The sequence below is a fragment of the Lactuca serriola genome, chromosome 6 (assembly GCF_051521515.1).
Source record: "Lactuca serriola cultivar US96UC23 chromosome 6, Lser_US96UC23_V15, whole genome shotgun sequence".
NCBI lineage: Eukaryota > Viridiplantae > Streptophyta > Magnoliopsida > Asterales > Asteraceae > Lactuca > Lactuca serriola.
This window is the reverse complement of record NC_136413.1, coordinates 158,266,958-158,411,136: the sequence shown is the minus strand read 5'-3', so window position 1 is coordinate 158,411,136 and position 144,179 is coordinate 158,266,958. Positions and strand designations below refer to the sequence as shown.

At 37.5% G+C, this 144,179-nt stretch overlaps 5 protein-coding genes and 2 long non-coding RNA genes across 11 annotated transcripts; 3 read left to right on the top strand and 4 right to left on the bottom strand.

The window, feature by feature from the left end:
• Nucleotides 1-12,858: 12,858 nt before the first annotated feature.
• Nucleotides 12,859-15,381, top strand: RAP (RAP domain-containing protein). The gene is made up of 3 exons (XM_079004951.1): nt 12,859-14,887; nt 14,977-15,059; nt 15,204-15,381. Exons 1-3 carry the CDS (start codon nt 13,099-13,101, stop codon nt 15,291-15,293), a joined length of 1,962 nt encoding a protein of 653 aa, XP_078861077.1. The 5' UTR covers nt 12,859-13,098; the 3' UTR covers nt 15,294-15,381.
• Nucleotides 15,382-15,498: 117 nt separating this feature from the next.
• LOC145057169 (rRNA-processing protein fcf2-like) lies at nt 15,499-17,163 on the bottom strand. Of its 2 annotated transcripts, none has more exons than XM_079004952.1 (6): nt 16,983-17,163; nt 16,389-16,631; nt 16,229-16,289; nt 16,022-16,099; nt 15,824-15,939; nt 15,499-15,742 (listed from the first exon to the last, which is right to left on the bottom strand). In XM_079004952.1, the coding sequence occupies exons 2-6, from the start codon at nt 16,607-16,609 to the stop codon at nt 15,634-15,636; spliced, it is 585 nt and encodes a 194-aa protein (XP_078861078.1). In that variant the 5' UTR covers nt 16,610-16,631; nt 16,983-17,163; the 3' UTR covers nt 15,499-15,633. The 2 variants fall into 2 exon arrangements, with proteins under 2 accessions (XP_078861078.1, XP_078861079.1); XM_079004953.1 differs by having other exon boundaries at nt 16,389-16,618.
• A 4,160-nt stretch (nt 17,164-21,323) lies between these two features.
• On the bottom strand, nt 21,324-22,600 carry LOC145058880 (uncharacterized). Its single transcript, XR_013686553.1, has 3 exons — nt 22,385-22,600; nt 22,169-22,260; nt 21,324-21,628 (listed from the first exon to the last, which is right to left on the bottom strand). It is a non-coding gene; the product is annotated as an uncharacterized LOC145058880 (long non-coding RNA).
• A 40,087-nt stretch (nt 22,601-62,687) lies between these two features.
• LOC145060312 (uncharacterized) lies at nt 62,688-63,976 on the top strand. The gene is made up of 2 exons (XM_079008004.1): nt 62,688-63,172; nt 63,358-63,976. The coding sequence occupies exons 1-2, from the start codon at nt 62,688-62,690 to the stop codon at nt 63,974-63,976; spliced, it is 1,104 nt and encodes a 367-aa protein (XP_078864130.1).
• Nucleotides 63,977-70,983: 7,007 nt separating this feature from the next.
• LOC145060311 (uncharacterized) lies at nt 70,984-72,222 on the bottom strand. Its single transcript, XM_079008002.1, has 2 exons — nt 71,912-72,222; nt 70,984-71,797 (listed from the first exon to the last, which is right to left on the bottom strand). Exons 1-2 carry the CDS (start codon nt 72,220-72,222, stop codon nt 70,984-70,986), a joined length of 1,125 nt encoding a protein of 374 aa, XP_078864128.1.
• A 29,234-nt stretch (nt 72,223-101,456) lies between these two features.
• Nucleotides 101,457-104,052, top strand: LOC145060310 (uncharacterized). The gene is made up of 2 exons (XM_079008001.1): nt 101,457-102,381; nt 102,758-104,052. The coding sequence occupies exons 1-2, from the start codon at nt 101,457-101,459 to the stop codon at nt 104,050-104,052; spliced, it is 2,220 nt and encodes a 739-aa protein (XP_078864127.1).
• Nucleotides 104,053-104,092: 40 nt separating this feature from the next.
• LOC145057167 (uncharacterized) lies at nt 104,093-142,584 on the bottom strand. Of its 4 annotated transcripts, none has more exons than XR_013685985.1 (5): nt 141,422-142,584; nt 127,394-141,343; nt 122,208-127,277; nt 116,479-117,314; nt 104,093-111,221 (listed from the first exon to the last, which is right to left on the bottom strand). It is a non-coding gene; the product is annotated as an uncharacterized LOC145057167 (long non-coding RNA). The 4 variants fall into 4 exon arrangements; XR_013685986.1 differs by having other exon boundaries at nt 104,096-111,221; nt 127,394-141,599; nt 141,710-142,584; XR_013685987.1 differs by having other exon boundaries at nt 104,099-111,221; nt 127,394-141,917; nt 142,020-142,584.
• Nucleotides 142,585-144,179: the final 1,595 nt, after the last annotated feature.

Here is a 144,179-nt window from a genome sequence, read left to right as displayed (position 1 = left end):
CAAACACATTAGATTTTAAAAACTCGATAACCGTTTTGGCATCATCCGATCTTGTGGCTTTGGCCTCAACCCACTTAGAAACATAGTCAACCGCGAGCAAGATGTAAACGTTGCCAAACGAAACAGGAAATGGGCCCATGAAATCAATCCCCCATACGTAAAAAATTTCACAAACCAGGATTGGATTTTGGGGCATTTGGTTCTTTTGGGAAATGTTTCCCGTCATTTGACACCGTTCACAACTTTTGCAAAACAAGTAGCAGTCGCGTGACATGGTTGTCCAAAATAGTCCACATTCAAGAACCTTTCTCAAGTTTCGGCTAGGTCCGAAGTGTCCCCCACAAGCAAATTCATGACAGAATTGCAAAATAGATTGATGCTCTTGTTGGGGTACACATCGCCTAATGATTTGATCGAGACAATGTTCCAACAAATAAGGCTCATCCCATACATAGTATTTTGCATCACTTTTGAGCTTGTCTTTTTGAGCACGTGTGAATGTGTCGGGATACCTTTTTGTGACCAAAAAGTTAACGATATTGGCATACCAAGGAATAGATTGAGTAAGGGAAAAGAGATGCTCATCCGGAAACTCGTCCCGCAATGGGAGAGGAGTTTCATTTGAAGTGATCCGGCTTAGATGATCGGCCACGAGGTTCTCGCATCCGCTCTTGTCCCGGATTTCCAAGTCAAATTCTTGTAACAGTAGGATCCACCAGATGAGTCTCGGCTTTGCATCTTTCTTTGTCATCAAGTACTTGAGAGCCGCATGATCTGAATACACTATGACTTTGGTGCCAAGTAGATATTGCCGAAACTTCTCCAAAGCAAACACTATGGCTAATAGCTCCTTCTCCGTGGTAGAGTAGTTGCTTTGAGCATTGTCTAGTGTCCTTGATGCGTAATAGATCACGTGGGAGGCCCTCCCATTCTTTTGACCCAAAACGGCACCTATCGCATAGTTGCTTGCATCACACATGATCTCAAAGGGGAGATCCTAATTTGGTGCTTGCATAATGGGAGCGGATGTAAGCAACTCTTTGAGCTTGTCAAAAGCTTCTTTGCACGCCTCGTTGAACTCGAAATCAACCTCCTTTTGCAAGAGTTGGCACATTGGTCTTTTTATCTTTGAAAAATCCTTGATGAACCTTCGGTAGAAACCTGCATGGCCCAAAAAAGAACGAACTTCCCAAACACAAGTCGGGTAAGGTAAGCTTTGAATAACATTAACTTTGGCCTTATCTACCTCAATTCCTTTTTTAGACACAATGTGACCCAAAATGAGACCTTGACTCACCATGAAATGGCATTTTTCAAAATTTAGAACCAAATTTGTTTCAATGCATCTTTTTAAAATTTTGGTGAGATTGGTCAAACACTCTTGAAAGGAGTTGCCATATACCGTGAAATCGTCCATAAAAACCTCAATTATGTTTTCAACGTATTCCGAAAAGATACTAACCATACAACGTTGGAAAGTGGCCGGGGCATTACACAATCCGAATGGCATTCTACGGTATGCGAAAGTGCCAAATGGACATGTAAAAGTTGTCTTTTCTTGGTCATCCGGTGCCACCGGGATTTGGTGAAAACCGGAATACCCGTCTAGACAACAATAATGAGATTTCCCTGCTAACCTTTCTAACATGTGGTCGATGAAAGGCAATGGAAAATGATCATTTCGTGTGCTTGCATTGAGTTTGCGGTAGTCAATACATACTCTCCACCCGTTTTGCACACGGGTGGGGACCATCATACCTTTGTTGTTTTCGACCACCGTGATTCTCGTCTTCTTTGGAACGACTTGCACCGGGCTCACCCACTTGCTATCCGAGATTGGATAGATCATCCCCGCATCTAGGAGCTTCAAAATCTCTTTCTTGACCACCTCCATCATTGGCGGATTCAACCTTCTTTGTGCGTCCCGTCTCGGCTTGCATTCATCCTCCATTAAGATCTTGTGCATACAAGTGGAGGGGCTCAAACCCTTGATATCCGCAATCGTCCAACCCATGGCTTCTTTATGCTCCTTCAATACCTTGATGAGTTGTTCTTCTTCAAATTCGATTAAGTGAGTTGAAATGATAACTGGAAGGGTTTCATTCTTTCCCAAATAGGCATACTTCAAGTGTTGAGGTAAGACCTTCAATTCCAATTCGGTGGTTGAACAAGGGATGGAGGCAATTTTGTATGAGTTGGGGGCAATTCAACTTGCTTGACATCAAATCTTGTGGATTTCTTCGTCTCCATTTTATTTACCAACTTCTCAACTTTCGGATCCAAAGAATAAAGTTTTAATTGCGCGGCTAGCTTCCCACAATCGAATCCTTTGCTTAAGATCATTTCCAACATATCACCGTTAGATAACTCGAACAATTCTTGAGTAATTGGCTCGACAACATCAACAAAGTACAAAGATGAAACATCACTAGGATATCTCATGGCATCATAAATATTAAAACTTATTGTTTCACCATCAAACTCCATTGTCAAACTTCCCGCATACACATCGATCTTCGTCCTAGCTGTCTTCAAAAACGGTCTCTCAAGCAAGATTAGAGCCGATTTGGAGGACACTTGCTCATCTAGATCAATCACATAGAAATCCGCCGGGAAGACCAATTGGTTCACTTGCACTAGGACATCTTCTAAAACGCCTCTAGGAAAGACACTTGATTTATCCGTAAGAGAGATTATGACACCGGTTTCACTTAAGGGTCCGACATTCAATGATTCATACACCGAATAGGGCATGACATTGATAGAGGCACCAAGATCAAGCATAGCACTACTAAAAGTGACATCTCCAATCTTGCAAGGAACCGTGAACATTCCGAGATCTTTGCATTTGGGTGGAAGTTTCCTTTGTAAAACCGCGGATGCGTTTTCATTCATCAAAATTTTCTCATTTCCTTTCAACTTCCTCTTGTTGGTGCAAAGTTCTTTCAATAACTTTGCATATCTCAGAATTTGCTTGATCGCATCAAGTAGAGGGATGTTTACTTCCACCTTTCGGAAGGTGTCCAAAATCTCTTTCTCCTCCATATTCTTCTTTGAAGTTGCAAGTCGGGAGGGGAACGGTGGTTGAGTGGCTATTGGTGTTACTAGAGGGGTAGACTTCTTTGGAACTCCGGCTTGTGCATCGTTCTTGACTGTAGGTTCTTCAATGGGAATGATCTCTATTTATTCCTCTTCTTCCCTTGGCTTCTTCTTTGAATTACTTTCTCCGGCTTGTTTGCCACTTCTCAAGGTCACCACATTGACATTTGGGTTCTTTTCGGTTTGAGAAGGGAGTTTACCACGGGATTCCAACTTGCTTATAGATGTAACTATATCTCCTATTTGTGCTTCAAGGTTGGAGATACCAGTCCTTGTCTCTTTTTGGAATTGTTGGGTACTAGTGGCTAGATTTGACAATGTATTCAAGAGACATTCCGGAGCTACTTGGTTGAGATTGAGGAGGTTGTTGATGATGATGTGGAGGGTGCAGTTTGGGTTGATAGTGTGGTTGCTGATGTTGGTATTGAGGTTGTGGTGGTGGATAGGACGGTCTAACCAATGCATTTTGAGGCAATGGTCTTGAGTTGTAGCTCATGTTGGGATTTGGCTTCCAACTCGAATTATATGCATTCTGGTAACCGGATGGTTTGTTGTGGTAGTTTTGGAACTCTCCCGTGGCATTCACATGTTCCGCATCTTCTTGAAGGACGGGACACATATCCGTAGGATGTCCCATTGTTGCACATATTCCACAAACCATCACTTGTGGAGTTTGTCCCATGGCTAGCTTTTGGACAACGGAGGTTAGATCTTTTATTTGAGACTCAAGATTTGATGTTCCCACTTCATTGACTTTGTGTTGTGTGTCTCTCTTCATGTCTTGGCATGGGCCAAAATGTTGTGAATTTGCGGCTATGGTGTTGAAAAGTTGTCTTGTTTGTTGTGGGGTTTTACTAAAGACATCTCCACCACTTGAGGCATCAACTAGTCTTCTCTCCATTGGCAACAATCCCTCATAGAAGTGTTGAATGAGGAGTTATTCCGGAATTTGGTGTTGTGGGCAACTATAACACAAGTTGTTGAACCTCTCCCAATAATCATGAAAAGTCTCATTTGGACCTTGGCGGATTCCACAAATCTAATTTCTAAGACTTGAGACTCTTGAGGCGGGATAGAATTTATCAAGGAAAGCTCTTGCCATGTCGGTCCATGAATTGATCGACCCCAGTGGAAGATAGAATAACCAATCTTTTGCTCTATCGGCCAATGAAAAGGGGAATGCCCTTAGCTTGATTTGGTCATCGGTTGACCCTTGTGGCTTCATGCTAGTGCAAATAATGTGGAACATCTTCAAATGCTTATGAAGGGCTTCATTCTCCAATCCATGAAAAGTTGGTAGATGATGGACTAAACTTGACTTCAACTCCGAGCCTCCTTCCAAAACCGGGTAATTGATACCGGTTGGAGTTTGTGTAACATCGGTCTCCATCATTTGCCTCAAAGTTCTTTCGGGAACTTCTCCTCCGTCCGCCATTGCAATTGGTTCAATAATGGGTGGGTTTTGTTGTAGGGGTGGTGTTTCGAGAATTTCTTGGCGAGGGTCGGGACTAGAATCGGGTTCTATATCACTTAATGAAGCGGTTTCAACCTTCGGGTCCCCGTGGGGGTTAGAAGTTTGACCACGTTCAACTCGTTTTTCCTTAGCCAAACGCCTTGCTTCTTTTTCGATTTCTGGGTTGTATCTCTAGTCACCTGTACGCTGAGATCTGGGCATAGAGAAACAAATTGATTAAAAATAAACCAATCCCCGGCAAAGGCGCCAAAAATTTGGTGGTTCTCGAGGCCAACACAAATAATAACCCTAAATATTACACACTAAAATAGTGTATAGTGGTAAAGGGATCGAATCCACGGAGATTGGTTCAATTTATAACTCTATGAAAAATCTCTTTGTAAAAATACTTGTAAAATGACGATAAAAATAAAATGGGGGGCTTTGGTGTTTTGAAATACTTGAAGCAAACTAGAATTAACTATGATTTAAATAGACAAATGCAACAAAAATAAGAGTTTGATGTAAAATCAATAAGGGAGAGATGATTGACTTAAAGTTTCCTCACTTTGACTTTTGATGAACATATCATTAGAATCTAATGGTGCAATACTTTGATTTAAATCCTTAATTTGGCTATAGTAATCCAATGAGTTTGAGATTACCTAGACTTTTCTTAATTGTTGAAATGGCTAGAGAAGCTCATAACAATTTCCTTAGTCAAAGTCATTAATTCCAAATAGCATGTAATTAGTGAAAGTCAACTAGCATTAAGAACCAAAAAGTCACCAAATCCAAGAGGGGTCAAATGCTTTCACCACCATATTGGAGGAAATGTTTTTATGATTGTGTGAAGCAAAAACAACACAAAAATCATTTGTTGCTTGCTAATTTGAGGATCATTTACTTAATCAATAAATTAGTCAACTAATCACCACAACACATTTAAACTCATGAATAAAAACATACTAGTAGTGATAATATGATGAAACAAAAAACATTTCCATAAAGATTTAAGAACAAGTTCATGGATCCTTCAACATCCAACAAAAGTTCAAAGGATTCAACAAAAAGTCAACCAAGATTAGTTTAGCCAAGCATGGCTAAACTCAAAGAAACTAAGTTAGAGGAAATTGTACCGAACATTTTACAATAATCAAGAGGTGAAATCAAGATGTTCTTGAGGTGTTCTTGGCCTTCAAAAGCACTCCAAACTCCAGAGAGAACAAGTCAAACTCGGACCTTCAAGATAAGGCTGAAGAGGCACACCAACCTTCCCAATATAGAGCTCTAGATAAAATCCCGAAATTGTCCTTGTTAGGAATCCACGCAGGCTACGGGTAATCTTATGCGGGCCGCGAGCTTCGACGACATTTTTGGGCTTTTTCAAGTTTTGGGCCCCCCCACAGCTAATCCATTGGCCCAGTTCGAATCCAATCAGCTCCTAGCCCATTTTTCTTCAATATTTCTTCAATTAAAGCCCAATTTGTCTATCCACATCACTCAAAACTTCCGCAAACTCCCAAATATTGATCTTGCACACTCAAGAATTCTCCCGCGTCTTTCAAATTTAAAGCTCAATTCTTCCAAGCCTTCAAGCAGTTGACAAGTCCACCCCATGAATCACCTTCATAGCCATCAAGCACGAAATCCCCAATTCCCTTCAAGCCCAATCGCCTCCCAAGAGTGCCGCCCCGCTAGTTTTCAAGAAAATCTGCAATAATGCTCAAGAAACTAGAAAGTACCCCTAAATGGTCATAAAAATAACAAAAAGGAAAATATGCATGGAAGTTAACTAAAATGCGAATGAAATGTGCTAAAATAAACTATAAAAAGAAGTAAATAAAATGAAGCTATCAGTGCCAAAAAAAATCGTTTCATTTTGGACCTTTTGGTGCTTAACAATGAATGTTGTTATGTGATTTCAAATGTGGTTGCAAAGTTTTCTATGTAACTTTATTGGTACTAAAAAATACTATCATCCGCTTGCATAGATTTGCATAAGCATAGCTTAAATGAGTAAAATTATCTATAAACGAGCTATGTAATGTTTGAAAATATAAAAAGAACGTAAATTATGCAAAAACTAATATAACATGCATCATAAACAGAATAAAAAAGCTACATAAATCTAAAATATTAAAAGGAAATATATGCTAAATATATACAAGGTGTCATGATATGATAAATAAAATATGCTAAAATGATGCATAAAATAAACCTAACAACGATGGTCACCAACATGCCAAAATTTGATAAGTATTCTTGCTATGTTCGAGCAACATTATCTTATTGTGATGGAAGAAATTGTTCGATATAATGATTCTTGCACACTAAATCCTTCAGAATCTCATATGTACAAGAAAAAAAAAAGTATAGAATACATCATTTCCCTTAACCATACATGTATGTCTATCTCCACAAAACTTTCATTAATTCTTTAATAACAAACGACTTGTTGTCTTAATCTCATGTTATTCTAATCTTATTGAACATGAGACATGAATTGTTTTTCATATAACTATTATACATAGGTTTCTTAATTTGCGAATGTCAATAATACCACCAAACTTAATTAACCATCATTGAAATCATCTGGATGTAGCCACACTAATATATATATATATATATATATATATATATATATATATATATATATATATATATATATATATATATATATATATATATATATATAAATGAGAAAATTGCAATAAAGTCCCTATATATTGGTCTCATAATCGATTTAGTCTTTATATATATTTTTTATTCAATTAAGTCCCAAATACCGGTAATCGTATTCAATTTAACCCTTTGACCCGGTCAACAGGTCATCCAACTTTCAAAAATTACATTTTTGGCCCAAATTTCAAATTTTATTACAAAGTTGGTCCAAAATTTACACTTTTGGCCCAAATTTTAAATTTTTTTACAAATTTGGTCCAAAATATACCCTTTTTGCCCAAATTTTAAAATTTTATTATGAATTCATCCTAACTTTAGTTTTTTTACAACTTTTTTTTCTCAAAAATTGTTTCTAATATGTTTTTTCTTTATAAACTCATATTTATACAAGAAAAAACATATTTTCACATAAAAATTTTATTTTTTATATATAAAAACTTTTTTTAAAATGTTTTTTTGTATATAAAATATCTAGTTATAAAAATAAGTTTGGATTATTTGTGTGATATCTCTTAAAAAATCAATTAAGAAATTAAAAGTAACCCTAAATTATAAAAACAAGTTTGGATTATTTGTTCTTTAATCACATTTATATGAAAGTTTAAACTAGTTACATTATATATGAAAGTTTAATATATATAATATAATAATATTATATTTTATTCGTAAGAATTTTTTTAGGAAAAAAGTTAAAATCATAACTTTGATATATTTTTTATAACTTTTTAATAAATATATTATCTAAATAAAACATATCCATTCATGACACGTGTCCAATCTAGATTGTGATTTTTTATTGCCAATCAACCTCTTCTTACTTGAATTATTTATAATCTTGTATTTCCTTTCTTTTTTAATGTCTATTATATGGAATATCGGTTGCAATTTATTATCGATAAATATGTTTTTAGAGGAGTGAGAAATGACCAAAAATACAATAGCAACATAAATATATAAAATATTATAACTATCAATAACACAATAAAATACTTTAACTAAAGTTCTAGAGAATTTACACATGAGTTTGGTTAAAAAAATTCCTTGTGAAGCTCAACTCAAGCATTTTTCAGGTCTTTGAGTAATTTTTTTTAACCAAACTCATGTGTACATTCTTTAGAACTTTAGTTAAAGTATTATACTGTGTTATTGATAGTTATAATATTTTATATATTTTTGTTGCTATTGTATTTTTGGTCATTTCTCACTCCCCTAAAAACATGTTTATCGATAATAAATTGCAACCGATATTTCATATAACATACATTAAATAATAAATGAAATACAAGATTATAAATAATCCAAATAAGAAAAGGTTTATTGGCAATAAAAATCAAAACCTAGATCGGACACGTGCCATGAATGGATATGTTTTATTTAGATAATATATTTATTAAAAAGTTATTAAAAAATATATCAAAGTTATGATTTTAACTTTTTTCTTAAAAAAATTCTTACGAATAAAATATAATATTATTATATTATATACATTTTAAACTTTCATATATAATGTAACTAGTTTAAACTTTCATATAAATGTGATTAAAGAACAAATAATCCAAACCTGTTTTTATAATTTAGGGTTACTTTTAGTTTTTTAATTGATTTTTTAAGAGATATCACACAAATAGTCCAAACCGATTTTTATAACTAGATATTTTATATACAAAAAACCTTTTAAAAAAGTTTTTATGTAGAAAAAATAAGATTTTTATGTGAAAATATCTTTTTTTTTGTATAAATATGAGTTTATAAAGAAAAAACATATTAGAAACAAATTTTTGAGAAAAAAAGTTGTAAAAAAACTAAAGTTAGGATGAATTCATAATAAAATTCTAAAATTTGGGCAAAAAGGGTAAATTTTGGACCAAATTTGTAAAAAAACTTAAAATCTGGGCCAAAATTGTAAATTTTTGACCAAATTTTTAATAAATTTTGAAATCTGGGCCAAAAATGTAATTTTTGAAAGTTGGATGACCTGTTGACCGGGTCAAAGGATTAAATTGAATACGATTACCGGTATTTTGGACTTAATTGAATAAAAAAAATATGTAATGACTAAATCGATTATGAGGCCAATATGTAGGGACTTTATTGCAGTTTTTCCTATATATATATATATATATATATATATATATATATATATATATATATATATATATATATATATATATATATATATATATATATAACATCCCTAAAATACGGTCCAAAATTTTCATTTTAAATCATTAATAAAAACCATAATTACCATTCATCATCTTATAAAAGTCATAAGTAATGTATCTCAAATCATCATAATAAAATACCATATCAAAGTCATATATAAAAATATCAGAGTAAATCATTTCAGGCTAAAAGCTGTGGTGTGTGTCATGCAGTCATCCCGAGCTCTTCCCCTTGCTACTGGAAGTACCCGAAACCAAAGTTGAAAACTGTAAGCGCGAAGCTTAGTGAGTCTCCCCAAACTACCACATACCATGCACATAATCACATACTGCAAACATTGGGCCTAACCCGCTGCATCGGGCCCCGTCCCGCATCGGACGAATCCGACATCAGGCCCCGTCTGGCATCGAGCCTTGTTCGGAATACATATCTATTTCTACTAGGCCCCGCCTGTCTCTGGGCCCCGCCCGCTATACACATCCAAACATATAATCCTGGTAGTACATAACAATCAAACATAACACTATAACTGCTAGTCTCAAGTCCACACCTATCTTGGGCCCCGCTCTTACTCTACTAATAATGAGATATGGAACCCGTCCACACTCAGCTAGTGATGAGATACGGGTCCCATCCCGCTCTTACAAGTATCACAAAGACAACAAGTATAACTAAACATGCATTCCTTCCTTGGGCCCCACTCCGCATCAGACTAAAGTCCGGAAAGCTTAAACCTTCATCGGGCTTGCCCCAACATTGGATTGAACTCTAGAACACACAACACATAACATATAAACAAAACATTCCTCGGGCGTGCCCCGGCATGAGACCGAAGTCCAGATCATGTAATCTACATCGGGCTAACCCATGCATCGGACCTAGGTCCGACATACACTAATATACATAAACGGGCCGACATTGGTGCCTTCGACATGCTCCTACTGGAGAAAACTCACCTTACAACTGACTGTAGAATCCCCCGAATAGTCCTCTCACTGCTAGCAGGCAGATCCCCGAACTACTGATCACTCGACTCCCCGAGCTATCGTTACCAACATAATACTTAGTCAAGAACTGATAATCCTTCTTAGGGTAAAATGACCATTTTACCCCTGGTCAAAGTCAAAATCTACGCTTGGTCAAAGTCAAAGTTAACACCCTGAGTTGACTCAACTCGTCGAGTCATCTTCCTGACTCGCCGAGTTCCTTCGCTACTCATAGACGTGGCAGAACGAGTCAACTCGCCGAGTCGAGTCCCTCTTCAGACTCGCCGAGTTATGCCATGCACAAAATCAGGAAAATCAACTCAACTCGTCGAGTCCCTCTCTAGACTCGCCGAGTCCGTCTGTCTGTTTGGGCCATCTTAACAAATTAAGCCCCTATTCTCCAGATCAAAACTCCATACTTCTTCTACATACAGAAAATGCCTTCTCAAGGGTAAAGTTTCCAACTTTACCCACCACTAGTCTTTCTTAATGGGTTTTGCTAAAACCCTAATTCTTTAGGACATAAATATTGGTCCACAAGCCACCAATACTTCAAACTAAGGCATATTCACTGAGATCTATACTCTAAGCACTGCCATAACACGTAAAGCTTCTGCCTTTTTCCTCCATGCATGGCCTTTTGGGCTTAAAAGACCAAGATGACATCTTAGAGCTTGCATGAGGGATCTTATGGTATAAAGTTTGCACCTTTATGCCATGATAGCCCTTCAAAGTCCTAGATCTGGAAGAATACCCACTTGGTTCGTCCATTCCCCACATGCTAACATTCTTGGACCAAAAACCCTTATGAAGAGAGAAAGGAAGAGATCTAATGAACTAATGGCTAAGATAGAAACTTGATTACCAGAAAATGTAGCCAAAGAAGTGTAGTTTCTGGATCTACTCTCTTCCTCTTGAGTCCTCTATCTTCCTCTTCTTCCACAAGCTTCAAAAGTGCACAAAGATCACACAAAATGGCTCATAACCTCAAATAAGGCACTAGGGTTCGTGGATTAGGGTTTGGACAATGGAGGCTGTAAATGAGGCCATGGGTGTGGGTTAAGGATGCTTAAATAGGGTACATAACCCAAATTTAGGGTTTCCCAAACCTAGACTAACTCGTCGAGTAGGTCCTTCCATCGGCGTCCTAATCTTGGTTCTACTCGTCGAGTCACCCTCCTTGGACTGGATGAGTAGACCTTTTGACTTGGGATTTTTCTTTCTTTAGTTGACCTTCCGGATTCCGGGTGTTACGATTTATTTCATCAAGGATTAGACCGATATCATACTCTAAAAAAAATATAATAACAAATCCCGTCTCGACTATAAACGTTCATTATCAAGTTTTACATCATATATAATAGTAGCATTTATATATGTTTTTTTTTCGGAAACAACTTTTAACTATATCAACACATAACGATACACTTACTCAGTCAGAGTATACCATATAAAGAATATATATTTATTCATCTTTTTTACAAGATTCACTTTATGTTGATCTATTTTTTTACAAGATTCACTTAGGCCTCGTTTGTTTTTCTACCTTTTTGAACATTTTCCCCTTCTGGCGGGTAGACGTTTCGCAAGTGCACGTCTTCTTCCGCAAACTTGAAAAAAGACAAAAGACATTTAACCACTTCCAAAACAAACAACACCTTAATAACATCGGTCCGTGAAATGAAACATTGAGATTGAGTCAATCAAAGATTCATAATCAATAGAAAAAACAAAATTTCCACTGCACCTTTAGTCCAAATTGTCACGGGCTTTGCTTCGCGCCATGGATCTCTACAAATGTGTATGTGTGTGTGTACACACACATACACATTTGTAGAGATCCATGGCGCGAAGCAAAGCCCGTGACAATTTGGACTAAAGGTATAGTAAGTTACATTATCTATCATATTATAAATATTTTTTTTATTAAGAAAATGTATGCTTACTGATACCCAACATGCAACTGTTCCAAAATTTTGTGAATTGGAGCCGGTCTCAAACAGTTCTATATATTACGAAACAAACCAGAACTAGTCACGTTGGTGCAAGTTCCATAACCAATAGTTCTAGAGCAGTTCCGATTCTAAAGGTAAGTATCCTGTCATGTAGCTCATCCTAATTGTTACCATGCAAAAGAGATATGATGCTTTTGAAAAGTATCTCGTAATTTTTGACAACCGATACAATTACGACAAAGTTTTTTTGAAAAAAAAAAAGAAATAAAGAGGAAGATAATGAATTTATCGTACAAAATGAAAATGTAATATTTTTATTATACAAATAATACTTCTTGATGTTTCTCATTTGATGATAGAAAATAATTTTAAAGACAGACTCAAGTTAGGATTCTGAAAAAGAAAATAGATTTTAACCTTCCATCTTAAAAAAAAGACAACATTTGATTTTTTTTTTTTCTTTTTAGTTATATTATTTTTTTTACCGATTAAAATTACAATTCTAAAACCCTCTCCCATTTCTGCCGTAAACATATTCTTCTTATCCTTTGTTCTTCTCTTTTGTTCGAAGAGGAGCAGGGTATAGCTACAACGATTCCGCAAATCAGGTGATTGCTTTTCAGTCAATTACTTCCACATTCTACCATTTATCTTGTGATAATCATACATAAATCGCGAATATTCTTTCTGCTCAAACGGGCATTTTTGAATGAAGTTTTCTCGTTTCATAGAAGAAAGAAGTTAAACCTGTAAGATGGATAATATGTTATATTCACCAATTTTGGGTCCTAAATATATATCTTCGAAGCCACTAGTCTCATGCTTGAACTCGATTAAAACCATTACACACTTCCGATTTACGGATTCGCGACTCCACCATGGATTTCTTCTTCCCAAAAAGAGCTTTTTTTGTGTTTCTGTTAACCTAAATAAAGACTTTCGCGTCATCAAAGTGGTCGATGACGACGACGACGACGAGGTGGTGGAGCACGATACAGCGTCTAATTTGGATTGGAAAGACGAATTTCTAGGACACATCGATCCCCCAAAAAGGAAAAAACAAAAAGAAAAATCCGAATTACTCGAAGAAACAGACACCTCAGATTGGTGCGTAAGAGCTAGAAAATCTGCTCTCAAGTCTATTCAAACTCGAGGTTTGACAAATGCCATGGAAAATCTCGTCACCAAGAAGAAAAAGAAGAAGAAGATCAAGAAGAAACTAGTTGTTAACAAGCCAAAGCCTGTTGATTTCAATTCTGATGATGAAGATGAAGATGAAGGTGTTGAATTGAACATCGAAAACCTTTTGGATGACGATAAAGACCAACTTTTAAGAAACGTGGGTATGATCGCAGGGGGAATGTTCAACGAAAGGAAAGAGAAAACAATGAAAACTTTTGCAGAAAAACTATCCCAATTTTCAGGCCCATCTGATCGAAGAAAAGAGATCAATCTAAACAGAGAAATAGTAGAAGCACAAACTGCAGATGAAGTGCTTGAAATAATCTCAGAGATGATAATGGCAGTTGGAAAAGGATTAAGTCCTTCACCTTTATCTCCATTAAATTTAGCAACAGCAATTCATCGTGTTGCTAAAAACATGGAAAAAGTTTTAATGCCAAGAACTCATAGACTTGCATTTGCAAGGCGTAGAGAAATGTCTATGCTTGTGGGTATATCCATGATGAATCTTCCGGAATGTTCCGCTCAAGGCATCTCAAATATCGCGTGGGCCCTATCGAAAATCGGAGGCGATCTTCTTTATGTGTCTGAAATGGATCGAGTTGCAGAAGTTGCATTGACCAAAGTTGACCAGTTTAACTCACAAAATGTTGCTAATATCTCCGGTGCTTTTGCATCCATGCAACATTCGGCTCCAGGGTTATTTTCGGAATTATCGAAAAGAGGTTCGGATATTATCAACACTTTTCAACCACAAGAACTTGCTCAAGTGCTATGGGCTTTCGCTTCGCTTTTCGAGCCTGTGGATTCGTTGCTTTCAGCTCTTGATAATGTTTACCAAAATACCCTTCAGTTTAGGTGCAAGAAAGCATCAAAAAATCCAAATCTTGAACCATTGAAAGTTGAAAGCTTTCCTGTTCTTGAATTAACCAGGGACGAAATCGGAAACATATGTTGGTCGTATGCTGTTCTTGGAGAAATGAATCGAGGTTTCTTTTTCAATATTTGGAAAACACTTGAAGAATTTGAAGAGCAAAATGTTTCAGATCAATATAGGGAGGATATTATGTTTGCTACTCAAGTTTATCTTGTGAATCAGTGTTTAAAAGTCGAATACCCTCATTTGTCATTGTGTCTTAAAACTGAAATTGAAGATAAAATTATTCGAGCTGGAAGAACTTCACGTTTTAATCAGAAGATCACTTCTTCATTTCAAAAAGAGGTTGCACGTCTTCTTGTTGCAACTGGTGTTGATTGGGTAAGAGAATATGTTGTGGATGGATACACTTTGGATGCTGCTTTGATTGATTTAAAACTTGCATTGGAGATCGATGGGCCCACACATTTTTCAAGAAATTTAGGTGAGTAGTATGAGTATGATATCTTTTTTTCCCATTTGTCCAGATTAAGCGCTTAACCCATTAAGCCCATTAATGTTTTTTGGATACAGGAAACCCTTTAGGGCATACAGTGCTGAAAAGGCGATACCTTGAAGCTGCTGGATGGAAGGTTGTATCAGTATCTCACCAAAAAGTAAGTTATTTTATGTCCTTAATTATATATATATATATATATATATATATATATATATATATATATATATATATATATATATATATATATATATATATATATATATATGTTGAATATAAAATAATTTTATTTTGTGTTGTGAAGTGGGAAGAACTTGAAGGGAGTCATGAACAGCTGGATTACCTGAGAGAGATTCTTCAAAACTACACGAATTTGAAAGTGCAAGAGATATGAAGTTAGTTTTTTTGTGTACAAACCATGACAATATTGTACTTTTTTGACCACATTGTACAATTTTTCATCTAATTGTCATATTTTTTAAGGTCTGTTTGTGTTCATGGTGTATTTCTTTTTTTTTGTATTATCATGTATGGGTGTAGGATATATATAGTTTTTAAAGTGGATGATTTTGAAAAGTCCTTAGCTTACATAATACACATTATAAGTTTATAACACTACAAAATTTGGTATTGAAACAACTTTTCAAATCATATAACCAATCGAAACTATGAATATTATAACATCATTCTCAAATCTAAATTCAATTATTTGCCTAAATTCCATGATACCCAACTCAATGCCTCCTTTGCTTTGCGCGTTTCCATGAGCTTTTACCTTTTATCTTCCATTTATCAACTCCACCTGGTTGACTTTTCTCTTCAATCTCTCTCACCTTACGCTTCCTGTAAAATTTTACACAAACAACCCTTCTAAATATACACCATTTCATTTCTCACCCATATTGCAAAACTAATTATTCTAACCTGTAAACTTTGAGTGATTGATCAGATAATAGCTCATCGGCTAATGTCGCTTTCCTTTCCCTCTTTGTAAGTCGAGAGGTGAAATATTCTGATGTGGGCTCCACAACTGTCCCCACCTATTTTGTTGTTTTCCCATTTTTGTAGCAATAAATTAAATTGCCTATATTGGTTAAGAAAGCTGACAAAATAATACTCTACCTGAAAATATTTTGGGAATGTGGTTAACTTGGAGTCACCTTTCTTGTAGTGCCTTTTGGGATCAATCACATTTCGCAACTGTAAATATAAAAGTGAAACCATTTATATCTTTCTAGAAAGAAAAAAAAATAATAATAAGCAATTTAATTTGTTTATTAGAATTTAAAACTGTAAAATGATCAAAAGTGTTAAGAGAGGTCATGACACCTTTAGCAGCTGAAGATCTTTTTTCAATTCAGGTGTGAGAGTAGGAGCAGGCATATCAAACCTATAAATATTTCAAACATAATCATCTTTAAAAATATATTTAAATGATGTCTTAATGGATTAAGTCATGTCTACATTTGGAATGTGAACATATACATACCAACTTTTTCCTGTTGTGTCGTTGACTTGCTTCTTGAGTAGCTTGTTGACTTTTTTTGGGTCATTAGGGGGAACAAAAAGTCCATCAATAAGCTCTGAATCGGGCTTATATACGAGACTACTTTCTTGTACATTTTGGGACCCACTTTTTGCTCCAAATAAAAGAGAAGGTAACTTTGGTTCCCATGAAAGACCGATTATTTTCTTATTATCTTCAAGCATTCTTATTTCCTATTAACAAAAACTGCATCAATAACAGTTAACAATTAACGATTTATTTCACTAGTTTGAATCGTTTTTAATAAAAATATAATCCAAAGTTGATTTTCAGTTTAAGGGATTGTCATTGCTCCATCAATAACAGTTCACAATTAACGATTTGGAAAATTTTCAGAAACGCCAAATTAAACTATGATTCTCCAAATTAACAGACCCTAACAAAATATTAATTACTAACAAGTAAAAAGTAACGATGAACAAACAGATTTTCCACAGTCTAACTTAAATAATCATAACAATAGACAAAAAAAACAATAAATAGCTAATGATTATCAATCAAATAACAAAAATAGCTCAAAATTTCAAATCTGTTTACCGGCGCAGGCAGCAGGCAGGCTAGTGGTGGCGAAGCAATGGCGGGAGCAGGGCGGCAACGGGGGGAAGTGGCGAGGTGGAACAGGGCGGAGACGGAGCAGGGTAGCAGCGGGCAAAGGCGGCAAGGCGTAGACCAGAGAGTGAGGGCTGAGTGCACGATTTTTTTTTCTTTCTTCCTTCGGGCTGGGGCATCGATGTATTTGGCTATGTTAAAAAGAAAAGACAAAATTGCAAAAATGGTCCCTGTGGTATGCAAAATTTTGGGGTTTTAGTCCAAACAGTGACTTTTTTGGTTTCGTAGTCCTTTTGGAGTGGTTTGTATGTGAAAATGGTCCCTCCGAAAACTGAAATGACTATAATACCCTTGGGGTATTTATTTTTCATTTTTCTTTCATTATTCTTAAAATTTAATATTTATTTATTTATTTTAACAATTAAAAAAATAAAAAAGGGCCCACCTCTCTCTCTCTCTTTCTCTCTCTCTCTCTCTCTCTCTCTCTCTCTCTCTCTCTCTTCCTTATGATCCATCACCCGTTCGTCTCCTTCCCCTGTCAAAGAACTAGAATCACCGGTGATGTTTTCCCGGTTCCCCACTGCCGCCACCTCCATATCCCCTTCCCTTCCGCCTTCTGCCGAGAAACACCACCAGAAGCACCCTCTCCGGCTGTTGCTACCCTTCTCAACCCCCACAACCCCGATTGAAGGCTTGAACCGCCAGAAAAATCGACTCCTTCATGCTTCATAACGAATCAGGAAAAGAAGAAAGAAAGAAGATGTTGCTTGCGATCCCTTTCGAAGACCCATTCCATTTCGTTTGACCGACAGACCAAACACAACCACAATAAGTCTTGATTTTCACCCTTATTGCTTGATTGAACTCCTCAGGACCGCCGACAGTCGCTATTGGTTTGATTCCCGATCAATCCTCTTTTCCTTCCTGTGTTATAGATGACACACAATCCAGAGTAGCAGAAACGGCGATCGATTTAGTGAGAGGGGTTGTTTTTGTCCTGTAACACAAGTGATGAAAGAGGGGGGTTCTTCACCTTCGTGGGTTAGTTAAACAATCGAAGGTGATGACTTGAACAGGGCAACGATGGTGGTGAGGGGCTGAAGATGGTGGTGGCAATAAGGCTGCTCCGGTGCTCTTCTATGCTTCATTCCTTTTTTGTTGTCGGCTGTGGATGTAGGGTAGCACTCGAAGTGATCGTAGGGTGTTTGGGGGTAATTAATCAACAGGAAAGAAAATGGGGAGGAAGGGAGCTGCAGAGGTGGTGGCAGTTTGTCTTATGGTGGCGATTTGCAACGGAGTGGAGGAGGAGGAGATCCCGACGTCTGATGTGGTAAGGGAGGTTGCTCCGACAACTCCCTCGTCGTTCTTCTTTCTGTTCCGGTGGCACACCCATAAAAGGGAAGCAACAACATCAAAAGGGGGTGTTTGGGAGAGAGAGAGAGAGAGAGAGAGAGAGGTGGGCCCTTTTTATTTTTTTAATTGCTAAAATAAATAAATAAATATTAAATTTTAAGAATAATGAAAGAAAAATGAAAAATAAATACCCCAAGGGTATTATAGTCATTTCAATTTTCGGAGGGACCATTTTCACATACAAACCACTCCAAAAGGACCACGAATCAAAAAAAGTCACTGTTTGGACTTGTTTCCTGAAAAAATGCAAACCACAGGGACTATTTTTGCAGTTTTGTCAAAAGAAAATATTTATATAAATAATCGTCATCTTGATCAACTTTCACATATTTTATGATTTTATTACGGACTAGGTTATAATCATGAAAAACAATGTTTAAAATTATTATATAGAAAAAATATTAAATATAAATAAAAAGATAAAGCTAAAAAAGGTAATTAGGATAATGTATCCTTGATTTCTCGTAGGACTGGCAATTCTCGACACGATACGATCCGTGACACGACACGAAATAATGAGTTTGGGTTGAGTTTTTCAACCCGTTAACCCGCCAACCCGTTTGTTAAACGGGTCATATATGAGTTTCTCAAAAAATAAACGGGTTGACCCACCAACCCGTTTATATTCTTAATAAAAAAATTATTTTATTTTTAAATGTATTTATATATCAAGTATTAATATTTAATAAGTATTATATAATATATATCTTTGATTCATAGACATTTGACTGTTTTGACATTTTGACTCGTGGTGGATGGTCTAAGGTCGTAAGTCGTGACCTATAAGGCTAAGTCTGTAACATATTTCTATGAATGTTTTTAATTTTCATATGGATGTTTAAGACTTAAATGTCTAAAAGTTGGACCCACGAACCCGCCAATCTGTAAACCCGTATAAATAAATGGGTTGGCGGGTCATATATGTGTTTATGTCCCAAACTCGCCAACCCGTGACCTGTATATTTAAATGGATTGGGTTGGCATATTTTGACCCGTCAACCCACGACACGCTAACCCGAACACGACACGATTGTCAGGCCTAATTTATCGGGATACATTAAAATATGAAAGATTTATTACGGTTTTTAAAATATAGATACCATAATTTACGGAATTGTTATTAGGATAGAATTTTTGTTTTATTATTTTCAAATTTTAATTGAAGTTGATTTGTTACACACAAAAAAAAAATGGTAGATATCATAGACATGGGCCATGTGTCAAAAGGATATGCTAGAAAAGGACATGTGACATTTTTAGGTTTTATTTATATAAGATACTGGTTAGGTTATAACCCGTATAGTACATAATTGATGAAATTAAAATAACTTAGAACATAATATAAACATAGAAGTGAAAAATGACAATTTTTAAAATTTAATAGAGTGGTTGTTAAAGTTAACTGCTTAAGGACCAATATCGATATTAATCCTCTGATAAGCACCAACATTGCAAAAAGAGTTTTTATGGATCTAAAACCAAATATATTATGCTAAAATTTAAGAGGCGAAAACATTTTGATCCCAAAAATGCCTTTGCAAGCATAGTAAGACAGAGGTAGTGTACATCATATTTATAAAAAGAGAAATTAAATATCCTCTTACCATTTGTTTCTATTTTTCCTCCTACCATATCAAATGTTGACATGTGTCACATTTAATTAGAGTCTCTACATTATGGTAATGTATTCCTATTAGCTATTTTTGCAACAAATAGTCTTTAAGATGGTATTCTTTTATGTGTGTTATTTGCTGGTCAAGAAATTTGATAATGAAACCATGGAAGTTGCACTTCAAGTCTCTAAAACAGCCCCTTTCTATTTATAGTTTTTTTCTTTTTTATTTTATTTCTATCTAATGATTTAAAAAAAAAGAAATATATGTTCAAACTTGGATTTGGTAGCACCCCGTTCATAATTTTCTTAAATATGTATGTGATGTGATATTTATAATTGAGGACATGTTTTGATCCATCACAAATATATTACTAATTTACAAATGGTCCTAGATTGCTATATTTAAAGATTCTTTGTTCATTTTTTTAACCCTATATTCTTTATTTTAATAATTTTAACCCTATATTCTTTATTTTAATAATTTAAATTCTTTCTTATGGAACTTAAATTTTACAGAAAAAAAAATTCGTAAAAAAAAATATAGATCATTATAATTCTAAAATGTTAACCCTATCACTTTGCTCCCTAGTTTACTCCTTACTTTGCAACAACACCGAGTAAACCATCCACTTTTACAACCAGAATGTAAATACTATAAGAGAAAGCATCTCCAATAACAATATGCTAGGGCTGTGCATGGGTCGGTTTTGGACCCCAACCCAACTCAACCCGTAAATGATCGGTTTCTGGTTTTCAGAACCCAATAGGGTCGGTTTCTGGTCGGTTCGGTTTCTCGGTTTCTGATATCGGTTTGGGCGGTTTCTCGGTTTCTTGGGTTCAACCCATACACTTACGGTTTCTGGGTTTAAACCCATGGGTTTTGGGTTTGAACCCATTTTCCAGAGATGTAACAATTAGTTAAATAATTAAAAAAACACATAAGCTTCTTTTATTTATTTTTATTTTCTTAATATATATATATATATATATATATATATATATATATATATATATATATATATATAAAATAATCAGTAAAAAGTATCGGGTTTGCGGGTTTGCTGGGTCGGTTTCTTGGTTTTAAAGAGGGGTCGGTTTCTCGGATTGTTGGGTCGGTTTCTGGGGGCAAAACCGAAACTGAACCCGAAAAGTCGGTTTTTACAAATTTAAAACCCACACCGTCGGTTTTGATTCGGTTTCGGTTTCGTCGGTTTTTGTTGGTTTCTCGGTTTCTTGGTTCGGGTTTGCTCACCCCTACAATATGCTAAGATAAACATTAAATTTCTTAAATTACATAATCATTTAAACAAATGGAAATGGAATTACAAGATTGATTATTAAGCCAACGTGCATAATACCAAGTATATCACTCTAAAGAATTATTTTCCATTTCTCTTTGACATTCGAATTCTTCATTCTGCAAATGGAAATGGAATTACAAGATTGAAGATTGAAACTTCAAAAGAACGAATAATTTTTTATTCAATTAGAAAAAGAGAAAAAATGATTCAGTAGTATACTGCTCCTTGATTTGCAGATTCATAATGGTTGCATGCATAAAAGCCATCGCTTCTCTTTCCATGATCTAACCATTGACCAAGACATCCTACATTTACAACTTTATAAATTTATTAAAATAATACAATTATAATGTACGATGCTTAACAAATTGCATTTATAATATTGTATAAGTCAACTGATTCATAGAATTTTTCCATGAAAAAGTTAAATATGCTCATCAAAGATCTTCTCGATTGACTGAAAAACAACTAAAATTAACATATCATTTGGTTTAATTTTAGCTCTCACTCCTGAAAAACACAAAAACACACGGTAAAAAATTAGGGGTTTGGAGATAACGAAGATATGTCAACCATGAAACCATAGTTGAACCAAAAGATGAAATTCAAATGAAAGATACTTAAAATGCTAAAAATAAGTTGAAATGAACTTTGCACATACATTAGTTGGAAAATTGGGCAACGATGCATTTTCAGTCCATCTGAGTGACTTTGTTTTCTAAAAAACATCGAAATTTTCCTAACAAACCGATTTCTGAAACCCTAACATTTATGAGCTGTTAAATTGGTTCGGGAGATAGGAATGATTCTAAAATCAAAAATCGAATGATTAGTAAAATAAGTACCATTGAAACGTCAATTTTATCTTAATCATGTATGATAAAGCTTCTTCCTCCAATCGATTTGGATTCAGTAAAGGTCTGCAGTGAACCATTTTCTGCCACAGGTAAATCAAGAGAAAGGTAATGAAGCTTCTACATGTGGAGGGCAAGCCAGATCCTTGACAAAAAAATATCCTTAAATGATACCAGCTTAAATTTAAATTAATATTAAAATAATACCAACAAATCAAATGCTTGGAGTTCGAAAACCTAGAATGAGGATTCAAATCCATGTCGATATAGTTACGTAGAGTCGTAATCGGATGTAGAAATTGGTATATGACTGATCAAGACTTTGCAACTTCCAACGTTTGCTTCTTCTCTGCTACCCTCTTCATAGGAAGCATTGAAGAGATAAATTATGTATCATTGATGGAGTTTCATTAGAGAATGAGAGATAGACAAGAGATACAGTGTGAGGGGGTGTTTCGATATCTTTTATACCTTAAAAGTCCTCTGGTAAAAGGACTTTTACCTACTTTGTCAAAAAGTAGGCTTTTAAAATGTGTTTGGTATGCAAAAGCAAAAAGTCTCAAAAAGATACGTGTCTTTTGTCTAGCCTTCATTTCCTTCTTGGCCAAAAGTTAAAATGAAAAGGACTTTTCAATTTGCTAAATGACTTTTAGGGTTTTTTAACTTTTTGAAAAAGATAAAGTCAAAAAGTTGTTTAAAAAGATATCCCAAACACCCTCTGAGTTTGAAATTTGAAAATGAAAAAACCCGGATATTTTGATTTTAGAATCGCTAATTATGGGATTGATCTTAATAAAAAAGAACCAGACTATCCTTTAGATAGCTAGTAAACGGAATTAAAAATATTTTTGCTGATTTTTCGGGATAGAAACATAGAATGGAGTAATTTTTGCTAATTTCTAAGGAGAGGATCGACCATAATTGAGACTCAAAAGTGAGCGGGAAAACAAAATAATGGGTGAACAACAAAATGCCACGTGGCAAATTTGGGTGTAGAAATGATGATATGTGGCAGAATTTAGAATCTTTTGATTATGATAGATTTCAAAATTGTTTTTATCAAAAAAAAAAAAGTTGTTTTCAATTTTTCCGCACAAGAAGTTGGAATTTAAAGTTTCAATTAGTTCTGAAATTGCCTGAGAACTATTTTGAAAATTGATTTTTTTTAATATAGTTTCGGATTATAAATAGTAATTTTATCTAAATGAAAGGAAAAAATTGACAATGTAGTACAGTAATATTTAGTAGCTGTTTTGGATTGACTAGCTACGTTTTTTCTTTCTTTTTTTTTTTTTTTTTTTTTTTTTTGCACAATGCAACATTAAAATTTAAATTTACCTCTTAAATTAATCATTTTGTCACCTGCAACACATTTTTGTTGGTCGATTGTTGATGTGGTAAGGAATCTCCTTATCAGATCATATTAAAGAATGACGTTCCCCTTTTTAGCTTCCCAGATAAACATGACAAACATCTCTGATTCCCGCTTACAAAACCCTCATGCCGTCTTCATTGTCGAGCTTGCATTCCATAGGAGACGAAGAAGAGACCATCTCAGCTAATCGGCTTTTTACGGTTGTTGATATCCCAAACCCTGATTGTAATTATTAAGAGGAGACCATGTGAAGTACCACTCACCTAGTTGTAAGGTTTTGTCACTATAGACTTGAAAATGTCATTATGTAGGGGACATTTAAGGCCATTAAAATGCCAATATGCATGCCATTTAAGGACTTAAAAATAACAACGTAATATAATCAACCCACATATGAAAATAACAATATACTTTCCTTGTACAAGATATGTAAATAGCAACATTTAAGTTCTTTAAAATGATAGATCATCAAGGCTCCCATTTGACATATGGCTATTAAAATGCAATGTATATCACGATGATGGTGTATCATCATGGGTTTTCCGCAGGGAGACCCGAGAGGAAGTATGCCAGAGAGTCAGGTATGTCGAGTTAGTCAACATTTAGAGCCGGCCCAAGGGGTGGGCAAGCTAGGCCACTGCTCAGGGCAACAATTAGCTAAAGGGCATCAGATTGTATATGCTTCTTATGGTATATGTTCATATATTCTGGGCCAAATTAGTGATCCACTAGAGTAAAATTCATGCAACTATAATGATGTCAACTCTAAAAATCAAATTCAATTGAGCGGCTAAAAGGTACGATGCACAAGACACGATTTAATGTATGGATAAATGCAACGTCGCAACACTCCTAGATTGAGGAGTTTCCCTCAATGCACAGATCGACTTTTGATTTAAAATCTGAGTCCCCCTCTAATTTCTTTTATTCAAGTTATTAGTTCTCTTCTCTGATTTTTTATTTCACTTCTATACATAAGTTTCGTAGTGTTGCTCAACTCGAGAAACGAGATTTCATGGAGATTGATCATGGTTTGTCCGGTAGCAAGCAACAAGTCGGTATAGGGCAAGCAAATTCTTGAATATGTTTTTTCTTTACTGAGGTAATTATTTTGATTTATGATATTATTTTTCTCATTTTCTCAAATTATAAAAGTTTTTTGATTTCTAAATTTTGGTTGTAAAGTAGTCACCAAAAGAATTTTTAATTTTTATTTTATTATTATTATTACTATTATATATATATATATATATATATATATATATATATATATATATATATATATATATATATATATATATATATATATATATATATATATATATATATATATATATATATATATATAAAAGAAATGAATCTTAGGAATAGTGAACTTGCTATTTTTTTGGCAGAATTGGTCCCTATATTATTGTTGGGCTTCAATGAATAGTAAATTTGAATGTTTTTTTGACAACTTTGTTTTTCATTTTTTAGCCATTTTGACACTTTTGGTCATTGCAATCAATGTTTTTACATTTTTTAAGAACCTTTTAATATTAAAAGTTTGACCACAAAACTTTAACGGTTTGACAACTTTGATCCCTTTTTTAAAAAGTTGCTAATTCCTACCCCTTTAATTCTTTAGTCATTTTGACACTTCTGGTCATTGCAGTAAAAACTTTTACATTTTTTCATAAAAACATGAAAAAAACGGTCCGGGGCAAAGCCCATGTTTTTCATCCTTGCACTTTCTACGTCTGTCATATTTATCGATTCAGAAACAACATTGAATGCTTCTGGCCCCCGCGTAGTGGGGGTAACCTTTCTAGTTATTATTATTATTATTATTATTATTATTATTATTATTATTATTATTATTACAATAGATGAAGGCAATAAGCATTGAGGTAAGTTTTCTAAATTCAATTTCGTACAAAAAAACTTTTTTTTTCTACCATTCGTGGAACATTGTCACATCCCTTCACCATTGTTAGTTATTGTCTATTATGCAGTAAGTAGAATTTAAGCAAATTGCAAGCAAAATCAGTTTGTAGATGTGGGTTATCTAATGGTTGTATGATGTTGATTGAAGTTATAAAAAATATTACAGAAAGTTTCCATTATCTGTTGCATTTGTCAACATAAAAGTTTTTTAAAAATGTTAGAGTTCAAATTTTTAATTGTCTGATTATAGAAAAAGGTCATAATATCTTTTGGAAAGAACAAAAATTCTAAATTTAAATCTAGTGTGCATATTTTATGATGATATATAGGTTGAAAATTTAGGTCACATGCCTTTACCACTTTACCATTGTTATAGTATTTAAAGAGACTTTTCTCAAAAAAAAAATATGTGTTTAATTTCATGGTTTTGATGTGTTAATCTAATAACATGGAAGAAAGATGTTCTGATTTGTAATGACCATTAAATTTGTAACATCCCGATTTCTAAGTATGACATTATTCTTTAAAAGGCAAGTTTCCCTTGGGACACAGTGAGTTGATGGCCTCAACTCGACGTGTTGAAGGCTTTTGGGCCGCATATCTTTTTGGACAAACTCGACGAGTTAGTGAGGAAAACTCGACAAGTTGGCGGCTGGGTGAGAAACCTTAAATTTTAGGGTTTTGCACCCTATTTAATCTCTTTAAGTTCTTAGGGTTGATCCTTTATCAGCCTCCAAACCCTTTTTACAGCCCTAATTAACCCTAATCACCCTTCCCTCTCATTTTATGTTTTAGTATGGTTCTTTTGGGGCAAAAAGGAGAAGAAGTTGGAAGAAGGAAACAAGGATCTAACAAGTTAAGCTCTCATATTCAGTTTGGCATTCTTTTGGATTGTTGAAAGTATTCAAGATCTGATTTTCATCTATCTATGTAGCTAGATCTTGAGTTTTGTCCATTTTCTCCTTATTCTTGGATGTTGCAATGGATGGACTTCATAAATTTTGCAACTTTATGAATCTCCAAATCAAGGTGACCTTATAGTGGGTTAGATCTGGTCTTTAGCCAAGCTTTGATTCCATGCATGGAGTTTAGGTCATATTTTCCCTTTTAGACCCATTTTGGGTTCAAGACATGCATTGGACATGCATGTCGATAAAGCATCAAACTTTGGGACATTTTTTAGGCTAGAATCTCTTTTGGAAAAGTTGGGTTTCATATCCCAAGGATTTTGTGTTTAATGGTTAATCCCTTGAGCTTTCAAGCCTTGTGGATGGGTTATTGAGCATTTAGAGTAGCCCTAAAGGATAAAGTTGGAAAATTTATCCTCCTAGACACATTTGGAGTTTAGATCTAAGCCTTGGAATCCCTAGAATCGAAGAGTCAGTTGTATGTGTTAAGCTGGGGAAAACTCGGCGAGTTGTCCAGACAACTCGATGAGTTGGCTAGGGGTTTCCTGATCTTTTCTGAGTACTATAGAAACTCTACGAGTTCATAGGTGCACTCGACAAGTTGGGTCAACATGACTGTTGAACTTGACCGTTGACTTTGACTATTGACCATGGTTGACCAAGTTGGGCTTTTAAGGGCATTTTTTGGGTATTTCCGGATTTTGATGGAATGGTCACATGGTGGTTGTAAGCATTCGAGTCGAGATCTGAGATTCAGAGTTAGACCTCATCAGTTCTGCACTACTTATGAGGTGAGTTTTCCTCACTATACTTTTGGGTCGAAGGCACCAAGGCCGACCCATTGGTTTGATAACCTGATATTTGTTGATATGCGGAGTATGGAATAGATATGCATGCTAGATTTGATATGCTAGTTTGGTAGGTCTGTAGGACTACCTGCAATATTGTATGTTTATCTGTATATATGATAATATCTGTTATATGTCGACATATTATGTGTGTGTGTGGGTGGGGGGGATGGGGGGTTGAGGTAGTACTGCTTTGTGATGTAGCTAACAAACCATGGAGTATGCCAGATGTAACGTCCCAAAATTCAAGACTAAAAATTTCTTTTATAAAACATTACTTAAAACATAATTATCAATCCATATCATAACCAGAGTATTAATTTCCAAAACACATGTTCATTATCAGAGTAAAACATTCCCAGGCTGTCTAATCTATGGTGTGTGCCATGCGATCACCCCGAGCTCTTCCCTCCGCTACCGAAAGTACCTGAAACCAAAACTGAAAACTGTAAGCACGAAGCTTAGTGAGTTCCCTACCCTACCACATACCATGCATAACCACATACTGCACATACTGGGCTACGCCCGTTATTTTGGGCCTCGCCCCTACCTCGGGCCTCGCCCGCTACAACGGCCCCGCTGCTCCAGGCCTCGCCTGACTTCGAGCCCCGTTCGGATACATATCTGTTTCACTTAGGCCTCGCCTGTCATTAGGCCTCGCCCGCTAACATATAATATCACATAAACATATCACAACACATAAGCTACACATATACTAATGGATCCTGTCCTAAGGCCTCGCCTATCCTGGGCCTCGCCCTTGTCCTGCTACCGATGAGTCATGGAACCCCGTCCACGCTCCTACTGATAGTGAGTTACGGGCCCAGCCCACACTCACTCTTTCCCTAACTTGGGCCTCGCCCCTGTCCTGCTGCTAATGAGATGCGGAACACCATCCACACTCTGCTATTGGTGAGATACGGGACCTCGCTCACGCTCACCTCCCTACCAGGCACATACATGTATCACACAGACGACAAGTATAAACTATCATATAAACCATTCCTTGGGCACCCGCCTGCTATCATTGGACCTCGTCCTGAGTATCCTACTAGCATACTGTGCCTAGGGCTAACCCCCGGGTCTTCTACTCATAACTACATGGGCCGGCATTATGGCCTTAGACCCATTCACACAAAGGGAAACTCACCTGGTACTGCTGAACTTGCTGATAACCCCTCTGGATGCTGACCGAAAATTCCCTAAACCGCTGCTCCACTAGCTCCCCGAGCTACCAATATCAAAACATATATCACTTAGCTTAACTGATCTCCAAAAGTCAACTAAGTCAACTCTAGTCAAAGTCAAAGTCCTGGTCAAATTCAACCTTCCAGGTCAACCCTACTCACCGAGTCTGCCTACTGACTCGCCGAGTTCATTAACTCATAATCCTTTCATTTGCGACTCGACTCGCCGAGTCAGCCCCCGACTCGCCGAGTCTACCGATTTTCGAGTCCTGACCTGACCAACTCACTGAGTCCCCACTCGACTCACTGATCCGAGTCTTTAACTCTAAGGGTTTGGGGTTTCGCGACTTGACTCGCCGAGTCCAATGCAATCTTCAACAGACTCGCTGAGTTGTTCTTCCAACTTGCTGAGTTCCTACCCAACTTCATCCAACTCGCCAAGTCCACCCATGTGACTCGCCGAGTCGCTCCAGTTCTTAATCCATTCAGTGGCTTTTCGAGCCATGCAGGGGCTCCAAATCATAGATCCATACTTCCAAAGCTCAATCTTTACGTAAAGTTGCAAACTTTACGTATAACTAAAGAGATCTAGGCTCAAAACACTCTAGGGCTAGGTTTTAGGACAAAAGGACTTCACCAACTACTCAATATCTGATGCTTTACGACATATTGGACCATCCCAACACTAGATCTGAAGTGGCAACCCCATATCTAAGCCCCATACCCGAATTGGGTCTCAAACAACCATAAAACCCCCAAATCTCATAACAAAAATAGATCTAGATGCAAAGGAGGGAAGATAGCAGCTTATTACCTCCAAGATGAACACAAACTGATGTAGATCTCGGATCTACACCTTTCCTTTGATGCAACACTCTTGATCTTCAAGCTCCTTTCAAAGGTTCCCTCCTCCAAAGCTATTTCTCTCAAATGATGGAAGCTCACACGAAAATCTGGGGTTTACAGGCTCTCTAGGATGATATGGAGGCTGAGGAAGGGACATAACACCCTTTATGTAGGATACAACTCCCGGGATTAGGGTTTTCCTTGTTCAGACCAGACTCGATGAGTCCCCTTAGCCGACTCGCCGAGTCAGTTACTTAATTGATCTCCCGGATCCCGCTCCGACTCGTCGAGTTCCTCCCTGGAGTCAACGAGTTGACCCTTTGACTTAGGTTTTTCTTTCCTTTCTTGGCCTTCCTGATTTTGGGTGTTACAACTCTCCCTCACTTAAACTAAACTTCGTCGTTGAAGTTTGCTATGGCCAACCGCCCTGCGATCTGCTTTCAATACTCTCCTTATTAATCCAACACCAGCTGCCTACCTTCGCTGGCCTTTCGCCCGGTCATTCCGACTAACATGAATCCTTGGGGATAATAATCTCGGGTCAACCCTGACCCCGAACATTCTAGAAACACAACTTACTCAACTGACAATCCTGATGGTACTTTCCGAATACTGCACTGGACCCATAGGGGTTCACCCCCACCTTATCCTTGTGCGTTTTCTTGCCTTCCCAAAGCGATGTTCCATAACCAACTATTTCCCTTAACACTGTGAAATCCCCATCCTTCACAAATCCATTACTCCTGCTACCTCCAGTACGGGTCATTACCACCAGTATCCACTGGGCATTTCTCTCTACTATAATTTGGTACCGAGCACCCCACGATCAAGTAACTGAATTACACCATAGACCGCTTACCAACACTGCTACTGACGGAAAATTTCTGCTATTCCTTATCTGCCTTCCGGATGAACCGAGACCACCCTGGTCCCTACCAATCTATCAATATCTGGATTACCGGCTCCCACCGGTCGCTAGCCCCAACACAACTCCTAGTCACCCCTAGCGACTTTCGAAGAAACTTCGACTACCTATAACCGCTCAATCTATTCTGCCATTCAGGCACTACCATCCTGGGATCCTTGATCCCCTACCTTGACACTAAGGTCCTTACCAGGTCCCACGTGTGCTACTAACACTCACGGGCCTCGCCAACGGGTCTCACCCGCCTCCATCTTTCTAGTCTCACTTGTCTAACCACTCTCGCATGGGCCTCGCCCACGGGTCTCACCCAACCATACTACTGAGCAACCCTGCTCTCAGGTCTCACCTATACTACTACTCTCATACGGGTCTCGCCCATAGGTCTCACCCACTACATCCTGGAGCCACCTCTCCCAAGGTCTCACCTCTCTAGGGCTATACAGGTAAGCTCCCTACTATTCTCATCCACTACCCATTCCTGATCCCTATCTGATCACTAGGAGATAAGGGCCTCGCCCCAACTCTGCTAACGAAGCTACTATGGAATGCTACGGCTTTCCCGTAGTCTTACAACACCTTCCACCACTGACCGCTAGTGAATGCTATGGCTGCCCCGTAGTCTTACAACACTTTCCATCACTGACTGCTAGTGAATGCTATGGCTGCCCCGTAGTCTTACAACACTTCCCACCACTGACTGCTAGTGAATGCTATGGCTGCCTCGTAGTCTTACAACACTTTCCACCACTGACTGCTAATACGAGAGCACCCCATGCTATCAGTCCTCAAGATCTTCATTCCAACTCACTCGAGTCCTACGGGAGATCCTCCAACCTGAATTCCCAACCACATACTAATCATTACCATTACACGCACTAACTGATGGGGAGTTTCTCAAACTCCCAACCCTGAACTCCTCAATCCATCAAACGTTGTACTACTTCTTTTCCTTCTCAGAGATCGCGTACTCATTTTGGATTTGCGTGCTCTTACCCTTATACACTCGGAGGATTCTCCCCCACTTCAATCCTGCTTACCCCCTGTTGCTCAACGCTCGAAAAGAAATCCCAATCCGTGCTACCATTCCATAATCAATCTGCTGAGGAACCCCAAGCTTACCATAACTAGAGATCTAACCAGTCCATTCCTAAAACTATACAACTTCGAACTAGCGAGACATACCAAGTCCCTCCCAGACATGCTATAGTTACTACATCCTAAGTAACCTTCTCCAATAGAGCACATCCCCTAACTACCATTCAAATATCCAAGGCATGCAGATGGCATATAACCCGATCACAAGCAAGCCGCACAAAATTAAAATACTCATACCGATAATGATGCAGAACCATAACAATATAATCATGCACAAATAAAAGAACTGAAAACGGAAGTTGCATATCTGCAACGTCCGACGCTGCTCGTGTCTCCAAGGTAGTCATCTGAAAAGCCCTGCCTCCCACCGCAAGTGCCTCTGCACGACCCTGACGACCATCTGTGATCCTCAAAGTTGCAGGGGCAGGTGCCATCACCTGTCTTGCCGGAAGCAAACTGGGGCACTGGGCCTTCTTGTGGCCCCGCTGAATGCAGTGAAAACATATAAGGTTGGATCCCTGAGTGGTGGTCGCAGTACAATCTCGGCTAAAATGACCCGTCCGACCGCACTTGAAGCAGCCAGACTCACCACCGCTACCACTCCTGCACGTGCCCCCGTGCGCCCTGCTACACTTCCCACACCGGCTGCAGTCCTGATAATCCCTCGATCTCGAATCTGATCCCTTGGGCCTTTTGCCCGTGCCTGTGGCTACCTGAACCTCATCCGGCTTCCTCTTCCGGATCTGCTCCAAATCAATCTCCCTCTCTCTAGCCCAAGAGATCATATCTTCCAGCGTTTTGCAGCTGGACCTGCTCACGAACTCCCTGATGTCAGCCCTCAACATCTCATGGTATCAGGCCTTCTTCATCTCCTCATCCGCGACATATTGCGGAACAAGAAGGGCCCTCTCCCTGAACTTGGCGGTGATCTCCGTTACAGTCTCAGTAGTCTGCGTCAAATCCTGAAACTCCCGTGCCAACTGCTGCACCTCAATAATCGGCGAAAACTCCGCGCTGAACCTGGCCGAGAAATCGCTCCAAGTCATCGCGTCCAAAGCGGCATCATCACCAATGGCATGACCAATCTCCTCCCACCAATCCCTCGCTCTGTCCTTCAGAAGACAAGAAGCGAGCCTGACCTTGTCCCCCTCGGGGCACCGGCTTGTACGGAACGCGTTGGCAATATCAGCCAACCACCTGCTGCTAGCAATGGGGTCCCTAGCTCCATGATAATCTGGTGCCCCGCAAGCCCTGAACTCTCGAAATGTCAACGTACGAGCTCCCATCACAACCATCATCTCCGTATGGAAGGCTCCCAGCCTCTCATCCAAAATCTCCAGTATACCCTCCTTGACCATGCCAAAGATCACAGGAGTCTGGTATAGTATGCTGCGCGTAACCTCCGCTGATATCAACTCCCTCATCCGCTCCTCGAGCTGCTCGGCTCCTGAACCCGAGCCTGATCCCTCTCCGGCGCTTGATCCGCCCACTGGTCTCTCTCGCAATGTCACCATGATGAAGATATAACACAACCACTATCAGAATACTTATCACTGCTGCGAGACCAAACACACGCACTACCAGGTTCCCGGTCTTGTCTCGGCCTTTCCCGAATTGAGTACGGATCCTCTGCTTTCAGTAGTACAGGCCCATACTACCTTCCACATCTATCCGTACTTTCCTCAAGAACTGCTTCGACTCCACCAGGTCCCTTTTCTACCACTATAGCTCTCAACACTATCTCATCCTAGGCTTGCCCTAGGGAAACCTCTGACTCAAACCAAACCAGTCCTCAGCTGCTGAAGGACTCCTTGTGATGCCAATTAGCAATTACCTGGATACCATCACATGTGACGAGGCTCAGATAATCCTTCGAGTAAAAGACTCGTCCCTACAACGGTTGGACTCAAACAAGAGCTGCGTAATAGGGCCAAATCTAGTACTCTGAGATTATTCAACCCTAATCACATGTGGCGTGACGTATCCACCTAATGACTAATTCCCATCACTCGGAATCCCACAATGCACAAAGCAAGTAGCATTCAGACAAGGGAAAATCTAACCATAACATACTCAAGCAATCATAATCTCATATCAAGAATCTGTACTAGCATGCAACACAAACTCATAAACTCAGGCATAACCTAAACAGGCTATCCTACCACTATCTAACCAGCACTATCATGTAGCTCAAAAGCATATATAACAGGCACATAAGGCATCCTCCCTAGATCCTTAGTCCTAGTCTAGTATGCTGTTCTACTAACTGCTAAACATAACATAAACTTGTATGGGTATTTTGGGGTACTTACTTGAGCTCGGCTGATTGCATGCACCACACCCCTTTTCTCTTTTCAAAATTCTTTTCTTCCTGAATTCTTTTTGCTTTTCTAAAACTGCTTTCTTTCTAAAAACTCTCTTTTTACAAAACTGCCTTTTCATTTTGAAAACTTCCATACCAATTCCTCAGTTTGACTTCAGACACACCCAAGAGCATGTCCGAATCCCTCAAACCAAGGCTCTGATACCAACTTGTAACGTCCCAAAATTCAAGACTAAAAATTTCTTTTATAAAACATTACTTAAAGCATAATTATCAATCCATATCATAACCAGAGTATTAATTTCCAAAACACATGTTCATTATTGGAGTAAAACATTCCCAAGCTGTCTAATCTATGGTGTGTGCCATGCGATCCCCCCAGCTCTTCCCTCCGCTACCGAAAGTACCTGAATCCAAAACTCAAAACCGTAAGCACGAAGCTTAGTGAGTTCCCCACCCTACCACATACCATGCATAACCACATACTGCACATACTGGGCCACGCCCCCTACCTTGGGCCTCGCCCGCTACAATGGCCCCGCCGCTCCAGGCCTCGCCTGGCTTCGAGCCCCGCTCGGATACAGATCTGTTTCACTTAGGCCTCGCCTGTCACTCGGCCTCGCCCGCTAACATATAATAGCACATAAGCATATCATAACACATAAGCTACACATATACTAATGGATCCTATCCTAAGGCCTTGCCTATCCTGGGCCTCGCCCTTGTCCTGCTACCGATGAGTCATGGAACCCCGTCCACGCTCCTACTGATAGTGAGTTACGGGCCCAGCCCACACTCACTCTTTCCCTAACTTGGGCCTCGCCCCTGTCCTGCTGCTAATGAGATGTGGAACTCCATCCACACTCTGCTATTGGTAAGATACGGGACCTCGCCCATGCTCACCTCCCTACCAGGCACATACATGTATCACACAGACAACAAGTATAGACTATCATATAAACCATTCCTTAGGCACCCGCCTGCTATCATTGGACCTCGTCCTGAGTATCCTACTAGCATACTGTGCCTAGGGCTAACCCCCGGGTCTTCTACTCATAACTACATGGGCCGACATTGTGGCCTTAGACCCATTCACACAAAGGGAAACTCACCTGGTACTGCTGAACTTGCTGATAACCCCTCTGGATGCTGACCGACAATTCCCTGAACCACTGCTCCACTAGCTCCCCGAGCTACCAATATCAAAACATATATCACTTAGCTTAACTGATCTCCAAAAGTCAACTAAGTCAACTCTGGTCTAGGAATGGCAACGGGGCGGGTTCGGGGCGGGGCATGGCTTCCCAAACCCGAACCCGATTTTTGAATGTGTACCCGAACCCGACCCGAAACCCGACGGGTTTCTTATCGGGGCGCCCCGTCGGGACTGAAAATTTTCCCGAACCCGACCCGAAACCCGAAACCCGATAATTACCCGAAAACCCGACCCTAAAACCCGAAATATGGCAGAAAAAAAAGAAGGAAAAACTATAAATACAATGATAAATTAAGAAGTTGCATAGGCTTAAAATACCAAATAAGTTCTTTAATCATTTAACCAAATAGAAATTACTAGTAGTCTAATGTTGTAACAACCAACCAACCAACCAAAACATCCAAGTATACAACATGAAAAACTAATTCGTCACAATAATACATTACCACTTAGCATTAAAACAAACTCAAAATCTAACAAGATCATCGAAACTTGTTGTCCCGCATCTTGACTACTTGTAGTTGGAGCATGATTTTGACTTTTTGAATTCATATTTCCTGAAAAATAAAAACCAATGTCATATTATACTCAACAAATCTGTCTTACTGTCTAAATAGATTAGAAATCACAAAACAACTCAAATCAAATTCACTCAACAAATCTGTCTATATAAATTAGAAATCAGAACAGATCAAATTCACTCAACAAATCAGTCTAAGCCGATCAAACATGTCCAAGCTCCACAATACTAAATATGCTCTACCTGAATATTAGAGTCCTAAATCCCTTATTATATCTAACATGATATCAAGGCTAACACAAGAGGTGCAGAATTTAGAAAATCAATATAAGATGAGGAAAAACGAAGGAAAAGACTACTGATTATCTACGGTTTGGGTAATTTATTAAATCCTATATATTCCTGATACCAAACCCAACAAAAACATTGCATCAGTTTCTTTAACTGAATCGAACCTAATTGATGTGCTTCATACTTAGATAACCTAGTTCATGCACCAATTGAATCGATCCTAAAGAACAAATGGATGTTGGGACTGGGAAATTCAATGGTTATTACCTAAAAGCATGTTGGTTTGACTTGGTAGGAGAATGGCTGAAAAAGTTTATCGTGAAAACGATGAACGGCTAGTAGACTTACCTTGATTTGTTGGGTTTTTCTGATCGTTTTTCAAACGTGTTAATTCCAATATGTTGAAATCGGAATGAAACCACTCTAAGATGTCGAAGTCGAAACCAGTATAACTGAAGTCATAACTGATATTACTGAAGTCCCTCTAAGCTAATAAAATCGGAATGAAATCGCCTGCGATTGTCCTAGGGCATGGAGATGACGTTCTCCGGTGAAACGGAACTTCAGGAGTCGGCTGGAACTTCAGGAGTCGATTGAAACTGTGAAGGATGGATTTGAAAACGATCGACCGATCATCGCCATCGGACCAAAAGCTGAAAAAGTGAACATTTGATTTTGTTGATTTGGAATATTGAAGTCGGCTGGAACTAGAAGAGATACGAGGAGCGTGACTGCGAGAATGACTGAATGTGTGATTTTAGGGTTAGTCTTCCAGGGGCATATATATATATATATATATATATATATATATATATATATATATATATATATATATATATATATATATATATATATATATATATATTCGGGGCGGGTCGGGTCGGGGTAGGCACTCCCCACTCCCTGCCCCGAACCCGAAAAAAATACCCGATAAGGACCCGATACCCGACCCGAAACCCGATAAGAACGACCCGGCCCGGCCCGAAAACTTCGGGGATCGGGTTTCCCCGTCGGGTTCGGGTTTTTTTGCCATCCCTACTCTGGTCAAAGTCAAAGTCCTGGTCAAAGTCAACCTTCCAGATCAACCCTACTCGCCAAGTCTGCCTACTGACTCGCCGAGTTCATTAACTCATAATCCTTTCATTCGCGACTCGACTCGCTGAGACAGCCTCCGACTCGCCGAGTCTACCGATTTTCGAGTCCTAACCTGACCAACTCACTGAGTTCCCACTCGACTCACTGATCCGAGTCTTAACTCGAAGGGTTTGGGGTTTCGCGACTTGACTCGCCGATTCCAAGAACAGACTCGCCGAGTCCAAGGCAATTATCAACAGACTCGCCGAGTTGTTCTTCCAACTTGCCGAGTTCCTGCCCAACTTCATCCAACTCACCGAGTCCACCCATGTGACTCGCCGAGTCGCTCCAGTTCTTAATCCATTCAGTGGCTTTTCGAGCCATGTAGGGGCTCCAAATCATAGATCCATACTTCCAAAGCTCAATCCTTACGTAAAGTTACAAACTTTACGTATAACTAAAGAGATCTAGGCTCAAAACACTCTAGGGCTAGGTTTTAGGACAAAAGGGCTTCACCAATACTCAATATCTGATGCTTTACGACATATTGGACCATCCCAACACTAGATCTGAAGTGGCAACCCCATATCTAAGCCCCAAACCCGAATTGGGTCTCAAACAACCTTAAAACCCCTAAATCTCATAACAAAAATAGATCTAGATGCCAAGGAGGGAAGATAACAGCTTATTACCTCCAAGATGAACACAAACCGAAGTAGATCTCGGATCTACACCTCTCCTTTGATGCAACCCTCTTGATCTTCAAGCTCCTTTCAAAGGTTCCCTCCTCCAAAGCTATTTCTCTCAAATGATGGAAGCTCACACGAAAATCTGGGGTTTACAGGCTCTCTAGGGTGATATGGAGGCTGAGGAAGGGACATAACACCCTTTATGTAGGATACAACTCCCGGGATTAGGGTTTTCCTTGTTCAGACCAGACTCGACGAGTCCCCTTAGCCGAGTCGCCGAGTCAGCTACTTAATTGATCTCCCGGATCTCGCTCCGACTCGTCGAGTTCCTCCCTGGACTCGACGAGTTGACCCTTTGACTTAGGATTTTCTTTCCTTTCTTGGCCTTCCTGATTTTGGGTGTTACACCAGATATGAGTTGAGAGCCAAGGAGGGCATGCCAGATTCATACTGAGGACTCATGAGCATTCCAGATACGAGCTGAGGGTCGGGTAGGGCATGCCAGACTCGTACTGAGGGCTTAGTGGTATTCAATCTGTTGACTGATCAGGTCGGGGAGCAAGCCAAACATAAGCTGTGGGCCCGTGGGGCAAGCGAAACTTATGATATGGGCTAAGGGGTAATCCAATCTATTAAGCTGTGTACCCATTACATGCTGTTATTGTATTGTGTATTATTTGTTATGTATTGGTATTTTGGGGGAACTCACTAACCTTTGGGCTTACAATTTTGGATTATGTTTCAGGTATTTCACAGGATCGTAGGAAGGCTAAGGCATGATCGTGCACCTTCTCATGTTTTGCTTCATGATTTTAGGATTACTCTGATATTGAATTCAATTCTGAAAACTATTTGTAAACAATGATGGTTTGGGGTTTATTTTTAAAAGTTTACAATTTTCAAGAATTTTATATGTGTTACAAAATTTGTCAAGTAACCAAAAGTCAGATTGATGTTTGAAAATTAAATGTTGTTTTATGTTTAGTTCCATGGATTTGATAGGCTATTGTTGTGAACTAGATGTTTTATGTCAGAATTTGTCTAGTGTCATTTATCTACTAATTATTGTTTTTTTTCACTTTTTAGAACCATTTGCTTCAAAAGTTCAAGCAATTTCCACTAACAACTTAAAACAGAAACTTATTCCAAGTTTAATCCTTTCTATGCCAAGTATAGTTTTATATTGAGTAAATTACACGAATGGTCCTTATGGTTTAGGGTAATTTACACATTTGGTTCCTAACTTATTTTTTTAACTCGGAAGGTCCCTATGGTTTGTTTTTGTTACGCGCTTGGTCCCTATCTTACCTAAAAAGTCTATTTTTCCCTTGAATTTTTAATTTATTTAAATAAACACACCCCAACTCCACCCCCTCACCTTACCTTACCTAGCCCACCATTTTCCTCTATTTAAATAATAGTATTTTTAGGTAAGACAGGAACCAAACGCGTAACAAAAACAAATAGTAGGAACCAAACGCGTAACAAAAACAAACATTAATGACCTTCCGAGTTAAAAAAATAAGTTAGGGACCAAACGTGCAAATTACCCCAAACCATAGGGACCATTCGTGTAATTTACTCTTTTATATTATAAGATGTAACTAATGTTTTTGCTGCATAAAAATACATGCATCATTTTAGCTGATTGCAACTTTACAAGTTCTAGTTTGTATCTATATAGATTTTTCAAATAACATGAAATGTTGTGTTTTTGTTTTATAAACATAAGTTTTATATGGGATCGGTACAAATATATGGGCACTATTAAACCTTTTCACCCGGGGGATAGAAATCTAATGGACCAGCCCTGTCAACATTCATAAGTTGACTCCACAAACACTCGAAGACATTGTAGGTGTACTCGAGATTAATACGAAGGTAAATTGGTGCTTATTGATATGTGGTGAGACATTGGAATACGGTCTCATACTACTCCACACTGAGTACAACATTGAGATGTTTAAAAAAGAAGGATTCTCCCATAGCACTACAACACTATACATTACATGTACATTGATCAAGAACCACAACCATGTGATCTTTTTGGCAAAACACACTTAAGAGCGCTTATCATAACAAAATAAGGATTTTAATTTATTAATTTGTCGTCGACAATTCGAGTGCAACTCTTGAAGATGCCAACAAACACATGTGGGTACAATATGTGTGACATCCCCAAAATCTCGGCCAGAAAAGACCGATTTTCATTTATGCTTTTAAAATATTTTCAGAGTAAATCCTTTTGATTTGAAAGAGTTGCGGAATTTGTTCCCAAAAACAAAACATGATAAAACAATGTTTACCAAAGCATTTCATAAAAGAAATGTATTTTCATTATATAATCAAAACTCGGGGTGTCATGTTCCGATACAGACCAATAAACATAAACGATAACATTACAAGTCATTCAACAAATATATACATATACAAACTTGTAAACAAAACAACTTGATGGTTCATCCATCTTATGCCCTCGTGCCACTTCCTGTAATACAAATAAAACTGAGTGGGTCAGGCTTGGGAGCCTGGTGAGCATATAGGGTTTTCAACCCACAATAAATAGTTATATTTAATTTCCACAAACCAACAATAACCTAATTACCCATTCCCGTTATTCTCACTTTATCTCCCTAAGACAACTAACATAAGGGACCTAGTCTAAGAATATTTCATCGAGGCGACAACACATGCTTCGGGGGTACCTCAGCAATATAAGTCAAATAAGGCAACCATGAGGGGGATGCAGTACAACGAATGAACACCCAAGTTCATTAACACCTACAGGTGGCGAACCTGCTAATGTTCCACAAGACTATCTAGAAAAGTCCGTGGTCGTCATCTAAACTCCGCTAGATGACTAAATCAAACAACAACGAGGCCTCTCATCTGTTTATTACACACCAACTATCTACCCATGTTCTACCCAACATATTAGTAGATAAAAATATACATTTTATACATAGTTTAAAAACCTGTATAGCATGCTTTAATCAACACGCACACACACATAACACGTATCTCATAGAGAATAAATCATATCTATGAGTTAGAAGAAAGTGAATACACATTCACACATATAAACAACAATATACTTAATACACTCAAACCATACTTGTATTATTATCGTGTTTATGAAAGGTAGTATACACTCACTTGATCAGAAGATGATCGGACAACACTACGACTTGCAAAAGTAGTAATCCTCAGCAGATCTAGAAGATCTCTACAAAAATCGAACTTCTCGCGGGCAGAGCTTCGGCTCGGGAACCACACTTCTCGGGATCTTCGGGATCTCGGGACTTGCTTCGGGACTCGGGAATATTACCGGGGCTTTGGGGTACTTCTGGCACGCAAATCGATGCAAAACGGGAGAGAGAAGAGAGAAAATAGCAACCCTAAACGGCTGGCCCTTCAAATCTATTTATAGGGCAAATTTGGCCCTTGGCACATCGTGGCAACCTTTTTCCACGTCGTGGGCTTGGTCGTCACTGCATGCGTCATCCCAAGTTGCATCTGGGGGCCTCCCGGAGGTGTCAGGACACTTTCCACGTCGTGGCACTGCTTGCCACGTCGTGGTCTCTGATAGTTTTGGGGTTTCGCGCCCCGAACTTCAGAAATTCATAACTTTCGCATACGAACTCCGTTTTCGACGTTCTTTATATCGTCGCGAAGGTGAGATTATGCTCTACAACTCTCGTTTAGACTCCATTGGCTAATTTTGAATTTATTTTTTAATATATTATAAGTATATTACTTATATATTATCTTTAGTAGGCCGGGACAGGAAAACTCCGTTCGAAATTCATAACTCCTTCATCTGAACTCCGATTCCGTCCGTCTTTCCGTCGTTGCACTACTAACGATGAGATATTAAATTCTCATTTAGATCACTAAGGATTGATATCTATCTACCTTAAATTCACTATTTACGTCGCGGTGGGTCGCGCTGGGTCGTGCCGGTTCTGTCGCGAAACTTCGACAGGTCATAACTTCTTGGTTATAACTTGGATTTCAGCATTCCTTATATCTCCGGAATCCTTGTTTCGACCACTACAACTTTATGAAAAGATGTCGGGCTTATCTCACACTTTAATTTTGACGCTTATTTTTATTCTTAATTAATCAAACCACATAATTAAGCAATTAAGCACAAAACACATAATACTCAAATAATACACTCTTATTATTTCAAAATGGGTTACAAAGGTTAACCTAGACTATTACATTGCTAAAAATGGCAAGCCCGGAAACACAGACGTTACAATTCTCTCCACCTTAGAATGATTTCGTCCCCGGAATCACACATCAACAAACAAATGTGGATAGCGACTCAACATGTCACTCTCTGTCTCCCAGGTGAGATTCGGCCCATTCGTGTGTTTCCATCGGACAAGCACTAACCCAACCATTTTGCGTCGTAACTTCTTAGTCTTTCGGTCAACAATTGCCTTTGGTTCTTCAATCAACCTTTTGTTCGCATCAATTCTCAATTCAGAAATTGGAATTATGTCTAGAACTTCTCCCGTGAACTTCCTCAAATAACACACATGAAAAGTGTTGTGGATTCCATTCAGTTCTTCGGGTAATTCGAGCTTGTAAGCTTGGTTCCCAACCCTCTGAAGAACTTTAAATGGTCCAATAAACCTTGAACTCAACTTTCCCCTTTTACCAAATCTTATAAGTCCCTTCCACGGCGAGACTTTAAGCAAAACCGAATCTCCAACCTCAAAAGTCATCGGTCTTCGCTTCTTGTCAGCATAGCTCTTTTGACGATCTTGAGCTGCTAACATTCTTTCCCTAATTATTTTCAACTTTTTCAGCAGTTTGATGAACCATCTCCGGTCCCATAAACTGCTTTTCCCCAGCCTCAAGCCAACAAGACGGCGTACGACACTTCTGTCCGTACAAAGCTTGATAGGGTGCCATCTTAATGCTCGAGTGAAAACTATTATTATAGGAAAATTCTACCAATGGTAAATGTTCATCCCAATTACCTAGGAATTCCAAGGTACATGCTCTTAGCATATCTTCAAGTGTTTGTATCATTCTTTCACTCTGACCATCAGTCTGCGGATGGTAAGTTGTACTTAAACATAACTTGGTACCCATTTCCTCTTGTAGACTTTTCCAAAACCTTGAGGTGAAACGGCTATCACCATCCGATACAATCATTAACGGAACACCGTGAAGCCTCACAATTTCCTTCACATAAGAATTTGCAAGCTTTTCCATAGACCATTTCTCCTTGGCTGCTATGAAATGCGCACTCTTAGTGAATCGATCAACGACCACCCAAATCATGTCGTGACCATTCTTTGTTCTGGGCAGTTTAGTGACAAAATCCATAGCAATTTCTTCCCACTTACCCATAGGCACATTCAATGGTTCTAAACTCCCGTACGGTTTCTGATGTTGTGTCTTTACTCTCGCATAAGTCACACACTCAGCCACATACTTTGCAACATCAAGCTTCATCGTCGGCCACCAGTAGTAGGGTTTCAGGTCCCTATACATTTTAGTGCTACCGGGATGAATCGAGTACATGGTCTTGTGAGCTTCTTCCATCAGAAGATCTCTGATTCCTCCTGTCTTAGGTATCCAAATCCGATCTTGGAACACCTTCAATCCATGGCTGTTTACACCGAACACCAACATTTTGCCCAAACGTTCCCCCTTTCGGTCATTCTTTTCAGAAGCTTCCTCTTGAGCTTTCTTTATACTTTCCACAATGGTCGAGACAACTTCAATTCTCAACGCTCTTGGCCTTTTCCTTTCAAGATTGACTTTCCAACTGAGAGCATCAGCAACAACATTAGCTTTACCGGGGTGGTAAAGTATCTCGCAGTCGTAGTCTTTAAGTAACTCCAGCCAGCGTCGTTGCCTCATATTCAATTCTTTCTGATTAAAGAGATATTGGAGACTCTTATGATCAGTAAAAAGTTTGCACTTCGTGCCATAGAGGTAATGCCTCCATATTTTCAGAGCGAAAACTACCGCTGCCAACTCCAAATCATGAGTCGGGTAATTCTTTTCATGCTCCTTTAGCTGTCGAGACGCATATGCTATCACCTTTTCTCTTTGGGTTAAAACACAACCCAATCCAACACCAGATGCATCGCTATAAACAGCAAAGTCTTCAACTCCATCGGGTAGAGTAAGTATCGGTGCCTCGCATAACTTCTTCTTTAGCTTCTCGAATGCTTCTTTATGCTTATCACTCCAAGCATAAGTAGCTCCTTTGTGGGTCAAAGCTGTCAATGGAGTAGCGATCGAGGAAAAACCTTGGATAAACCTTCGGTAATATCCGGCTAATCCTAAAAAGCTTCGAATCTCTGTGGGACTTTTCGGTTGTTCCCACTTCATCACAGCTTCAATCTTTGTTGGATCAACCATTATCCCTTCTTGGTTGACCACGCGACCCAAGAATTGGACTTCACGAATCCAAAAATCACATTTGGAGAACTTTGCATACAACATCTCCTTCTTCAAAACTTGTAACACTTCTCGCAAGTGTCTGCCATGTTCCTCCTGGCTTTTCGAATAAATCAGAATGTCGTCTATGAACACTATCACAGATTTATCAAGGAAAGGATTACTAACCCTATTCATTAAATTCATGAATGTTGCCGGAGCATTGGTTAGTCCAAACGACATAACCAAGAACTCGTAGTGTCCATATCTAGTTCCGAATGCAGTCTTCTCGATATCTTGCTCTCTTACTTTTAGCTGATGATATCCTGACCTTAGATTGATCTTCGAGAAATAGCTCGAACCTTGCAATTGATCAAATAGGTCATCAATCCTCGGCAACGGATATCTATTCTTTATTGTTGCCTTGTTCAGCTCTCTGTAATCGATTCACATTCTCATACTTCCATCTTTCTTCTTCACAAATAACACCGGAGCTCCCCAGGGCGATGAACTAGGTCTAATGAAACCTTTGTCCAATAACTCCTGAAGTTGCATCATCAGCTCCTTCATCTCCGTCGGTGCTAATCGATAAGGTGCTTTTGCTATTGGCGTGGTCCCTAGCAACAAGTCAATTCTGAACTCCACTTGTCTATCAGGTGGTAATCCAGGAAGATCTTCGGCAAATACTTCCAGATAATCACACACCACTGGAATGCTCTGCATCACCTTCTTTTCTTTCTTAGCATCAATCACGAATGTTAAATATGATGTACACCCCTTGGTCAAACACTTTCTAGCTTTCATTAGGTAAATGATTCCAGAATTCACTCTGCGTTTGTCCCCATACACCATAAACGAATCTTTCCCAGGCGGGTTACTTTAACTATCTTCTTCTTGCATAAAATTTCGGCATCATTGGCGCTAAGCCAATCCATTCCCAACACGATGTCGAAACCATTAAGTTCGATAGGCAATAATTCCTCGTGGAACTTATTCCCATTAAGGTCGATTAAGATGTTTTTCATACGATGGCTAACAGGTACAAACTTGCCACTAGCTACTTCGACTAATAAAGCATTATCTAGTCTATCAACAGGCAAAGCTAGCTTTCTACCAAACTCATGCGAAATAAAGGAGTAGTTGGCTCCAGAATCAAACAAAATTCGAGCAGATAATTCGTTTACGAGAAAGGTACCTGAAGCGACATCAGCTTCATCTTTCGCGGCCTCAAGTGTCATCTGGAAGGCTCTCGCCTTCAGCTTTGGTGGAATGTTGGGCCTAGCTGCCTCCTTCTTCTTCGGACAGTCTTTCAAAATATGCCCCTCTTCATTACAACCAAAACACATCCTTTTGTTGTTCGGACATTCATTGGAAAAATTTCCAACCTTCCCACACTTGTAGCAGGTTACATCCTCGCTACATTTCCCAAAGTGCTTTTTCTTACACTTATCACACCACTTCGCTTCGCCTCCTTTCCCTCCAAACTTTTTCGAATCAGATTTCGAAAATTTTCCTTTCTTACCGAAACCAGATGTTCCCTCAACCTTTCTCTTCTCACCAATATCAACCTTGTCGGTGGTTCTCCCCTTAATCATGTTCTCAACAGACTTGGCAGCCCAGATAGTTGCCTCTAGAGTATGTGTCTGACGTACTGGCACCTCGTACTCCCCATGGGAGTCCCTTCGCATACCGGTCCACCTTTGTCAGATCGTCTGGGACGATACGCAAGGCAAACTCCATCTTATCGGTGAAGTTATTGGTGTATTCATCAACTGACATGCTGCCTTTCGTCAATGTCAAAAACTTGTTCTCTAGTTCCAACAGATTTTGAGCCGAGCAGAACTTGCGCTTGAATTGCACCAAGAATTCTACCCATGTCAATTGCAGTGGCTCATTAGGGCTTAAAGTCTTCCCTAGAGTGTTCCACCAACGAACGGCTCCACCTCGGAAGTGACGCACTGCATAGATAGTCTGCAACTTACCTCTGCAGCCACAAGTCATGAAGGCTAACTCCATTTCGGAGATCCAATCCATAACCCCAATCGGATCCTCCTTCCCATTGAAGGTAGATGGTTTGCAAGTTAGAAAGTCCTTGTACTTGCATCCCATTCCATCATTCCTTCCATCATGGTTATCTTACCTAACTATCGGTGGGTTGGCTTGACCAATAGACCCACTGAAGTTTCCACCTTCCGAGTGCCCTTCATTTAATTCAGGCTCTTCCACACGAATTGACAGTTCTTCACGATTCTGTTGAAGCAACCGTCTAGTTTCATCCATCTGAAGATCCAACATCGTTTGAATCATCATTTGCACACCAGCCATGGTTAGTGGCTCAGGTGCTGCTGCTACGACAGGTATTTGTTCAATCACTTGTGGTTGATTCCTGTTTTCATCAGCATTTCCAACTCCACTTCTTGTTCTCACCATTTTTGATCTACACACCGAATAAGGTGAAATTAGATCCTCAATCACGATAGATATTCAAATTATCCTTATCACTCCGAAAGGTTTACATGCTAGTTCTAATATCGTAGACGTACGCTTAGAATCCTACACACATAAAGTTTCTAGATCCGGTCGGCAACAGACCATAGATCCGAACAAACAATATCATATATGGCAACATATAACATTTAGCACATAAAGCATTTTAGGCAAGTTTCCTAAAATAAACTAGTGCTCGTGTCTAAAACATAACAGACACACATCTCAAAATTTCACTTAGCATTCTAAGTTTAAGTCTAGAAATCCTACAAATTCCTAGTTCGCTTAAACTAATGCTCTGATACCAACTGTGACATCCCCAAAATCTCGGCCAGAAAAGACCGATTTTCATTTATGCTTTCAAAATATTTTCAGAGTAAATCCTTTTGATTTGAAAGAGTTGCGGAATTTGTTCCCAAAAACAAAACATGATAAAACAATGTTTACCAAAGCATTTCATAAAAGAAATGTATTTTCATTATATAATCAAAACTTGGGGTGTCATGTTCCGATACAGATCAATAAGCATAAACGATAACATTACAAGTCACTCAACAAATATATACATATACAGACTTGTAAACAAAACAACTTGATGCTTCATCCATCTTATGCCCTCGCGCCACTTCCTGTAATACAAATAAAACTGAGTGGGTCAGGCTTGGGAGCCTGGTGAGCATATAGGGTTTTCAACCCACAATAAATAGTTATATTTAATTTCCACAAACCAACAATAACCTAATTACCCATTCCCGTTATTCTCACTTTATCTCCCTAAGACAACTAACATAAGGGACCTAGTCTAAGAATATTTCATCGGGGCGACAACACATGCTTCGGGGGTACCTCAGCAATATAAGTCAAATAAGGAAACCATGAGGGGGATGGAGTACAGCGAATGAACACCCAAGTTCATTAACACCTACAGGTGGCGAACCTGCTAATGTTCCACAAGACTATCTAGAAAAGTCCGTGGTCGTCATCTAAACTCCGCTAGATGACTAAATCAAACAACAACGAGGCCTCTCATCTGTTTATTACACACCAACTATCTACCCATGTTCTACCCAACATATTAGTAGATAAAAATATACATTTTATACATAGTTTAAAAACCTGTATAGCATGCTTTAATCAACACGCACACACACATAACACGTATCTCATAGAGAATAAATCATATCTATGAGTTAGAAGAAAGTGAATACACATTCACACATATAAACAACAATATACTTAATACACTCAAACCATACTTGTATTATTATCGTGTTTATGAAAGGTAGTATACACTCACTTGATCAGAAGATGATCGGACAGCACTACGACTTGCAAAAGTAGTAATCCTCAGCAGATCTAGAAGATCTCTACAAAAATCGAACTTCTCGCGGGCAGAGCTTCGGCTCGGGAACCACACTTCTCGGGATCTTCGGGATCTCGGGACTTGCTTCGGGACTCGGGAATATTACCGGGGCTTTGGGGTACTTCTGGCACGCAAATCGATGCAAAACGGGAGAGAGAAGAGAGAAAATAGCAACCCTAAACGGCTGGCCCTTCAAATCTATTTATAGGGCAAATTTGGCCCTTGCCACGTCGTGACAACCTTTTTCCACGTCGTGGGCTTGGTCGTCACTGCATGCGTCATCCCAAGTTGCATCTGGGGGCCTCCCGGAGGTGTCAGGACACTTTCCACGTCGTGGCACTGCTTGCCACGTCGTGGTCTCTGATAGTTTTGGGGTTTCGCGCCCCGAACTTCAGAAATTCATAACTTTCGCATACGAACTCCGTTTTCGACGTTCTTTATATCGCCGCGAAGGTGAGATTATGCTCTACAACTCTCGTTTAGACTCCATTGGCTAATTTTGACTTTATTTTTTAATATATTATAAGTATATTACTTATATATTATCTTTAGTAGGCCGGGACAGGAAAACTCCGTTCGAAATTCATAACTCCTTCATCTGAACTCCGATTCCGTCCGTCTTTCCGTCGTTGCACTACTAACGATGAGATATTAAATTCTCATTTAGATCACTAAGGATTGATATCTATCTACCTTAAATTCACTATTTACGTCGCGGTGGGTCGCGCTGGGTCGTGCCGGTTCTGTCGCGAAACTTCGACAGGTCATAACTTCTTGGTTATAACTCGGATTTCAGCATTCCTTATATCTCCGGAATCCTTGTTTCGACCACTACAACTTTATGAAAAGATGTCGGGCTTATCTCACACTTTAATTTTGACGCTTATTTTTATTCTTAATTAATCAAACCACATAATTAAGCAATTAAGCACAAAACACATAATACTCAAATAATACACTCTTATTATTTCAAAATGGGTTACAAAGGTTAACCTAGACTATTACATTGCTAAAAATGGCAAGCCCGGAAACACAGACGTTACTATATGTAGTTCAAATTCCTAAATATTACATGTTACCACGACTAGATGTAACAAACGACAAAATTAGGTCATCGTTCACCGGTCTCGGTCTCAATCACCGTGAACACCCCTGGTAATAGACGTGATGTACTGTATTTCATCATCTTCATGCAAATAAAGTTTTCATACTTACGGAATACCCTTTTTGTCTTTGATGAATGTTAATCGTTAACGAACAAAACACTATTCACAATATATAATTATCTAATTAATACATTGAAAATAAGATTTATGTGTTATGTATACTTATGAACAAATAATAATCTAAATAGATAGAGCCTAAGAATACAATTTCGTGCATATAAAGAATGTTGAAAACGAAGATCGTATACGTAAGTTACACCCTTTTTTAGGAAACAAATCAGTTGTATAACTAAGTTTTCCGTAAACGAACGTTGAATCAATTTGTTCGGTTAGCTACACATCTCGTTAAGTATTTTAGAGCATGTTTTTGGACTGAGTATACGTTATTATTTTATTTCATTCTCGGAATATTTTTATCACGAAATTATAATCGTGTTGCGAAATCTGTTGAAGCGATAAAACTATAAATATAATTGGATAATAACTTCTGACACGTTTTTAACATAGTAACGCCTTTCGTTTGGGAGTTTTGAGAGAATATTCAAAAACACCACATTTAGGACATCTGACTAGTATATTTAGAAAATTTAAACGAAGTAGTTTTTTGTCGGGTTTTAGCACGTGGTTCGAGAATGCGACACGTGTCGCGTTTCTGGTGGTGCGACTTGCGGCGTTTTGAGAGCGGAACTTGTTATGATTGTGTAGCTTCTTGATATTTATAAATAGAAGAGGTCTCCCTCCCTCCCTCCTCACATCTCTCTCAATCTCTCTAGCTTTTTTTTTCTCTCTCTCTCTCTCTCTCTCTTATTTTCCCGAGGACCAGAACCACCGCCGTCCACCACTCCTCCGCCTTGCACCACAATGTACCACCACCACCAAAGCACTCCAGCCACCCTCTAACACCTCCCCTACCTCCAACCATCAATAATCCAACTAAAATTAACTCCGACAACCAAGAACCATTGCAGTGCCACCGACTGTCCCCATCAACCACTAACACCAGCCACTAAAATCACACTTGACCCCCATAAGCCCCCTACAAGAAACTTCAGGTCCCAACTCTATCCGACGCCGGAAAACCACTTTTCCAGCCATCTTTTTTTTCAACGAAATAATTTTTGGGAATTTTCCGGCGAGCCTCCGGGCAGTTTTCCAGCGAATTCGAATAGTTTTTAACTTGCTTTTGCACGATCTACAACCTTGGAGTGTCACTTTGTGAAAACGAGGTTCCGTTCATGAGATCCTGAGTGACAGTTCGAATCCCAGTTTTGATCCGAACAATGCAATACAAAGCATTCAGCGGAAGTGAGTTCTACGACCCCTTTTAAACTTTTAATGCGTTCAGAGGAGAGTACATGTTTTGTCTATATTTAATATTTATTTTATTTATAAATGTTAAATAAGATTGTATAACTATATATAAAACTTAGTTAATATAGTTATATCGTTGTTATCGTCATTTATTCATTAAAAATAATATATATACTTATATTTTGGATTTACACATATATTGGTATTGTTGGTTTTAAAGTAGGTAAAACCTAGTTTTGGTCAATTTATAGCCATTATGCTGCTCAATTTTCGTTAGAAATTTATTAAAAATTTTATACAATGAACGGTTTGAACTTAACAGATGAAATATGCCTTAAATTAAGGACACACGGTCACACTTATAGAACGGTTATAACCTAAAAGATAAAATATGGGTTAAGTTAAACACTCATATGAGTTCAAATATGGCTTAAGTTAAGCACTCATATGAGTTAAAATATGACTATATGTAGCATGATCACATACTTAGAATGATAGATAAATATCGGTATTTTATATAAGTAAAAATAAATACTTATATATTTATACGAATCCCGAGAACTATTGTTGTTATAAAACTTATATTTTTTTTATAAGTATATAATTATAAAAAACACATTCACTTGTATAAGGCTACAAGCACAAATTCATATAAATCAGGTAGAACTTATACACAACACACACTTGTACGGGGTTACAAGAACGTATTCACGTAAGTAACATAAGAACTTATACTTAAGATTTTCACAATGAAAGCTTTACAAGTATATTTTTTTTATATAATATACAAATCAAGTAAACATGCATACACACTTTTAGGGTTGGCAAGTGCCAATAAGTTAGGTAAACAACTACACACAATGTACACATACTTGTAGGGTTGTAAGTATCATTTTCTTTTATAAATCAGGTAGGCACTTAGATACTTTTTGGTTATAAAATATCACACCCCAAAACCGGAATGGCGGAAACGTTCGGGGGTGGAGGACGTCATGTACAGTATCACAACAAATCATAGTAGTAAACAAGCAACAACATCATCCATTGCATTAATAATATAATTTGATATAAGTGTGTTCTGTGAAGTTTATAAGACACCCAAAAAAATGTAAAACAAAATAAGAGATAAGTCTTGAACGAGCTCTATCTTCTCAAAACATGGCATTGGTACCTGTCTACTGATGACCTGAGAATACAAGTTATTTTGAAAGAGTTGATCAACGTTTAAGCTGGTGAGTTCATAAGTATTTAATGTCAATGTTTGTATAAATTTGAATGAAATTGTTTGTAGATGTTTGAAAACTCCAATAAAATCCCATATTTCCTACTAGTATAAAAGTAGTCTTCTACCAAGACCCGACTGTTTTTGAATGTTTGCTTCTAGAAATCCAATATTTTTCCATATGTTTGTGGTAGTTGAAAAGTTCTAAAACTGTAATGCAATAGTGTTTTTTATGCCTAGGATAGTAGATTTATGTATATAAAATCACTAAGGCATTTGATAACCCCGTAAATCAACGTGTTTTTAATACTCCATGTGAGTTTTATAACCATGCTATTGACCTAGACTGCCTATTACAACGTTCTTCAGGCGTTGGAAGGTTATGATGTTTGTCACCCCAGACCTGCCAGTTTAACTGTAGCTAACAGTTTAGGTGCGGGATTGTCAATCTCGTATAGATCTATAAACAAGTATCACACTCTCCTTACAAGAGATTATGATATATAATACAAGACTTTAACTGCATACTTGAAAGTACGTGAAGTTGAATGTTTCACAAAACTTAGTATCAAATAGATTTACGTATGAAAAGCCCATTTGTTCTTGTATATGAAAGTATTTCTTTGATATAGTACTTATAGTATGTAAAATCTCATGATTTCCTTGTAAACTATACCTATTATAGTTTTGCCAAAAGTATGTTTTGTTTGTATGGTAAACCCTAGTGTAGTGTCGACTTTGTATGTAAAGTATAACATTATTGAACATTTATACTCAAAATATAATTAAAGTGTTTGAAAATTATATAACAAGATGTTTTTATTCTGAAAAGACAAGTTGTTATCGTAATATGTGTTGCATGCGAACTTTTTCAAATGATAGTTAAAATAACAGTATGAAATGCATAACAAAGGATAGATATTTTCACAGGATAATAACCGGGTGTTTGCTTGTATTCCCCCCCTTTAAAAGTATTTAAAAAGCATTTAAAATGTATTTAAAGTGTGTTTGTAGTGGTATGAACTCACTTGGTAGAAGTGGTGGCTTGAAGAAGTTGAGACTAAAAATCGGGCAGAACTTCGACTAGAAAAGTTGATTTCTCGGGATTCTCGGGAATTCTCGAGAGCGTCGGGACTTGCGTTGCGTGCTAGGGATAATATCGGAGCTTCGGGGTGGTTTAGAGGGGCTTGCGAGGTGGTTCGAGGTGAAAGAGTGGAGAGAGAAGCAACCAAACCCGGACCCTAGCCTCCCTTTTATACTTGCTGGGATTCATCACGAACACAGGGCGTTCCCCTTAGTCATCATGGCTTATGTATTCTTGATTGGACAGATGGATGGGACTGGCCCTGTGCCCCGAACGCAGTACGTTCCATGGGGGAACGCAGTGCGTTCCCTCAGACTTACCTCGGGTTTTGTGCCTCGATCTTGTAAAATGTGTAACTTTCGTTTACGAGCTCCGTTTTCGATGTTCTTTATATGCACGCGAAGGTGAGAATATACTCTACAACTCTCGTTTAGACTCCATCGGCTAATTTTGAGTTTATTTTTAATAATATATTTTTAACAGGCCAGGACTGGAAAAGTCCGTTAAAAATCCATAACTTGTTCATCCGATGTTCGTTTTTGTCAGACTTTTTACCGTTGTGCTACCATTGATGAGAAATTCGATTCTCGTTTAGGTTGTGTCGGATAAAAATCGCTCGATCTCTATTTCGAGTTTTTAGCTGTCTACTGATATATCCGAAACTTCGAAAAATCATAACTTCCTCATACGAAATCAGATTTGAGCGTTCTTTTTATGTATGTTCACGGTTTAATGATATTTACGACTTTTATTTAGATACCTAATGCTAATAAGTATTTTATTGAAATTTCGCGTTTTTACGTTTAGCAGGGTTTTACCAGTTTTTACACGAATCTTCGGTTGGTCATAACTTCTTCGTTATAACTCGGATTCGAGTGTTCTGGATATCTCTGAAAACCTTGACACGATATCTGTCATTTAGACAACCTAATTGAGACTTTTTTGAACATTTTATTTTCGAAGATATTTTATTAACTTAAAACGGGTTACAAGGTTCGACTGGAATTCGTTACATTGGCTTGAAATTTCGGGTTGTCACATAAAAACACATGGAGTCAAAACCTGTGGAACTCACCAACATTATTGTTGACGTATCTTTAAAACACATGTATTCCCAGGATCATAAGCAGCTGGAAGAACAGGCACACTGAAGACCTATGAAACTTTTGCTTATCGTACTATATATTTCGTAAATGCCAAACTATTAGGCATGTATTGTATTTTGATAAGGTACTAGTAGACAACGAAAACGTAACATCTATTTCGATAATAATAGAATTTTATATTTTCATATTGATTTTGTATTGTTCAATGTATGTTCAATAATTGTGATCTATGACTACGTCGCACAACCCGACTTTTCTGCCGCCGGTCGGGGTTATGACACTAGATTATGCAAGAAGGTTAGTTAGATCTTGACATACTGAAGATTGAAGACGAGAAGATCGATAAAAACCCTAGCCCTGTTTTTCGGTTTGTTTTTGTTTACTGGGAAGAACAAGATAAGGAATGTATTTATGTTTAACTTCTAAACCTACATGGCAAGTTTATACTCCCTCTGTTCCAAAATTATTGTCAACGTTTGACTTTTGAAGTCTTTCTATGTCAACTTTGACCATAAATAATTTTATTTGTGTTATATAATATTGTGATACGTGCTTGAGGGAGATGTTACAAATGGTATCAGAGTGAGGTCATGTGACGATGTTTTCACACCGGGAGCCTAAAGCAGACAATATTGTGATACGTGCCGGAGGGAGATGTTACAAATGGTATTAGAGTCAGGGCATGAGACGATGTGTTTAACCAGGACGTCAAAACCTATAAATAGGGGGGGTGAAGGCGGTCGGGTTAGCTGCACCTGATCCCACATCGGCTGGGAAGGAGAACTAAGCATTCCTTAAAAGGGGTGTGTATATATTCTCTGTCACAACGCATTTTAAAGCCGTGAGGGCAGCAGATCCCATAAGAACTCTGTAGTTAAGCGTGCTCGGGTGAGAGCAATCCAGGGATGGGTGACCCCCTGGGAAGTTTTTATGTCGGGAGCCCAAAACGGACAATATTGTGATACGTGCCGAAGGGAGATGTTACAATAATTTTTGATGAAATTTATAACAATGAAAATACATTTAAAAAACAATTTATTCATATATCTTGCATGAAAAATTGTAGTATAACAAAAAGTAAATTATTTAAGGTCAAAACTGAACAAAAGAGACTTAAAAAGTTAAACGTAGACAATAATTTTGGGACGGAGGGAGTATGTACTTTTCACCTTTTAGTTACTACATCAACAATTGGTCGACAAAAATGTGTTGCCTGTGAAAAAATGAATAATTTAACAGTTAAATTTAAACTCTAATGGTGTAATGAGCAAAAAACATAGTTGATCAATCTGAGACAACTAAACATCATTATGTTATAGTATCAATTTCCCTATCAACAAAAGAAGGTTCTTACATAGGACCATATATATGCATTTCATGTTGTACATATAATTTTAGTATAAAATATGCAATGGTTAAATGAAGGTTTTTTTCTTCCAAGTTGTCATCCAACCAAGAATTACCATCTTATCAATCAAAAGGTCATGTGTGAGTTGCAAGCCAATGACCACAAAATCACATGGTTTGAAAAATCTTCTTGCGGGTCAATATGAATATGTCTTAACGATTAAGAGGCATATAGTAGGAAGATGGAAGAAAGACCAAGAAACAACTTAACAATTAAAAGGATTAACACGTTGGTCAATCTAGGAAACAACCTTAAGTAACTTGGGGAGTAATCATGAGATACAAGTTGTGTTGGGTTTTCTCTTGGGTTTTTTTAGCCCATGAGGAAAGCCCACTTCTTTAGCCCATGTATATATATATATATATATATATATATATATATATATATATATATGTGTTACATGCCCTAATGTCAATAACACACAATATTCTTCAGCCACCAAAAGAGTTAGAGAGAGTAAGAAGCAAAAGAGGATTTTTCTCAATTCCCATTTTTGAAGATATACCTGCATTGTTTGGTAATTTCCCGGATATCCAACGGTCCGTTTTTACTCATTTTTGGACAGCAGCTTCCCAACATCGAGGCCTTCAGATCCAACGGTTGAATTGTCAAGATCAACTCCACAGACTCAGGAATCATCGCTTCTGTTTGCGGCTGGAAATCAGGAACGTTTTTGGTAATATTCTTCTTTGTCTTTGCTTATTTGATTCCATATGATTGATGTGATTTAGTTCCAAGTATATGATGATTATTGTATGCCTCTAGTACATCTAGAGAAGACTTTGTATTGCTCTAATATTGGTGATAGTGGATTTGAAGCGACTCTAGTAGTCCCGTGGTTTTACTCTCCATTATTGAGAGGTTTCCATGCTAAAATTCCGGTGTCTTTATTGGTTGATTACTTATTGTTTTGGGTTGATTATATTGATCATATAAATGGAATTAGGGCTGATTTGTTGCAAGTGAAATTATCCTATTTGTTTGCATCCTAAAAGGTTCATTCAAGACGGGAATAGTTTAGTCAAACGAAGTATTATTCCGCATTGTTGTTTACCGTTGTGGCTGCGTTTTTCCCATCAGATTGGTATCAGAGCCTGGTTCTTGTTATTAGGTTACTTGTTTGAACAATAGAAGCTAATACAAATAGGATTGTGAACTTGAATGGTTCTAATTATCAAGTTTGGAGAGGCAAGATGGAAGACCTTCTTTATGTGAAGGATTATTATATGCCTATGTTTAATACTGAAAAACCTGAAGATAAAACAGATGCAAAGTGGAATATTCTGCATAGAAAGTTTTGTGGGTATATTCGGCAATGGGTTGATAATAATGTTTTGAACCATATTAGCACCGAGACTCATGCTCGTACTTTGTGGAACAAGCTTGAGCAGTTGTATGCTCGAAAGACCGGGAACAATAAATTGTTCTTGACTAAGCAATTGATTGGCTTGAAGTACCAAGACGGAAATCCTATAAGTGATCGTTTGAATTCTTTCCAGGGAGTTATTAATCAGCTTGCAGGAATGGGTATCAAGTTTGAAAATGAATTACAAGGTTTATGGCTCCTTGGCACTTTACAAGATTCTTGGGAAATTTTTAGGACATCCTTGTCCAACTCTGCACCAGATGGTATTATCACCATGGAATTGGCTAAAGGCAGTGTTTTAAATGAAGAGATGAGAAGAAATTCACAAGGTTCCTCTTCACATTCAGATGTCTTGGTCACAGAAAGCAGGGGGAGAAGTCAAAGTATAGGTCCGAATAACCAAGGGAAGCATCACAGTAAATCTAAAGAAAAGTTTACTGACTATGAGTGCAATAATTATGGTAGAAAATGGCACACAATACAATTCTGCAGACAGTTGAAAAGGGAGAACAAGAAGGCAAATTACAACAATCAAAAGAACAACCACAAGAAAGATGATGGTGGTAATGATACTGCTGAAGTTAACACTGCTATCGAAGAGTGCTTTATTTGTTGTGATTATGATATGGTCAATCTTGCACATGATGATTCGAGTTGGGTTGTTGACAATGGTGCTACTTGTCATGTGACATCATAAAGGGATTTTTACACATCTTACACTCCTGGTGATTTTGGGAATGTTAAGATGGGTAATAATGGGTTATCAAAGATTGTTGGAGTCGGAGATATTTGTTTGAAGTTTGAGACTGGGATGGAGTTAGTTTTACACAATGTAAAACATGTTCCAGATATTAGACTTAGTTTGATCTCTGCTGGCTTACTTGATGATGACGGTTACCATAATACCTTTGGTGGTGGCATTTGGAAACTCACTCGTGGTTCTTTGATTGTGGCAAGAGGTGAAAGAAGCTCAAAGTTATACATGACACATCCGAAGATCTCCAAAGAATCGATCCATGCATCGATACATTGTGACATGACCGATTTGTGGCATAAGAGACTTGGTCACATGAGTGAAAAGGGGATTTCTTTATTGTTGAAGAAAAATGTGTTGACTGGTGTGCATGATGTGAATTTGAAGAGATGTTCTCATTTTCTGGCAGGTAAGCAAAATAAAGTTTCCTTTAAGAGTCATCCTCCTTCCAGGAGGGAGAATATACTTGATCTGGTACATTCCGATGTATGTGGTCCCATGAAGACTAGGACACTTGGGGGTTGCTTGTATTTTGTCACGTTCATCGATGACTATTCAAGGAAGGTATGGGTTTATACTTTGAAGACTAAAGATCAAGTATTGGATGTGTTTAAGCAGTTTCATGCATTGGTTGAGAGACAAACTGGGAAGAAATTGAAGTCTGTTCGGACAGATAATGGTGGTGAATACATTGGTCCTTTTGATGCTTATGTAGAGAGCAAGGTATTCGGCACCAAAAGATTCCTCCAAAGACACCACAATTGAACGGTTTAGCAAAACAGATGAATAGAACATTGGGTGAAAGAGTTAGATGTTTGCTTTCACATGCATGATTACCTGATTCTTTTTGGGGAGAAGCTTTGAATACACCGGTACATGTTATTAATCTTACTCCTTGTGTTCCTTTGTCTTTTGATGCTCCTGATAGGTTTGGAGTGGAAAAGATGTTTTGTATCGTCATTTGCGGGTCTTTGGATGCAAGGCTTTTGTGCATATTCCCAAAGATGAAAGATCAATGCTTGAAGTGAAGACCAAGCCATGTATATTCCTTGGTTATGGTCAAGATGAGTTCGGTTACAAGTTATATGATCCAGTTCTGAAGAAACTCGTAAGGAGTTGTGATGTTGTATTTGTTGAAGATCAGAGTTTAAAAGATATTGAGAAGACAAAGATAGTTCCTCAATCTAATGATGATCGTGTTGATTTGGATCTGATTCCCCCTCAACATTTTGAGCCAACTAATGAAGATGTTCAGAATGATGATCAACATGGTACTGATGACAATGATGTTCTAGAGCAGTCGAGGTTGGATGAGGATTTTCATCCAGAGTTACCGGTACCTGATATACCACCATTTGTCCCACTTAGGCGGTCTACGAGAGATCGTCATCCTTCCACTCGTTATTCTGTTGATGAGTATGTTTTAATCACTGATGGGGGAGAACCTGGTTGTTATGTAGAAGCTATGGAAGATGATCATAAAAGAGAGTGGGTTTAAGCTATACGATATGAGATGAATTCCTTGCATGAAAACAATACCTTTGAGTTGGTGAAGTTGCCTAAAGGCAAGAGAGCTTTGAAGAACAAGTGGGTATACAAAGTGAAGACTGAAGAACATACCTCATGGTCTAGGTACAAGGCTAGATTGGTGGTCAAAGGGTTCAGTTAAAGAAAGGGTATTGATTTTGATGAGATTTTCTCTCCGGCCGTGAAGATAGGTTCCATTCGGGTGATTCTTGGTTTGGTTGCTAGCCTTGATCTTGAGGTTGAGCAAATGGATGTCAAGACAACTTTCCTTCATGGTGACTTAGACAAGGAAATCTATATGGAGCAACCTGAAGGTTTTCAGGTTAATGGCAAAGAAGACTATGTGTGTAGGCTTCAGAAAAGTCTTTATGGGTTGAAGCAAGCACCATGACAATGGTACAAGAAATTTGAGTCAGTCATGGGTGAGCAAGGCTACCACAAGACTACTTCAGATCACTGTGTTTTCTTCCAGAGGTTTGGTGATGATGATTTCATCATTTTGTTGCTTTATGTTGATGATATGTTGATTGTTGGCATGAATGCGGAGAGAATTATTCAGCTGAAAAAACAACTGAGCAAGTCTTTTGCTATGAAAGACTTGGGGCCGGCAAAACAAATTCTTGGCATTCAGATTATTAGAGATAGAGCTTCAAAGAAGTTGCATATGTCACAAGAGCAATACATTGAGAAGGTGCTTTGCAGATTCAACATGGATAAAGCTAAAGTGGTTAGTTCGCCTCTAACTACCAACTTTAAGCTGACTGATAGAGATTGCCCTTCTACTAAGAAGGAGATTGAAGAGATGGATAGAGTTCCATATGCATCAACCGTTGGGAGTTTTATGTATGTCATGGTGTGTACAAGGCCAGATATTACCCATGCAGTTGGTGTTGTTAGTCGGTTTCTGTCAAATCCGGGAAAGAAGCATTGGGAAGCAATTAAGTGGATTTTTAGATATCTACGTGGTACTTCCAAATTGGGTATAGCATTTGGAAATGGAGCACCTATGCTTGTTGGTTATATAGATTTTGATATGGCAGGAAATAAGGACAACATGAAATCCACTTCTGGATATTTGATGACTTTTTGCAGGGGGAGTTGTGTCATGGCAGTCACGACTGCAAAAATGTGTTGCCTTGTCCACCACTGAGGCTGAGTATATGGCTGCAACAGAAGCATGCAAAAAGTTATTGTGGCTAAAAAGATTTATGCAAGAGCTTGGATTTATACAAAAACGCTAGGTGGTTCTTTGTGATAATCAAAGTGCCATTCACCTTGCTAAGAATTCTATGTTTCACAAAAGAGCAAAACATATTGATGTGAGGTATTATTGGATTAGAGATGCTTTTGAAGACAACTTGTTTGAACTTGAGAAAGTTCATACTGATGATAATGGTTCCGATATGTTGACTAAAGCTTTAGCAAGGGAGAAGTTAAAGATATGTTGCTTGATCGTCGGGATGGCGAACTCTTCCTCATAGGCCAAAAAGGGGGAGATTTGTTGGGTTTTCTCTTGGGTTTTTTTAGCCCATGAGGAAAGCCCACTTCTTTAGCCCATGTATATACATGTGTTACATGCCCTAATTTCAATAACACACAATATTCTTCAGCCACCAAGAGAGTTAGAGAGAGTAAGAAGCAAAAGAGGGTTTTTTCTCAATTCCCATTTTTGAAGATACACCTGCATTGTTTGGTAATTTCCTAGATATCCAACGGTCCGTTTTCACTCATTTTTGGACAGCAGCTTCCCAACATCGAGGCCTTCAGATCCAACGGTTGAATTGTCGAGATCAGCTCCAGAGACTCGGGAATCATCGCTTCTGTTTGCTGCTGGAAATCAGGAACATTTTTGGTGATATTCTTCTTTGTCTTTGCTTATTTGATTCCATATGCTTGATGTGATTTAGTTCGAAGTATATGATGATTATTGTATGCCTCTAGTACATCTAGAGAAAACTTTGTATTGCTCTAATATTGGTGATAGTGGATTTGAAGCGACTCTAGTAGTCCCGTGGTTTTACTCTCCATTATTGAGAAGTTTTCACGCTAAAATTCCGGTATCTTTATTGGTTGATTACTTATTGTTTTGGGTTGATTAATTTTGATCATATAACTTGCATTGGGGCTGATTTGTTGCAAGTGAAATTATCCTATCTGTTTACATCCTAAAAAGGTTCATTCAAGACGGAAATAGTTTAGTCAAACGAAGTATTCTTCCGCATTGTTGTTTACCGTTGTGGCTGCGTTTTTCCCATCAAGTTAATTGTGCTTCTAGTTACCTTAGTTTTCACAGAGTTGTCATTAAATAAAGAAGTGACATGCATCTAAAAGATGATGTAGTACCAAGAAACAACTTCATTGTTCTTTGTTATACAAGAATGATTAAAGCAATGATCATGAGCTTCGTACCAAAATAAACATTCAAAATATTTACTGGGTCGAGTAGAAGGAAAACTTGGATATAATTAAGATCCTTGAGATCTAGCAAATCGTATTTACTTATAGGTTTGATGGCACCTCAGTTGAAAGTGTATTAGGATTGATCTTTAACGCAGGTTGCCGTTATACAAGAATTAGCTAGTTATCCATTCCTAGATCTTTGAAGAAAGTGATAGATATTTGTGGAATATGTAGGGAAATCATTGTAACATGTACACGTTCAATCCGATTAGCAAATGTTATAAAATAGTACATTTTTATACTAATAATGGTGTTTAGGTTATATCGTATTTTACCAAGCAAATATCATAACGAATATATGAAAAATTGAAACATGTAGGTTATAAAAGGTTTTATTAATACCAGTCTCATATGTTACATTTAGTTGGCATTAACCAAATTCACAATTTATTTAAAAACAATATTAAGTTACATATAACCAATATATTTCATAAACATCTACAATTTTGTCCAAAAAAACTAGGAAATAATATCTATCTATTTGGTCAATAGCAACTAACGTGAAACATTTGTCTCTAACATACTTTCATCCTTGTTTCCATCAAACCAAAAGTAATATATTTATTCTTGGATGTTTGAAACAAATTGGCTTCGGTTAACAACTAACTCATAAGATGTTTAGGGCTCCAATAGTCCAATTAACAACAAACTTCTCGTGGTCCGTGGCAGTAAAGAATTCCATTATTCTTTAGAAGTGGAAAATCTAGGCCTTATATACAAAAGTGTCTTCCAAATTAGTCAATAAATAACAAGGTACCCACCCTTGGATGCTTCGAATGAATAGGCCCTTTTGCAACCCCTGCTTCTATTCTTCGACCATGTTTTACGAGAATTTACTACAACTCATATCCGACTTCAACTTTTGTCAATTTTATTTGTCAATTTTAAACAGAAATACCTTATAAAAAAGAAAAAAAAAGACTATTTGTATGATTTTGTCTAATGATATTACCTTATAATTGTCGTAACAAATTTGTTAATTTACATATATACATAGCATACAATACACACATAAAATAGTAAGACTTCAATAATACACAATTTACATTTTAAGGAAACATTGTGATAACAATCTGTTTCCAAAATCTTTTCACTTTTGAACTATATAAAATTGGTTAGAATGTTAAATCGTTACATTTAAAACTAAAAGTATTAATTGATTACTTATTATTATTATTATTATTATTATTATTATTATTATCTATGCATAAGTTTTCAAAAAGATCAGCTGCCTTTTTTTTTACATGTTACTTTATATTGACCAATGCATGGAGAAAAAAAAACCATATATTTGTTCTAGGAAATAGGAGAAGGAAAGTCAATTTTAAGTGGGGTAGGAGAAGGAAATATGACACTAGTCGTAATTTAAGTGGGATAGAAGAATTAGTAGTGAGGATATTTGATTTCCTTTTCTGAACTTTCCATCCATATAACATAATAAAATATTATAAGAACTGAACAGACTCCGAATCATACTCTATATCGATGGGTATATATAATATATATGTATTTTCAAAAACCTTTCATCCGCAGAAAAACAACCTCTTCTTCCACCTGCAATTTAGCTTTAACCCCCTCTTCTTCCACCTGTAATTTAGCTTTAACCTAAATTTTCTTCAATGGATTCCAAGTTCTCTTACGACATGAACATGGAGATTCTTTCAAGAACAACACTAAAAACTCTTGATACCATGCGTTGTACCAACACAGAATTTGAGAAACTCACATATGAATCGTATTTTCTCAATTTGTACAAGCAAAGAAACAACATTGTTTCTGGTTTCCTCGTACAAAACCTTAGAAAGGGGTGCAAGTACATCAACGAGTTTGCACCATCATGTGAATCCCACAGTCTTGATCTTGGTTTTCTGCCACCCAACGCTAAAATCCTAGCATCTTCAGAGCAAGGATTTATTGTCTTCGAGAGTCCTCATCCACGGGATTATAAGCTGGTTTCATATCATGTTTGTAAACCTACAACCAAGGAGGTTTTGACATTGCCAAATCCCAAAACCAGGTATTTAACCAAGAATGTTGCCATCCTTGTGGTGGGTTCAAAGCCATTGCACTATAAGATCGTGAGATTATCTGAACCCAAGAAACCGTAAGTACCTACATACATGTTTACATTATTTATGTGATTAAAGAACTTTGTTTTGAAGTTAGTTGCATATATTTTCTTGTTTTATTTGTGGGTTTTCTATTTTCTTTAATTATAACAAATTAAGATTATGTTCAACACAATTATTCTAATGGTGCTTTTTGGATTCTTTTTTTTCTTTCTTTCAGTGTCTTACGAGGACGTGATAAGCTATACACGACATATAAATGTGAAATCTTCGACTCAATGACATGGGAATGGAGACTACTAGATCTTGTAATATTGCCTTTTGGTGTCTTCCTAACTAACCAACAAGCGATCACCACAAGGGGATCAATCTACATGCCATTGAGTAACAACGATGTCTTAAAGTTTGAGGCATATTCTGAAAAGTGGACAACCTTTTCGTTGCCTATTCAAACCCTCGAATATCCATTTGGCACTACAAGCCATCTCATAAAGTTTGAAAGAAAGTTGGGGTTTGCTTACAGGACAACAAGTCATCTTTGGGAGCTTTGGGTTCTTACTAACGACGAATCATGGGAGAGAGTTCATGTTTTTGACACGAGATCAGAAGATAATGGAATAAGTTCACTAGATGCAATATATGATTCAGACACAAGAGTTATGAGAGAGTACGAGGCAATTGCATTTTACAGGTTTAAAGGCGGTGATCATATCAAAAAGGTTTTAACGAGTCATCATCCTTATCGGATATTCACCTTTCGATCTGATTTTGAGCCAATCCATTTGAGAGGTCATAAGGATGTTCATATGAGGATGAATTCATTATATAATAAATCATAATTTCTTAAGAAGTTAAATTTGGATGTAGTATTTTAGCATTCATAGAGTTCGAACATAAATGGATTAGAATTTGTTAATCGAATATTTCTTTTATTCATTATGTTTTCATACTGAATGAGTAATTGTAATTAGATGTTTTTCTTCCGATATGATTTTGAACCAATATATTTGAAATGGTGGATGATGGGCTCACATATCAAGGATAAATTCATGGATTTATTATATCCGAGTTGTATCTAAATGATTCATATTTGATTTTTACTAAAGGTTGTCAAAATCAAGATTTTACTTCAAATCGTATTACATTTTGCAAGATCGTATCGTAAAATCGGATAAGGATCATAAGATCCTATCAAAATGAACTCATATTGAAATTTGCTCACAAGATAGCGTAATCAACTTTATCTTCTTAAACACCATCTATAATTTTTGCTGCTATAAACCGTAAACATTAAAAATAAAACATCTTAATTAGAAATAAGATCATTTTGATTATGTACAAATAAGACATAAGATTATAAAGTGATAATTATGGGTGTCCTCTACCTAACTCGAGATGAGTTTTTTTAGAATGACGACATTAAACAATAAAAAATAGCAAAAGCTAGAAAAAGTACATTAAGAGATTACAAAAGATGGGGTTTTCACCAAATCAATCAGCTAATCCAATTAAAAGATTAAGAGTGGATAGAATCCCGAATCACCGCCTTAAGAGGTTTAACTTTCGAAAACAGTAATCTATTTCGTAAAGTCCATATCGCTCAGAACATAGTAGTAACTGCCACATCCAAACACCTTTTGATCTTGATAGATAAGCGAACAAAATCACGCCAAGATAACCATTCAAAAAAGGAAGAAAAGAAAAGGAAATCTAACTCCCACCACCTCGAAAGAAAACTCTATAAATCCAATGCCATCCCACAAGAAAAGAAAAGGTAGTTGACAGTTTCATCATCGACACCACAAATAGGACATAACAAAGAGCCAATATCAATACCTCATCTATCTAAATTAATTATGGTGGGAATTTTATTCAAAAACAACCTCCACAAGAAAATATTAGCCAATATCAATACCTCTCGAAACCAAAATTTTAAGGGAAGCTCACTACACCAAACATCCTCCCAAAATAAAGTAGAATACCCGTTACCAAGTTCACGCTTACACAAAGCAAAAAGGTCAACACCTTTTTTTGATAGTTTTTTTACTACGTCGATAGTCATATTCCATGATGAGAGTAAAGATCTGTGATAGGGCTGGTTATCAATAGAACCATCAACCCCAAGAATATTTTTGACAAAATAGCCTATAAGTCGTTAGACTTCATTATAAACCTCCAAATTTATTTAAATAAAAGAGAAATATTTAGCGCAAAAATACTTCCAATACCTAAGCCCCCAAGTTCTTTACTTGCCAAACATTTTCTCCAAGCAATCCAAGTCATCTTCCTATCTTCCTCATCACCACTAATGAAAAAATTATTTCAAAGAGACTCCAATATTTTTTCAACGGTAACCGGCATCTTATAAATGGACATGTAGTAAGTCAGGAGAATCCCAAGAACAGCTTTAAACAGGGTCATTCTACCTCCAATAGAGAGGGTATGAGCCTTCCAATCTAAAAGTTTATTTTTAAATTTATCTACAGCCCCTTTCCAATTGGCAATCCGTGACATATTATAACCAATCGGAACCCCAAGATAAGTAAAAAAGAAAACCTGAAACCCCGCATCCTAGCACTGCAACCATATCATTGGGATCATCCTCATAAACACATATTCCTAAAAAGCTTACTTTTTTCCACATTAAGATGAATTGATAAAATGGTGATACTCTAGAAGACTTCTTGCAACTTGTGACACCCGATTTCAAGTTGAATAGACAAATTTTTGATACTCATCTGTATAATAAAACTAAAGAAGTGAGGACGAGATATTTTTTCACTTGTAGGATTGTAAAATTGTAAGACCGTAAGATTAAAATCGAGATTTTAACAAACTTGATTTTACTATTCACCGAATTTGAGCAAAAATAATGTAATTGGATTTTATAAATGATTTATGTCAACCATGGATTCACTTTCTTTAAGATCTTGGCTTACAACACTAATATTATTAAATACATGTTGGAAGAAATATTAGAATTGATCTTTGGAAAATATTATAATTTTTAATGACTCATTACTAGAAAGAGAGCCATCATGAAAATAAAAAGTGTTTAGATTGTAGACAAGTTTCAGGTAGAAGTCTGACGATTTCAGTGATCACAATGGCGATCATTGTCTCAACCCCTCTCTTCCTACGAGATCAAACATTGGTAGAGATTCTTGTGATCGACTACCAATAAGTTTTTCTCTCTTCCTCAACACTGGATGGATCGTGGCAATTTTCTTAGGGCAGGCTACGCCTCAAGAAATTCAAATGCTTTTTTGAAAATTTTATTCTCATGATGTAATCTGAAAAACTTTCCCTCCCACTTTAAAAAAAGAGAATTATGGAAGATATGTGAATGTTTTGGGAATGTGTTGGATGTTTTCATTGATTCTAGATTATCAAATATGGGGAAACCTTATGTGTTTGTCAGGTTTTCTAAGTCAATTAACATTAATTCCTTGATATCAAACTTATGTATCATTTAGATTGGTAAACGAAAACTTCTGGCAAATGTCGCAAGGTTTCATAGAAATAATCAATGAAAATAAGGATGGAGGTGGTAGGAGTAAAGGGGAACATGCTATAACAAATTCTTTTACCATGAAACAACCTTCTTATGCCTCGATATTATATGGTGAAACTGTCAACATGGTTGTCAATACTAATGATGTTTCTGCTTTAGTATTGGATGATGATCACTCAATCAAACATAATTATTAGTTATTTCTAATTTGGACAATTAAGGAATTCCAATCTCTTACTAATCTTTGGGTTATTTGTAACAATGAAGGTTTTGAAGATATTAAGTTTGGATACTTGGGAGGTCATTGGGTATCTTTGGAATTTAGGGATGTGAAAGCTATGGAGAGTTTTTCTAAACATGTTGGTATCAATTCATGGTTTTCATCTAATGATGATTTTTTCTTAAACGAGCGAGTGGTGTGGATATGTAACACCATAAATTTTCAAACAAAATTTTCATTTTAAAATCACATAATTCTCATTAATACATTTCACAAAAATCTAAAAGTATCAAATTATCAAAACACATCCATTATAAAAATCCAGGATCCTCAAACATAACTCCATCTCATGTGTACAATCATGTCGATGCCTTCTCGTGATTCTGAAAAAGTACCTGAAACGCATATCACACAACACGGTAAGCATGAAGCTCAGTGAGTCCTCTAAAATAACACACATAATAATTAGCCTCTCATGGCTATACTCGAATAAGACCCTTCGGTCAATGTATCTCAGTGGAACCCTCCGGTCCCACGGCTCGGGTTGGATCCTTCGGTCCTATCTCAATAATGCACAAGATAATATACAACATAAACCACAAGACAAAATGCATAATATCACATATCTCAGTATAAACACACAAGATCAACATATACGCAGAATAATATAACATCATAAGTCACAAAGACAGTATGCACATATCAAAATATAAACAAATAAGACCCTCTGGTTAATAGTGAGAACCCTTCGGTCTCACAGCTCAGATTGGACCCTCCGGTCCTGTATCCCAGTAAAGACCCTCTGGTAACATAGAAATTACCACTCAGAAATTACCAACACAAAGGCCCAAGACATATACATATATTTCTCTGATCAAAATCTCCAGCACAACAAGCCCAAAATCCAGGGCCAACACTAAAGGCCTAATATGAGATTTAGCCCAAAAAGCCCACAACTAGATTACGCAGGGTGTACCTCCCTTGGTACGCTCGGCGTACACAGCATACACGCGGATCCTAATCGGGGACACTAGATCAGTACGCAGGGCGTATTGGAATTACGCTGGGCGTACGCCCAGTTTTGCTTAATCCACTCTCTTGGTCTTAACCCGTTAAGACCATAGCTATACTCTCAGATCTGGACTCCCTAAAGGCTCATACTCTGTAAAGTTCATGACTTTAAGCCTTTGCACGGCTGAGGAAGTCCCAAACACAAAAAATCTCACTCTTTATTCCCAAAAATGCTCATATCTCATGCATGGGGTGGTTTTGACGTCCAAGACTCCATTTTTATGAATCCACTCCAATAAAACACTCAAAGGGACAAATATTAGGCTCTGGAGTTCAACAACTCATAAAGCTTCAAGCTTTGGGACCAAAAACCCTAAAATAGACCATATTATGCACAAATCAAAAAGGACAAGAAAGCGCTAAGCTTTATACCTTCAAATGATGCTCCAACCACAGAAAAGATCAGATCCAAAGCCTGGACTCTAACTCCATTCTCTTCAATACTCCTTTTTCATTCAAAGAATCCCACAAGAACACATAGAAGCTCACAAATGGTTACTCTAGCTCAAGGGAAGGAAATTAGGGTTTTGAGAGGGTTGAGGTCTGGAAATGGTGGCTGGATATGACGACATAATGTTCCTTGAATAGGGACACTCCAAAATATTAGGGTTTCTTCCTGGACCTAGTACACGCAACATACTAGGTGGCCTTCGCGTTCCTTCCACGCACATGAGTACGCTGAGCGTACATATAATTACACCTCGCGTACTCAATTGCCACACATTTCACAATGAGGACTAAATTTACCAAAACTTCAAACTATCGCAACTTCTTCGTTACAAGTCTGTTTCCAACGAACCTTAGATCCATGGAAAGGTGGTGAGAAGCCCTACACTTCTAGCAACACATCACAGCCTCAAAGCTCCACGAATAAAACTCAAAATTCATAAATGATCAATCAGGATGTTACAATTCTCCCCCACTTAGATTATATTTCACCCTCGAAATTGCTCCTGTCTTCACGTAGATCGAATTAAATACCCCAAAAAGCAAAACCAGAAATCTCATAACATACAATGATCTCCCAAGATAAAAAAAACCCATCGAGAAGTTCCAACCTAGAGGAGGATGGACCCCTTTTCCGTTGCAGTACCAACTCTGACTCTCGAGAACTCATAAACTGTAGTGGTCTGTCTCCCCGACAGACTGCTCATGCAGAAAATCACCCTGTTAATCGCTCATCGAATAACAGAACTGATTAAACGCTTCCAACTCTTTTTATCTTGTTGCGACAGATAGGGACAATTCGTTGTCCATAATTGGCTCCTGATCACTCATGTCAGATATACTAATCAATCCAGCTCGTAACTCGAAGGGAACGGAAAAGTCACATCTCACCCAAGATTCTCCACCTATACTGCTATCAGAACCCATCTGAAAATGAACCTTAATATTCTGTCCTCAGACACAAGAAAATGTTCCTACCCGCTCAGAACAATCCTCTGACATCTATAATCATAAGCCTCCGCTTCTTGTCATATGTCCCGACAGTTGAGCTTCCAAGGCTACCCCTTACACACCTAATAAAACGACTTTACAGTCTTCTTTCTCACATTAGTTATCTCTGCCCATCATATGACACACAAAGTCACGAGGTTCGCCTTACCCCAAGCGATTACGACAACCCATCTGAAGTTGCCTCGTCTCCGACCTCTGTCGTCTATCACTCACTAGTTCCATGCATCTTGTGGTCCTTTCCAAACCAACGAATTGACCCACTCAGATCACAAATATCAGATGGAAACCATTTCCTCAAAAATGAAATCCACCTGAAAATATGGAACCTCATCCTGCCTACTCATTACACAATAAAGCTAAACTCAACCTCGAGATTTTGATTCAACAGCAGAAATGGAATCACTCAACTCTAATATGACAGCCAACACACGACCCGTGATTCGCGAATCCATGCGTACATTACTCCCCCCAAATCCCTTTTTTTGCATCAACACCTCCCTAACTCGAGATATAATGGTCACTGACCATCACGAAGACCCTAGTCTCATCCTTGGTTCGGCCATTAGGTTCCCAAAGATTCAATTTGTATGGCTACCCAAGCCTAATAACCCCTCTACATCATGCTCTGACTAGTAAATACCATGGCTCCCCACAGTGTTATAACACTCTCCCACTGACTTGGGAATGCTATGGCTCCGTGCAGGCTTGCATCACTCACTCATTGACTTGTGAATGCTATGGATCCCCGCAAGCATACATTACTCACTCACTCGCTATGGTCTCTCCCCATGGTTTTTCCCTGATATTCCAAAGTGATTACTCTCACCTGGATCCTTCCACTCTCTTACTACCCCACAATCTGATTATTAAGCCATCACCATATTGCATTTACTAAACTCATGCTCCATGGCCTATTATGGACAGGTGCACCCAACCACCCAGACTGAGCATCACTACTCCTGACAACAATTGGCGCACAACGCACTTTCCCTCGATACGATTCTCATTCTTGGATAATCCCCATCCGATGACAATTTGCTGATGGGTTCCCACTGGAACAATAGTTACTCGGTACTCCACTTGCCATCTCATAAACTCGAGTCTCAAAATAATCCAGCAACTTAGGGCATCGTACTCGGATACCCCGATACACCATCACATCATTTCACACTCGCTTGCCTCAACTACTGATCTTCTACTCACGACATCATACTCGGACACCGCAATACACCGTCTCAGAATCTCACCGTGTCTTGCTACGACCATAGATCTTCCTCTCACACAAATCGTAACCTTGAAGTACTCCACTCACAAATTGAAACATAGAGGAATAGTCGATGACTGAGAACACGTCGATGACCATCCGAAACCCCATCCTCTTACTGATCAAAACCCATGCATAGCTACTCATACCAACTATGAAACTAATTGGCAAATCAGTTGATGCTCCTCCTGGAGTATTGATAACAATCAATACATTGAACCGGCAAGTCTCAACAATTGAACCCTAACCTCGATGACCCAACTGCCTCAAACCCAAACATTTGAACTACTTTCTTCGGTTTGTTTGTCACTTATCAAGGTCACCACATTGACATTTGGGTTCTTTTCGGTTTGAGAAGAGAGTTTGCCACAGACTCCAACTTGCTTATGAATGTAACTATATCTCCTATTTGTGCTTCAAGGTTGGAGATACTAGTCCTTGTCTCTTTTTGGAACTGTTGGGTACTAGTGGCTAAGGATTTGACAATGTCTTCAAGAGACATTCCAAAGCTACTCGGTTGGGATTGAGGAGGTTGTTGATGATGATGTGGAGGGTGCGGTTTGGGTTGGTAATGCGGTTGTGGGTGTTGGTAATGAGGTTGTTGTGGTGGATAGGAAGGTCTAACCAATACATTTTGTGGCAATGGTCTTGGTTTGTAGCTCATATTGAGATTTGGCTTCCAACTTGAATTGTAGGCATTTTGGTAACAAGATGGTTTATTGTGGTAATTTTGGAATTCTCCCGTAGCATTCACATGTTCCGTATCTTCTTGGAGAATGGGACACATATCCGTAGGATATCCCATTGTTGCAATTATTCCACAAACCATCACTTGTGGATTTTGTCCCATGGCTAACTTTTGAACAACGGATGTTAAATCTTTGATTTGAGACTCTAGATTCGACGTCCCCACTTCATTGACTTTTTGTTGAGTTTCTCTCTTCATATCTTGGCGGGGGCCAAAATGCTGTGAATTTGCGACTATGGTGTTGAAGAGTTGTCTTGTTAGTTGTGGAGTTTTGCTAAAGACATCTCCACCACTTGAGGCATCAATTAGTCTTCTCTCCATTGGCAACAATCCCTCATAGAAGTGTTGAATAAGGAGTTGTTCTGAAATTTGATGTTGTGGACAACTATAACACAAGTTGTTGAACCTCTCCCAATAATCATGGAAAGTCTCATTTTGACCTTGGCGGATTCCACAAATCTCATTTCTAAGACTTGAGACTCTTGAAGTGGGACAGAACTTGTCAAGAAAAGCTCTTGCCATGTCAATCCATGAGTTGATTGACCCCGGGGGAAGATAGAATAACCAATCATTTGCTCTATCGGCCAATGAAAAGGGGAATGCCCTTAATTTGATTTGGTCATCTGTCAACCCTTGTGGCTTCATACTAGTGCAAATAATGGGGAACATCTTCAAGTGCTTATGAGGGTCTTCATCCTCCAATCCATGAAAAGTTGGAAGGTGATGAACTAAACTTGACTTCAATTCCGAACCTTCTTCCAAAACAGGGTAATTGATACCGATTGGAGTTTGGGTAACATCGGTTTCCATTATTTGCCTGAAGGTTCTTTCGAGAGCTTCTCCGACATCCCCCATTGCATTTGGTTCAATAATGGGTGGATTTTGTTGTAGGGCGGTGTTTCGGGAATTTCTTGGCGAGGGTCGGGGCTAGAATCGGGTTCCGTATCACTTGATGAAGCGGTTTCAACCTCCGGATCCCCACGAGGATTTGAAGTTTGACCACGTTCTATTCTTTTTTCCTTCGCCAAACACCTTGCTTCTTTTTCAATTTCCGGGTTATAAATCAAGTCATCTGTACATTGAGATCTGGGCATAGAGAAACAAATTGATTAAAAATAAACCAATCCCCGACAACGACGCCAAAATTTTGTGGTTGTAGAGGCCAACAAAATAAATACCCTAAATATTACACATTGAATAGTGTATAGCGGTAAATGGATCGTAGCCGTGGAGATTGGTTCAATTTAAATCTCTATGTAGATCATTTGTTCAAGTACTTATAAAACAAGAGTAAACGTAAAATGAGGGGTTTAATTCTTTTTGATTGCTTGAGAAAATTAAAACGAAGCTCGAATATAAAGATGACAAGTAAACAAGTAAAAGATTTGATTAAATTCAATGAAGTGAAATTGGTTGATTTTGGGATACACCATATAGATGACATGGTTGACTTATCATTAGACTAAATGGAACAACACTTGTGAATTAATTTAACTTGGCTATAGAAATTCTTAAACACAAATTACCTCAATTCTTCATTGTTATTAAAATGGTAAGAGGAGCTCTTAACACATTTCCTTAATTAAAGTCACAAAAATTAATGAAGCATATAATCTTGTGAAAATCAATTAGCTTTAAGTTCAAAGAGTTACCAAGTCCAAAAGATAATCAAATGCTTACATTATCATTATGGAGGAAACATTCCCATGGTTTAATTGAAATGAAAACAAACATAAAAACCATTTGTTGCTTACTAATTTGAGGGTCCATTACTTAAACAAGACATTAGTCAACAAAAATAAGTATTCATTCATCAAAGCTCATGATCAAGGATAAATAAACACAAGAAGATGTTTGACTAGAAAACATTTCCATAAACTTCAAACACAAGATAACATAAGTCTTCAAAACAACCAATCATCCATGGGCTAAACCCTAGTTAACCAAATGTAAATCTAGCCAAGCATGGCCAAAATAAAAGAAATGTAAAGTAGTTTAGAGGTACCAAACATTGTTTAAGTAGCAAGATGAAAAGAAGTTACACCAATCTTCTAAATCTTCAATTTCTTCCAAAGCCTTCTTGAGAGAAAAATGGGTTGTTCTTGAGAGTGTTCTCAATTAGTTCTATTGCAAATCTTCAGTAAAAAGGAACTCATTTCCGGATCTAAAAGTTGGCCAAAAGCAATCCACCAAACTTCTCAAAGTAGGGACTAAAGCCAAAAATTTGGATTCTTCACAGCTGGATCCACGCTGACTGCATAGGTCTCGCTAACTTGGTGCCTTGGCCCATTTAATTAATAAACCAGCCCAAATCTTTTCATTAACATTCCAGCCCATTTGCACAACCTCTTGGGAGCCCATTTATATTTTTCCAAAGCCTTCAAAGACGATCCAATGCTACTTTGATCTTCCTTAGCTCGAGTCATCGTCGTTTCGTCCAAAATTTAACTCCAACGCGCTCCTTGTTTATATTGACACCAAGCCTAATTGCACCACTTCAAGTCCACAAACAAATTGCAAGCCTCCAATAGTCCTGCACTCCTTCCAAACCTCTAATGACAAATAGTCTTCGGTAAATCCTGCAAATAAGTTGAAAAGACTGGAAAGCACCCGATAAAGGTGAAAAATAACAAAAGAGAAAATATGTATGAATATTAACTAAAATGAGATGGTTTTAACTAATAAAACTATGAAAAGAAGTAATAAAATGAAACTATCAATCATGTGTATGTACATTGTCACATATGACTAATTACATAATATTACATTGTAATATATGACTAATGACATATTATACTGTATAACCATATATGATTATACATTGTAATATTTATTAATCATATTTCATATTGTATAATCATGTATCATTAGTTATTTGTATTTATACATTGTCATATATGTTTAATCATGTATTAGATTGCATAATCACATATAATTAATCATATATTACAATTTGTAAAAACATATTATTAGTCATTATATATTTAATATTTGTATATTTATAATATATGATCAATCGTACAATCGTTTATGATTATGCAGTGTAACATATGATTAACACATGATCAATTATGTATTTTGTTTACGACTGAGTAAAAATTAGAATGAACTTTCTAAATTATAATGTAATATGTAATATTAAAACTAATTATTTTTACCTTGAGCGCCGATGTATTTTGAAGGTCTCGATGTTGATTTTGATAAGTTGAAGTAATTAAATCAATTTGTTCGTCATTTCGAAATGAATTGATTTCAGCTACGATAGCATCACTTGCCATCGACTCGTCAATTTCTTTTGAATACGACTTCATGTATGGAAATTGATTTTGTTCAACATTCAAATGCTCTGACGAACTCTTGAATTACGATTATGAATTCGATATGTTTGTTTCTTCAAAATGAAAAGGAATGTGAACAAAAATGTAACACCTGTTTATTTATTAGTTAAGTTAATAAGTTAAGGAACGAATGGTAGCCTAAAATAAATAATTATATATGCAGAGTGTTGGGTTCGAGGAGTTAGTTGCCATATTTTTAGAAGTCGGGGGTTAAAAGCGTGAGTTTGGGGCTCATTTTATAAATATTTATGAAGACAGGGGCTCCATGGTAATTAATTGAATTTAATTTAAAGGGAAATGAGGTGGAAGGGCTGATTATCTCATAATTAAGATATTGGGGGCTGTTTGATAATTTATGGGACATAAATTGTAAGGGATCTCCATGGATTGGGTTGAAAGTGTAAATATTGGATCACATTTTTAAAGAAAATGGAAAGGAGGGGCTGAAGTTGCCATTATGGAAACAAGTTTGGGGGATCGGGGTATATAAAACCGTCACCCCGGTTTTAACCTTAACCCTAGCGGCTCTCAACAGCCGCCATCTCTCCACCTTATATCCCCTAACCACCGGCCGCCACTCCCACTCCTTCACCTCCGGTCGCCACCATCTCCGCTGCTGCATCGCCGACGTTGAGGCTGTGAACCGCCGTTGTTACATTCCGTTGGCGAGAACACCATATCCATTTCCTCCGCCAAGAACTACCAGAAAACGCCGCCGATGCATTCCTTCCTTTGCCGACGAAGACTGCTCCTTGGTCGTCGGGGCCGTGGACAGTTGGGGGACGTGAGTTGTTGTTGTTTCCGTTCACCAGTCGGAATCGTGACTCCCTTTCCTTCCTCGTTCTTCTTCTGTTATGTTGTCACAGGTCCGCTGCCGCCGCCTATGCAACGCGTTGCTGCTCCAGTCATCGTTTGCCACCCGAGAGGTGGCCGAGTTCATGTCTCACTTGGGTTCAAGGACGTTGATGTTTCAGATTCGTGTGGTGTGGCTATTATCGCGATATGCTTCCTACCACCGTCACTGTTACGCCACTGCTGCCGTTAGGGTGCTGCTGTCGTCGCTACCCACCACAGGTGGGTGTTGGATTCACTTTGCAAGCAGGAACGTGTGGGTGTGTGTGTTCCGATTGTAGTGTGTAACTTTTTGGCCGGAAATTATGAAAAGAGCCACCACCGGCCACCATAAGGTGGCTGTGTGTGTTTATTTTGTTAGTGTGTGTTTATTTTGAGAGTTAGCACTGTAAATTGTAACCATCACGAAATAATGAAAAGGAAAAGTCAACCACCACCGTATGGTGGTGGTTGCCGCCTCCTGCCGCCACCGGCAGCCGTGTCGGGTGGTGGTGTGCTTAGTTGTGTTGGGATTGCTAGTTTGGGGATGTTTGGATAAGGGACTAAAACCCTAATGGGCCCAATTAGGCTTAATGGACATAAAAGCCCAAACATGTGATCAATGGGCTTAAGGAGGCCCTAATGGACTCTAATGGACCCAATAAAGCCCTACTTGACCTAAAATCCCAACAAATTGATAAATGGGCTAATATTTGGATTGGAAAACCCTAATGCCAATGAAAGCCTAATTTGGGGAATTAATCGGGACACATGAAAATTATTTAATAACTTGAAATATTAAGTAATAAACAATGGCAAGATTAATCTAAGCAATAGTGGACTTAATGGATTAAGTCCTTAATGAGTTAAGTATGAAACTTAACCCTAATCATCATTTCATGTGAAACCTTAATTTCACTTGGATTTATTATTGGACCTTTCATTTGGGCCTTGATGATTGGGTTATAAATGGGCCATCCAAGATCAAGCAAATGGACTAGAATGATTAATGGGCTTTGTGGTAAGGCCCATATGAGGAGTTGGGCCTACTTTGGAAAATTGGGCCATAGATGGGCCATAGTTTGGGCCTTTATGATTATGTGATATTGGGCCATTAGAATGTTCAATGTTGGTCTGGACTAAATGGTTGGGCTTTATGGTAAGACCTTGTAAGGGTTTGGGCCCACTTTAGAAAATTAGGCCATATGTTGGGCTTTGACTCATAGTTGACTTTTGGGACTTTGGATTGGGCCTTTGGATTGGATAAAACTGAGTTAGGGGTAAAGTAGTATTTACCCAAGTATGTATTTATGTTTATGTGTTGGAACCCAATTATTAATTAGGTGTTATTTTGGTGTTGACAGTTCGGGAATCTGTCATCTAGCAGCTGGGGTGAAGTCTGCGGGACTTCAGCAATGTGGGGTTATGTCTACGGGACTTCAGCGGTGTGAGGTGAGTTACCTTCCAGTAGCGGTGGGTCTACGGCCACAATGTCGTCCCATCAGTAGGAGTTGTATGATTAGATGATTGTCTATGTGATATTCATTTAGGTTTGCTACTACCTGATATGTTATGTGCTAGTATGATATGGTGCTATGTGCTAGTGACAGTAGGGGAGATAGTCCCCAGAGTACCGGTCGATAGGGCCGAAGGGGTAGTCATGCCCAACCATTCTAGATAGATTATGTGATATGTGTTATGTGGTAGTAGTAGGGGGTGAAACAGTCCCCAGTATCCGATCGAGAGGACTGAACGGGAGACCAACACCCATATATGCTAGTCAGTATCCGGTCGAGAGGACCGAAGGGGAGGGCAGAACCCATATATGTTAGCTAGTATCCGGTCAAGAGGACCGAAGGGGTAGGTCGGGCACCCAGATATGCCTGACAATATATGTATGTTATGTGATTATATGGTATGTGGTATGATGGGGGAACTCACTAAACTTTGTGCTTACGGTTTTTAGTTTTGGTTTCAGGTACTTCGTTTTCAATGGAAAGGAGTCGGCTCGATCGTAGCGCATCACACTATGGTTTTCCGCACATGAGATCTTTGGGATTACACTCTGATATTGTTTTATGATAATATGTTTAATTATTTCTACTTTGGATTTGACATGGCATGATATTACCAATGTTTTATTACACTGTTGGTTTTATAATGACGTATTTAAAAATGAAATTTTGGCCTGTATTTTTGGGATGTTACAAGTTTGTATCAGAGCCTTAGTTTGAGGGATTCAGGCACACTCTCGGGTGTGTCTGAACTCAAACTAAGGACTTGGTATGAAAATTTTCAAAAGTAAAATCATTTTATAAAAGAAGTTTGAAAAGAGAAAAGAACTTTGAAAAGAACAAGGTGTGTGATGCGTGCAATCGGCCGAGCTCAAGTAAGTCTTCCCCAAGATATCCATACATGTTATGAGATGTTATGATATGATATGCTTATGAGAACTGCATGCTAGATTAGGGCTAAGGATCTAGGAGGATGCCTTATATGCCTATTATATATGCTTGTAGACTTGCATGCTAGTACTGATCAGTCAGTGAAAGGATAGCCTGTATAGGTTATACCTGATTGTATGAGCCTTTGAATTGCATGTACAGATTCCTGAATAGAGGATAAAATGATTTGAATGGAATATGATGGTTAGATTTTCCATTGTCTGAATGCTGCTTGCTTTGTGCTTTGTGGACTCTTAGTAATGCGAGTTAGCTATTAAGTGAATATGCTAAGTCACATGTGGCACAGGCTGGATAATCTCAGAGTGATAGATTTGACCCTATTGCGCAGCTCTCGTTTGAGTCTAACCATTATAGGGATGATTCTGTTACTTGAAGGATTATCTGATCTCTGTTGCATGTGGCTATATTCATGAGGTAGCTAGTTGCCATTACTGGGAATCTTTCAGCAGCTGAGGACTGGGTGAGTTCGGGAACCTAGGGAAGCCTAGGATATGTTTCAGTGAGTTAGTAGTGATGATGATTGAGACTTAGGAGTATCAGTTTGAGGAAGTGACTTGGAGGATTCGGGAGGATTGCTGAGGAAAATATGGATAGGTGTGGAAGGTAGTATTGGGCCCGTACTACTGAAAGCACAGGATCCATACTCGAATCAGTGAGAGTCTTGGAGAATCTAAGAAGCTTCATGGAAGAGTTTGTGACCCAGTTTGGGGACAGAGGATGTTCCAATTGTTGCATCTTAGCCATTGGCAAGCGAGCTAGTGAGCGTGATAGGGTGTCAGACCCTAAAGGATATGATTTCCAAGAGTTGCAAATGCGGGATTGATTTGGGAGCACCTTGGAAGGAGAGGTTTGTGCCAGGTGCGTATAGTAGAGGGTCCCGAGAAGAGACCCATGACTTTTGATCATCGGGTGAAAGGCCAGCAGGGCCGGAGTCAGTGCAACGCGTACGAGAAAGTGCATGAGGGAGTTTGTTACTCAAAGGGTTTAGGCTGCTTCAGGGTAGCAGGGTTGATCATGTCAGCAGAAGGTGATTAGTATTCCTCCAGATGTTGCGGGTATGTCATCTTCTAGTGCTACTAGATGGATGTTGGGGATACGTATTGCGTTGGAGTTATGAGTAAGTTTGGATAAGTTAGATCTCGGGTCGGTTTCTTGCTAGTGTTTGGGTTATCAAGGATCATATATGCCATCCTGCATGCCAAAAAGTCGTTGATGAACCTTCAGAGGGATGCATCTTGCGGAGTGGGTTCCGCACGTACCATTATCATTACGAACCTTTGTCGAGATCTGTGCAGGAGTGTTGTTTGGAAGATCCTCGGTTAGGGTTAGAGTGATAGTTCTCCAGTGAATTCAGGGTTCAGGGGTTTTATCATTGTTCAGGTATGGTAGGTAATTATCTATGGATGGACTTTGGAGTTCAAGGCACTAACGTTACTAGGACAGAGCTGGTGACATGAAAAGGGTAGTGTCAGTCACGGGTGTTAGATGTATAAGTGGTTGGTCATTGCATGTTCAAGAGAATTGTACTTTCGCATGGGCTGTGTTCGGTTAGAGTTTAGTGGTACTGCAAGATTAGAAATGAGAACGAGGATTCGTCAACCAGAGTGAAGATTGAGACCTTCAATTGACAGCATGGGAGATGGATTGAGGCATTAGATTGGACTAGATTTCAAGAGTACTCTTCAAGATTTCTGAGGATAGGCGATCTTAAGGTTTGATTGGTGATGGATTGCTAGCACTAGTAAGTACAGGTTGTCATCAAGGGGATACTAGGAAGCGAGAAGGATTGGAAATCCTTCAATTCTTGCGTGCAGTGAAGACTTAGTCGAATCTAAGTGGGGGAGAGACTTTTTATAAAGTTCTCCAAATGTGAGTTCTGGTTGCGCGGGATGCAATCTCTTGGGCACCTTGTCAACCAGAAGGGTATTCTAGTGGATCCGGCCAAGATAGAGGCTGTGATGCAGAGGGAGATTCCGAGGTCTCCATCTGAGATACGGAGTTTCCTGGGTCTAACAGGTTACTACCGGAGATTTACATGGGACTTCTCCAAGATTGAGGTTCCTTTGAACCGACTGACCAAGAAGTCGCTGGCCTTTCGCTGGGGGCCGAGCAGTAGGCAGCCTTCGAGGCTCTCAGACAGCGGTTGTGTGAGGCACCGATTCTCACCCTACAAGAGGGTGTAGATGATTTCATGGTTTATTGTGACGCTTTGACCACGGGTATGGATGCGATACTGATGCAGTGGGGTCACATGATAGCAGGTTTCGGGAACCAGGTTAGAGTTCTGGTTAGGACTCTAGTTCAGTAATGTGTTAGGGCGAGTGCGTGTTTCGACCCGGTTTGGAAAGTGTTGTAAGACTACGGGTGTAGCCGTAGCATTCACTAATAGTCAGATGGTATGAAAAGTGTTGTAAGACTACGGGGGTAGCTGTAGCATGCACTAATAGTCAGATAGTATGGAAAGTGTTGCAAAAGTACGGGGGTAGCCGTAGCATTCACTAGTAGTCAGGTGGTATGGAAAGTGTTGTAAGACTATGGGGGTAGCCGTAGCATGCACTAGTAGTCAGGTAGTATGGAAAGTGTTGTAAGACTACGGGGGTAGCCGTAGCATTCACTAGTGGCCAGTTAGCATGGGAAGTGTTGTAAGACTGCGGGTAGCCGTAGCATTCACTAGGTTGGTAGATAGCATGGGTGCGTTGTTAGGATGCGGAAGGAACAACAGTACGCACCAATTTGGGTGTAGCAGTGAGGATATGGAAATCCACTGATTGGAATTCGGATTTACCCAAACGGATTAGATCTGGTTAAGCTAGTAATGAGACTGTAGGGACGTCACTACAGTTATGAGATCAGAGAAGCAATGGACTGCTTCAGGATGTGTGAGATAAGGCTACCATTGGTCGGGTAGCAATCACTTTTAGTCTTGGATTTGATGATGACAGGATTCGACGTATGGATCCGATTGGTTAGATCAGAAAGTTGTTAGAGTCACAGTGGCATGATAACTAGTTGCTACCAGTTCCAGAGAAGGATTTCGTTTAGAAGTCGTGTGAGGCGACTAAGTGGGAGTCCTTTGGCTCCGCAGCCGGGTCAGAACCCGTTATTTCAGATGATGGGTGAACAAATTGAGACCAGGGAGGTCTTAGTAGATTTTGGAAGGCAGTCTTGTGGCAACATACTGCTTCAGACAGTTCAGTGTTCAGGCAGTTTCTGCGTTTGGGCAGTGTTAGTATTTATCACTCACAGCGGGATCAGCTGAGCCTTGGCCAAGTATAAGTGATATGCAGGGATAATTGGGTATGTGAACCTGTTTTATAGTGAGAACCTAAAGCTATCAAAAGTTGAGTAGCATGTTGATGGATGAACGAACTGGATTCAATGATAATGATTCAATATGAGTGGTCTGTCGGGGAATCAGACCATCTCGAGATAGTAGATTCAGATGAAGTAGATGTGATCCTGTTGCGAGGAATTCGTTCATATGAGGATATTATGGCTTTACGAAGATTGGTCACAACTACCGTGGGAAGGCTAGGGTGAGCCCAAGACGGTGATCATGTTACTAGAAGTGGTTTGGCATATAAGAAATAGTAAGGAGTGATTTCGAGGATGAAATCTAATTTAAGTGGGGGAGTGTGACAACCCGAAATTTCCATTGTATGAACCTCATCTATTCAATAGAAGCAAGTTCAGTTTCTGTGATTTTCAAGCTTTTCCGAACAAATTTGTGTACCATAGGGTTTACACTTTAGGAGATATCAGGAGAGTGGATACTCCTGAGTTTGTGAAATTTGGGCATTTCAAGTTTCATAATGTTACAGTCCAAGTTTGAGAATAGAAATAATTTCTGTCAAAATATTCCAGGACTATAAATAGTTTTCTAAAGTTAATTTATTCATTATTCACAATTCCAACTAGAGAAAAGCCATTTTCTCTCTGACGGATCTTCGGGTTTTGATCCCAAATTGTGAGTACCCTTTTCTAGTAATGTTAGAATACATATTTAATGCTAATAACATGATTTAGGTGGCTAAATCATGAGATCTAGGAGTTTACTCCCCAAGGTGTTCTTGGGCGGTAAACTCCCGAAACAAGGCCAAAACCGACATTGATGCTAGAATAAGGCCTTAGGACATTAGGTAAACATTAGGGACATGAAATCACACACAAAACCACCCAAGATTGGGAGTTTACGGCCCAGAACTCTCTTAGGCCGTAAACTCCATTTCAAAGGGCTAAATGGTGGTTTTTGGACTTAAGGACTTTAAGGCTTGCATCTAGATTTATTCCCCAATTAGCTTAAGGTCTTAAACACTTCAAATGACACAAAAGAAAGTGAGTTTACGGCCCAGAACTCTTCTTGGGCCGTAAACCCCTTTTTGTGGGACAAAAATCATTCCAAGCAACCCTTAAGCCTTTAGACAATTTACCTTGCACCTTTGGGACTAGAATGGAGGGTAGAACACATAGAAATCACTCCTTGAAAGGAGTTTACGGCCAAGGAACATGACTTGGGCCGTAAACTCCAAGTGAAGGCACCAAAGTGTGCCTCTTGTCCCCATTAGCCTTAGATAAATTCATGGAAGAAATCCTTGATGTTTAAGTGCCTCAAATCAATTTAATTCCTAGAGTTTACGGCCGTAAACTCTAAGGTGAAGGACCTTAGGCCGTAAACTCCCATATGGAGTGTTCTAAAGCCTTAAACTACTTCATGTGTTATTCCAATAAAGCTAGGAGTGTTCTAGGATCAAGATAGCACCACAAAACACCCAAAAACACCATTTGAGGAGTTCACGGCCATAAACCCATGATTTTACGGCCGTAAACTCCAAGGTGTGGGGTTTGTTGGATGGTGAACTCCTATACAAGGCCCTTTGATGATTCAAACCCTTTTGCCTTGTCCCGTAGCAACTTAGATGCAACCATTTGAACCTTAAACACTCATAAAAGTGTTTAAATGTTTTCTAAGTGTCTTAACTTATTTATTTAAGTTATTATTTGTCTAATTAGTTATATATATGCTTATTATATGATAACTAGGCTCGTGCGTGTAAACCAGTCTCCGTTTGCCACCTAGCACGGTAGCCGACACTGCAATTCAAACGACTCACCACAAGTGAGTTCATACCCCTTGAATCAACCTTTGAAATGATTTTAAATGTTTTATAACACTTTATGGGGGGGGGGATACAAGTCAAATACTTATAAGTTATTACTTCAATCACATGTGATTGTGTTTAATCACATGTGATTAATAACTAGGAAAACAACGATTTTTACCACTGTTCAAACTGTTTATCAAAATGCCTTACTTTGAAAGGTTTTACAAACTGTTTTACTATCCAAACTTACTTATAGACTGTGATTTAAACAAATGCTTCTTGTACTTAAACTGTTTTATTAACTTGTGCCTTCAAATTGTTTAATAGATCGACATCAAGTCGATCTCCTCTTGAAATCATATTTATGCTTCAAATGTTTTATGAAAACTTATTTATACCTTATATATATATATTCAATTGCATGCCCATATATGTATAGATATATAAATAATGTTCAAAGGGCTTAGGAATGCCATCCGCCCTATTTCCTTTTCCTCGATTTGGATGTGGTCTGGTGGGATTTCGGGTGACCATCCGAAGGTCGTTTCAATATTACTTATATATCATACATACATATATGGACATAAAAGTACTTCTATATTCATACTCATCAGTACATCATTAGCTGGTTACCATCGGGGTAACGCAGGATCAATACATATACAGATATACTAGAAACAATACATATACAGATATACTAGAAACAATACATATACAGATATACTAGAAACAATACATATACAGATATACTAGAAACAATACATATACAGATATACTAGAAACAATACATATACAGATATACGAGAAACAATTCATATACAGATATACTAGAAACAATACATATACAGATATACTAGAAACACTACATATACAGATATACTAGAAACAATACATATACAGATATACTAGAAACAATACATATACATATATACGAGAAACAATTCATATACAGATATACGAGAAACAATACATATACATAAATACGTAATAATTGTGATTCACTGTATCGGGCATGCCTTAAATGTCATGGCCCGAGTTGTAGCCAGAATTCTCTTGGAGGGAGAGCGTGAGTTTGCGTATAGATCTATACTGGATTGACTATCCTACACCTTGCTGCTAGCTACAGCCGGACCTGCAGGTCTGCAGGTGCCAAACGTCATTTCTTATTACGACCATTCATTATGTCGTTGATTTCCAGTCGATAGCATGGTACAATTTATCACATTATGCCTTAATATAAATCCGGTTTAAGGTAGTAGTATTTAGTACAGCAGTAGTCTTATTATACAAAGCTACAGTACTACAATGATTTACCCATTACATATTTTAGTGATAATCTCACTTAAGCATTAGTGTACAAACTATATTTTTAACAAATGATAGTTATACTTGGGTAATTACATACTTTTACAACAGAAAAGTTTACAAAACAGCCTAGCCTTGGTAGAAGGTTACTTTTATAGAAAATATAGGATTTTCTGAGTGATTCAAACTTTTACAAACACTTTCAAACATTTACTTACATTTTTACAACTTATACATTGAGACAGGTTCAAACATTTTTACAAGAAACATTGACACTAAAATACTTATGAACTCACCAGCTTTATGCTGATAAACTCTTTCAAAATAACTTGTATTCTCAGGTCATCAGTAGACAGGTACCGAGGCCAGCTTTTGAGAAGATGGAGTGCATTCAAGACTCATCTCATATTATTTTGTTATACATTATTTTTGGTGTCTATAACTGTACAGAACACGCTTGTATTAAAATTATATATTTAATGCAATGGATGATGTTGTTTGCTTATTTACATTTACTGTGTTGTGATACTATACATGACGTCCTCCGCCCCAGAACGTTTCCGCCGTTCTTGGTTTTGGGGTGTGACAGATTGGTATCAGAGCATTGTTTATAGTGAATCAAGTATATCAACCCATAAAAGATATACTAATCTATAAACCCAAAAGGGACTAAAACACTCTGACCAAGAGTCTATACTTTAAATAATAAAATATTTAATTAAGTATACTAGTCTGCATTCATACTAAAATCAGTGTCACAATGACAAGAACAAAAGTATTACGATTGTTGAATATCACAAGTGAGCTCGGGGATGTATGGTCAGTCCTGGGAATGGCATAGCCTGATCAACTATGCTGGTCCTAGGAGTGATTAGAATATGCCCTAGAATGGTTGTGATATGTTAACAAGTCTAAAAACTTACCAACAATACCACAAGAAGATCAGTAGAACTTAACCTTAAAATACTATAGGAGTATTTTGTGCTATTAGTTACACGTATACTATATTCTTATACCTCTCTTCACGCGTAGATCTAAATGGCTGGATTCCATCATGGCGACCCGTACTTCCCCATTGAAGGCAATGTCGGGTGGATCGATGAAGAGCCCGAAGATGACCATCCAATCCCTTTGGATGATCACCTCGCAGAAGGCTTTTCAGATGGATCTGACTCCGAGCCTGAAGTCAACAACCTACCGCTTGTAGGTCAAGCCCTGAACAACAACCCTCGACCAGCGTTTCCAGGTCCTACACCCATGTGGGCAAACAATCTGAATCGCTGGAGTGATGAGCAGGGTCAGCCCTTACCATATTTTGGGGACCGAACCTTTTACAATGTTAGCGATGGTGGCTCTGCTGATAGAGCTCTGCCGGTAATCATCCGCAGAATAGCTCGTAATGTCGAGCAAGGTCGAGCAGCCATCGACCGGGTCATGGAGATTGATGCCAATTCAGGCGTCAATACAGTCCGCATTCGCCGTCTTGAAGAAGACATGGAACGGACCCGGAGAACCAACGAAACTCTACAACAACAGCTGGCTGCCTCCCGTGCTGAAGTCTTAGAACTTCGAGCTCGTCAAAGAGCTCAGGACCGACACCTTCAAGAGGTGTTTCTCCAAGTGTCCGACCTCAGGGATCGCCCGAGGAATTCCCATCGCCATTAGAGGATGTCTAGTACATCTCTGTCTTTTGATTTAGGGATAGCCTTGAACTTATGTGCACTAAGTGGCACTTGTCTGTAAAATATTCCTAACTTTCAGTACTCTAATTAGGAATCTAGGACTGTCAGTATTGTCCTTATGGTATGATGTAAGACCTACTGTTAGGTCGATTTTCCTTGAACTTATTGCATCAGTAATACCTGTACTATTGAAATCTATTGTGTGGGAAAAACTTGTACACTTGTGTATTCCTACTAATATTCCTTATTGTGATTTCAAACACTCATTCAACTGTTGGGCTATGGGTAATTAGTCCATGGGTCACTCTCACGTTTCTTACAAATTGATTCTTATCATCCTTCTTGTCTTTATAAACTTATAGTTGAAGGATGCCTCCTCGCAAGTCTCCCAGGAATAGGAATAATCCTGTACCTCCACCGCCTCCACCACCTGCAGTCATCGATACTGCAGCCCTGAATGCTGCCGTAGCTGCAGCAGTGGCAACTGCCATGGCTCAGTATCACTCATCTGATGCTAGCAGAGGTGGAACCCCTGTTGAATCAATCCCAGTTGAAATCCCTGTGCGCTCGAGAGAGTGCTCTTACAAGGATTTTACAAACTGCAAGCCGAAGCCTTTCTATGGCACCGGCGGAGTCATTGCTCTCTCGCAATGGTTCGAGAAGACTGAATCAGTCTTCGAAATCTGTTCGTGCCCTGCAGCATTCAAAGTGAAATATGCCGCATGCACCTTCGAGGATAAAGCCCTAACGTGGTGGAACGGCCACGTCAAAGCCCTGACTCTCGTCGTGGCTAACGCCATGGGCTGGGCAACGATGAAGGACCTGATGACGGAGGAATACTGCCCTAGGGGCGAAGTCCAGAAGTTGGAACATGAACTCTGGAATCTGACAATGAAGGGCACCAATGTGATCGCTTACACTGCCCGCTTTAGCGAACTGGTGGCCCTATGCCCCAACATGGTTCCCACTGAAGGGAAAAAGATTGAGCGGTATGTATGGGGGCTAGTGCCTCCGTACCAGGGGAACGTCTTAGCATCCAACCCTGCTACCTTCGACAGTGCCAAGCGATTGGCACAAAGACTTATTGACCATGGAGTCAAGACCCCTGCAACAACAACCACCCTAGCCATCCCGGAACCCTCTAAACCCGCTGGCAACAAGCGGAAGTTCTGGGACGAGAAGAAGAAGCAGCGTGCTTCAAAGAAACAGCAAATCGTAGCAGTACATGCTGCGGTAGCCCCTACTGCTGTTACTACTACGGGGAAGCAGTATTCTGGAAGTTTGCCGAAGTGCAACAAGTGCAACTTCCACCATAACGGCGCCTGCCGTGAAATGCAGTGTTCTAACTGCCACAGGAAAGGACACACCGTCCGATTCTGTAGGTTCCCGGCGCAACCGATCTCCCAATTCCCTGGCTCTGGCGTGAGCCCAACTTGCTATGGATGTGGCGAAACAGGCCACTTTAAAAGGGACTGCCCTAAGGCGAGGAATGCTGGGGGAGCAGGGAGAGTACTAGCAATAGGCCACGGGGAAGCAGTTGCTGACCCGACAGTGGTGACTGGTACGTTCCTCCTTGATAACTCCTATGCATGCATTCTATTCGATAGTGGAGCGGAGCGAAGCTTCGTAAACCACAAATTTGCTCGCATGCTTAAGCAACAACCACACGCACTTATTGAACAATTCACAGTAGAAATGGCCAATGGGAAAACTGAAAGTACTAATAGCATATACTTAGGTTGTCTTCTAACCTTAGATAACCATTCATTCCCAATTGACCTTATGCCGGTCTCAATAAGAAGTTTCGACGTTATTATCGGCATGGACTGGTTAAGTCTTCATCGCGCCGACATCATGTGCTACGAGAAAGCAGTCCGACTAAACCTCCCGTCTAATGAAACTCTTATAGTCTATGGCGACAAACCTGGTGCGAGTCTTCGCATTATAACTAGTATTCAAGCACAGAAATATCTACGCAAAGAATACCGCGCATTCCTTGCTCACGTCGTCGACACGAACCTAGAAACGAAAGAACTGAAGAACCTCTCAGTAGTGAGCGACTTTCCCGACATTTTCCCAGAAGAACTACCCGGGTTACCTCCGCAACGACAAGTCGAGTTCAGAATAGACTTAGTCCCAGGAGCTACCCCAGTAGCCAAGTCGCCCTACCGTTTAGCACCAGCCGAGATGCAAGAACTCTCTGGTCAACTTAACGAACTGCTCAGCAAGGGCTTTATAAGACCAAGTTTCTCTCCTTGGGGAGCACCGGTCTTGTTCGTTAAGAAGAAAGACGGATCATTCCGTAAGTGTATTGACTACAGAGAACTCAACAAATTGACGATCAAAAATCGTTACCCTCTGCCACGCATAGATGATCTATTCGACCAACTGCAAGGGGCGAACTATTTTTCCAAGATTGATCTGAGATCCGGATATCACCAGTTACGAGTGCTTGAGGAGGATGTGCCGAAGACAGCCTTCCGAACTCGTTACGGACACTACGAGTTCGTGGTGATGCCATTCGGACTGACCAATGCGCCCGCAGTCTTCATGGATCTGATGAATAGAGTATGCCGACCTTACTTAGATCAGTTCGTCATCGTTTTCATTGACGACATCCTGATCTACTCCCGAAGTAAGAAGGAGCATGGTGATCACCTACGACAAGTTCTAGAGACACTACGAAAGGAGAAACTTTATGCGAAGTTCTCGAAATGTGAATTTTGGATCCGAAGAGTCGAATTCTTAGGACACGTGGTTAGCGAGGAAGGAATCCACGTGGACCCATCCAAAATAAAAGCCATTGAGAACTGGTCAGCACCAAAGACACCTACAGAAATTCGCCAATTTCTAGGTCTCGCTGGCTACTACCGCAGGTTCATTCAGAACTTCTCCCGAATAGCGAAGCCTCTTACGACCCTGACCCAGAAAGGCGTGGCCTTTGACTGGGAAGAGAAGCAAGAAAGAGCGTTCCAAACGCTCAAACGAGCCTTGTGCACCGCACCAATACTATCCCTTCCAGAAGGAATAGAAGACTTCGTTGTCTATTGCGATGCATCCAATCAAGGACTCGGATGTGTTCTGATGCAGCGAGGTAAGGTCATCGCCTACGCCTCGAGACAGTTGAAGACACATGAGGTTAACTACACGACCCACGATCTTGAACTAGGAGTAGTAGTGTTTGCTCTAAAGATCTGGAGACATTACCTGTATGGAACGAAGAGCACTATCTTTACCGACCACAAGAGTTTACAACACATTTTCGATCAGAAGGAGCTCAACATGAGACAACGACGGTGGGTCGAGCTACTCAGTGACTACGAATGCAATATTCGTTATCATCCGGGTAAAGCCAACGTAGTAGCAGACGCCCTAAGTCGGAAAGAATATTCTGGTCGCAAGGTCAAGTCATTATCAATAACCATCCATTCACACCTGACTAAGCAAATTCAGGCGGCTCAGCTTGAGGCCATGAAACCTGAAAATGTGTCGAGTGAATCCCTTTGGGGAATGGACAAGAACTTCGAAGCCAAGGGTGACGGAGCTTTATATTTCATGAACCAGATCTGGACACCGAAACACGGTGGTTTCCGAGACTTGGTTATGACCGAGGCGCACAACACTCGGTATTCCGTCCACCCAGGCTCAGATAAGATGTATCTGGATCTTAAAAAGCTATACTGGTGGCCTAATATGAAAGCAGAGATTGCTACCTTTGTGAGTAAATGCCTTACTTGCGCGAAGGTTAAGGTCGAGTACCAGAAGCCCTCTGGTTTACTGCAACAACCAGAGATCCCAGAGTGGAAGTGGGAGCGGATCACTATGGACTTCATAACCAAGTTGCCCAAGACAATGGGTGGACTTGACACCATATGGGTCATCGTTGATAGATTGACTAAGTCTGCACACTTCCTGCCTATCAAAGAAACCGACAAGATGGAGAAACTTACGAGAACATACATTAAGGAAATTGTACGGTTGCATGGTGTACCTATTTCCATTATCTCCGATAGAGATAGTAGGTTCACTTCAAGATTTTGGCAATCCCTACAACGTTCCCTGGGCACAAGGCTGGACATGAGCACAGCCTACCATCCACAAACCGACGGACAGAGTGAAAGGACCATTCAAACATTGGAAGACATGTTGCGAGCCTGTGTGATTGATTTTGGGAAGGCATGGGATACTCATTTACCCCTTGTCGAATTTTCCTATAATAACAGTTATCACACGAGCATCAAGGCTGCTCCATTCGAAGCTCTCTACGGCCGCAAGTGCAGATCCCCTATGTGCTGGGCTGAGGTTGGTGATACCCAATTAGCAAGAGGGCAAGCTTCCGACAGTACTCTCACTGGTCCGGAAATCATTCGGGAAACAACAGAGAAGATCGTTCAAATCCGTGAACGATTGAAAGCCTCTAGAGACCGACAGAAGAGCTACGCCGATAAACGAGGAAAACCTTTGGAATTTCAGGTGGGAGACCGAGTCCTTCTCAAAGTCTCACCCTGGAAAGGCTTGATACGCTTCGGCAAGCGTGGGAAGCTTAATCCGAGGTACATAGGGCCATTTGAGATTCTTGCCAGAGTCGGCCCCGTAGCTTACAAACTTGATCTACCCGACACACTGCGTAACTTACATTCTACATTCCACGTATCTAACTTGAAAAAGTGTCTGTCCGACGAGACTCTCGTAATCCCACTCGACGAGATCGAGATCAACGAGAGCCTCAACTTCGTGGAAGAACCTGTAGAGATCATGGACCGTGAGGTCAAGCAGATGAAGCAAAGCCGTATCCCTATCGTGAAGGTTCGCTGGAACGCCAAGCGAGGACCGGAATTCACTTGGGAACGCGAGGATCAGATGAAGTTGAAATACCCTCATCTTTTCGCTTAATTGTTTGTAACTCTTATTTGCTTAAATTCTAATTTCGGGACGAAATTCCCTCTAACAGGGGGATGATGTGACAACCGAAATTTCCATTGTATGAACCTCATCTATTCAATAGAAGCAAGTTCAGTTTCTGTGATTTTCAAGCTTTTCCGAACAAATTTGTGTACCTTAGGGTTTACACTTTAGGAGATATCAGGAGAGTGGATACTCCTGAGTTTGTGAAATTTGGGCATTTCAAGTTTCATAATGTTACAGTCCAAGTTTGAGAATAAAAATATTTTCTGTCAAAATATTCCAGGACTATAAATAGTTTTCTAAAGTTAATTTATTCATTATTCACAATTCCAACTAGAGAAAAGCCATTTTCTCTCTGACGGATCTTCGGGTTTTGATCCCAAATTGTGAGTACCCTTTTCTAGTAATGTTAGAATACATATTTAATGCTAATAACATGATTTAGGTGGCTAAATCATGAGATCTAGGAGTTTACTCCCCAAGGTGTTCTTGGGCGGTAAACTCCCGAAACAAGGCCAAAACCGACATTGATGCTAGAATAAGGCCTTAGGACATTAGGTAAACACATTAGGGACATGAAATCACACACAAAACCACCCAAGATTGGGAGTTTACGGCCCAGAACTCTCTTAGGCCGTAAACTCCATTTCAAAGGGCTAAATGGTGGTTTTTGGACTTAAGGACTTTAAGGCTTGCATCTAGATTTATTCCCCAATTAGCTTAAGGTCTTAACCACTTCAAATGACACAAAAGAAAGTGAGTTTACGGCCCAGAACTCTTCTTGGGCCGTAAACCCCTTTTTGTGGGACAAAAATCATTCCAAGCAACCCTTAAGCCTTTAGACAATTTACCTTGCACCTTTGGGACTAGAATGGAGGGTAGAACACATAGAAATCACTCCTTGAAAGGAGTTTACGGCCAAGGAACATGACTTGGGCAGTAAACTCCAAGTGAAGGCACCAAAGTGTGCCTCTTGTCCCCATTAGCCTTAGATAAATTCATGGAAGAAATCCTTGATGTTTAAGTGCCTCAAATCAATTTAATTCCTAGAGTTTACGGCCGTAAACTCTAAGGTGAAGTACCTTAGGCCGTAAACTCCCATATGGAGTGTTCTAAAGCCTTAAACTACTTCATGTGTTATTCCAATAAAGCTAGGAGTGTTCTAGGATCAAGATAGCACCACAAAACACCCAAAAACACCATTTGAGGAGTTCACGGCCATAAACCCATGATTTTACGGCCGTAAACTCCAAGGTGTGGGGTTTGTTGGATGGTGAACTCCTATACAAGGCCCTTTGATGATTCAAACCCTTTTGCCTTGTCCCGTAGCAACTTAGATGCAACCATTTGAACCTTAAACACTCATAAAAGTGTTTAAATGTTTTCTAAGTGTCTTAACTTATTTATTTAAGTTATTATTTGTCTAATTAGTTATATATATGCTTATTATATGATAACTAGGCTCGTGCGTGTAAACCAGTCTCCGTTTGCCACCTAGCACGGTAGCCGACACTGCAATTCAAACGACTCACCACAAGTGAGTTCATACCCCTTGAATCAACCTTTGAAATGATTTTAAATGTTTTATAACACTTTATGGGGGGGGGGGATACAAGTCAAATACTTATAAGTTATTACTTCAATCACATGTGATTGTGTTTAATCACATGTGATTAATAACTAGGAAAACAACGATTTTTACCACTGTTCAAACTGTTTATCAAAATGCCTTACTTTGAAAGGTTTTACAAACTGTTTTACTATCCAAACTTACTTATAGACTGTGATTTAAACAAATGCTTCTTGTACTTAAACTGTTTTATTAACTTGTGCCTTCAAATTGTTTAATAGATCGACATCAAGTCGATCTCCTCTTGAAATCATATTTATGCTTCAAATGTTTTATGAAAACTTATTTATACCTTATATATATATTCAATTGCATGCCCATATATGTATAGATATATAAATAATGTTCAAAGGGCTTAGGAATGCCATCCGCCCTATTTCCTTTTCCTCGATTTGGATGTGGTCTGGTGGGATTTCGGGTGACCATCCGAAGGTCGTTTCAATATTACTTATATATCATACATACATATATGGACATAAAAGTACTTCTATATTCATACTCATCAGTACATCATTAGCTGGTTACCATCGGGGTAACGCAGGATCAATACATATACAGATATACTAGAAACAATACATATACAGATATACTAGAAACAATACATATACAGATATACGAGAAACAATTCATATACAGATATACGAGAAACAATACATATACATAAATACGTAATAATTGTGATTCACTGTATCGGGCATGCCTTAAATGTCATGGCCCGAGTTGTAGCCAGAATTCTCTTGGAGGGAGAGCGTGAGTTTGCATATAGATCTATACTGGATTGACTATCCTACACCTTGCTGCTAGCTACAGCCGGACCTACAGGTCTGCGGGTGCCAAACGTCATTTCTTATTACGACCATTCATTATGTCGTTGATTTCCAGTCGATAGCATGGTACAATTTATCACATTATGCCTTAATATAAATCCGGTTTAAGGTAGTAGTATTTAGTACAGCAGTAGTCTTATTATACAAAGCTACAGTACTACAATGATTTACCCATTACATATTTTAGTGATAATCTCACTTAAGCATTAGTGTACAAACTATATTTTTAACAAATGATAGTTATACTTGGGTAATTACATACTTTTACAACAGAAAAGTTTACAAAACAGCCTAGCCTTGGTAGAAGGTTACTTTTATAGAAAATATAGGATTTTCTGAGTGATTCAAACTTTTACAAACACTTTCAAACATTTACTTACATTTTTACAACTTATACATTGAGACAGGTTCAAACATTTTTACAAGAAACATTGACACTAAAATACTTATGAACTCACCAGCTTTATGCTGATAAACTCTTTCAAAATAACTTGTATTCTCAGGTCATCAGTAGACAGGTACCGAGGCCAGCTTTTGAGAAGATGGAGTGCATTCAAGACTCATCTCATATTATTTTGTTATACATTATTTTTGGTGTCTATAACTGTACAGAACACGCTTGTATTAAAATTATATATTTAATGCAATGGATGATGTTGTTTGCTTATTTACATTTACTGTGTTGTGATACTATACATGACGTCCTCCGCCCCAGAACGTTTCTGCCGTTCTTGGTTTTGGGGTGTGACAGGGAGAGTTGTAACACTCGTTTATTTATTAGTTAAGTAAATAAGTTAATGAACGAATGGTAGCCTAAAATAAATAATTATATATGCAGAGTGTTGGGTTCGAGGAGTTAGTTGCCACATTTTTAGAAGTCGGGGGTTAAAAGCGTGAGTTTGGGGCTCATTTTATAAATATTTATGAAGATAGGGGCACCGTGGTAATAAATTGAATTTAATTTAAAGGGAAATGAGGTGGAAGGGCTGATTATCTCATAATTAAGATATTGGGGGCTGTTTGATAATTTATGGGACATAAATTGTAATGGATCTCCATGGATTGGGTTGAAAGTGTAAATATTGGATCACATTTTTAAAGAAAATGGAAAGGAGGGGCTGAAGTTGCCATTATGGAAACAAGTTTGGGGGATCAGGGTATATAAACCCGTTACCCCCGGTTTTAACCTTAACCCTAGCGGCTCTCACCAGCCGCCATCTCTCCACCTTATATCCCCTAACCATCGGCCGCCACTCCCACTCCTTCACCTCCGGTCGCCACCATCTCCGCTGCTGCATCGCCGACGTTCAGGTTGTGAACCGCCGTTGTTACATTCCGTTGGCAAGAACGCCATATCCATTTCCTCCGCCAAGAACTACCAGAAAACGCCGCCGATGCATTCCTTCCTTTGCCGACGAAGACTGCTCCTTGGTCGTCGGGGCCGTGGACAGTTGGGGGACGTGAGTTGTTGCTGTTTCCGTTCACCAGTCGGAGTCGTGACTCCCTTTCCTTCCTCGTTCTTCTTCTGTTACGTTGTCACAGGTCCACCGCTGCCACCTGTGCAACGCGTTGCTGCTCCAGTCACCGTTTGCCACCCGAGAGGTGGCCGAGTTCGTGTCTCACGTGGGTTCAAGGACGCTAATGTTTCAGATTCGTGTAGTGTGGCTATTATCGCGATATGTATCCTACCACCGTCGCTGTCACGCCACTGCTGCCGTTAGGGTGCTGCTGTCGTCGCTATCCACCACAGGTGGGTGTTGGATTCACTTTGCAAGCAGGAACGTGTGGGTGTGTGTGTTCCGATTGTAGTGTGTAACTTTTTGGCCGGAAATTGTGAGAAGAGCCACCATCGGCCACCATAGGGTGGCTGTGTGTGTTTATTTTGTTAGTGTGTGTTTATTTCGAGAGTTAGCATTGTAAACTGTAACCATCATGAAATAATGAAAAGGAAAAGTCAACCACCACCATATGGTGGTGGCTGTCGCCACCAGCCGCCGTGTCGGGTGGTGGTGTGCTTAGTTGTGTTGGGATTGCTATTTTGGGGATGTTTGGACAAGGGACTAAAACCCTAATGGGCCCAATGAGGCTTAATGGACATAAAAGCTCAAACATGTGATCAATGGGCTTAAGGAGGCCCTAATGGACTCTAATGGACCCAATAAAGCCCTAATTGACCTAAAAGCCCAAAAAATTGATAAATGGGCTAATATTTGGATTGGAAAACCCTAATGCCAATGAAAGCCTAATTTGAGGAATTAATCGGGACACATGAAAATTATTTAATAACTTGAAATATTAAGTAATAAACAATGGCAAGATTAATCTAAGCGATAGTGGACTTAATGGATTAAGTCCTTAGAGGATTAAGTCCTTAATGGGTTAAGTATGAAACTTAACCCTAATCATCATTTCATGTGAAACCCTAATTTCACTTGGATTTATTATTGGACCTTTCATTTGGGCCTTGATGATTGGGTTATAAATAGGCCATTCAAGATCAAGCAAATGGACTAGAATGATTAATGGGCTTTATGGTAAGGCCCATATGAGGAGTTGGGCCTAATTTGGAAAATTGGGCCATAGGTGGGCCATAGTTTGGGCCTTTATGATTATGTGATATTGGGCCATTAGAATGTTCAATGTTGGACTGGACTAAATGGTTGGGCTTTATGGTATGACCTTGTAAGGGTTTGGGCCCACTTTAGAAAATTGGGTCATATGTTGGGCTTTGACTCATAGTTGACTTTTAGGACTTTGGATTGGACCTTTGGATTAGATAAAGCTGAGTTAGGGGCAAAGTAGTATTTACCCAAGTATGTATTTATGTTTATGTGTTGGAACCCAATTATTAATTGGGTGTTATTTTAGTGTTGACAGTTCGGGAATCTGTCATCTAGCAGCTGGGGTGAAGTCTGCGGGACTTCAGCAATGTGGGGTTATGTCTACGGGACTTCAGCGGTGTGAGGTGAGTTACCTTCCAGTAGCGGTGGGTCTACGGCCACAATGCCAGCCCATCAGTAGGAGTTGTATGATTAGATGATTTTCTATGTGATATTCATCTAGGTTTGCTACTACCTGATATGTTATGTGCTAGTATGATATGATGCTATGTGCTAGTAACAGTAGGGGAGATAGTCCCCAGAGTACTGTGGATAGGGCCAAAGGGGTAGTCATGCCCAGCCATGCTAGATAGATTATGTGATATGTTATGTAGTAGTAGTAGGGGGTGAAATAGTCCCCAGTATCCGGTCGAGAGGACCGAAGGGGAGACCAGCACCCAGATATGCTAGTCAGTATCCGGTCGAGAGGACTGAAGGGGAGGCCAGCACCCAGATATGTTAGCTAGTATCCGGTCGAGAGGACCGAAGGGGTAGGTCGGGCACCCAGATATGCCTGACAATATATGTATGTTATGTGATTATATGGTATGTGGTATGATGGGGGAACTCACTAAGCTTTGTGCTTACGGTTTTTAGTTTTGGTTTCAGGTACTTCGTTTTCAAAGGAAATGAGCCGGCTCGATCGCAACGCATCACACTATGGTTTTCTACACATGAGATCTTTGGGATTACACTCTGATATTGTTTTATGATAACATGTTTAATTATTTCTACTTTGGATTTGACATGGCATGATACTACAAATGTTTTATTACACTGTTGGTTTTATAATGACATATTTAAAAATGAAATTTTGGCCTGTACTTTTGGGATGTTACAAAAAAGCACATGAAGCACTTCAAGCAACACCGGGTCCGACCACTCGAAAACCCACCTAAATCATTCTAGTTTTATATTTTATGGTTTATACATTTTTGAAACATTAATGTTAACTACGGTTTGGACCGTCCGCGCGATGTTGCGGAAGCCCGATATATTGAAAAACGCAGCACGACATGGATAATGTTTGTGGAGAAATTTTAAGACAGCTTTCAACCATAGCCCAAGAAAATTACGTAATGAAACAAAAAGTAACTTTAATGCACAGAGTAACTCATTTGTATTTGATATACTAGACGAATTTCCGCGCGTTGCGCAGCGAAGATTAAAAATATATTATTAAAATATTGAAAAATATATATTTAAAATGGTTATGTTATTGACATTAACTTTGAGATAATATTTTTACACTAATATATATATATATATATATATATATATATATATATATATATATATATATATATATATATATATAATCTCAATTATTTTAAATAATAATATTCATTGACATCAACCCACATTCCTCATTAATACAATTAAATATAATTATTTATTTAGCATTATTTTTAACAAATATTATTATTGATTAATTATATTTTTACTTATGCAATCATTTTCTAATTTCAATAAGGATGATCATTTAAAAGACAATTTATTTATAGCTAAATGTAATTTATAATTTGATGGTATTATCATTTAAAATTGTTATTCATTAATTTTAACTCACTTATTATTAATAATAAGTTAAAGAAGACTTTTAAGAAACACTTAATATTATTATTAAAATATGAAACATACACTAAATAATAAAGTGATAAGATAGACAATTTGCATTTCAAAAAGACTTGCATGGGTAATATGACATATCCATGTAATTTGATTTTATTATTTATAATTATTGCTTATTATTTTAAAATCACTTGTTATTATTAATAAGTGAAAGAAACTTTTAAAAAAAACTTACTATTATAATTAAAATGTTAAACATATACTAAAATATAAAGTGATAAGATAGACAAATTGCATTATAAAAAAGGCTTACATGGATAATATGACATATCCATGATTTTTAATTAATTATTGTTTTGAAGCATTATGAACATACAAACATATATACAATAGTTAATTAAATATTATATATATCACCTTCCATAACATATGATCGATAAAATGAATCTAATCTAATTCACATTAAAATTCACAACATACATACAACGATATTCTTAAAAGAATACTTAAATCAAGAAAATACAAAATATATATATATATATATATATATATATATATATATATATATATATATATATATATATATATATATATATATAACAAACTTACAAATTAAAAACTTCAACATAATAACATGGATCGAAAAATTGTTCAAAGCCTTCAAACCAACACAAAAAACTTTAAACTTGTTTTCATTGTGAATTTTGTGTGTGATTTGTATTTATGTGTCTATTCAAAAAGATCGACCTTTTTATAGTAGAGTATCCATTAATTGTTTATTAAATATATTATATAAGTTATAAAACCTTTGAATTGTTAATAATTATTAAGAAACTTTTGAGTGGTATTCATTAAAATTAGGAGGTTTCAAATGCATGAGGTGCTTGCAAATTTTTATGGGGGTTTCAAATGCATGAGGTTCAAGGAAAAATGTTAGCTTTATAAATATGTATGATAGATATAATTTACAAATATTAATAGTGTTGTAAAAATTTATAACGTTTAAATAAAAAATAATATTAATAAAATTGAAAACTATAAAAAGTTCTATGTAAGACTAAAACCGTAACTTCAAAATATAATGAGGGACCAAATCGCAACTTGTAAAATACAAATAATTTAACTTTAAAATTATAAAGGATGAAACAATTGGATAAATTTTTTTGAGGAGAGAAAATAAAAATGAGAATTTGCTATAGCCAAATACTAAATCTCTATTTTTAAAAGACTTTTATCTTTAATTTTGTCTTAAATGCATCAAAATATATAACTTAATTTGATTTTAGACATGACTCTATACATAGTAAAAGGAAATGAATAGTAAAAAGCTCCCATATCATCTATTTGGCAACCAAAGGGCCAATGGCCTAACGGTATGGAGTGACCATCTCATATGAGAGGTCTGGGGTTCAAGTCTCGGTGGAGACATAGGTGGTTATTTAGGAGTAGATTAGTTAGTTTGCCATTTCAAAAAAAAAAAATTCTATTCGGCAATATATATATATATATATATATATATATATATATATATATATATATATATATATATATATATATATATATATAGAGAGAGAGAGAGAGAGAGAGAGAGAAGTAGATGGTTATTTAGAAGTAGCTTAGTTAGTTTGTCGTTTCAAAAAAAAATATATCTATTTGGCAATTAATATATATATATATATATATATATATATATATATATATATATATATATATATATATATATATATATTTAAGTCTTATGTGTAGGTTTTGTGGAATATTAAGAAAAAATTTGGATTTTGAATGATTTTCCCTATTTGTTGGATGGCTACCAGGTAGGGGCAAATTTAGCCTGGTCCCGATGCAAAAATTGTTTTTTTCTGTCCGTAGTGGAAAAAATTTCGATTTATTTTTAAAATTTTTTTACCTATTTTTCATATATCAACAACACCTACTATGTATTCCTGCGTTCGCCCCTGCTACCAACCAGACAAAATTTTTGTAGAAAGTCCGATAGAAATCCATGAGAACTCCATTACAAACATTTCCATGGGAATGGAATCACAAAATGTTTGTGGGCATTCAACTACAAAAAAATCAAGGAAGTTATCCATGGCAATTCCATGGGTGGTATGCAGGGCCGGCCTTAGTGTATTATATGTTAGGATAGGGCTTAGGGCCCCCAATTGATAGGGCCCCCTTTAATTTCAATCCAATGTTCGATTTTCCAAAAAAAAAAAAAAGTTGTATCGCAGAAGCTAGAAATCACGATCGGTATACAGCACATCGCGCACACGACGATTAAAATTCTTCTTTTTCTTCCTTCTCCAATCAATTCAAGTCTTCAATCTAGGGCCGGCTTCTTGCTTCTTAGTTCTCCAATCGATTGAAGCAGGTTAGCAGGGACTAGGGTTATCGATTCAAGGGCTTCAATAATCAAGTTATCGCTGCTGTCTTCAATCAAGTTATCGCTGCTGTCTCACTTCTCCAATCGTTAATTGACTCACGGTAATACATTAATATGCAATTATGCTGCATTTAGGAAACATGCTTGTTTTTATTTTACGTTTTTCTTATGAATGCAGTAAATTTTGTATACTTTTATGTAATATATATGTGCTATTGTGCTAAACAATATATTCCATCAGGTTGCTTCAAAGTTCAACCTTCAAGGTGAAGGAAGGAATACACAGTTCATGATGAAATAGTTTTTTTTGCTCAAGATATATATAAACGAATTTGAACCATTCCTGTCTTCATTAATCTAAACAACTGTGTTCTTGATTCTTGAAATGCTTTAAACACCATTATAAACACATAATTAGTTTCCTAACTTTTCCGTTTTTAATATATTTATTCAAAAATATATATGTTTGGAGGAATTAAAAGAGACATAAGGGATGAATTGAAGTACTAACGAGGGAGGTCCCATGGGTAGAAATCTAGTGGTGCCTTGTATCTTTTGCTTTAAATAAAAGGTTATCAACTCTTATTTTGTAGGGTAGAATCTAATCGGGGTTAATAGAATAATAACCAATTAATTATTTAATTGGGGTTACATAAGAAGGTTTTTTTTTTCATAATAGATCAACCTTATTTGCAATCTAATGAATGATTTTTTTTTCTTCATAATATGTGATAGTATTGGACAATGTTTGGTTCCTAATTATTGACAGAATCATGTGGAATTGCATGTAAGATTTCAATTACATTTGTATATAATTGATGTCATTATAAATATAGTATACAAAATAGAAAAAGTTTTCAATTAGATTTGTATTTTAATTGTTTTTGGTTTTATCCAAATTGCATGAATGATCAAAGTTGTTAATCTTTTCAATTTCTAATTTTTTATTCCAGATTGGAAGATTCAATTGTTCACAAATTTCAGATTGGCTGATTCCGTCGTTCACTGATTCCAGATTAACAGATTTCATCGTTTTTGAGCTTTCCATTATCTCAGGGGCGGTATAATCCTAATCCATATCTTATAAACTTATAGTTATTATTAATCAAATAATTAGTAACCATGTCAAAGAGAAAATACGAATCCGGTGCTTCAAAAAGGAAACGAAAAATGCAAGAAGAAGCTTTTATAGATAAACAAAAAGGGTCGTTTTTAAAATATTTAACTACAAACAAAAACATTGATAATGAACAACAACAAACTAATGTTGATTATGAACAAGAACAAGCTAATGTTAATAATAATGATCATGAACCAACTAATCTTGAAAATGATAATGAACCAACTAATACTGAAAATGGTAATGAACAAACTAATAGTCAAAATAATAACGAACAAACTAATATTGAATTTGATAACGAACAAACTAATAGTGAAAATGATAACGATCAAAGTAATATTGAAATTGATAACGAACAAACTAATAGTGAAGATGATAACACACCTTTAAACATATATGATCCAAGTAGATGGAATAATATTAGTACTAACTTAAGAGATTTAATCGTAGAAAATGGTCCTATTAAGATTTATGATTTTAAATTTCCAAAAGATCAACATTCAAGAAGCTTTAGTACATCTCTTTATATGCAAAAAATACCAAATGGAGAAAAATACGAACGAACATGGTTGGTTTATTCCATAGATGTAGATAGAGTTTTTTGTTTTTGTTGTAAATTATTTAATGTGAATACATCTACATGTTCGTTAGCACATAAAGGTAATAATGATTGGAACAATATTTCTAGTATATTAAAAAGACATGAAGCAAGTAATGGACACATTCTTAATATGAGGTCATGGATTGACTTAGAAACTAGATTAGCAAATAATAAAACAATTGACAAGCAAATCCAAGAACAAATAAATAAAGAAAAAGAACATTGGAAAAACGTGTTAATAAGAATCATTGCTGTAGTAAAAACTTTAGGAAAAAATAATTTAGCATTTCGTGGAACAAATGAAAAGATTTATGAAGAAAATAATGGTAATTTTTTTAACTATAATTGAAATGATTGCAGAATTTGATCTTATTATGCAAGAACATATTAGGAGAATTAATGACAATGAAATTCATAATCATTATCTTGGACATAATATGCAAAACGAACTTATTAGTTTATTAGGAGAAGAAGTTAAAACTAAAATTATTAAAAAAGTAAAAGATGCTAAATACTTTTCAATAATACTTGATTGTACTCCTGATACAAGTCATAAGGAACAAATGTCAATTATCTTACGATGTTTAGATCTTTCAACCACTCCAATAGAAGTTAAGGAGTACTTTCTAGGATTTTTAGTTGTAGATAATACAACCGGTAAAGGCTTATATGATGCTATAATTGATGAAATTAAAAATATAGGACTAGATATAAATGATGTTAGGGGTCAAGGTTACGATAATGGTTCAAATATGAAAGGAAAACATCAAGGTGTACAGAAACGATTGTTAGATATTAACCCTAGAGCATTCTACACTCCTTGTGGTTGTCATAGTTTAAATTTAGTAATTTGTGATATGACTAATTCGTGTGAAAAAGCTAGTGAATTTTTTGGAGTTATACAACGTATATATACAATATTTGCTTCATCAACTCAAAGGTGGAAAATATTACAAGATAATATATCAAACCTAACACTTAAATCATTATCGCAAACTCGTTGGGAAAGTAGGGTAGAAAGTGTAAAAGCAATTAGATTTCAAGCACCACAATTAAGAAAAGCACTTTTACAATTATCTAAAAATTATGGAGATCCAAAAATTAAAAGTGAGGCTAAATGTTTAGCTACATATGAACTTGAAAACTATGAATTTTTATTAGGAATGATTATTTGGTATGATGTTTTGTTTGCTATTAACACTGTTAGTAAAAGCTTGCAATCAAATGATATGTGTATCGATGATGCTATAGATCAACTAAATGGACTTTTGTGTTTCTTTGAAGAATATAGAGAAAACGGATTTGAAAAGGCTTTAGATTATGCAAAAGAATTGGCTTTAGAAATGAATGTAAAACTAGAATTTCGTGAAAAGCGTATCATTCAAAGAAATAGACGATATGATGAAAATGTTGCTAATGAAACTATTAAAACTCTTATTCAGTTATTTAAAACTGATTACTTTTTATATATAGTAGATAAAGCCATTACTTCACTTAAAAGTAGATTTGAGCAATTTAATGAGTTCAAAAATATTTTTGGTTTTCTATTTAGTATGGAAAAATTAAAATCATTAGATGAAAATACTTTAAGAAAACATTGTTTAAATCTTGAAAAAACTTTAAAGCATGATGATAACTTAGATATTAATGGTTTAGATTTATTTCATGAACTAAAACTATTAAGACATATTGTACATTTAGAACGTGATACAATTATTAATATACTTAATTACATTAAAAAGTTTAGTTCTTTTCCTAATGCATATGTTGCCTATAGGATTATGTTAACTATTCCTGTAACCATTGTCTCTGCCGAAAAAAGTTTTTCTAAATTAAAACTATTAAAAAATTATTTAAGATCTACAATGTCACAAGAAAGATTAAATGGATTAGCAATTTTATCAATTGAAAAACAGTTAGTAAAAGAAATTGATTATGAAAATTTCATTAAAGAATTTGCATCTAAAAAAGCTAGAAAAATTAACTTTACGTCATAAAATATATTCACAAAAAACATATACATAAAAAAAAAATTTTAACTCCGCCATTTGTAAACTTTTTAGTTTATTATTGCCGGTCCCAATCCCGGATAAAGGAGGAGGGTTTATAACATTAAGTATAGTAAATGTCAAAGGGCCCCAAATTTTTGGTTCACTTAGAGCCCCCAAACTCGTTGAGCCGGCCCTGGGTATGTTACAAGTTCCGTGGGAAATAATTACCCAACCGTTTGCCCCCAAGTGTGTTTCATGGTAATTCTGCGGCTGTTTACCTTTTACCCACAAAATTCACATGGATTTGACCATGGAAAAATTCCCAGTCTTCTAGGATTAAACCCTAAAACGTTAAATTTTTTAAAACGACAAACGCTAAAACAGTAAAAAACGATAATAAAAATTACTGAAAACCACACAAGTGGCAGATAACCATAAGCAGAAACAAGTTTTAGTGAAGGCCTCTTTATACCTTGTGAAACCCTTCTCTTTTTTCCGGGCTTGGGACCGGCTGGGTCTATGATGCCAAACCCAGGCAGAGTTAAAACTTGAAAATATCAAAACAAAACAAACCATGAATCAAAGCATTAGCAGCACACCAAATGCACACCTTGAATTAACAGAAGTCTGCAACTATAACACAAGGCCAGCAATACATGATAGATGAAATTTCCCTTTAGAGTATATATATCCCCAGGCCTATAATACTATATTTCATGTAACTTCAAGCAAAGATTATTATAGCCAATGATTGGTAGTGTAACATCCCCTCTTACTGTAGTCAAACAGTCCAGATGATTCAAATGTGGATGATAAGCATGCATCAAATCAGGAAAGAAGTATGTGTGATCATTGATACACTCATTAAGCGTGCTTTTAAAATAATCCCGATCCCTATTAATTTGCAACTTGCAAGCAGTTTCGATGAAATGTTATCCAATTCCACCATCCAGAGAGATACCATGAAACAGCCATTATACAGTTTATGATAAGAAAAACTGATACAGATCGAACCTTGTACTCCTGATGATATGTCGCATCACTACTTTGATGAAATATTACATATAAGTGGTATAATGCTTCTACATTTACTTTTAGTCCCCAGGTCAAAAAGGATTCAGAGAACAGGCATATAATATTGCAATAAACCAAGAAGGACAATAGTATTTGTCACCCATCAAACCTACATATAAATACCTCATTTCTTGAACAGATGGTCCTTATAGGAACAAAGAAAAAAAATGAAGGATTTCAGGACATGTAAAAATAGTAATCGGATTTTCGGTCAACCATCTGTTGTTCTTTCAGAAAAACCTGCATGTCAAAACTAGTATTCAAATCAATAAGGATTCTTGTACATAAGGATATCTCTTGTGCGTATCAGTAGGCTTTCCAAACTGAACACCACACTAATTACGAAAATTATGCTACGAAACAACACATATTCAAATCAATAAAACTTATTTTCTCTTTAAGTTTTCCTTGGACCTATCAGCAAGAGACCAAGACAAAATACTTTTGTCATGATGGGAATACCGAAAATCAGTAAAGTTTAAAGTGAAGATGAGATCATAAGAATCAATGAAAACCCAACAAAAGGGCCATCAAAATCATAGTGATTCACACCAAAACATAAAATTCCCTTATTGCGCAAACATAAATCGTAGACATACTATTGAACCCAATAAAATAAAAAGAAAGATTCAGATTTGATCTTTGCATTTTTAAATACCAAAAGCAAGCCCCTAGAAAGTATTCATAGAACAGCCAAGCCAGGAAGGACACCAACCGAAATCCACATTTTCATTTTCATTTTCATTTTCACAAATTAAAAAGCTACAAATATGATAGCAGCAATGAGCAAACCAGGAAGCACAGTAGTCTGATTCTCACGTACAAGCTTTCTTCGACATATCAGCAAGAGTAGAAGACAAACTAGATCTCATCATGAGGGAAGAATGGAATACCAGTAATGTCAAAAAAGAAAAACATCACAAGAATTACAAAAAGAAAGATTTATGATCATTACAGGAACGTAGATCGATCCACAATGTATCATTAAGGTTTCAAAACTAAATCAGACATTAAGGTGATTATGCCGAGAAAAAAAAACCATTGATCCAATTAATAGTACGCCTCTTATCTTTTACCACAAACAAATATGCAATCTGATAGGAGGCTTGTATTTTATGATTCCAAGAGAAAGCCCCTAACAAGGAAAGGAATGGATGACAACCAATTAATTAACCAGTCCAATCCACATACAAGTTTCCCTTAGACCTATCAGCACAAAAAAATAAATAAATAAAAGAGTCACGAAGAACAGTAATGTTTAAAATGAAAGCGATCATAAAAATCGAAGAAAAACCAGAAAGGGGTCATCAAGATACCTGGATTATAGTATTTGGAACCCAACAACCCTGCATATACAAAACTACAATCCTTCTTTAATATTTTGGAATATAATATCGGAAATGATCAGGAAGAAAAGAGATTCTAGGACATGAAAAAAAATTAATAATCATCTGCTGGTGTGTCAACCTTAAGTTTTTCATTCTGCAAAACCTGCATGTATCATAAGATGTCAAGGAAAACCAGAAAATTAATGTCATCGAGATGATGCATGGACCATAGTATTTCGCACCCAACAATATAATCCTCTACATAATCAAAACACAACGCTCTTATTTCTCAACCCTAAAAAGAGTCATAGTCATTAATTAGGTGAATTAAGAACAAAGAATTTTAGGGTATTTGATACTATTACAGCTGCAAGAGTCAACCTTCTGTCATTTTTTCTGCTAATTAAACCATTAATTTAATACATAATACACGATTTATTTTTGTTTTATCACAAATTATCATATGGAACTGATCATATGATGCTTGTATTTTTACTTCCAATCAAAGCAAGCCCTGAGAGACAGAAAAGTCAAATTAAAGATGACAACAACCCAGTAAAGGAAGCATGCATGGGCGGCCCACTTGGCACTCAACAAACCTTCATATATAGGCGGAAGGAAATACTCTACTTTTAGAAAGGATGATATATATATATATATATATATATATATATATATATATATATATATATATATATATATATATATATATATATATATATATATATAAGAACTAAGAACAAAGGATTAAGGTTTAAAGGAGGCAGCAATATGGTACTAATCCAGATGCAAGGATTGATCGACTATTTTTGGTTGTTCTTTCTGCAAAACCTACATATATACAGGAACATGTAGGTCAAATATCATCGACCCTTCAAACTAGATCCGACATTGTGACAATTACTCTATGGAAAAACCATCAAATTAATCAAATAAAAATCCTTTCGCCTTTTATGATCACAAAGCCTGTTAAACTGATATGATGCCTCTATTTAGGAAGCTTACAGAAAGGATTCACAATGGAAACACACTGAAGCTCCAATCCACATACGAGCTTCTTTAGAACTATCATCAAGAGAACAAGACAAAACGTTCATCATGACAGAACCTAAAAAACAAAATGTAAATAAAAATTAAAGAAAAACCAGAATTTTGATTGTCAAGATGGATGGACCATGATATTTGGCACCCAACAAACCTACATAGAGACAACACAATCCTATTATTTCTAGAACCTAGCAAAGGATTGAAATTTACTTATTGAAATGTGAGGGTCAACCATGTGTTCTTTTTGTTGCAAAACATGTTAAAAAACGTACCACTAGGCTTTCAAATTAAATCAGCCATAAGGTGATTAGGCTAAGAAAATTAGAAACATTGATCAAAATCATAGAGCTCCTTTCATCTTTTACCACTACAAGGATTAACAGAAAAGCCATGCATGAGTGGCAACACACCAGGAAGGACTGGAGTCTAATCCACTCGCATCGCATGTTTTCTTAGACCTATCAGCAAGATAACAAGACAAAAAAATGTTTATTGTCATGATGAAAAGACAAGAAGCCACTAATGTCTAAAATGAGAATGATCGATCATTAATAATCGAAGAAAAAGTAAAAGAGTCATTATGCTATGAAAAAGACATTAATTCACTAAATAGAATACCATTAATCATCACATGTTATCATGTGAACCTGATATGATGCTTGTATTTTTACTTCCAATCAGCAAAGCCCCCAGACATAATTAATAGTACAAGTTTCCTTATATCTATCAGCAGACAAAAAAAAAGTGAAAGCAAAAAATCAATGATGTTAATAATGAAAGATATCATAAGAATCAAAGGAAAACCAGCAAAATGGCAATCACTCTGATCCTACCACCCAACAAACCTACATAGAAAAAAGACAATACTCTTACTTCTAGAAAGGATGATGTCCATTTTAAGAACCAAGAACAAAAGAATTTGTTTAAAATGAGAGAATATGAAACTAATTGAACTGCAAAGAGTCTAAAATGGTTGTTCTTTCTGCAAAACATATACACGCGGACATATAAAGCATGTATCATCACCCTTTTTTAAACTTGATCAGACAATTGAGCAACAATTAACTATAAAAGTTTATTCAATGAAAATCCTTTTAATTACCTTGCCTCTGATCACAACAAGGACTCATAAAAAGCCATGGAATTTAGCACCCAACAAACCTACATAGGCATAACACAATCTTATTATTTCTGGAACCTACATAGGATATTATCAGTCATTGTAAGAACTACAAGCAAAGGATGAGAAGTTTTTAGGAGACCGCATGAGACTCCTCAAAATGCAAGGCTCAACCATGTGTTGTTCTTTCTGCAAAATACACCATGCACCATAAGCTTTCCAAACTTAATCAGACTCGTTAATCTAACAGGTAAAACTCTTTTTATCTGACTTAATCACAAAGTATGCGAATCTAGTACAACGATTTTAATTTTTTTAAACCAAAAACAAGACCTCAATGAGGATTCATATAACAGCCATTGATAGCAACAAACCAGGAAGCACATTAATGCTCCAATCCCGTTAGAGTTTCCTTAGACCTATCAGCACGATAACAAGACATAATTCTTGTCATGATGGAAAGATGAAAAGCTAGTAAGGTTTAGAATGAAAATCATTATAAAAATCAAAGAAAAATTAAACCAGCAGCCAAGAAGATGAATGGCCATTGTATTTGGCACCCAACGGATCTACATAAACAAAACTACAATTGTCTTATTTCTGGAACATAATATCGGACACCGTAATTTTAGGGAGTAAGAAAAAACAAAGATTATAGAACAGAAGGAAACTACTAAAATCCACTTATAAGCTTTTTTAGACCTATCAGCAAGAGTACAAGACAACAATTGTCATCATGAAGAAGGAACAGAGCACAACACAAATAGTGTTGGAACAAAAAATGATTGATCATAAAAAGTTAAGAATTACTGGAACCCCAACAAAATGCACATCAAGAAATTCGGCAACCAGCATACCTACATAGAAAAAACACAATCTCACTATTACTGAACCTATATAGGAACTCCAAGCAATCGATGAAAAGCTTTAGGAGACACCATGACATTAATTGCACTGCAAATTAAGGTCAACAATCTACTATTCTTTCAGCAAGAACTGCAGTTAATTAGAAACAAAAAAGGTGCACCACATGTCCTTAAGCTGTCAAAGATTATCTTTTACCTCAAAAAATCAAGCCACTTGTATTTTTTTTAATTCCATACGCAAACCACGCACAAGGTTCCTTAGGCCTATCACTATAAGCACAATAACATGACAAAAACTTCTTGTCATGATGGAAAGACTGAAAACTAGCGACATTTAAATAGAAAATGAGCATTCAAATAGAAAAAAAAAAAAAAAAAAAAAAAAAACGAGAGAGATAAATCAAGATGCCTGGATTATAGAGTATTTGGAATTCCAACAACCCTACATACACAAAACTATAATCCAGTTACTTTTGAAATATAAAATCAAAGCATAGGATGAAAAAAAAGGGAAGATTTTGGGACAAAAAAAAATACTAATCATCTGGCAGCTGTTGACCATTTGTTGCTCTTTCCACCAATCCTGAATGTAGAGATCCGATACAATCATCAAGCATTCCCAAACTAGTCCAGACAAAAGAATCTCATCATGAAAGGCAAGATAGAAAGCTGGTATCGCTAGAAAATGAGGAAGATAATAAAAATCATAGATAAACCAATAAACTGGTTATCAAGATGCCAGGACCACACTATTTGGCACCTAACAAACCTACATAGACAAAAGAAAATAGTCTTACTTATTTTGGAGGACGTTAAAACAAAGAATTAAGACTAAAAGAAGACAATATGATACTGATCGAAAAGCAAGGGTTAATCATTGGCTGTTCTTTCTGTGAAACCTACAAACATGAACATGTCACATCAGGTATAAAACCTATAAGATGCCTTTATTTTTTCTATACAAAAGCAATCCAACAGAAAGGAATCACAGAAAAGCCACAGATGACAACAAACCAGGAACCAGGTGTGACAACGGTCCAATCCACACATCTTTCCTTGGACCTATCAGCAAGATAACAAGACAAAGAATTCTTGTCATGATGGGAATACTCTAACCAAGTAAAGTATAAAATGAGAACAATTGTAAGAATCAAAGAAAAATCAAAAGGGTCATCAAGATGCATGGATTATAGCCTTTGACAACCAGCAAACCTACATAGACAACAATCCTTCTATTTATGGAACATAAAACTATATAATCGTTATAGGAACTAAGAAAAAGATATGATTTTGGGACACGAAAATATACTAATCGACTGCAAATGCCAACCATGTTTTGTTGTTTCATCAAAACCTGCATGTAGAAATATGTACAATCGTCATGTCTTCCAAACTAGATCAGATGATGAATCAATTATGCAACTAAAGACCCATAGGTTTGATAAATGTTTTCTTTTATCACAGTTTCATGTGGAAATGGCATATGAGGTTTCTAGTTTTTAACATAAAAAGGATCAAAGAAAGGATTCAGGGAAAAACCACAAAGGAAGGATAAAGGTCCAATCCCCATACAAGCTTTTCTTGGACCTATCAGCAAGAGAAAAAGACAAAGTATTCACATCATGATGGAACTACAGAATACCAATTATGCAAAAATAAAAAATATTAATAGGAAATCAAGAAAAACCAGCAAAATAGCCCTCAAGATGCCTGGACTATGGTATTTGGAACCCAAAAAACCTACATAGACAAGAAATATTCAATTATTTCAGGAACCTAGTAATTAAGGATGTTGGTTGATAAAGGAAGTACTTGTTGAACACGACTCTTTTATATGGGAAACAACAAGACTTTTATTAAGACACTTAAGGAGAACTTACACTTTGTGAGACTACTACACACTTTGCTTTCTTTGAGGCTTTCTTGGATGGTTTGGAGCAAATGAGCTCCATACCTATTTATAGGCCTCTCAGGAAGGTTCTAGATACTAGCATACACTTACTACATACTAGATAACTCTAGAACTATCTAACATACTCTACATGCTTCCATATGTTTCTAGAACGTTTTACCATGTTCTGGAGAGGTCTAGGTTGCTCCAGTGTCTTCTAGAATGATCCATATCCTTCCAGGGTCTTCCATGTCGTTCTAGAGTATTCTAGACTCTTCCGGTATATTCCAGAGTCTTCCATAGTCTTCCATAATGTTCTATAATCTTCTAGAGCATTCTAGAACAAGCTAAAGTCTTCTAAATAATATTTGTTTTATTGGGCTAGTGATGATCTTTAACACTCCCCCTCAACACTAGCCCTCATTCTTCGTACCATGTTAAGCTGACAGCGAAAACCTTCACATTTTCCAATACTCAGCCCTTTGGTGAACAAGTCTGCTATTTGGTCATCGGTCTTGATCTGCCGCATCTCCATTTCTTCCATCAAGACTTTTTCTCTGATAAAGTGATAATGCACTTCCACATGCTTTGTTCTAGCATGAAATACTGGATTTTCTGCCAGCCGAATTGCAGATTGGTTGTCACAATGAAGTGGTACTGCATAGTCAACTTTTTGATGTAAGTCCTCCATTAGGAGTACCAACCATGTACTTTCTTGAGCTGCTACGGCCGCTGCTTTGTACTCCGCTTCCGTGGTTGACAATGATATTGTTGGTTGTCTTTTACTACACCATGATATTGGTCCCGACCCAAGCTTGAACACATACCCAGTGGTTGATCTTCGGGTATCATGGTCTCCTGCATAGTCAGCATCACAATATCCAACCAACTTGCAGTCTTCTCCTCTTTTATACAAGAGACCATAGTCAATTGTACCTTTGACATATCTCAAGATCCGTTGGGCAGCATCCAAATGAGGTTTCTTCGGACTTTGCATGTATCGACTCATAACTCCAACTGCATAAGCAATGTCAGGCCGAGATAAAGTTAGGTAGATAAGACTACCTACTAGTTATCGATACATCGTTCCATCATCCAACTCTTTTCCTTCATGAGCACATATCTTGGAATTTAGCTCTATTGGTGTTGATATTGGCTTACATTCCAACATGCCAAACTTTTGAAGTATATCTCTTGTATACTTTTGTTGGCAGAGGAACAACCCTTCCTTTGTACGATCAACTTCTAACCCCAAGAAGTGTTTAAGCTCCCCCAACTCTTTCATTTGGAATCGCACCGATAGATTTTCTCTTGTTTGATGGATTTCTCTTTCGTCATCCCCGGTGATGATCAAGTCATCCACATAAACCAACACAATTGCCAACTTCCCTTCTTTTTCTTTGACGAACAGGCTTGAGTCTGCATGTGCAACTGAATAACCACTTCGGGTAAGAAATTCAGCAATCTTACCATACCAGGCTCTTGGTGCCTGCTTCAATCCGTAAAGAGCTTTTCTCAGCTTGCACACATGAGTGAGATTAACTGCATCCTCAAATCCCTTTGGTTGGTTCATGTAGATCTCCGGATCTAATTCTCCATGCAAGAAGGCATTCCTCACATCCATCTGTCATAATTTCCAGTCTTTACTAGCCGCAAGAGCTAGCAGCACCCGTACAGTAGTTATATTCGCCACTGGACTAAATGTTTCATCATAGTCCAGTCCATATTGTTGTGAGAACCCTCAAGCCACCAAACGAGCCTTGTATCTTTCAATTGATCCATCTGTGCATCGTTTTAATTTATAAACCCACTTGCAGGAAATCGGTTTTATATCTCTTGGTCTTGGTACCAGTTCCCACGTTTGATTCTGCTTTAAGGCTGTAACTTTCCTCTTCCATTGCCTTCTGCCATGCTTTATTCTTAACTGCTTCTTCATATGTCTCCGGCTCTTTAACACCGTCTTCTAAAATGGCCGCATTAGCATACTTGGGATTAGGCTTTCGGATTCTTTCCGTCCTTCGAAGTTGTGGAGGCGGCGGCTCCCTTTCACCGGCATCACTTGTTTGAGTTACTTCTTGCTCAATGACATCAGTGTCGCTCGGATCTTCAGGTGTATCAACACTTGACCAAATATGTGCAGTTTGCTCCCCCATCTTTTGTTTTAAAAATTGTTCAATATTTTCCGAGTCTGGTAGTACTTTCTTCTCTGAGGACCACCATGAAGATGCTTCATCGAACACTACATCTCTTGAAGTGTAGCATCTTCCACTTGTTGGATCACAACATCTCCACCCTTTTCTTTGATTGTCGTATCCAACAAATATACACCTGACTGCTTTCTTGTCAAACTTGCTACGTAAATGACTAGGCACAAATACATAGCAAACGCAGCCAAATACTCGGAAGTAGCTAACAGTAGGTTTCATGTTCCATAGTGTCTCAAATGGTGAGATGAAACCTAACCTTGGTTGGGGAAGTTTATTGATCACATGGGCAGCAGTTTGCATTGCTTCAGCCCAAAATCTTCCTGGGACATTCTTCGCGTGTAGCATGCTTCGACAAATTTCTGCAAGATGTCGATTCTTTCTCTCAGCTACACCATTTTGTTGAGGTGTGTTGGCACATGTGAATTGATGACGTATACCACATTCTTTTAGATAGCGATTGAATTCTTCTGAGGTGTATTCTCCTCCATTGTCTGAGCGTAGACACCGAATCTTCTTTCTCACTTCTCCTTCGACTGTTGTCTTGAATTCTAGAAACTTTGAGAATGTTTCATATTTTTCTTTCATGAAGAAAACCCACACATATCTCGAATAATCATCAATGAACGTCACCATGTACCGCATCCCGCTAACTGATGTCTGCTTGACTGGACCGAACACATCTGAGTGAATTAACTCTAGTGGCTTCTTTGCTCTAAAATTTGACTCCTTGTATGGTAATTGATGAGCTTTACCATACTGACATCCAGCACAAACAACATCTGTTTTAACTTCAAGTTGAGGTAAGCCATTGAGCATGGATTTCTCCATTATTACCTTCAACTTGTGATAACCAGCATGTCCCAGCCGTGCATGCCATAGATCTGCTGTCTCATTCTTACGAGTCTTATCTACATAGGCAGACTCTGCGGAGAGCACATAAACGGACTCCACTCTTCGTCCTTCCATTGTTGGCGTTTCTGATATTTTAAGATCTCGATAGACCTTCACATCTTGTGGGCCAAACAAGACGTAGTTGCCTGACGATGTTAGTTGCGATACTGACAACAAGTTCTTCTTCATACCTGGCACGTGATACACATTATGTAGTGACACCATGTCAGATTTATTACCAGGCATGATCGTCGTTTTTCCAATCTGAGCAATTGGAAGTCGTGCATTGTTGGCTGTAAGTACCATGCGACTCCCTTTGTACTCCTTCACGTCTTGTAGTTTGTTCTGATCGCCAGTCATGTGATTGGAGCATCCTGAATCAATGATCCAGTCATTTTCATAGTTGATACGCTCTCCCATCATTGTCATGAGTGCCAACTCATTTTCTTCTATGGCACATAATGCCTCAGCATCCCATTCATCCTCTATTTCCTTTTTGGAAGTTACTACATTGCTTTCCACAGACTTTTTCTTTGACCAACAATCCTTGGACATGTGGCCCCACTTTCCACAGTTGTTGCAGTTGCCTTCGAACCTCCTCCCCCGAGAACTCTTATTGTCGGTCTTTTGAGATCTCCATGGTTGTGAGGTTCCTGGTTGACTCTTCCCTTTGTCAGCATTTTTGTATCCTTCTTTAGGAGGTGGCTTAAAATTCCTCCGACTTTTACTTGTGTAGAGTGCTTCTTCTTCACTCTTCAGCGTGATGCCTCCCATTTGCTTAGCCATAGCTTCTTGGCTAGCCAGCAAATTCGCAAACTCTACAAGTGATGGTTGAGCGGGCCATCCTTGTACAGCAATAACAAAGCTTCTATATTCCGGCCTCAGTCCATGGATAATGATCCTCTTCATTCGAGCTTCTGCAATGATGGATTGCGGATCTAGTTCAGTAATCTCCCGACATATCGACTTGACCTTGTGGAAATATTGAGCAATCGTCATGTCACGTGAGATTGATAATAGCTCGTTCTCCAAAAGTTGTAGTCTCGTATCATTCTTCTTTGAGAAAAGCGTCACAAACGTATCCCAAGCTTCTTTCGGGGTGTTCTCATCCCGAATATGCTCCAACATCTCTTCTTCAATTGTGGTCTTCAAGGCAAACATTGCTTTGCCTGCTTTGATTTTCCATTTACGTAAAGCATCATTAACGTCTTCCTCTGGTGGCGTAGTTTCGCTTCCACCAACGACCTCCCATAGATCTTGTCCTTGTAAGTAGGACTTCATACATGTTTCCCACGTTTTGTAGTTGTTGTTGTTGAGTTTCTTGATTCCTCCGACGACTTGGAGATCACCCATCGTGTTGGCAGTACCTCGGTAATACCAAACAAGCTAGTTTCGATACTAAACTTGCAGAGTCACAAACTACTCACGATACAACGAGAATCACTCGTTCTCACTATCAAGAAACCTTGCTCTGATACCAGATTGTTGAACACGACTCTTTTATATGGGAAACAATAAGACTTTTATTAAGACACTTAAGGAGAACTTACACTTTGTGAGACTACTACACACTTTGCTTTCTTTGAGGCTTTCTTGGATGGTTTGGAGCAAATGAGCTCCATACCTATTTATAGGCCTCTCAGGAAGGTTCTAGATACTAGCATACACTTACTACATACTAGATAACTCTAGAACTATCTAACATACTCTACATGCTTCCATATGTTTCTAGAACGTTTTACCATGTTCTGGAGAGGTCTAGGTTGCTCCAGTGTCTTCTAGAATGATCCATATCCTTCCAGGGTCTTCCATGTCGTTCTAGAGTATTCTAGACTCTTCCGGTATATTCCAGAGTCTTCCATAGTCTTCCATAATGTTCTATAATCTTCTAGAGCATTCTAGAACAAGCTAAAGTCTTCTAAATAATATTTGTTTTATTGGGCTAGTGATGATCTTTAACACTACTAGCAAAGAATTTTGAAGTTAGCAGATAGAATCAAAGAAAAACCAGAGAAGAATGGTCATAAAAATGCCTGGACCATAGTATTTGGCACCCATACAACCTACAAAGACAAAACTACAATCCTCTTAGTTCTTAAACATAAATGAAGACACTCCTCATGAGAATGAAAAAAAAAATTAGGACAAGACAAAAATACTAATCAAACTGCAAATGCCAACCATGTACTTTCTCCTTTCAACAGAACCTACAAGTAGAAACATGTACAATAATTAAGCCTTGCGAGCTACACCGGACAATTATACAACTATAAAACCCCATTGCTCGAAACAGAGCTTTCAACACAAAATAATACATAGAACTGAAATAGAGCTTGTAACTTTCACTTCACAAAAGCTTTACCGAGGATAGCCTCTTTAATAAAAATATTTACAAAAGCAAGATCACACAAAGGGATTGACAGAATAGACAACTGGAAACAAACCAGGATGGACAAAGGCTTAATTCGTGTATGAGCTTTCTTAGACCTATCAGCAAGAGAACAACATAAAAGAATCTTAGTAACAACAAAGGATGGAACACCATTCATGTTATAGCTAGAAAAGAAAACAATTCTAAAATTAATAGAAAAACCAGCAAAACGATCACAAGGACTGGACCATGCACACAACAACAAACCTACATACATGAAACACAATTTTAGTATTTCTGGAACCTATAAAGGATGTGATCAGTCATTGTAAGAACTAGAAAATGATGAAAAGTTTTTAGAGGACCACATGAGACTTATCGAACTGAAAGGGTCATCGATCCATGTGTTGTTCTTTCTGCAAATTACACCGTGAATGATTGAGCTTTCCAAACTAAATCAGGCAGTAAGATGACTGACTTGTTAAAGATCATCACTAGCCCAATAAAACAAATATTATTTAGAAGACTTTAGCTTGTTCTAGAATGCTCTAGAAGATTCTAGAACATTATGGAAGACTATGGAAGACTCTGGAATATACCGGAAGAGTCTAGAATACTCTAGAACGACATGGATGACCCTGGAAGGATATGGATCATTCTAGAAGACACTGGAGCAACCTAGACCTCTCCAGAACATGGTAGAATATTCTAGAAACATATGGAAGCATATAGAGTATGTTAGATAGTTCTAGAGTTATCTAGTATGTAGTAAGTGTATACTAGTATCTAGAACCTTCCTAAGAGGCCTATAAATAGGTATGGAGCTCATTTGCTCCAAACCATCCAAGAAAGCCTCAAAGAAAGCAAAGTGTGTAGTAGTCTCACAAAGTGTAAGTTCTCCTTAAGTGTCTTAATAAAAGTCTTGTTGTTTCCCATATAAAAGAGTCGTGTTCAACAATCTGGTATCAGAGCAAGGTTTCTTGATAGTGAGAACGAGTGATTCTCGTTGTATCGTGAGTAGTTTGTGACTCTGCAAGTTTAGTATCGAAACTAGCTTGTTTGGTATTACCGAGGTACTGCCAACACGATGGGTAATCTCCAAGTCGTCGGAGGAATCAAGAAACTCAACAACAACAACTACAAAACGTGGGAAACATGTATGAAGTCCTACTTACAAGGACAAGATCTATGGGAGGTCGTTGGTGGAAGCGAAACTACGCCACCAGAGGAAGACGTTAATGGTGCTTTACGTAAATGGAAAATCAAAGCAGGCAAAGCAATGTTTGCCTTGAAGACCACAATCGAAGAAGAGATGTTGGAGCATATTCGGGATGAGAACACCCCGAAAGAAGCTTGGGATACGTTTGTGACGCTTTTCTCAAAGAAGAATGATACGAGACTACAACTTTTGGAGAACGAGCTATTATCAATCTCACAACGTGACATGACGATTGCTCAATATTTCCACAAGGTCAAGTCGATATGTCGAGAGATTACTGAACTAGATCCGCAATCCGTCATTGCAAAAGCTCGAATGAAGAGGATCATTATCCATGGACTGAGGCCGGAATATAGAAGCTTTGTTACTGCTGTACAAGGATGGCCCGCTCAACCATCACTTGTAGAGTTTGAGAATTTGCTGGCTAGCCAAGAAGCTATGGCTAAGCAAATGGGAGGCATCACGCTGAAGAGTGAAGAAGAAGCACTCTACACAAGTAAAAGTCGGAGGAATTTTAAGCCACCTCCTAAAGAAGGATACAAAAATGCTGACAAAGGGAAGAGTCAACCAGGAACCTCACAACCATGGAGATCTCAAAAGACCGACAATAAGAGTTCTCGGGGGAGGAGGTTCGAAGGCAACTGCAACAACTGTGGAAAGTGGGGCCACATGTCCAAGGATTGTTGGTCAAAGAAAAAGTCTGTGGAAAGCAATGTAGTAACTTCCAAAAAGGAAATAGAGGATGAATGGGATGCTGAGGCATTATGTGTCATAGAAGAAAATGAGTTGGCACTCATGACAATGATGGGAGAGCGTATCAACTATGAAAATGACTGGATCATTGATTCAGGATGCTCCAATCACATGACTGGCGATCAGAACAAACTACAAGACGTGAAGGAGTACAAAGGGAGTCGCATGGTACTTACAGCCAACAATGCACGACTTCCAATTGCTCAGATTGGAAAAACGACGATCATGCCTGGTAATAAATCTGACATGGTGTCACTACATAATGTGTATCACGTGCCAGGTATGAAGAAGAACTTGTTGTCAGTATCGCAACTAACATCGTCAGGCAACTACGTCTTGTTTGGCCCACAAGATGTGAAGGTCTATCGAGATCTTAAAATATCAGAAACGCCAACAATGGAAGGACGAAGAGTGGAGTCCGTTTATGTGCTCTCCGCAGAGTCTGCCTATGTAGATAAGACTCGTAAGAATGAGACAGCAGATCTATGGCATGCACGGCTGGGACATGCTGGTTATCACAAGTTGAAGGTAATAATGGAGAAATCCATGCTCAATGGCTTACCTCAACTTGAAGTTAAAACAGATGTTGTTTGTGCTGGATGTCAGTATGGTAAAGCTCATCAATTACCATACAAGGAGTCAAATTTTAGAGCAAAGAAGCCACTAGAGTTAATTCACTCAGATGTGTTCGGTCCAGTCAAGCAGACATCAGTTAGCGGGATGTGGTACATGGTGACGTTCATTGATGATTATTCGAGATATGTGTGGGTTTTCTTCATGAAAGAAAAATATGAAACATTCTCAAAGTTTCTAGAATTCAAGACAACGGTCGAAGGAGAAGTGAGAAAGAAGATTCGGTGTCTACGCTCAGACAATGGAGGAGAATACACCTCAGAAGAATTCAATCGCTATCTAAAAGAATGTGGTATACGTCATCAATTCACATGTGCCTAGTCATTTATGTAGCAAGTTTGACAAGAAAGCAGTCAGGTGTATATTTGTTGGATACGACAATCAAAGAAAAGGGTGGAGATGTTGTGATCCAACAAGTGGAAGATGCTACACTTCAAGAGATGTAGTGTTCGATGAAGCAACTTCATGGTGGTCCTCAGAGAAGAAAGTACTACCAGACTCGGAAAATATTGAAGAAGTTTTAAAACAAAAGATGGGGGAGCAAACTGCACATATTTGGTCAAGTGTTGAAACACCTGAAGATACGAGCGACACTGATGTCATTGAGCAAGAAGTAACTCAAACAAGTGATGCCGGTGAAAGGGAGCCGCCGCCTCCACAACTTCGAAGGACGGAAAGAATTCGAAAGCCTAATCCCAAGTATGCTAATGCAGCCATTTTAGAAGACGGTGTTAAAGAGTCGGAGACATATGAAGAAGCAGTTAAGAATAAAGCTTGGCAGAAGGCAATGGAAGAAGAAGTTACAGCCTTAAAGCAGAATCAAACGTGGGAACTGGTACCAAGACCAAGAGATATAAAACCGATTTCCTGCAAGTGGGTTTATAAATTAAAACGACGCACAGATGGATCAATTGAAAGATACAAGGCTCGTTTGGTGGCTCGAGGATTCTCACAACAATACGGACTGGACTATGATGAAACATTTAGTCCAGTGGCGAAGATAACTACTGTACGGGTGCTGCTAGCTCTTGCGGCTAGTAAAGACTGGAAATTATGACAGATGGATGTGAAGAATGCTTTCTGGCATGGAGAATTAGATCGGGAGATCTACATGAACCAACCAAAGGGATTTGAGGATGCAGTTAATCCCACTCATGTGTGCAAGCTGAGAAAAGCTCTTTACGGATTGAAGCAGGCACCAAGAGCCTGGTATGGTGAGATTGCTGAATTTCTTACCCGAAGTGGTTATTCAGTTGCACATGCAGACTCAAGCCTGTTCATCAAAGAAAAAGAAGGGAAGTTGGCAATTGTGTTGGTTTATGTGGATGACTTGATCATCACCGGGGATGACGAAAGAGAAATCCATCAAACAAGAGAAAATCTATCGGTACGATTCCAAATGAAAGAGCTGGGGGAGCTTAAACACTTCTTGGGGTTAGAAGTTGATCGTACAAAAGAAGGGTTGTTTCTCTGCCAACAAAAGTATACAAGAGATATACTTCAAAAGTTTGGCATGTTGGAGTGTAAGCCAATATCAACACCAATAGAGCCAAATGCCAAGATATGTGCTCATGAAGGAAAAGAGTTGGACGATGGAACGATGTATCGACAACTAGTAGGTAGTCTTATCTACCTAACTTTATCTCGGCCTGACATTGCTTATGCAGTTGGAGTTATGAGTCGATACATGCAAAGTCCGAAGAAACCTCATTTGGATGCTGCCCGACGGATCTTGAGATATGTCAAAGGTACGATTGACTATGGTCTCTTGTATAAAAGAGGAGAAGACTGCAAGTTGGTTGGATATTGTGATGCTGACTATGTAGGAGACCATGATACCCGAAGATCAACCACTGGGTATGTGTTCAAGCTTGGGTCGGGACCAATATCATGGTGTAGTAAAAGACAACCAACAGTATCATTGTCAACCACGGAAGCGGAGTACAAAGCAGCGGCCGTAGCAGCTCAAGAAAGTACATGGTTGGTACTCCTAATGGAGGACTTACATCAAAAAGTTGACTATGCAGTACCACTTCACTGTGACAACCAGTCTGCAATTCGGCTGGCAGAAAATCCAGTATTTCATGCTAGAACAAAGCATGTGGAAGTGCATTATCACTTTATCAGAGAGAAAGTCTTGATGGAAGAAATTGAGATGCGGCAGATCAAGACCGATAATCAAATAGCAGACTTGTTCACCAAAGGGCTGAGTACTGGAAAATGTGAAGGTTTTCGCTGTCAGCTTAACATGGTACGAAGAATGAGGGCTAGTGTTGAGGGGGAGTGTTAAAGATCATCACTAGCCCAATAAAACAAATATTATTTAGAAGACTTTAGCTTGTTCTAGAATGCTCTAGAAGATTATAGAACATTATGGAAGACTATGGAAGACTCTGGAATATACCGGAAGAGTCTAGAATACTCTAGAACGACATGGAAGACCCTGGAAGGATATGGATCATTCTAGAAGACACTGGAGCAACCTAGACCTCTCCAGAACATGGTAAAACGTTCTAGAAACATATGGAAGCATGTAGAGTATGTTAGATAGTTCTAGAGTTATCTAGTATGTAGTAAGTGTATGCTAGTATCTAGAACCTTCCTGAGAGGCCTATAAATAGGTATGGAGCTCATTTGCTCCAAACCATCCAAGAAAGCCTCAAAGAAAGCAAAGTGTGTAGTAGTCTCACAAAGTGTAAGTTCTCCTTAAGTGTCTTAATAAAAGTCTTGTTGTTTCCCATATAAAAGAGTCGTGTTCAACATGACTATGCTACGAAAATGTGCATTGAACTTCTTTTTATCTTTATCACAAGCTATTATGCAAAACTGATATAATTGTATTACTTTTATTACATATGCAACAAGAATTCACATAAAAGCCATGGATGGCAACAAACCATGAAGCACAAAGGCTGAACCCATGCTCAAGTATCCTTAGACCTATCACCAAGATAACAAGACAAAATTCTTATCACGATGAAAATATTGATACTACTAAGGTTGAAAATGAAAATGATGATAAGAATCAAAGAAAAACCAGTAGAATAATCAACTGCAAGTGTAAATCATCTGTTCCAATCCACATACAAGCTTTCTTACACCTATCAACAAGAGAGCAAGACAAAATAACTCCCATCATGATAGAACTAGGGAATACCAATAATTTTAAAAAGAATATGATCATCAGATGTCAAGAAAACCCATCAAAAGAAATGGCCCTCAAGATGCCTGGATCATGATATTTGGCACCCAACAAACCTACATAGACAAAGCACAACCCCTATTATTTGGCATCAATCTTAGACTCCATCAACAATCTCTGTGGTACGCATCAACAAAGAAAACAAGCAGATCTCTTCCCCCAATTACGAAAAATATATCAGCAGCCTATAGAAACCAGCAATGAGATATGGTGATGATCAAAATCCAGAAAACTCAGGAAGAAACCCATAGAAGATGTTGCTTTTCATTTACCAACAAACAGAATGAACTAATCCAGACAAAAGAAGAGAGAGAGGTAACCATCCCATGGCCAAAACATGATAAGCAGATGGCAGCATCCCAATAGCCAGCAAAATAACACCACACACACACAATAAATGATCTAATTGTCATACCAAAACCAAATTGAGAAGGCAGTAAAACAGCAACCAACAATCAATTAAATCTTACTCCACCCAACATGAATTGATCATCAAAATCCAGAATCTGATATAACGAGTTCTTTGGAAGATGTTATTATCGGATCTTAATTTCCAGCCCTTGAAAACATAGACAGGGCATTATGCCACACCAGGCTTTGCAATCAAAACTGTATTATTATCAAAGGAAGATGCTACCATAAGAAGTACCTGGAATCGTAGGCCAATAATATCTGCTTACAGTTTCTCCCCACCTACAGACCAATAACCCTATGGATGTGGCACAACGGAACCTTCATATCAAAAATCAAATTATCATCCAAGGTAGAGAATTGAAGAACCTGATATGTACCCATAATTCCTTGGCCAACAATCTTGTCATAACATAGCCCACCTACGATCAACCAAGAACCTGATGTATTTGCTTAGCTTTACTATCGAAATATTACCATAATCGAAGATTAGATCATACAAAAAGAACCTGAATAATATCTAATCTTTGATTTCTTGCAGATATGGACCCATAACCCTATTGATCTGCCACAGCAAGTAGATTTGCAGATAAAATTTTAATTATAACCAGCATCTCCTCATAGAAGATACTAGAAAAAGAACCTGAAACCGCTTAGAACTGCAGCATAAGAGAGGATGAACACCTGATCATAAAGATCTCACATAATAACTAGCTTTGATATCGAAATTATCGATCTAGGTTTGAGAGCGTAGATGGTAGAACGTTGTGAATGAAGATTTGCCATAACGACTTTATAATAATAACCATCGATCAAAGAAACAAATCCTCCCAATAAAAATATCAAAATATGGAATATACTTAAGGATTTGTGAAGAGCTTACAACCCGTTTCCAGCCATCAGGACAACATCGCAAAAGATTTGTGATCGAAATTGTATGTTGGAAGAGTGTATATATAATAGCATCTATGTCGGTTTGGTTAACGCGCCAAACACATAAGAAGTCAACTAGTTGAGTCGGTTTGGTATTTTTGTGGACAATTTTAATGGGCTGTGGACCAGATGCATGGATCAATCTTCATACGTGGCAATGATAATTCCTCAAGAACATATTTTGATTGTTGGTTATTATTTTAACTTAGCTAATGGAATATAATTGAAATTTTAAAGAAGCTTTTGGTTAATGGACTTTTTTTTGAGAGGGGGAGGGGAATTTAAATGTGTTAAACATATTTTTGATGATTTGAAATCCATTCTGTGTTTGGTTTGTAAATTTTAGAACTCTTTTTATCTGACTTTATCACAAAGTATAATGCGAATCTGGTACGGAAATTATATTTTTTAAACCAATTAAAATCAACACCTCAATAAGGATTCACACAACAGCCGTTGATAGCAGCAAATCAAGAAGCACAGTGGTCCAATCCCATTCGAGTTTCCTTAGACCTATCAGCAAGATAAGTATACAAAATTCTTGTGATCATGATGGAAAGATTAAAAGCTAGTATGGTTTTAACTTTTAAATGAAAGTGATTTATAAAAATCAAAGAAAAATTAAACCAGCAGTCAAGAAGATGCATGGACCATTTATTTGTATTTGGCACCCAACGGATCTACATAAACAAAATTACAATTGTCTTATTTCTGGAAAATAATATCGGACACCATAATTTTAGGAAGTAAGAAAAAAGAAAGACTATAGAACGGAAGGAAATACTAATCAACTGCAACGGTCAACAATCTACTATTCTTTCAGCAAGAACTGCAGTTAATTGGAAACAAAAAAGGTGCACCACGTCATTAAGCTGTCCAGATTATATAATTAAGGATGATTATGCTAAGAAGAACCCATTGATCCAATCATTAAAGCTCCTTTTATCTTTTACCTCAAACAATCACGCCAAGCTTGTATTTCTTTTTTTAATTCCATACGCAAACCATGCACAAGTTTCCTTAGACCTATCACTACAATAACATGACAAAAACTTCTTGTCGTGATGGAAAGACTGAAAACTAGCGACATTTAAATAGGAAATGACCATTAAAATAGAAGAAAAACGAGAGAGATCATCAAGATTCCTGGATTATAGAGTACTTGGAACCCCAAGAATCCTACACACACAAAATTATAATCCAGTTACTTTTGAAACATATAATCAAAGCATAGGAAGAAAAAAAAAGAGGAAGATTTTGGGACACAAAAAAAATACTAATCAACTGGCAGCTGTTGACCATTTGTTGCATAGAGATCCATACAATCATCAATCATTCCAAAACTAGTCCAGACAAAAGAATCTCATCATGAAAGGGTAGATAGAAAGCTGGCGAAGCTAAAAAGGAGAAAGATAATAAAATCAAAAATAAACCGGTAAAATGGGTATCAAGATGCCAGGACCACACTATTTGGCACTCAAAAAAACCTACATAGACAAAGGAAAACACTCTTATTTTAATAAAGGGTGTTAAAACAAAGAATTAAAACTTAAAAGAGATAATATGATACTGATCAAACTGCAAGGGTTAATCATTGTTTGTTTTCTGTGAAACCTACATACATGAACATGTCACATCACATATAAAACCAAAAAGATGCCTTTATTTTTTACTATACAAAAGCAATCTAACAGAAAGGATTCAAAGAAAAGCCACAGATGACAACAAACCAGGAACAATAAGGGTCCAATCCACGCACATCTTTCATTGGACCTATCCGCAAGATAACAAGACAAAGAATTCATGTCATGATGGGAATACTCAAACCCAGTAATGTATAAATTGAGAAGGATTGTAAGAATCAAAGGAAAATCAAAAGGGCCAGGATTATAGCTTTTGACAACCAGCAAACCTACATAGACAACAACAATCATCCTATTTCAGGAACATAGAATCATATCATAGACGGTTATTATAGGAACTAAGAAAAAGATATAAAGATTTTAGGACACGAAAAGAACTATTCAACTGCATGCAAATGCCAACCATGTGTTGTTGTTTTAGCAAAACCTGCATTCCTGCATGTAGAAATATATACAATCATCAAGCCTTCTAAACTAGACCATACAATGAAGCATATGCAACTAAGAAACAGATAAGTTTAATAAACCTCATCTTTTCACATAGTTTCACGTGAAACTGGCATGAGGCTTTTACCTTTTACCATAAAAAGATCACAGAAAGGATTTGCACAAAAAGTCAAAGGGAAAAAGGTCCAATCCAGACCTAAAAGCAAGAAAACAAGACAAAAAAGTTTTCAACACGACGCAAACTGATCCAAGATGTAAAGGTATAGACAAAAAAAAGCAATTATGCAACTAAAAAACCCCATAGGTGTAATAAACCTCCTCTTATCACACATTATCATGCAGACTTTTTACCATAAAAGAACATCACGGAAAAGCCACGAAAGAGGGGAAAAGATCCAATCCACGTACAAGATTTCTTGGACCTATCAGCAAGAGAAGAAGCCAAAATATTGACATCATGATGGAACTACAGAAGAACAATGTAAAAAAAGAAGATGATAACACGACATCAAGAAGAACCAGCAAAATAGCCATCAAGATGCCTGGACCATGGTACTTCGAACCCAAGAATCCTACAAAGACAAGACGTACTCTATTATTTCAGGAACCGAGTAATTAAGGATGTTGGTTGATAAAGGAACTACTAGCAAAGAATGGGAAGTTGGCAGATAGAATCAAAGAAAAACCAGAAAAATGGTCATCAAAATACCTGGACCATAGTATTTGGCATCCAAACAACCTATACAGACAAAGCTACAATCCTCTTAATTAGTTCTCAAAAGTAAATGAAGACACAAAGGGATTGACAGAAGAGACCTAGCTGGAAACAAACCAGGATGAACAAGGCCTATTCGCGTATGAGTTTTCTTAGACCTATCAGCAAGAGATAAAAACAAAAGATTCTTATTATGAACAAAGGATGGAATATCAATCATGTTATAGCTAGAAAAGAAAATGATCTTAAAATTATAGGAGAAAACCAGCAAAATGGTCATCAAGGACTGGACCATGGTTTTTGGCACACAAACCTACGTACACAAAACACAATTTTAGTATTTCTGGAACCGATTAAGGATGTCAGTCACTGTAAGAATCTTTGGCATACAAAAAGAACCTGGAATTGTCATCATGAACGCTTGGATAATAATATCTAATCTTTAATTTCTTGCAGATATGGATCAATAACCCTATTGATCTGCCACAGAAAGTAGATTCACAGATAAAAATTTATTTATAACCCGCATCTCCTCATAGAAGATACTAGAAAAAGAACCTTAAACCGCTTTTAGAACAGCATAAGAGAGGAAGAACCTGGAAGCACCTGATCATAAAGATCTGACATAACAACTAGCTTTGAGATGGAAATTATCGACCTGACAGATCTAAATTACAGAGCATAGATGGTACAAGTGGATGAACCTGCAAACCGTTGTGAATGAAGATTTGCCATAATGATTTTATAATCATAACCATCGATCAAAGAAGCAAATATCCCTCCAAATCAAAGTATCGAAATATAGAATATAATTAAAGATTCGTGAAGAGCATACGACCTGTTTCGGATAAAGATCAGCCACTGGGACATCACAGATAGATTTGATTTGTGATCGAAATTGTATGTTGTAAGAGTGTATATATAAGACTTTTTACCATAAAAGAAGATCACAGAAAAGCCATGAAAGAGGGACAAAGGTCCAATCCACGTACAAGATTTCTTGGACCTATCAGCAAGAGAAGAAGACAAAATATTGACATTATGATGGAACTATAGAAGAACATGTAAAAAAAGAAGATGATAATAAGACATCAAGAAGAACCAGCAAAATAGCCATCAAGGTGCCTGGACCATGGTATTTGAAACCCAACAAACCTACATAAATGAAGACATATTCTATTACTTCAGGAACCTAGTAATTAAGAATGTCGGTTGTTAAAGGAACTACTAACAAAGAATGGGAAGTTATTGGCTTGTAACTTTCACTTCACAAAAGACTTACTGTGGGTAGCCTCCTTACTGATTTTTTTTTTTTTACCAAAGCAAAAGATTACACAAAGGGATTGACAGAAGAGACCTTAGCTGGAAACAAACCAGGATGGACAAGGTATATTAGCATATGAGCTTTTTTAGACCTATCAGCAAGATAACAAGACAAAATTCTTGTCATGATGGAGGAATGAAAACTAGTAAGGACCAAAATGGAAAGGATCAAAAAGAAAATCAAAGAAAAACCAGCAGAAGGATCAAAGAAGATGCCTGCACCATTTTATATGCCACCGATCAAACCTACATAGACATAATTACAACCCTTTTATTTCTGGAACATAAAATCGAAAATGGCCATTTAGGAACTAAGAAAAAAGGAAGTCTTAGGATACAAAAAAACACTAATAATCAACTGCAAGTGTAAATCATCTGTTTCAATCCACATCCAAGCTTTTTTAGACCTATCAACAAGAAAGCAAGACAAAAAAACAAAAGAAAAAAACTCTCATCATGATGACAGAACTACAGAATACCAGTAATGTTAAAAAAAATATGACCATAAGATGTAAAGAAAACCCATCAAAAGAAATGGTCCTCAAGATGCCTGGATAATGATATTTGGCACCCAACAAACCTACATAAACAAAGCACAACCCTTTTATTTGGCATCAATCTTAAGACTCCATCAACAACAATCAGAATCTCTGTAGTACCTATCAACAAAGAACACAATCAGATCTCTTCCCCATATATCAGCAGCATACAGAAACCAGCAGTTTGAATCATGCAAGAACAACCAAAATTGAGGAAACCCCATAAAGAATGTTGCTTTTTATTTACCAACAAATGGAATGAACTAATCCAGACAAAAGAAAAAGAAGAGAGATATAACCATCCAATAGCCAAATCATGATGAGTAGATGGAAGCCTCCCAATAAGCAGCAAAAGAACACTACATACAGCATAAATGATCTAATTAACCTTCCCTTGATTGTGATATATACCAAAACCAAATTGAGAAGGCAGAATAACAGCAACCAACTATACTCCACCCCCACATTTACAGCTGAACTGATCATCAAAATCTTACGAGTTCCTTGGAAGATGTTATCAGATTCTAATATCTGGCACCTATAAACATAGCCATGCCATTAATTACGCCACATCAGGCTTTGCAAATTCAAGACTGTAATGTTATCAAAAGAAGATGCTACCAGTAGAAGAACCTGAAACCATAAGCCAATAATATCTGCTGACAGTTTCTCCCCACCAACGGATCTGCCACAACAGAGCCTTCATATCAAAATCAAATTATCATCCAATTCCAAGCTAGAAAATTCAAGAACCAGATCGATATGTTACCCATATCTCCTTGGCTAACAATCTTGTCATAACATAGCCCACCTAAGATCAACCACTAACCTGATGTATCTCCTTAGCTTTTCTATTGAAATATTACCATGATCAAAGACAAGAGCATACAAAAGGAACCTGAAACCACTTTGAGCAGCATACAAGAGGTAAGAAGAACCTGGAAACACCGATAAAGATTGGGCATATCTACTATCTCTCAAATCCAAATTACAGAACATAGATGGTACAAGGGAATGAACCTGGAAACCGTTGTGGATGAAGATTTGTCATAATGGCTTTATTATCATAACTATATCAATCCAACAAACATCCTCTAGATCAAAATACCAAAATATAGAATATAATTGAAGATCCGTGAAGAGCAAATGTCAATCATACATTGCTCCTTCCAAACAAAACCTATAGGACTTTCATCACAAAATAACACACATAAAACCGAGGGTAGCCGCTTCACTAAAAAGATTTACAAAAGCAAGATTACAAAAAAGGATTGACAGAAGAGACCTAGCTGGAAACAAACCAGGATGGACAAGGCCTATTCGTGTATGAGTTTTCTTAGATCTATCAACAAGAGAACAAGACAAAGGATTCTTGTTATCAACAAAGGATGGAATACCAATCATGTTATAGCTAGAAAAGAAAAAGATCTTAAAATTATAGGAAAAACCAGCAAAATGGTCATCAAGGGACTGGACCATGGTGTTTGGCACACAACAAACCTACATACACAAAACACAATTTTAGTATTTCTGGAACCTATAAATTAAGGATGTCAGTCATTGCAAGAACTAGAAAAGGATGAAAAGTTTTTTTTGGGACCACATGATGAGACTTATTGAACTGCAAATTACACCACGAATGATTGAGTTTTCTAAATTAAATCAGATAGTAAGACGACTGGCTATGCTACAAAAATGCCCAATGAACTCTTTTTTATATTTACCACGAACTGATATGCAAATCAGATATGATAGTATTATTTTTATTCCATATATACGCAACAAGGATTCACATAACAGCCATGGGTGACAACAAACCAGGAAGCACAAAGGCTGAACCCACGTTCAAGTTTCCTTGGACCTATCAGCAAAGATAACAAGACAAAATTCTTGTCATGATGGGAAGATGAAAACTAGTAAAGTTCAAAATGAAAATGATCACAAGAATCAAAGAAAAACCAGCAGAGTGATCAAAGAAGAAGCCTTGCACTATTGTATTTGGCACCCATCAAACCTACATAGACAGAACTACAATTGTCTTATATCTGGAACATAAAATCGAAGACAGCCATTTAGGAACTAAGAAGAAAAAGATCCTAGGACATGAAACAATACGCATGCACTGCAAGTGTAAATCATCTGTTCCAATCCACATACAAGCTTTCTTACATCTCATACCTATCAACAAGAGAGCAAGACCAAAAACAATTTCATCATGATAGAACTAGGGAATAACAATATTTACAAAAAGAATATGATCATAAGATGTAAAGAAAACCCAGCAAATTAAATGGTAATCAAGATGCCAGGATCATGATCTTTGGCACTCAACAAACCTATATAGACAAAGCACACAAAGCACAATCCTATTATTTGGCATCAATCTTAGACTCCATCAACAACAATCAGAATCTTTTTAGTACCTATCAACAAAGAACACAAGCAGATCTCTTCCCCATATATCTCAGCAGCCTACAGCAACCAGCAATTTGACATGGTCTTGTATATGATCATATGCAAGCACAACGAAAATTGAGGAAACCCCATAAAGGATGTTGCATTTCATTTACCAACAAGCAGAATGAACTAATCCAGACAAAAGGAGAGAGAGAGAGAGAGAGAGAGAGAGAGAGAGAGAGAGAGAGAGAGATAACCATCCTACAGTCAAAACATGATGAGCAGAACGCAGCCTCCCAATAACACCAGTAAAATGACGCTACACACACAATAAATGATCTAATTAACCACTCTTGATTGTGATACCAGAACCAAATTGAGAAGGCAGAAAAACAGCAACCAACTATCAATTAAATCTTGCTCCACCCCACATGAGTTGATCATCAAAACCTAGAATCTGATATAACGAGTTCTTTGGAAGATGTTATTATCGGATCTTAATTTCCGGCCCCTAAAAACATAATAGACAAGGCATTATGCCACACCAAGCTTTGCGATCAAAACTGTATCATTATCAAAGGAAGATGCTACCAGATGAAGAACCTGGAATCATAGGCCAATAATATCCTTGGCTAACAATCTTGTCATAACATAGCCCACCTACGATCAACCAATAACCTGATCATGTATCTGCTTAGCTTTACTATCAAAATATTACCATGATCGAAGATAAGATCATACAAAAAGAACCTGGAACTGTCATCTTAATTTTTTGCTGATATGTGATGGAAAATTTTATGGTGGAAGAGTGTATATATAATAGCATCTATGTCGGTCTGGTTAACGTGTTTTACACGCCAAGCACAGAAGTCAACTAGTTGAGGTGGTTTGTTATTTTAGTGGGCTGTGGACCAGATGTATATTGGATCAATGGAATCTTGATACGTGGCAATGATAATTCCACAAAAACATATTTTGATTGTCGGTTATAATTTTAATCTAATAGAATATATAGAAAAGAGAAGGGGGGGGGGGGGGGGGGGGGGGGGGGTATTTAAATGTGTTAAAATTATTTTTGATGATTTGAAATTTATTGTGTGTTTGGTTTGTAAATTTTAAAACTCATAACTTTATCACAAAGTATCATGCAATCTAGTATAGAAATTAGGATTGTAAATGAACGTGGAAAGTTGGTTTATTTAATAAATGGACAAACATGAACAGAAATTTTTATTTGTTTAGTTAAACGAATGAACATGAACAATGGTCCCATTCGTTTGAACATATGTTCATGTTCGTTCATATAAGTTCATTTTATGTTCATATTTTTTTAGTTGTGTTTGATTACATTACTATATTATATGTTCATATATATGTTTGTTTATATTTGTTCATTTACGATCATTCGTTTATGTTCATTTATCATGTTCACGAACATAAACGAACGCACATGAAACGAACATGAACAAGAAAACTCATTCGTTTATCAGTTTGTGCTCGTTCGTTTGTTCGGCTAACTTAACAGAAGGAAATACTTTTTTTAAACCAAAAACAAGACCTCAATGAGGATTCACACAACAGCCATTGATAGCAGCAAACCAGGAAGCACAATGGTCCAATCCCATTCGAGTTTCCTTAGACCTATTAGCATGATAAGAATACAAAATTCTTGTCATGATGGAAAGATTAAAAGATAGCAAGCTTTAAAATGAAAATGATTATAATAATCAAAGAAAAATTAAACCAGCAGCCAAGAAGATGCATGGACCATTGTATTTGGAACCCAACAGATCTACATTAACAAAACTACAATTGTCTTATTTCTGGAAAATAATACTGGACACCATAATTTTAGGAAGTAAGAAAAAAAAAAAAAAAGACTAGAACAGAAGAAAAATACTAATCAAGAAGTCTGGCAACCAGCATACCTACATAGACAACACACAATCTCACTATTATATATATTGAACCTAAATAGGAACTCCAAGCAATCGATGAAAAGCTTTAGGAGATGCCATGACATTAATTGCACTGCAAAATAAGGTCAACAATCTACTATTCTTTCAGCAAGAACTGCAGTTAATTAGAAACAAAAAGGGTGCACCATGTGTCATGAAGCTGTTCAGATTATACAATAAATGGTGATTATGCTAAGAAAAACCCGTTAAAGCTCCTCTTATCTTTTACCTCAAACAATCAAGCCACGCTTGTATTTTTTTTAACTCCATAAGCAAACCCGCAACAAAGAAAGGCATGAGTGGCAACCGGCAATGCACAAGGAAGGACAACAATCCAATTAATCCACCAACAAGTTTCCTTAAACCTATCACTATAAGCACAATAACATGACAAAAACTTCTTGTCATGATGGAAAGACTGAAAACTAGTGACATTTAAATAGAAAATGACCATTATAATAGAAGAAAAACAGAGAAAAAATCAGGATGCCTGGATTATAGAGGATTTGTAACCCCAACAACCCTACATACACAAAACTATAAATCAGTTACTTATTGAATATAAAATCAAAGCATAGGAAGAAAAAAAAGAAAGGAAGATTTTGGGACACGAAAAAATAAATTAATCAGCTTGCAGCTGTTGATCATTTGTTGCTCTTTCCTCCAATCCTGGATGTAGAGATCCATACAATCATCAAGCATTCCAAAACTAGTCCAGACATAAGAATCTCACTCATCATGAAAGGCAAGATAGAAAACTGGTGAAGCTAAAAAGGAGAAAGATAAAAAAAATCAAAGATAAACCGGTAAAATGTTTATCAAGATGCCAGGACCACACTATTTGGCACCCAACAAACCTACATAGACAAAAGAAAATACTCTTTATTTGTTTTGGATAAGGACTTTAAAATAAAGAATTAAGACTAAAATAAGATAATATGATACTGATCGAACGGCAAGGGTTAATCATTGGAAGTTCTTTCCATGAAACCTACATATAGGAACATGCTACATCACGTATAAAACCAATAAGATGCGTTTGTTTTTTACTGGATAAAATATGGATCTAACAGAAAGGAATTACAGAAAAGCCAAAGATGACAACAAACCAGGAACCAGGTATGACAACAGTCCAATCCGCACACATCTTTCCTTGGACCTATCAGCAAGCTAACAAGACAAAGAATTCTTGTCATGATGGGAATACTCTAACTCAGTAATGTATAAAATGAGAGCAACTGTGAGAATCAAAGAAAAATCAGAAGGAGGCATCAAGGTGCCTGGATTATAGCTTTGACAACCAGCAAACCTACATAGATAAAAATCCTCCTATTTATGGAACATAAAACTATACTGTTGTTATAGGAATTAAGAAAAAGAGATGAAGATTTTAGGACATGGAAATATCGACTGTAAATGCCAACCATGTGTTGTTTCAGAAAAACCTGCATGTAGAAATATGTACAATCATTAAGCCTTACAAACTAGATCAGACGATGAAGCAATTACGAAACTAAAGACCCATAGGTTTGAATTTGATAAACCTCTTCTTATCACAGTTTCATGTGGAAATGGTATATGAGGTTTCTACTTTTTACCATATAAAAGATCACAGAAAGGATTCACGGAAAATCCATAAAGGAAGGGCAAAGGCCCAATCCACGTACAAGCTTTCTTGGACCTATCAGCAAGAGAAATAGACAAAATATTCACATCATGATGGAACTACAGAATACCAATAATGCAAAAACAAAAAATGCTAATAAGACATCAAGAAAAACCAGCAAAATGGCCATGAAGATGCCTGGACCATGGTATTTGGAACCCAAGAAACCTACATAGACAAGACATACTCTATTATTTCAGGAACCGAGTAATTAAGGATGTTGGTTGATAAAGGAACTACTAGCAAAGAATGGGAAGTTGGCAGATAGAATCAAAGAAAAACCAGAGAAGAATGGTCATCAAAATGTCTGAACCATAGTATTTGGCACCCAAACAACCTACACAGACAAAGCTACAATCCTCTTAGTTCTCACACGTAAATGAAGACGTACGTTCGTTATGAGAAAGAAAAAAAAATAAAAATAAAAAGATTTTAGGACAAGGCAAAATACTAATGGAACTGCAAATGTCAACCAAGTATTGCTTCTTTCAACAAAACCTACAAGTAAAAACATATACAATCATTAATTAAGCCTTCCAAAGTAGACTGGCCAATGAGGTGATTATACACCAATGATACCCCACTGCTTTAATCTTACAGGCCGGACTTTCATCACAAAGTAACAAATAAAACTGAAACAGGGCTTGTTCATTTCACAAATGCTTTACCAGGGGTAGCCTCTTTACTATTTTTTTTTTTTTACAAAAGCAAGACTATGCCAAGGGATTGACAGAAGAGACCTAGCTGGAAACAAACCAGGATGGACAAAGGCCTATTCGCGTATGAGCTTTCTTATTAGACCTATCAGCAAGAGAACAAGACAAACAATTCTTATTATGAACAAAGAATGGAATACCAATCACGTTATAGCTAGAAAAAAAAACGATCTTAAAAATTATAGGAGAAAACCAGAAAAATGGTCATCAAGGATTGGACCATGGTGTTTGGCACACAACATACCTACATACACAAAACACAGTTTTAGTATTTCTGGAACCTATAAAGGATATCACTCATTGTAAGAACTAGAAAAGGTTGAAAAAGTTTTTAGGGGACCACATGAGACATACTAAACTGCAAGGTTCATCCATGAGTTGTTCTTTCTGCAAATTACATCGCAAATGATTGAGCTTTCCAAACTAAATCAGACAGTAAGATGACTGACTATGCTACAAAAATGTGCATTGAACTTCTTTTTATCTTTATCACTAACTATTATGCAAATCTGATATGATAGTATTATTTTTATTCCGTTCGCAACAAGGATTCACAAAAAAAGCCATGGGTGACAATAAACCAGGAAGCACAAAGGCTGAACCGACGTTCAAGTTTCCTTAGACCTATCAGCAAGATAACAAGACAAAATTCTTGTCATGATGAAAAGATGGATACTACGAAGGTTGAAAATGAAAATGATGATAAGAATCAAAGAAAAACCAGTAGAATGATCAAAGAAGATGCTTGCACCGTTTAATATGCCACCGATCAAACCTACATAGACAGAACTACAACCCTCTTATTTCTGGAACATAAAATTGAAGATTGCCATTTAGGAACTAAGAAAAAAGATAGATCATAGGACATGAAGAAATACTAATCAGCTGCAAGTGTAAATCATCTGTTCCAACCCACATACAAGCTTTCTTAGACCTAACAACAAGAGAGCAAGACAAAATAATAACTCCCATCATGATAGAACTACGGAATACTAGTAATTTAAAAAAGAATATGATCATAAGATGTGAAGAGAACCCAGCCAAGTAAATGGTTAATCATTGGTTGTTCTTTCTGTGAAACCTACATACATGAACATGTCATATCACATATAAAACCAAAAAGATGCCTTTCTTTTTTACTATACAAAAGCAATCTAACAGAAAGGATTCAAAGAAAAGCCACAGATGACAACAAACCGGGAACAATAAGGGTCCAATCCACGCACATCATTCCTTGGACCTATCCGCAAGATAACAAGACAAAGAATTCATGTCATGATGGGAATACTCAAACCCAGAAATGTATAAAATGAGAAGGATTGTAAGAATCAAAGGAAAATCAAAAGGGCCAGGATTAATATAGCTTTTGACAACCAGCAAACCTACATAGACAACAATAATCCTCCTATTTTTAGGACATAAAATTATAGACGGTCAATATAGGAGCTAAGAGAAAGATACGAAGATTTTGGGACACAAAAAAATACTAATCAGCTGCAAATGCCAACCATGTGTTGTTTATTGTTTGAGCAAAACCTGCATGTAGAAATAGGTCAAATCATCAAGCCTTCCAAACTAGATCAGACGATGACGCAATTATGCAACTAAGAAACCCATAGATTTAATAAACCTCATCTTTTCACAAAGTATCATCTGAAATTTGTACGAGGCTTTTGCTTTTTACAATTAAAAGATCACAGAAAGGATTCATGGAAAAGCCACCAAGGAAGGACAAAGGCCCAATCCACGTACAAGCTTTCTTGAACCTATCAGCAAGAGAAAAAGACAAAATACTCACATCATGATGGAACTACAGAATACCAATAATGCAAAAACAAAAAATGCTAATAAGACATCAAGAAAAAACCAGAAAAATAGCCATCAAGATGCCTGGACCATGGCATTTTGGAACCCAACAAACCTACACAGACAAGATATATTCTATTATTTCAGGAACCAAGTAATTAAGGATGTTGGTTGATAAAGGAACTACTAGGAAAGAATGGGAAGTTGGCAGATAGGATCAAAGAAAAACCAGAGAAGAATGGTCATCAAAATGCCTGAACCATAGTATTTGGCACCAAAACAACCTACACAGACAAAGCTACAATCCTCTTAGTTCTCAGACATAAATGAAGACTCTTTTTATGAGAATGAAAAAAAAAAATTAGGACAAGACAAAATACTAATCGAACTGCAAATGTCAACCATGTATTGCTCCTTTCAACAAAACCTACAAATAGAACCATGTACAATCATTGAGCCTTACAAACTAGACTGGACAATGAGGCGATTATACACCAATGAAACCCCATTGCTCTAATCTACACGACTTTCATCACAGGGCTTGTAATTTTTACTTCACAAGTGCTTTACCAAGGCTAGCCTCTTTACTAAAAAGATTGACAAAATTAGCAAGATTACAAAAAGGGATTGACAGAAGAGACCTAGTAGCTGGAAACAAACCAGGATGGACAAGGCCTATTTGCATATGAGCTTTCTTATTAGACCTATCAGAAAGAGAACAAGACAAACAATTCTTATTATCAACAAAGGATGGAATACCAATAATGTTATAGCTAGAAAAGAAAACGATGTTAAAAATTATAGGAAAAAACCAGCAAAATGGTCATCAAGGGACTGGACCATGGTGTTAGGCACACAACAAACCTACATACACAAAACACAATTTTAGTATTTCTGGAACCTATAAATTAAGGATGTCAGTCATTGAAAGAACTAGAAAAGGATGAAAAGTTTTTAGGGGACCACATGATGAGACTTATTGAACTGCAAGCTTCATCCATGAGTTGTTCTTTCTGCAAATTACACCATGAATGATTGAGCTTTCCAAATTAAATCAGACAGTAAGACGACTGACTATGCTACAAAAATGCACAAACTTTTTTTTAATCTTTACCACAAACTGATATGCGAATCAGATATGATAGTATTATTTTTATTCCATATATGCGCAACAAGGATTCACATAACAGCTAGCCATGGGTGACAACAAACCAGGAAGCGCAAAGGCTGAACCCACCTTCAAGTTTCCTTGGACCTATCAGCAGAGATAACAAGACAAAATTCTTGTCATGATGGAAAGATGAATTCTACTAAGGTTCAAAATGAAAATGATCATAGGAAACAAAGAAAAACCAGCAGAATGATCAAATAAGAAGATGCCTGCACCATTGTATTTGGCACCAATCAAACCTACATAAACACAACTACAACCCTATTATTTCAGGAACATAAAACCGAAGATTGCCATTTAGGAACCAAGAAGGACATGAAAAAGTACTAATCAACTTCAAGTGTAAATCATCTCTTCCAATCCACATACATGCTTTCTTAGACCTATCAACAAGACAGCAAGACGAAAAAAACTCTCATCATGATGACAGAACTACAGAATACCAGTAATGTTAAAAAAATATATGACCATAAGATGTAGAGAAAACCCATCAAAATAAATGGTCATCAAGACAATACGCCTGGATCATGATATTTGGCACCCAACTCAACAAACCTACATAGACAAAGCAGAATCCTATTATTTGGCATCAATCTTAAGACTCCATCAACAACAATCAGAATCTCTGTGGTACGCATCAACAAAGAAAACAAGCAGATCTCTTCCCCCAATTACGAAAAATATATCAGCAGCCTATAGAAACCAGCAATGAGATATGGTGATGATCAAAATCCAGAAAACTCAGGAAGAAACCCATAGAAGATGTTGCTTTTCATTTACCAACAAATAGAATGAACTAATCCAGACAAAAGAAGAGAGAGAGAGAGAGAGAGAGAGAGATATATATAACCATCCTATAGTCAAAACATGATGAGCAGAAAGCAGCCTCCCAATAACCAGCAAAATGACACTACACACACAATAAATGATCTAATTAACCTTCTCTTGATTGTGATATATACCAAAACCAAATTGAGAAGGCAGAAAAACAGAAACCAACTATCAATTAAATCTTACTCCACCCCACATTTACAACTGAACTGATCATCAAAATCAAGAATCTGATATTATGAGTTCTTTCTTTGGAAGATGTTATCAGATCCGAATTTCCGGCCTCTAAAAAACATAGCCATGCCATTAATTATGCCACACCAGGCTTTGCAATCAAAGCTGTATTATTGTCAAAAGAAGATGCTACCAGTAGAAGAACCTGAAACCATAAGCCAATAATATCTCTGCTGACAGTTTCCCCCCACCTACAGACCAATAACTCTAAAGATGTGCCACAACAAAGCCTTCATATCAAAATCAAATTATCATCCAATTCCAAGCTAGAAAATTGAAGAACCTGATCAACCAATCTTTTGTCATAATATACCCACCTAAGATCAACCAATAACCTGATCACGTATCTGCTTAGCTTTGCTATTCAAATATTACCATGATCGAATATATGGGCATACAAAAAGAACCTGGATTTGTCGCTTGGATAATAATATCTAATCATAATTTCTTGCAGATATGGACCAATAACCCTATCAATCAAGTAGATTCGCAGTCAAAATTTTAATTATAACCTGCATCTCTTCAGATAATAATACCCAATCATAACTTATCCGGCCTATGGACATACCCAAAAATAGAAGATACTAGAAAAAGAACCTGAAACCTCTTATACCAACATACGAGTGATATGAAGAACCTTGAAACGCCTGATAGGAATCCAGCATATCTACTATCTCTCAAATCTAAATTAGAGAACATAGATGATACAAGGGAATGAACCTGGAAACCGTTGTAGATGAAGATTTGCCATAATGGCTTTATAATCATAACTATATCGATGCAACAAACATCCTCTAGATCAAAATACCAAAATACTGAATATAATTGAAGATTCGTGAAGAGCAAATGCTAACCATGTATCGCTCCTTTCAACAAAACCTACAGGACCTTCATCACAAAATAACACATAAATATGAAACAGGGTTTGTAATTTTCACTAAACAAATGTTTTACCAAGGGTAGCCTCTTTGCTACAAAATTTACAAAAGCAAGATTACACAAAAGGATCGACAGAATAGACCTAGCTGGAAACAAACCAGGATGAACAAGGCTTATATGTGTATGTATGAGCTTTCTCAGACCTATCAGCAAGAGAACAAGACAAAAGATTCTTATTATCAACAAAGGATGGAACACCAATCGTGTTATAGCTAGAAAAGAAAATGATCTTAAAAATTGTAGGAAAACAAGAAAAATTATCACAAGGGACTCTCGACCATGGTGTTTGACGCACAACAGACCTACATACACAAAACACAATTTTAGTATTTCTGGAACCTATAAATTAAGGATGTCAGTCATTGCAAGAACTAGAAAAGGATGAAAAGTTTTATGGGACCACATGAGACTTATCGAACTGAAAAGGTCATCAATTCATGTGTTGTTCTTTCTGCAAATTACACAACGTAGTCAATCCATGTTTAAGTTTCCTTGGACCTATCAGCAAGATAACAAGACAAAACTCTTGTCATGTTGGAAAGATGAAAACTAGTAAGCTTCAAAATGAAAATGATGAGAAGAATCAAAGAAAAACCAGCAGAAAGATCAAAGAAGATGCCTGCACCATTGTATTTGGCACCCATCAAAACCTACATCGACAGAACTACAATCCTCTTATTTCTGGAACATAAAATCGAAGACGACCATTTAGGAACTAAGGGAAAAAAAAGATCATAGAACATGAAAAAATACTAATCAACTGAAAGTGTAAATCATCTGTTCCAATCCATATCCAAGCTTTCTTAGACCTATCAACAAGAGAGCAACACAAAATAACTCCCATCATGATAGAACTAGGGAATACCAATAACTTTAAAAAGAATATGATCATAAAATTTGAAGAAAACCCAGCTAGATAGATGGTCATCAAGATGCCTAGATCATGATTTTTGGCACCAAACAAACCTACATTGACAAAGCAGAATCCTATTATTTGGCATCAATCTTAGACTCCATCAACAACAATCAGAATCTTTTTAGTACCTATCGACAAAGAGCAAAAGCAGATCTCTTCCCCATATTATCAGGCAGCTTACAGACGAAAATTGAGAAAATTCCATAAAGGATGTTGCTTTTCATTTACCAACAAACCTTATGAACTAATTCAATAGTCAAATCATGATGAGCAGATGGCAGCTTCCCAATAACCAGCAAAATAACACTACACACACAATAAATAAAGGATCTAATTAACCTTTCTTGATTGTGATATTTACCAAAACCAAATTGAGAAGGCAGAATAACAGCAACCAACTATCAATTAAATCTTACTCCACCCAACATGAATTGATCATCAAAATCTAGAATCTGATATAACGACTTCTTTAAAAGATGTTGTTATCGGATCTTAATTTCCAGCCCCTAAAAACTTTATTGTTATCAAAAGATGATGCTACCAGTAGAAGAACCTGAAACCATAAGCCAATAATAACATCTGTTGACAGTTTCTCCCCACCTACAGACCAAAAACCCTATGGATCTGGCAAAACAGAGCCTTAATTCAGATTCAGATCAGAATCAAATTATCATCCAAGGTAGAAAATTGAAGAAGGCTAACAATATTTGTCATAACTTATCCCACCTATCAACCAATAACCTCATGTATCTTCCATCACCATGATCGAAGAATTGTCGTCGTCAACAGCTTGGATGATAATATCTAATCTTTAATTTCTTGCAGATCTGGACCAATAACCCTATCGATCTGCCACAGCAAGTAGATTTGCAGATAAAATTTTATTTATAACCAGCATCTCCTCATTGAAGATGCTATGAAAAAGAACCTGAACCCACTTAGAACAGCATAAGAGAGGAAGAACCTGGACAACTTTTGATAAAGATCTGATCTTTGAGATCGAAACTATTGACCGATCAAATCTAAATTAGAGAGCGTATATGAACCTGCAAACCGTTGTGGATTAAGATTTGCCATGACGACTTTATAATCATAACCATCGATCAAAGAAACAAATCCTCCAAATCAAAATATCAAAATAAAGAATATAACTAAAGATTCGTGAAGAGCTTACGACCCTTTTCAGATAAAGATCAGCCATCGGGAAATCACAAATAGATTTGATTTGTGATCGAAATTGTATGTTGGGAGAGTGTATATATAATAGCATCTATGTCGGTTTGGTTTACGCGTTTACGCGCCAAACACGGAACAAGTCAACTACTTGAGGCGGTTTGGTATTTTTTTTATGGACCATTTTAGTGGGCTGTGGACCAGATGTATAGTGGATCAATGGAATCTTGATACGTGGCAATGATAATTCCACAAAAACATATTTTAATCGTTGTATGTCGTTTATCGTGAAATTATTATTTTAATTTAATAGAATATAATAGAAGTTTAAAGTAGTTTTTGGGTTACTGGATTTTGTGTGCGTATGTTAAGGTATCCGATGGAAGAGATAAATCAAACACAAAACTATTGTTTTAAGCACATTATAATTATAATTATTATTATCAGTTAAAAATATAATTATTATGAGATATGGTTTTTTTATATGTAACTAGGAAAAGGTTTGTGCATTACACTGGTTTTTTTTTTAGGAAAAACAAAAAATAAAAGTTAAAAAAATATAAAAAAAAATAAATAAATAAAGGATAGAAGAATATGATACACAAAAATTAGAAAGAATAAAGAAAATTGATTGATTTTAACAACTTTTTAGAAAACATGTGACAATCTTAAAAATTTCGGGTTGATAATAGAAGAAAAAAAATATCAAAATATAATAATGTTGAAAAAGGGGAGACAAAAGTGAAAATGGATTATAACTACGGATGTAATTGTAAAGTTTGGAATGTCTAATAGCACGAATGTAATTGTAAATTCTTCTCTTTTAGAGTGTTCCATATCTCCTTGGCTGTTTTACAACTACGGATGTAATTGTAAACCACAGGAGGTAAAGCACCTCTTAGTTCCCTCATGCACCTCTTTTCATTATTCTTCAACCGTTTTTCTTGATCAGCAACTTCAGTAGATGTAGTAGATGAACCAATTGGTTGAACATTAACACGAGCTTGCACTATTCCATTGATACAATTCCAAAGTTCTTCATCAATTCCATTTAAGTAATCTTCCATTCTATCAGCCCACTGATCATAGTATTCTGGAATTAACATCGGAATTTTGGTTGAAGAACCAAGCAAGTGAGAGAAGGAAGTCATTGTATTCATGTTGAAGTTCGCCATTGATGAACACAGAAATTTTTAGAAAGCTTGAAAAACTTGATGAAATAGAGAATTTGATCAATTGAATTGATCACAAATCACTAATCGATTACTCGACTTAACAATTCAAAGACATAATCAATTCAAATCTGAAGATCAAATGTGATTTTCAAAACCAAAATGCACGGAAAATTTTGAGTAAAGTTGCAACTCAAAAAGCAAACGATTCTAACACGAAAATCAGATCGAAGCAGTTTGAATCCTGCTCTGATACCAATTGATGAGAATTGTTATCAAGATTTTAGAAAGCAAAGTTTGATTTTAGTAATTGAAGATTTAGAACACGAAGAGTAAGTATTAATCAGCTCTCATATTGATAAAGACTGATTACAACATAAGCAGAAAAGAGATATTTGTTACGAAAAGTCTCCTTCTACTTCTAACCTCAATCCCTATTTATAGGGAACATGAGTGTACAAAAAATATACTAAGTCTAGACATTTAACTTCGCATAAAGATGACTTAGTAAAATAACATAAAATGCGAAACTATACAATAC

Bases quoted from the DNA above. Each gene is read 5' to 3' on its own strand.
- RAP (XM_079004951.1), top strand. From the start codon at position 13,099: ATGGATAATATGTTATATTCACCAATTTTGGGTCCTAAATATATATCT. The intron at 14,888-14,976 runs GTGAGTAGTATG...TTTTGGATACAG, and splicing joins ACATTTTTCAAGAAATTTAG to GAAACCCTTTAGGGCATACA. The intron at 15,060-15,203 runs GTAAGTTATTTT...TGTGTTGTGAAG, and splicing joins TATCAGTATCTCACCAAAAA to TGGGAAGAACTTGAAGGGAG.
- LOC145057169 (XM_079004952.1), bottom strand. From the start codon at position 16,609: ATGCTTGAAGATAATAAGAAAATAATCGGTCTTTCATGGGAACCAAAG. The intron at 16,290-16,388 runs GTATGTATATGT...AAATATTTATAG, and splicing joins GACACAACAGGAAAAAGTTG to GTTTGATATGCCTGCTCCTA. The intron at 15,940-16,021 runs GTAGAGTATTAT...ACAACAAAATAG, and splicing joins CATTCCCAAAATATTTTCAG to GTGGGGACAGTTGTGGAGCC.
- LOC145060312 (XM_079008004.1), top strand. From the start codon at position 62,688: ATGGATTCCAAGTTCTCTTACGACATGAACATGGAGATTCTTTCAAGA. The intron at 63,173-63,357 runs GTAAGTACCTAC...TCTTTCTTTCAG, and splicing joins TTATCTGAACCCAAGAAACC to TGTCTTACGAGGACGTGATA.
- LOC145060311 (XM_079008002.1), bottom strand. From the start codon at position 72,222: ATGGAAACCGATGTTACCCAAACTCCAATCGGTATCAATTACCCTGTT. The intron at 71,798-71,911 runs GTTCTGTCCCAC...CTTGTGTTATAG, and splicing joins GCAAGAGCTTTTCTTGACAA to TTGTCCACAACATCAAATTT.
- LOC145060310 (XM_079008001.1), top strand. From the start codon at position 101,457: ATGTCAAAGAGAAAATACGAATCCGGTGCTTCAAAAAGGAAACGAAAA. The intron at 102,382-102,757 runs GTAATTTTTTTA...TTAAAAATATAG, and splicing joins GATTTATGAAGAAAATAATG to GACTAGATATAAATGATGTT.